The sequence below is a fragment of the Oryctolagus cuniculus genome, chromosome 1 (genome assembly GCF_964237555.1).
Source record: "Oryctolagus cuniculus chromosome 1, mOryCun1.1, whole genome shotgun sequence".
NCBI lineage: Eukaryota > Metazoa > Chordata > Mammalia > Lagomorpha > Leporidae > Oryctolagus > Oryctolagus cuniculus.
The window spans coordinates 113,741,743-113,885,921 of NC_091432.1; the positions used below are offsets into that span (position 1 = coordinate 113,741,743).

Below are 144,179 nucleotides of genomic sequence, written 5' to 3' on the forward strand. Positions count from 1 at the left end.
GGTCAGTTATCCAAATCAGTAGATGAGTTACAATGCTAGCCATTATATACTATGTTTACTCTTGAGAGAAGCAAACTTCTCCTGCCATAAGACAAAAATTTTGTGATAAATCATGGTACATAAGTTTGTGATATAGGTGGGCATTTGACTGAGGTTAAGATGCAGGTTATGCAGCCTGTGTCCCACGCCAGACTTCTGGGTTTAATCTGGCTCTGCCTCCTAACTCCAGCTTCCTGCCAATGCATGGGAGGCAGTAGGTTATTGCTCAAGTAGGTGGGTCCCTGCCATCCATGAGGGAGACCTGGATTGAGTTTCTGGCTCAGAACTGGCTGTTGTGGGCATCTGAGTAGTAAAGCAGGGGGTAGTAAATCTCTCTGTCTGATAAATTTTAAAAAATTTTGGCTGGCGCCACAGCTCACTTGGCTAATCTTCCGCCTGCGGCACCGGCACCCCGGGTTCTGGTCCCAGTTGGGGTGCCGGATTCTGTCCCAGTTGCTCCTCTTCCAGTCCAGCTCTCTGCTATGGCCCGGGAAGGCAGTGGAGGGTGGCCCAAGTGCTTGGGCCCTGCACCCACATGGGAGACCAGGAGGAAGCACCTGGCTCCTGGCTTCGGATCGGCGCAGCGTGCCGGCCGTAGCAGCCACTTAGGGGGTAAACCAACTGAAGGAAGACCTTTCTCTCTGTCTCCCTCTCTGTCACTAACTCTGCCTGTCAAAAAAAAATTTAATTTTAATTAGTTTTTTAACAGATTCAATGTGATTTGTAGATACAATTGTAAGAACATAATGATATGCCCTCCCTCCCTCCCCAACTCTTCCTTAAAAAATTTGTGACAAAACAAATGTGATATCTGACGACATCTTCAAACTAGCCACTCACCATATCAAAGGAAATGGCTTTTGAACAATGCATACTGAAACGGAATAGGCCAGATAAGAGCAATCACAAAAAACACTGCGAAAATGAAGTGCGGCACAATCAGTTCTGTGGTGCCTCTTCCCTTGTCATCCTAAGCACGTGCTTATTTCACTTGATGGTTGTCCTAGGGCTCTTAACCGAGACTGATGTTGAGCACTGTGCCATATTTCATCATCCCTAATACAAAAGATTGCAAAATACAGTTCCCTTTACAAATATCTACTCTCTGGAATGTTTACACTTCTACAATTACCATATTCATGAAATTCAACAGAATGGTACTCAAGTTCCAGGCTAGATACTGTGAAGCTATTTTTTGAGGGCTTTTCTTACTTCTCTATTCAAATATGATCAGTTAGGGTGCCTTCAATTGGAAACTATAGAAAAACCAGTGCATGTGGACTTACACAATTTGAGATTCTCTAATTCACCACTAGATGGACCTATCTGATATTTTGTCCCATATGAAGTAGAACAGTTTTAAATTCAATGAGGTCTTTATGACAGACTACTTTTCTTAAAATAAGATTACTTTGAGTTTTTAAAAAATAATTTACACACAAGAGGAGACGCGGGAGGCGACACCTCAGTCTCAAAGCCCTCCCTGGCCAGGCCGCCCCTCTGCACCTGTGCCTGCGTGGTCTCCGTGGTCTCCGTGGTCTGCTTTCCAGCGCGCGGCTGGCTGACCCGCCCACCGCAGCTTCCGCAGAGGCAGCTGGCGCTTTCAACTTCACTCACTTCCGGCCTCGTTTTCCGGTGCCGGAGATTTTATCCTGGGGACTTCCGGATGGCACAGCCCTCAGTGACACTGGAGCAGCCCGGAGTCACGAGCGCAAAGCGATGATGAATGTCTGTCATTATCATGATCTGAAGACAAGAAAGAGAATCTGACCCAACATGCTTCTCAAACACTCCCCCCACCCCCCTCCGTGAGAAATATTTCGAGAGACGCTCATGGTTTCCGACGCTCGCCATGTCTGGTTTTGCCCATTTGTTGAGTTGGCATCCCACATTGAGTCCCAGCAGCTCCACTTCCTATCCAGCTTCCTACTTATGTGCGTGAGAAAGCAGGGGAAGATGGCCCAAGTACTTGGGCTGCTGCACCCACGTGATGCAGAAGAAGCTCCTGGCTCCTGGCTTTGGATCAGCCCAGCTCTGGCCATTATTGCCACTTGGGGAGTGAACCGGTGGATGGAAGATCTCTCTGTCTCTCTCTGTAACTCTGTTGTTCAAATAAATAATTTATTAAAAAAAATAATTTACACAAAATATTGAATAAAATATTATTATATATTTAAATAATGTTAATAGAATAAAAAACAAAATAAGATAAAATAAAATAAATACAATAAAATATAACAAAATAAATCTTTGATGCCAACTGAGTTCCTTCTCTTTCTCCCTCTCTTTCCCACCCAGACAACCCATCATTCTGAATTACACATCATCAGTTATATTTAAAAAATAGTTTCACAATACATGATGATCCCAAAACAATACAATGTTTGTCTGTTTTGAAATTTATAATAGAAAAACTCATTTATGTATTTTTCTCTGATTTTCTTTTTTTCCACTCATTATTCTATTTCTGAGATTCATCTATATTGATATTATGGCTGTAATGCATTTTTTAATCACCCTGTGGTATTTGTGTTACATAAATGGATAAAATTTGCTTATCCATTTCTCGAATTTTAGATTTAGATTTTTTCATTCAACATGATTTTAAGATTTTTCCTATCTACTCACACAGCTAGAATTCAGATAGACACTCTGGATCTCTAACATGTATTTAATAATTCCAATATAAATAGTAGAGTTTTGATCATTTGGTTCATTTATTTTTTCTGCTGACTTGTGTTCTTTTAGGCTTGTTTCCTTATATATTTTAGTAATTTAAAAAATTATGAGTGCAAATTCTTCCAGTGGAAATTGTCTAAAAATAATGTGTTGCTTATGTTTTTTCCTCTGAGAAATTTTATCTTTATTTAGCCACAAGTAGTCCTCCACTTCTCTCAGAGATCATTTCACCCCACGCTCTGGCTAACAGTCTCTCTCTGTCTTCGGCCATGGTGAAGCAAATGCCCTTTTGTTGGCACAGGGAATCCATGGTCTGCCATCTTCTCTAGTGATAAATATGTTGGAAAGCCTTGTGGCAAAGCTAATGCCTTTGATTTCTTTCACATGAGCCACATCCAAAGAGTCTAGTGGCCTGTCTGTATGCCCCTTTGGTTATCACACCAGTCTGTCCTCAGTTAGCACTTTCAGTCAGCAAACATAGTTTACCAGAACTTGATGAAACGTACAGTTAATACGACCAAGCTCCAAATGTCAGTTGGGGTGGGACCAGAAAGACTTTTCTCATTTCTCAAAACTTAGGTTGCCGTCTCAGACATAACTTGATGAACAGCAAGATAACCCTTGGGCCACAAATCGAATAGAAATTATCACTGGTTTTATCAATGCTGATGGCATGCATAAAACTATCAGCAGTGTGCCAGTTTTATCCACGTGGACTCTGCCATCAGTCTTAACGAACCACTGCCTGCAGAATTCTGACTGCTCTCCTACCTGAGCACACTTGAGCCTGTTCCTTGGGAAAGCAAAGGGAGGGAGCAGTTTGATGGGGCAGTCGTGGTACAGAGGGAAAGCACAGTCACTCTGTCCAGTACCCAGTGCTTCACAGCTGCTGTGTCCCCTCAGGACCACGAGTCATGGATGTTTAAGGTACAGAAGAACTGAAAGCAATGAATTCTACAGGCAGGATTTGCTCAGACCTTCCTCCAGTGAAGGCAATGGCCCAAGGAAGTATGGGAACAGTGCAGAAAGAAGAGACCAAGGTCTTGGAGGCACTTTGGGCTTTCATTGAATGCAATGCAGCAACTTTCAAAAGTTGGAGGAAGGGCAGGAGAGCTAAGAGAAATCCATTCAACTCTAAGCAAAAAGCAGTGATCCTCCAAAGACTGGAAGTAGGGCAGTAGGGTACAGAGATCATATATAAAGGTAGGAGCACAACTGAAGAGCAAAGACCAATTCCCAAGGACTCAGCAAGATGTCCAGGCTGTGAAGCAGAGAGAAATCTCTCATGGTTCAGACAGCTCACGTCTGTGCTATAAATCAACAAAGAAATTTGATGGCTTACTGGCATTTGATGCTTCTGCAGGGCATGAGATTCACAGCGGCTGACAGAAGAAGGGCTGGGTAATTTTTTCTGGATAAAGTAGAATCTACATCAGTCACCACTGTTCTTTTATGAACTATGTTCAATGTACAATTAAAACCATGAGATACGTAAGAGCCAGCATTGTGGTAGAGTGGTTTTGGATGCTACTTGTGATGCATCCCATAACAAAGGGTTGGGGGCCTGGCTGCTTTGCTTATGATCTGGCTACCTGCTCGTGTGTCTGGGAATGCAACAGAGAATAGTTCAAGTGCTTGGGCCCCTGCCATCCATGTCAGAGACTTGGGATTCCTGGCTTCCACTGCGGCCATTTCAGGAGTGAACCAGTGGACAGAAGACCTCTCTCTCTCTCTCTCTCTCTCTCTCCATCTCTGTCTCATCTTTCAAATAAATAACTAAAAAATAAAAAAGGAAAACCGTAAACATGAAAACACAGAATTGGTGCCCCATAAACGGTGTATCCCATGAGATATCCATGTTAATAGTGGAAATGATGGCTTAGGTTACTGTAGGTAAATCACTCCAGAGACATCTGCTCAGAAAATTAAGGTCTCTCACATGGGTGCCAGTAATTGGGCCATCTGCTGTTCTCCCAAGTACATTACAGGGAGCTGGACTGAAAGTGTAACAGTCAGGACTCAAGCCAATGCTCATCTGAGATGCAGGCTTTGTAGGCAATGGCTTAACCTGCTAAGCCACAATGCTGGCCCCACTGTGCAGCTTCTTAAAAACAAAACACCTCTCTCTATCTCTATCTTTCTCTGTAACTCTGTCTTTCAAATAAATAATATAAATCTTTTTTGTTCTCCCTGATTGGTGACAACTAACTGAGCAACAAAAAGGAAACCTGTTAAAGTGAAATGAATACTATGAGAAACGGTGACTTGATCAGCCCTTGCCCTGACTGTTGATGAACAACTTAATATGTTATCCCTCTTAGTATTTTTTTTGTTTGTTCTAATTAATACTTTGGGTTGAATACTGTAATCAATACACAGTTATTCTCAAGTGTTGAAACTTAACTGAAAAGTGATCGCTGTTAAATATAAGAGTGGGAGTAAGAGAGGGAAGAGATGTGCAATTCGGGACATGCTCAAGCTGACTTACCTCAAATGGTAGAGTTAGAAACATACCAGGGGATTCCAATTCAATCTCATCAAGGTGGCATGTACCAATGCCATCTCACTAGTCCCAGTGATCAATTTCTGTTCACAATTGATCATACTGATAGGACTAAGAGCCAAAGGGAGCACATAAACAAGACTAGTGTCTGCAAATACTAGCTGATTGAATAAAAAGGGAGAGAATGATCCAACATGGGAAGCGAGATACACAGCAGACCCATAGAATGGCAGATGTCCTAAACAGCACTCTGGCTCAGAATCAGCCCTTAAGGCACGTGGATCTGGCTGAAAAGCCCATGAGAGTATTATAGGTATGGAAAGCCAAAACACTCTGGCAGAAAAAAAAAAAAAAAAAACCCTACATGAAAGATCTCCACGAGTGAGATCCCAGTGGAAAGAACAGGTCATCAAAGAAGGAGGTACCTTTCTCTGAAGGGAGGAGAGAACTTCCACTTTGACTACAACCTTGTCTAAATATGATCAGATTTGATGAACTCAAAAGGCTTCCATAGCCTTGGTGACTCATGACAAGAGCCTAGGGTGATTACTGATGCCATAAACAAGAGTGTCAATTTGTTAAGTCAACAACAGGAGTCACTGTGCACTTACTCCTCATGTAATACCTCTGTCCTTAATGTGTTGTACATTGTGATTTAATGCTATAACTAGTACTCAAACAGTATTTTTCACTTTGTGTTTCTATGTGGGTGCAAACTGTTGAAATCTTTACTTAATATATGCTAAACTGATCTTCTGTATATAAAGAGAATTGAAAATGAATCTTGATGTGAATGGAAGGGGGGAGGGGGAGGGAAAGGAGAGGGTTGCGGGTGGGAGGGAAGTTATGGGGGGGGTGAAACCACTGTAATCCATAAGCTGTACTTTGGAAATTTATATTTATTAAATAAAAGGTAAAAAAAATTATACCAAATAAATAAATAAATAAATAAAGTCCTCTTAAAAGGAGAAAAAAAAAAAAAAAAGGGAGGGGGCTGTGGCACAGCAGGTTAAAGCCCTGGCCTGAAGCACCGGCATCCCATAGGGGTGCCGGTTCTAGTCCTGGCCGCTCCTCCTCCAATCCAGCTCTCTGCTATGGCCTGGGAGAGTAGTAGAAGATGGCCCAAGTCCTTGGGCCCCTGCACCCAAGTAGGAGGCCTGGAAGAAGCTCCTGGCTCCTGGCTTCGGATCAGTACAGCTCTGGCTGTTGCGGCCATCTGGGAGTGAACCAGTGGATGGAAGACCTCTCTCTCTGTCTCTACCTCTCTCTCTAACTCTTTCAAATAAATAAAATAAATCTTAAAAAAAAGAGGGAAGAAAATGGAATCCATATTCATGAGAGATAAGAAACTAGCACCAGGATGGACTTGATGTTGGGATTATCAGATGAGGACTGTAAAACAATCATAAAAATGTTAAAGAATCTAGTAGAAAAGCTGGATAATGTTCATGAGCATAATGTGAGCAGAGAGGAGGGGAGTATAAAAATGGACCAAATAGAAGTGATAAGAAAGGTAAAATACACCATAAGTGAAGAATTCATTCAATGGGATCAATAGTAGTCTAGACAGACACAGAAGAAGAAAATGCATAAATTTGAAAGTAGTAGAAAATATATAAACACAAACAGGGAAGATAAAACAGTAACTCAGATCTGCAGGATACATATATTTAATTAGGGAGAATGGGGTAGAAGAAATATTTGAAGATATAATTTGGCTTTCAAAAATTATTAAGATATCAATCAGCAGGGCCAACGCTGTGGTGCAGTGGGTTAAAGCCCTGGCCTGCAGCACTGGCATCCCATATGGGAGCCGGTTTGTGTCCCGGCTGCTCCACTTCTGATCCAGCTCTCTGCTATGGCCTGGGAAAGCAGTAGAAGATGGCCCAAGTTATTGGATCTCTGTAGCCGCGTGGGAGACCTGGAAGAAGCTCCTGGCTCCTGGTTTTGGATTGGCTCAGCTCTGGCCATTGCAGTCATTTGGGGAGTGAACCAGTGGATGGAAGACCTCTCTCTTTCTCTGGCTCTACCACTCTCTGTAACTCTTTCAAATAAATAAAATAAATCTTTAAAAAAAAGATAACAGTCAAGCAAACTCCACACAAGATAACTGCATGCTTATGTGTACGTGCAGATATGCACATTATGTAGCACACTTAAAAACATCAAATTCAAACTGATGAAAACCAAGACAAACAGCAAATCATAAAAGCTGCTATTACATATTACATTACATACAGGGAAACAATATGAACTATTTCTGAATTCTCATCAGAAACCATGTAGGCCATATGACGATGGAAAGACAACTTTTAAATGCATGAAGAAAAATAGTAAACCTAGAATGTGATATACCACAAAATAAATCTTTCAAAATTAAAAGCAAAGTAAAGACATTTTTTAGAAAAAAGTAGAGATATTTTATCTCCAGAACTGTACTACAAGAAATGCAAAAAGAGTTGTTCAGACAGAAGAGAAATTACACCAGATGGAAGTTTAGAGCTGAAGGAATGTTTTCATGTTTCTCAGAAGGAACACTCCTGCTGAGGGTTTATGTGACATAATACTATGATCTTTGGAAGGAAAAAGAAGCACTTTGTGGTATTTTACCAGCTGGGATACTTTGGGCCTAATGGCTTTTAGCTAGTTATTTCCTCATAAGTTTTAGATTATTTACTTATGCATCCTTTGTCACAGGATCGTTGCATCAAGATGTTGATGTCTTAAACTAGTATTTGTTTCACTGACCCCCTTCTCCAATACAATCTACAGCTTCTCTTGCTATTTCAGGGAGTTTTTAGCATCTTGGTGAAACTTTTGTATTTGCAGACTGCATTAATAATTACCTAATTCAGTAAACACTGATTTTTCCTAAAAAAAGAAGCATTTCCATCCAGAACCATCAAATACTTTTTCTCGATGTATGAGAAAGTTTATATAATACATACATCCATAAATGGAGAAGATAGTATAAACATAAGTTGAATGGAAAAAACAGAATAAGCTAATGTTTCACAACAGTCACAATAAGATGGTAAACTTTTTTTGTTTTTTAAAATTCTGAATCTAAAACTATATGTTGGAAAGCAAACCATCTTCCTTTGCTCAAACAATGATTATCTTAAAAACTACAACTTTAATTAAAATATTGTATTAGAACTTTTTTAAAAGGAAACAGGAAAATATAAACTTAGAAACAAATAGGAAACAGGAACAAAAACAAATTCTGAGATGGTATTTTAGTCTGATAGTATCAATAATCACATTCAATACAAGTGGACTAAAACCCAAGGCAAACATCAGCTGGGGGAAATGCTTGTTCTGGGATTCCTTTTTTCTTGGGAGATCACCTTTTCAAATTTCTGTCCTCTGGTGATAGATAGAAACATTGATAGATACATAGATAGATAGCAATCCTACAGCATTGAAAGCAAGGTGTCAAGTAAATTTTCATAGAGTAATATTGATAGTAGCATTATTCCCAATAGCCAAAAGGGATAAATAATCCAAATGTCCAGTAACAGAGAAATGGATAGAAATGTGGCAAATACATACAATGCAGTATTACTCAGCCATAAAAAGGAACAAAGTTCTGAGGTATCCTAGATAACATGGATGGAACTTGAAAATATTATTCTAGGTGAAGTAATGCAGACATAAAAGGAAGATATTGTGATTCTACCTATATGAGCACCTAAAACAGCAAATTCATAGAGATAAAAGTAAAATAGAGGTTATCACAGGCTGGGAATAGTAGGACGGGGAATTATTCTTTCAAGAATACAGAGCTTTCACTTGGAATGATGAAATAGTTTTGTTTTTTGTCTTTTGTTTGTTTGTTTGTTTGTTTTGACAGGCAGAGTGGACAGTGAGAGAGAGAGACAGAGAGAAAGGTCTTCCTTTGCTGTTGGTTCACCCTCCAATGGCCACCGCGGCCGGCACACCGCGCTGATCCGATGGCAGGAGCCAGGTACTTATTCTGGTCTCCCATGGGGTGCAGGGCCCAAGCACTTGGGCCATCCTCCACTGCACTCCCTGGCCACAGCAGAGAGCTGGCCTGGAAGAGGGGCAACCAGGACAGAATCCGGCGCCCCAACCGGGACTAGAACCTGGTGTGCCGGTGCCACAAGGCAGAGGATTAGCCTAGTGAGCCACGGCACCGGCGATGAAATAGTTTTTAAAATGGAGAGTGGTGATGGTTTTACAACAATGTAAAATAATTAATATACATTAAAATGGTTAAAATAGAACTTTAATTTTATGTAAATTTATGAATTTATATATTTATTTATGTAAATTTTACCACAAAAAAAGTTGGGGAAAAATTCTGAGCTCTGTTTACTTCCCCTGCATTATACTCCAGCTGTTATGTTTTCAAGTATTTTTCATATTTTATTTGGGCATTTATATGTTTTGCCATACTGCTGAAAATGGCAGAGAGAATCCTTTTAAATTTTTTGACTTAAATTCCTTTAAAAATTTTTTAAAATGTATTTGATAGACAAAAAGACAGACATACACAGATCTCTCTTCTACTGGTTCAATTCCCAAATGTCTCAATGGTCAGGGCCAGGCAGAGGCTGGAGCCAAGAGCCAGGAACTCAGGCCAGATCTTCAGTGTGGGTGGCAGGGACCCGACTCCTTGAGCCATCATCTGCTGCTTCTCAGAGTCTGCACTGGCAGGCAGCTTGAATTAGAAGCCAGAGCTAGGCCGGCGCCGCGGCTCACTAGGCTAATCCTCCGCCTAGCGGCGCCGGCACACCGGGTTCTAGTCCCGGTCGGGGCTCCGGATTCTGTCCCGGTTGCCCCTCTTCCAGGCCAGCCCTCTGCTGTGGCCAGGGAGTGCAGTGGAGGATGGCCCAGGTGCTTGGGCCCTGCACCCCATGGGAGACCAGGAAAAGCACCTGGCTCCTGGCTCCTGCCATCGGATCAGCGCGGTGCGCCGGCCGCGGCGGCCATTGGAGGGTGAACCAACGGCAAAAAGGAAGACCTTTCTCTCTGTCTCTCTCTCTCTCACTGTCCACTCTGCCTGTCAAAAAAAAAATAAATAAATAAATAAATAAATAAAAAAAGAAGCCAGAGCTAGGAATTGAAACCAGGCACTCTGAAATAGGATGCAGAATCTTCATCACTAAGCTAAAGTTTAGCCTGCCTCTAAACATTCTTGAGTTTCCTGAGTGCACAAGCATGCACACACATCCTTCTATTACTCCCTGCTTTTTCCTCTCTCCTGTTGTAACTTATCTACGATAACCATTAACTCTTCTTCCTAGCCTTTCAAACTCACCTCGGCCATTCTCCTCTCCCTCCTCTTTGGCCATCAATAACATTTCTATTTCCATTGCCCAAGCTAATGTTCACTTTTTAGGCCTTATCTTAATGGATTTCTCTAACACACTTGGCAATTGTGATCCTAACTTCATTTGCTAAACACCCTCCAGCCCTGTGCCCATGAAGGCATACTCCCCTGGTCTTTCTGTCTCAGTTTCTCCTAAGATCCCTTTACGGGATCCTTTCCCTCAGCTCAACCCTTTGGTTTCCATACCTCCTAAGCTTCTATTAAAAATATCTTTGATTTTGATTCTAGAGTTTCCCTTGGAATACTCACATCTCCTCTACTTTTTTTTTTCTTTTGAACTACCACACCTATCAAAGTCACAGACTGTTGATTATGGGCCAAATGCAGTACTCAGAAAAGAGGGGTTTGGTTTTGGTTGGTTTCATTTGTTAAATTTAATGTCCTAAATAGGGTGTGCAATTTCTAGTTCATCATAGTCTCTACCACGCCATATATATGTTTGTGACCCTTAAATTTAAAATTCTAATCCTGATAATAACTTTCCTCAGCCCCAGACCTACAATTCCCATTGCTTAGTACATTACTTAGCATGGGATGCCTTTTAGAAAATGTTCAAAATTGAGCTCCTTATCCTTGTAGACAAACCTGCTCTTCCTGATACTGCCACTCAGTTGAGTAACTCCTACCATTAATCGTAGCTTGGAAGTCATTCTTGACTTTGAATGTGAGATGATCAATTATCCAGTATTGCCTAATGTACCTCTGCAGTAACTCCAGATGGAAATTCTTTTGTTTTGTCCTTGTAATCACTACTTATTTTAGGCACTCGCAATCAATCCCTGAGTTATTGAAATAGTGTCCCAATTTGTCTTCCTATTTTCACTTTTTCCATCCTAAAAATTTCCCTTCAGGTTGGTGCCATGGCTCACTTGGTTAATCTTCCGCCTGCAGCACCGGCATCCCATATGGGTACCAGGTTCTAGTCGCGGTTGCTCCTCTTCCAGTCCAGCTCTCTGCTGTGGCCCAAGAAGGCAGTGGAGGATGGCCCAAGTGCTTGGGCCCTGCACCTGCATGGGAAACCAGGAGGAAGCACCTGTCCACTGGCTTTGGATCGGCGCAGTGCGCCAGCCGTAGCAGCCATTTGGGGGGTGAACCAACAGAAGGAAGACCTTCCTCTCTGTCTCTCTCTTACTGTTTAACTCTGCCTGTCAAATAAAATTAAAAAAAATTTCCCTTCACACTGTCTTTAAAATCATTGCTCTAATATACAAATATTTTTCCTTCTCTCCTTTCCTTAAGTTTTCAGTAGGTATTCTCTGTTCACAGAATTAAAATGAAATTTTTTAGTTTTTTAAAGATTTATTTATTTATTTGAAAGTCCAAGTAACGCAGAGAGAGGAGAGGCAGAGAGAGAGAGACGGAGAGAGAGAGAGAGAGGTCTTCCATCTGCTGGTTCACTTCCCAATTGGCCACAACAGCTGGAGCTGGCCAATCTGAAGCCAAGATTCAGGAGCTTCTTCCAGGTCTCCCACATGGGACAGGGGCCCAAGGACTTGGGCCATCTTCTACTGCTTTCCCAGGCCACAGCAGAGAGCTGGATTGAAAGAGGAGCAGCTGGGACTAGAACCGGCGCCATATGGGATGCCGGCACTTCAGGCCAGGGTATTAACCGGCTGTGCCACAGCGCCAGCCCCAAGATGAAACTTTTAACATGGTTTAAAACCTTCTGAGGTCTGACCTCTACCTATCTCTTTAGCCTATCTCCTATAGTTCTTTGTCTTACCCATCGTATCCCAGTAATTCCAAACCATTTAAACTTTCTGTACATATCTTTTAGTTATGGATCTGTACCCTCTCCTCTTGTGCCCAGTAGTTTATTATTCAAAAACCTGTTCAAGTGTGACCTGTCCTCTGCATACTTCCTTCATATAGTTACCACTCACCCCATAAACCTGTATTTTTGGATATATTTATTTTAATACATGTATCATGTGTGGTATGTGGTCTGAATTTTTCATATTTTTTTCAATTAGGTATAAAACACATACCATAAAATTCATCTTTTTAAAGTATACACTTCAGTAGCTTTCAGTTTATTTGGAGTTGTGTAACCACCACCACTATATGATTTCAAAACATTTTAATCGCCGGCACCGTGGCTCACTAGGCTAATCCTCCGCCTTGTGGCGCCGGCACACCGGGTTCTAGTCCCGGTCGGGGCACCGGATTCTGTCCCAGTTGCCCCTCTTCCAGGCCAGCTCTCTGCTGTGGCCCGGGAGTACAGTGGAGGATGGCCCAAGTGCTTGGGCCCTGCACCCCATGGGAGACCAGGAGAAGTACCTGGCTCCTGCCATCGGATCAGCGCAGTGCGCCGGCCGCAGCGCGCCGGCTGCGGCAGCCATTGGAGGGTGAACCAACGGCAAAAGGAAGACCATTCTCTCTGTCTCTCTCTCTCTCTCACTGTCCACTCTGCCTGTCAAAAAACAAAACAAAACAAAAAACAAACAAACAAACAAAAAAAAAAAACAAAAAAAACAAACATTTTAATCAACCAGAAAGAAACTCTATATTCATTAGCGAACACTCCCCATTCCCCCTGCCTGCAGCCCCTGGAAAACATGATCTGATCTCTCTATATAGATTTGCCTCTCCTGAGCAGTCACATAAATGGACTCATACAAAGCATGGACTGGATTCATGTTTTCAAAATCCATCCAAATTATTGTGTGGACCAATACCTCATTCTTTTTTATGGCCAAGTAATATTCCATTATATAGATGGCTAAACCTCACTTGGTTTATCTAGTCATTAATGGACATTTGGGTTTGTTTCTACTTTTTTTGCTATGATGAATAATGTTATATGACCAAGTTTATACATGGAAATATTTATGTTCAATTCTCTTGGATATAGCCTATGAGTGGAATTACTAGGTAACAGACTAATTCTAAGTTACCATTTAGAGGAAATGACATTGTTTCAAAGCATCAAGACTATTTTACATTCCCATCAGCAATATGAGGACTAAAATTTCTCCACATCCTTATCAACACTTGTTATGACCTGTTTGCTAACAGCCATCCTAGCGAGGGCGAGTAGTATCCCACTGCGCTTTTGTATAGTATTTCTCTGATGACTCATTATGTTAAGCATCTTTTCATTTGCTTATTGTTCATTTGTATATCTTTTTTGAGGAAATGTTGATTCAAATCATTTGCCTATATTAAAAATTGAGTTATTTGGGGGCCCAGTGTTGTGGTATAGTGGGTAAAGCTGAAACCTACAATGCTGGCATCCCATAAGGGCACCAGTTCATGTCCTGGCTGCTCCACTTCTCATCCAGCTCCCTTCTAATGGCCTGGGAAAAGCAACAGAAGATGGCCCAGGTGTTTGGGCCCCTGCCACTCATGTGGGAGATCTGGAAGACTCTTCTGGCTTTGGCTTGTCCCAGCTCTTACTGTTGCAGCCATCTAGAGAGTGAATCAGCAGAAAGAAAATACCTCTCTCTCTCTTTCTCTCCCTATTTCTCTGTAACTCTTTCAAATAAAGAAATCTATATTTTTAAAATTGGGCTTTCCTTCCCTTTTTTCTTGAGTTATAAGAAGCCTTTAACATCCTTGATAAAAAAAAAACTATCAAATATATAATTTGCAAACATTTTCTTTCATTCTGTGGTTATCTTTTCATTTTCTAGATGGTGCCTCTTTGATATTAATGGATTCAAATTTATTTACTTTTTTCTTGTGATGCTTATGCTTTGGCGTCATATCTAAGAAACCATTGCCTAATCCAAGGTAGCAAAGATTTATTCTCATGCTTCCTTCTACAATGTTATAGCTTTAGCTCTTACATTTAGGCCTATGATCCATTCTGAGTTAATTTTTGCATCTAGTGTGAGGTAGTGGTCAAATAACATTCATTTGCATAAAGATATCCAGTTGTTCCAGAATCACTGGATTAATACTATTTTTTTTTCCAATTGAATTGACATGGCATGCTTGCTGAAAATAAATTGATCATTAATGCATAAGCTTATTTCTGGAAACTCAATTATATTCTATTATCTATCTTTAGGTCTATCAAAGCCACACAGGTTTATTACTGTAGCTTGGTAATAGTTCTTGAAATTGGGAAACACAATTCCTCCAACTTTGTCCTTTTTTTAAAAAAAAAAAAGTTTGTTTTGGCTATTGAGGGTCTCTTGTGTTTCCATGTAAATATTTGCATCAATATGGCAATTTCTGCAAAATTAATATATATCAACATTACATTCAATCTATAGATCAAGTTGGATGTACTGCCAGCTTAACAAAACTGATATTCCAATCCATGAACACAGGAGATCTTTCCACTTGTTTAGGTCTTAATTTTTCTCCTTGATATTTAATAGTTTTAAGTGTGAAAATCTTGCACTTCTTTTGTTACATTTATTCAAAGGTATTTTATTATTTTGATGGTGTTGTAAATGGAATTCTCTTCTGAGTTCCATTTTTTTGATAACTAGTATATAGAAATTCAATAGAGTTTCAAATGCTGATACAGTATCTTTCATCCTTGCTGGACTCGCTTGTTAGTTCTAACAGTCCATAAATCCAGAGAGTGAGATATTCATTCTGTACATTCATTAATCTTGCTCTGTTTACCACATGATTCTTAACAGTTCTTCATCCTAAGAAACACATGACAAATTCCCCAAATAAACCATGGACAAATATCACTGGCTGAAGGAAAACAGGTAAATAGCAAACATAAAGGGGCATCAGTCCAAAGCATATCCCATCTTTTTCATGACACAGATACTAAATTAAATAACAGAACCAGTTAAACTAGTGACCATCAATTTACTGATTCAACTTTCTGGCAATGAAATATCCCAGTCATCTAATATGGCCAATCCAAGTTCTATTAATTGGGAAGAATTTCCTTGACAGGTTCCTTTAAGTTTATGCCTGAGAGGCTCCCAGGAATGTCCAATAGAAACATGCACTATTTCATCAGTATTTCCTATGGATGTTAGTACCTGAGTTTGGATATTGCCTTAAGGACACATTATACATAGGTTTTTTTCCTCACACTGCAGCTTCTTCAATAAGTGGCACACTGATTTTATTTTGGAGGGAAATAAGTCTTAAAGGGTTCTCAGTCATTAAATCTAGAGACCTTAGTTCAATAGCCTCACTTGTTGGTATAGTTGGGTCAATACTAAGACTCTCCCCAACTCCCCATATGCACACCCTTTATAATAGGAAGCAGTATTACTTTTCACATAGGATACACACACACATATACACAAAGTGAAAAGTAGGAATGCGGGGCAAAACTGTCCTCTGATGGAGTGACGGGTGACTTCTAACACGACTCCCAGTGGTATTCCTACCCTCCTGGGCCTAGATGGGATTCACTTCTCCCAAATAATGCATGACGAAGGGGGTGAGATGTTACTTCTGAGATTAGGTTACAAAAGATAATGACTTCCAACTTGTTTATGTACTCTCTGGCACATCCCAGGGGCTTTCTCTGATGAAGCAACATGCAGAGGCCCACATGACAAGGAACTCAGGGTGGCTCCACAGAGACCCTCACTCCACCAGCCGTGAGTATTTGCATCCTGACAACGCCCTGTGTGCATAATTTTGGAGGCAGATCCTTCCTGAGTTGAGCCTTCAGCTAAGATTATGGCCCCAGCTGACACCTCAACAGCAGCTCTGTGAGTCTGAAGCAGCGAATCCAGCTAAGCTATGCCTAGATTCCTGACAGAAATGTTCAGATAATACATACGTGATTATTTTAAGCTGCCGACTTTTAGGATAATTGGTTATGCAGCAAGATACTTAACACATGCGGTTATGCAGTTCCAGATTACTCACATGCCATCCCAGCCCATCCTTGCTAACTTCAGGATGCCATGAATAATTTGGTTGCTGAAACAATTTATATACCATAAAATTAACCAATTTAAGGTGTACAATTCAGTGACATTTAATATATTTACAATGTCATACAACCATCATCTTCATCCAGCCCCAAAACATATTTATTACTCTAAAAGGCACCTTTGTACACAGTAAGCCATCACTTCCTGTTTCCTTCTCCCCCTCAAACCCTAGCAACCAAAAACCTCATTTAGCAGCCAGTGATGAATCCCTGTGAACAGAGAGCTCCTTCCTCAACAAAGTGACATTTTTGTACTGCTGTTGCCTACAGGCTTAATCTGAACTTCTCAGTAAACCAGTCTTTCTCTCCCCTTCTCCTGCATATTTCCTCTCTCTTCCTACCTCTCTCCCCTCTTCTCTTTCATGATTTTTTTTCACTATAGTCTGCAAGAAAGAGTTAACATCCCAATTATGACCTTTCACTCCAGCTTGGTGGACTCCCTGTCTAGGATAACCAAGAAAACTGACAATACTTCAACCAAATTTTTGGGTTTTTTTTGGCACATACTAAGCTCTGCTGGCTTTCCCAACTAGTATGGGGTGGGGGAGGTTTCCTGGCATCTCTCTCATATCATCATGACTTAGTGTATTTTTCCATTTTAAAAATTGAGGTAAAATTTACATACCATAAAATTAACCAATTTATGGTGTACAATTCAGTGACATTTAATATATTTACGATGTCATACAACCATCATCTTCGTCCAGCCCCAAAACATATTCATTACTCTAAAAGGCAACTTTGTACACAGTAAGCCATCACTTCCTGTTTCCTTCTCCCCTCAAACCCTAGCAATGGGGCCAGTGCTGAGGCACAGCCGGTTATGCTGCTGACTGGAGCACCAACGTCCCATATAGCACCAGTTCGGGTCCTGGCTGCTTGACTTCTGATCCAGCTCCCTGCTAATGTGCCTGGGAAGGCAGCAGAGGATAGCCCAAGTGTTTGGGCCCCTGCACCCACATGGGAGACCTGGAAGAAGTTCCTGGCTCCTGGCTTCGGCCTGGTCCAGCCCCTGCCATTGCGGCCATCTGGGGAGTAAATCAGCAGATGGAAGCGCTCTCTCTCTCTGTAATACCAACTTATTAAAAAAAAACCTAGCAACCACTAGTCTGCTTTCCCTCTCTACCGATTTACCTGTTTAGCTTCGTTATATAAATGAAATCATACACTATGTGACACTGTGGTCTCTGGCTTCTTTACCCAGATTGATTTTTATATTTTAAGATAATTTTCAACAATTGATTTTTGCATTGGTTAAGACTTTTCAGTGGCAATAAAACACAACTTGAACTAGTGTTCATCCCTGTATCAGAACAGAGTCACATCACACACAGACATGATCAGAAAAAGCTCCAGGAGGTAGATTTTTCAGAGGTTCTCACAGCTTTATATTCCAGTGCTTTGCCTATAGACTGCCAATGCAATGTGCTATTAAGTGTCTCATGCTTCAGAGAATGTGGTGAAAAGAGCTCCCTCAATTGTGTCTTTCAGGCAAGCGGGCATTCATTAGAAGATAACAGTTTAAGTTCACGGTGGAATCCCACTATATTGCTTCTTATGTATAAACTGCTGCAGTAAGAGTAACATCTCACTACTTTCAATATTGCTTCAGTCTATTTCAAATATTTTGGCTTGGGATTTCTGTTTTTGCAATTTCTTATTTCACTCTTTATACTCTTAGTGAACTGTAATTTAATACAATCTTGTAAAACTAAACAAAGAAATGGTTCATCATTGGCCTTTATCTAAGTATTCCTCAGGATGTTCTTCAGGTACTGGTGCATAGTTAACAATGTCAGGAAATGCATTATTAAGAAAACTTATGGTGTCTTAGATTGCAAGTTGTCTTAGCTCCTTTTACTGTATTAACCAGAATCCTCTAAGAATAGGTCTGAGTTTCCAGCTTTTCTCAAATGTCTTTGTCTATCGAATCCTTTACTGAACGATGATGTCACAGTATCAGTATTCTGTGGGATATCTTGGGAAATATGTATTTATGCAGTGTGTTGGATTGACTGCTTTCAGCTGGACACCATTTCCTTTATCCATTATGCTTTCTGTTGAAATGTCTCGGGCATGGTGTGGAAGCTTTCTTCTCCATGTGATATTCATTGTTGCCTCTCATATTCCTCAGTGGCATCTCAGTTCAATATGATTCTTTTATAGAAGAGTCACCACATTTCCCACGAAAATTTGGAAGCATATACATTGCATCTCAAAGAATCCTTTGCTAGGGTGATTTTAGTTTAGATTCTGCCAACAAAAGGTGCTTGTACAGTATGCGAGGAAGAGAAGAGATGCAGAAGTCATTACTTACTAGCAATGCAGGCAGAAGGCAGATAAGGTTTGCAGCAGGTTCTAGGCAGGCTTCTGTGAATGACCTGCTTCAGTGCTACAGGTAGCTGATATCTATGGCAGCTTCCTAGAATCCCTTCATTCTTGACTTTTCCGAAAGTTCATAGCAGTTCTACCTGACCTTCAGTCCCTCCCAGTCTTCCAGGAAGCATCTGAATATATGCATTAAATTCCCTCCAAATATCTACAGTAGTTTCCGACTTCCTGTGTGCACTCTGATTTCAGAATATGGTATCAGTATTGGTGCCAGGAAGCAGACGCTGAAAAATCTGCAATTGGTTGCATTATCTGATTACACAACATCATCAGGGATGACCTCACCACTGGCAGAAAGGGAATGCTAGTAATCCACGGCATTCTGTGAAAAACAAGTGCTTAGAAATTATTACCCATAGTTGAAGCAATAACACTGCCAGGCAGAAATGAGGACCGAAACAGCTGTCAAGTGGAACTGGTAGCTTCATATTATGCTGAACATCTCACAGAAGAAAAATGACAAACTCACGCTTTAAAATCTTGAGGAGAGATTAGGAGCAGTTAATAAGATGCTGCTTTGGGACACCTGTACCCCATATCAGAGTGCCTTGGTTTGAGTCATGGCTCTACTTCTGGTTCCAGCTTCTTGTTGATATGTACCCTGAGAGACAACAGATCATGGCTCAAGTACTTAGGTCCTACCACCTGTGTGGGAGACCTGGATAGAGTTCCTGGTTCCTGACTAGGTAGGCTCAGCTCAGCTCTAGCAGGCCATTTGGGGAGTGAACCAGCAGATGGAAAAATATCTCTCTGCCTTTCAAATAAAACAAAAATAAATAAATAAAAGTTAACTCTTGGATGAAAGTATCTTTAGAGAGGCAGAAAACTTGTGGCAGTTCCTGGAAAACTGTCTCTTATTTCTTGTAGTTTCAGAGGTTGATAGGTCTGAAAAAACCCAACAGATCTGTGATGCTGAGGATTGCAGAATTACCATATAAACGATGGCCAGAGTTTCGTCAAGTCTCTTATGTAAACAATCATTAAAAAAGAGCTGGATCCTAAATATTGCAATGTTGACACTCTGTGTGAATTCCAAGAACAACGTGAAAACCCAAATTCCTCCCTCTGGCAGAAACAGCACTCCCGTCTGAGGTTAGCTTCCTGGGCTTAACAGGCCTGTAATGTTCTCCTGTGAAGCACATTGGGATTCCCCTCGAATGCACTTGCACCATTTCTCATAGCACCTGGGCCTATGATGAGGGGAGGTGTTGGCCAATTTTTTCTTAAAGGGATACCTGGTATTTTTTTTTTGATAATTTTTGACAAAACAACAGAAATTTATTGTCTCACAGTTCTGGACTCTAGAAGCCTAAAATCAAGGTGTTGGTCTAAACATACATGCATGAAAGCCTCCAGGGAAAAATTCTTTACCCTCTTCTAGCTTTTTTTAAAATTTTATTTAAGTTGTAGAAGTTTCACTTATTTCATATATACAGGTTTAGGAACACAGTGGGACTGCCCCTCCCTCCAGCCCAACTTCCGGCCTTTAACCCCTTCCCTCTTGGATTCCCATCCTTAATTTTTTTTTTTTTTTGACAGGCAGAGTGGACAGTGAGAGAGAGAGACAGAGAGAAAGGTCTTCCTTTGCTGTTGGTTCACCCTCCAATGGCTGCCGCGGCCAGCGTGCTGCGGCCAGCACACCGCGCTGATCCGATGGCAGGAGCCAGGTACTTATTCTGGTCTCCCATGGGGTGCAGGACCCAAGCACTTGGGCCATCCTCCACTGCACTCTCAGACCATAGCAGAGAGTTGGCCTGGAAGAGGGGCAACCGGGACAGAATCTGGCGCCCTGACCGGGACTAGAACCCAGTGTGCCGGCGCCAAAGGCAGAGGATTAGCCTATTGAGCCGCGGCGCCGGCCCCCATCCTTAATTTTTAAAATGATCTATTACCAGTATACTTAGTGACATATAGTTCACCTTACTCTAAGTAAAGGGGTTCAGTAAATAGTATGAAGAAAAAGAAAACAAAACAAAAGCAAAACAAAAGATTGTTCCTCAACGGAAGAGAGAAGGGCTATAAATAATCATCATTCTCAAAATTTGTATTTTGCTTCAATACATTACATTTCAGATATTCTATTAGTTGCATCAGATCAGGGAAAACATAATATTTGCCTTTTTGGGATTGGCTTATTTCACTAAGTATAATGGTTTCCAGTTGTGACCATCTTGTTGCAAAAGACAGAATTTCATTTTTTAACAGCTGAGTAGTACTCCATACTGTATATATACCATAATTTCTTTATTCACTCAATAGTTGATGGACATCTGGATTGATTCATATCTTAGCTATTATGAATTGTGCTGCAATGAACATGGTGTGGGAGGTTATAGAGAACTTTTTATATACTGATTTATTTTGGTTTGGGTAAATTCTCAGGAGTGGGATGGCTGGGTCACATGGCAGGCCTATATTCAGATTTCTGAGGTATCTCCATACTCTCTTCCACAGTGGTTGTACCAGTTTACATGTCCACCATCAGTGGATCAGGGCACCTTTCTCCTCACATCCTTGACAGCATTTGTTGTTTTTGATTTCTGTATGCAAGCCAGCCATTCTAACTGGAGTAAGGTGAAACCTCATTGTCTTTTTTTTTTCTTTTGGTTTGTTTTTGTTTTTGACAGACAGAGTGGACAGTGATAGAGAAAGACACAGAGAAAGGTCTTCCTTTTCTGTTGGTTCACCCCCAAATAGCCGCTGCGGCCGGTGCACCGCACTGATCCAAAGCCAGGAGCCAGGTGCTTCTCCTGGTCTCCCATGCGGGTGCAGGGCCCAAGGACTTGAGCCATCCTCCACTGCCTTCCTGGGCCACAGCAGAGAGCTGGACTGGAAGAGGAGCAACCAGGACAGAATCTGGCGCCCTGACCAGGACTAGAACCCGGGGTGCCAGTGCCACAGGTGGAGGATTAGCCTATTGAGCCATTGCGCTGGCCCCTGTTTCTTGTTTTTTTTTTTTTTTTTTCCATTTCCCTGATGACTAGTGCTCTTGAGCATTTTTTCAAGCGTCTGTTGGCCATTTGAATTTCCTCTGTTGAAAAATGCCTGTTTAAGTCCTTGGCCCACTTTTTAACCAGGTTGTTTGCTTTGTTCTTGTTGAATTTCTTGGGCTCTTTATATATTCTGGTTATTAATCCTTTAACAGTTGCATAGTTTGCAAATTATTTCTCCCATTCTGTCAGTTGCCTCTTCATTTTGCTGAGTGTTTCTTTTGCAGTGCAGAAGCTTCTCAGTTTGATATAATCCCATTTGTCAGTTTTGGCTTTGATTGCCTGTGCTCCTGGGGTCTTTTCCAAGAAGTCTTTGACTATGCCAACATCTTGTAGAGTTTCCCCCATGTTCTCTAATAATTTGATGGTACTGGGTCATAGAGTTAGGTCCTTGATCCATTTTGAGTGGATTTTTGTTTAAGGTGTAAGGTAGGAGTCTAATTTCATACTTCTGTATATGGAGATCCAGTTTTTCCAGCACCCTTTGTTAAAGAGACTGTCCCTGCTCCACAGATTGATTTTAGCTCCTTTATCAAAGATAAGTTGACTATAGATGCATGGATTGATTTCTGGAGTTTCTATTCTATTCCATTGGACTATAAATCTGTTTTGCACCAGTACCAGGCTGTTCTAATTATAACAGCCCTGTAGTATGTCTTGAAATCAGGTATTGTGATGCCTCCAGCTTTGTTTTTGTTGTGTATGACTACTTTAGCTATTTGGAGTCTCCTGTGTTTCCATATGAATTTCAGCATAGTTTTCTCTAGATTTGCGAAGAATGTCCTTGGCATTTTGATTAGGATCACATTGAATCTGTAAATTGCTTTTGGTAGTATGGACATTTTGATGATGTTTATTCTTCCAATCTATGAACATGGAAGATTTTTCCATTTTTAATATCTTCTATTTCTTTCTTTAGTGTTTGTCAATTTTCATCGTAGAGATCTTAGACATCCTCGGTTAAATTTATTCCAAGGCATTTGATTCTTTTTGGAAAGGTGTGAATGGTACTGATCTTAAAAGTTCTTTCTCAGCTGTGACATTGTCTGTATATATAATGGCTTTTGATTTTTCTGTCTTGATTATATCCTGCCACTTTACCAAACTTTTTTATCAGTCTCTCAGTGGAGTCTTTTGCATCCCCTACATATAGGATTATGTCATCTGCAAATAAGGATGGTTTGACTTCTTCTTTTCTAATTTGTAACCCTTTGATTTATTTTATTTTTTTTTCCTAATGACTCTAGCTAAAACTTCCAGGACTATATTCAATAGAAACGGTGATAATGACCATCTTTGTCTGGTTCTGGATCTTAGGGAGAATGTTGCCAGCTTTTCCCTGTTTAATAAGATGTTTGCTGTGTGTCTGTCATATATTGCCTTGATTGTGTTGAGGAATGTTCCTTCTATACCCATTTTGCTTAAGGTTTTTATAATGAAAGGTTGTTATATTTTATCAAATGCTTTCTCTGCATCTATTGAGATAATCATATGATTTTGGTTCTTCAGTTTATTAATATGGTGTATCACATTGACTGATTTGTAAATGTTGACCCACCCTTGCATACCAGGGATAAACCCCACTTGGTCAGGGTGAATGATCTTTCTGATGTGTTGCTGGATTCGATTTGCTAATATTTTTTTTGAGGATTTTTACATCTATGTTCATCAGGGATATTGGTCTATAGTTCTATTTCTCTGTTGCATCTTTTCCAGGATTAGGTATTAAGATGGTGCAGGCTTCATAGAAGGAGTTTGAGAAGATTCCTTCCTTTTCAATTGTTTTGAATAGCTTGAGAAGCATTGAAATCAGTTTTTCTTTAGAGGTCTGGTAGAATTTAGAAGTAAAGCTGTCCAGTCCTGGGCTTTTCTTTGTTAGGAGAGTCTTTATTACTAATTCAATCTTCATCTTGGTTATTGGTTTGTTTAGGTTTTCTATATCTTCATGACTTAATTTTGGTAGACTGTATATTTCTAGGAATCTATCCATTCTTCTAGGTTTCCTAATTTGTTGCCATACAGCTTTCTGTAATACTTTCTGATGATTCTTTTTATTTCTGTGGTATCTGTTATTACATTTCCTTTTTCATCTCTGATTTTACTGATTTCGGTCTTTTCCCTTTTTTTGCTTATTTTTTTCTTAAAAAAACAGCTTTTCATTTCACTGATTTTTTGTTTCAATTTTGTTTATTTCTTCTCTAATTTTAATTACTTCTTTCCTCTTACTAGTTTTGGCTTTGGTTTGTCATTGAAATGCACTGATGCTCATTTATTTGCAACCTTTCCAGTTTCTTCATGGAAGGCACTAATTACTATAAACGTCCTTCTTAATACTGCTTTGGCTGTATGTATCCCATAGGTTTTTATGTGATGTACTGTCATTTTCATTTGTTTCCAGAAATGTTTTGATTTCTCTTTTGATTTCTTCTGTGAACCACTGTTCTTTACGGAGCATGTTGCTCAGTCTCCATGTGCTTGCATATGTTCTAAAGATTTTTGGGTTGTTGATTTCCAGCTTCATTCCATTGTGATCTGAGAATATGCAAAAATGATTTCAGTTTTTTTGAATTTGCTGAGACTTGTTTTGTGGCCTATCATATGGTCTATCCTAGGGAATGTTCCATGCATTGATGAGAAGGATGTGTATTCTGCCAATGTGGGGTGAAAGGTTCCATAGATAACCATCAGGTCCATTCGGTCTATAGTGTTGATTAACTGCTGTTTCCTTGCTAATTTTCTGCCTGGTTCATCTGTCCATTGCTAAAAGTGGGGTATTTAAGTCTCCCATTACTACTGTGTTGGAGTCTATGTCTCCCTTTAGGTCCATTAACATTTCTTTTAAATAGCCAGGTACCCTGTAGTTGGGCGCACATATATTTATTATAGCGATATCTTCCTGTTGGATTGATCCCTGAATCATTACACAGTGCCCTTCTTCACCTTTTTTTAACAAAAATAATAATAATAATAACACAAAAAGAAGACAAATTGTTTAGAAGGTAATATAACATGTCTGTGAATCTGGGGTAAGCAAACATTGCTTAAACAGGATCCAAAGAGCACTAAATATAAGACAGTAATAATCTGAGTACATTAAAATTAAGAATCATATCATTTTAAGTAGCATTAAAAATCAAAGACATAGGAATAAGTTAACAAAAGGCATATATGAACAGATGCCATTAAGACAAAGAAAATGTAAGCTGTAGTTTGAGAGAATATGTCTGTAATATAAACAAGTGACAAATGATATATCCAGAATAAATAAAGAATGTTCATGACCCCAGGGTACTATAAAACCAAATAAGTAAAGGAATTCAAATATTGGTACAAAGCAAAGGAAGGAAAATCACTGACAGATTAGAACTGGAAGTCAGCTTTTACTGAAATTACAGCTCTTGCCATGTTCTGGCATTAAAAACCTCAAAATGAGAATTTAAATGACAGTGATCCTGGACTAGAAGTATCCCCAGAAGGCTGGCTGAAGCAAATTAAGTTCCTCCATGGAGAAATTCATCCCAGGTCTCAAAGAAATCCAATAGAAATAATTTATCCTTGTGCCTAGTTTATAAAATGATTTCTAACTTTAGCTTTATATAGTATCCTTATCACATCACAAAACACACTCCACTCTCTCATTCTGTCATCCATTGCATAGGCAATTTCCTCCACCTTCTAGTCCTATCACTTGGCCCTGGTGAACTCCCATTTTTCCCCTGCCTTAGCTTGGGCGATGAAGTTTCTCTGACTCCCTTAGCAGAGTAAATCAATATCTTCTATGTGCTCCTGTCCCATTTTTGCCCATATTTTGCATTTGCAACCCAAATTTTCCCAGGCCCCACCAGTCCATGATTGTGAATAACAACACATCAACATTAATAGCTCAAATGTCACAGACTCATCACTCCTTGACCTACTGGTCCCACACACAGTTATTTCTGGAGATTTATGGGTGTGCCCTATATGTGTATGTGAACACCTCTGCATTCTGCTAAAGGAGTTATATCACCAGCTTTTTGTAAGAGGACTGCTCCTTGCCCAGACTCCTAACCTCGGAGCTCCAAAGTGAAAAAGCATAGAGATACCCAGCAGCACAGCAGGTATGATTTTTTTGTTTGTTTTGTTTTAACAGAAGTAAGTGGCAGAGGTGGAGCAAGAGGGCAACTATGATCCTTCACTGATTGTCTCCCCACAGAGCCACCAATTAGAATAGCTATCCACATGCCAGTCTACCTTTACAAGAGCTGGGGAGGCCAGATGAGAGGCCATAGTGCATGGTTTTAGTATAGTAACAAGCAAAGAGAGCAGGAAGGAAAGAGTTGCCTGTGTCACCCATACTCCAGCACCAAGCTGCATGGGGCCTTCCTCTTAGTGGGGGGAGAGGGAATTAAGTCCAGCCATTAGTACCAGGCCTGCCATGGTGAAACTCAGTACCAGGCAGAGCCCCACTGTCCAAGCCAGCACCTGTGAACTGAACCTCTGGAACTGTGTTAACCAAGTGGTAAGGGATTGTCTCTACCACCCTCTCCCTCAACCTTGGGCAGCACAGCTTGGAGGAAGACTCCACTCACTGAGGAGTGCACCAAGAAAGTGAACACAGGATTAGATCCTGTAGAGTAAGGAGATAAAAAATATCCTCAAAAAAATCCTCATAAAGAAAGGAACTGAGTACCTACTGTTCTGTATTTTGAGATAAACCTTGAACTAAGAAGGATATGGCTCAATGGGAAAAAGTTCATCAAGAGGACCCTTGCAGTTCCCATTCACGCATGGACACATGAGGTTTTCATTGCTGAAGATCCTGGAGCCCTCAGAGAGATCTCGAACCTGTCTGGGGAGCTGCTGGATTACCATACCTCTGCATTGCCCTGGAGAAAAGAATTGAGTCCTTGTTGCAACCTACTCCCCCAGATTCTTGTTGTGTGGAGCCATCTTGAGACTCCAACCACTGGGGTATTATGAAGAAGCCTCTCCCAACAGTTCTGCAGGTCTGGATCTATGAGTCAGCTGGGCCCTGCCTCACCTCCCATGGCTCCAGGAAGAACTTGGATGGCACACAATGAGTGAATCAGCCTGCAGAGGCCCCCAGAAAACAGCTGGACAACCCTTCTAATACTCCTGCTGCCCCAGAAATGGCTGGGTGATCCCATTTATACACCCATAGGAACCAAATATATAACCAGCCCAGAGCAGCTCAGTCAACAGAGGCCTAGGGAGTGAACGAATGGCCCTGCCCACCTACTTATGACCCTGGGAAGCATCCAAGCAGCCTTTCCTCCGTGGCTCAGCCCCTCGAGGCACCCCAGGAAGCAACAGGGTGGCCCTGCCCATCCTCCTGTGGCCCCAAGAAGCAGTTGAGCAGCCTGTTCTCCAAAGCTGAGTACACCGAGGCACTGAGAACAGATGCTCAGTCTTTCCCACTCACCTTCTGCCCTGGGAGGCAGTTGGAATGGTCTCCCTAAGCAGGTCAGCCCCCTGGGGACCTGTGAAGCTACCTGAGCACCACTCACACACTGACAGGTGCCCTGTTCCACTACCAGACATGTTACACTACACTCACTGGGCCCACAGGTTGTCCTGCATTCACACAACTCACAAAAACTTAAGAAGGCCCACACCTGCAGGTAGGTGCACCACACACAGAGTTGCCAGTAACCTGCTATGCCAAAGTGAGGCACATCTAACTTGTGAAGCAACCACACAGCCCCTGCAGCCTAGGCCACTGAGAGACCTGCAGACATTGAAAATGTTGATTACAGCTGAAGAAGCTAAACAGACACTACACTAAAGCATCCACCTGGAACCAGAGGCAACACAGCATATCCAATCAACACCAAGACACTGCCAGCAAAATGTCTTTTGGCTATGAAAGCCACCCCATTACATTGATGGAAGCAACTGACCCAACAGATGCTCGACAACCAGTGGAGAGGCACAAGAAGCACAAGGTCTTTTGAAATGAGTTGAAGGAGAAGGAGGAGGAGAAGGAGAAGAAGGAAGAGGAGAAGGAGGAAGAAGGGGAGAAGGAAGTGGTAGAGGAGGAGAAGGAGGAGGAAAAAGAGGGGAGGAGGTGAAGGAGGAGGAGGAAGAGGGGGAAAAGAAGGAAGAGGCAAAGAAGAGAAAGGAGGAAGCGGAGGAGGAGAAGAAAGAAAGAAAGAGGAAGTCATTGAGAATTCTTGGTACAACTAAGTGAGCAAGCATTCAGATATATGGGTATGCTAGAAAGAGAAAATAAAGCAAAAGGCATAGAAAAACTTACTTAGTCTTGGAAAAGATACCAACATTCAGCTTCAGGACGTCCAAAGGACCACTGATCACTTCAACCACAGAAGATCCTCTCTGAGGCACATTATAGGCCAACTGTCAAATAAACAAGAAAAAGAATTCTAAAAACAGCAAGAGGAAAGTGTCAAGTCACTTACACGGAAATACCCATTAGATTAACATCCAGACTTCTCAGCAGAAAACTTATAGGACAGGAGAGAACAACATGAAATACTGGAAAAAAAAAAAAAAAAAAAAAAGTGCCAGCCAAGAACACTATACCCAGCAAAGCTACTCCTCAGAAACAAAGGAGAAATAAGCACTTTCTCCATGACAAGAAAATAACTGAAGGAATTTGTTGCCATCAGATCAGTCCTATAAGAAATGTTTAAGACAAGAAATTGTAAACCACAACATGAAAACATGCAAAAGTACAAGTCTCAGCAGTAGACCAGATGCACAAGAGGGAAGAAAAAAAAATCTAATTACTCATTTTAGTTTTACCTTTTTCTATATTTATTTGCTACATATTTTGTTAAGGTTTTGTCACTTAAATGAATTATTACTATAGTTCTATAAGTTAATTTTCTTGTACTCATTAAACTCATTAAATTTTTATATCAGGACTATGATGGTCTCTTTTTCTTCTTTTTTTTTCTTCATGTTTTTTAAAGATTTATTTATTTATTTGAGAGGCAGACTTACAGACACAGAAAGAGAAGTCTTTTATCCATTGGTTCACTTCCCAAATGGCCACAATGGCTGGAGCTGGGTCAATCCAAAGCCAGGGGCCAAGAGCTTCTTCTGGGTCTCCCACGTGGGTGCAGGAGCCCAGGGATTTAGCCATCTTCCACTGCTTTGCCAGGCCATAAGCAGAGAGCTAGATCAGAAGAGGAGCAGGCAGGACACGAACCATTGCCCATATGGAATTTTGGCACCACAGACAGGTGGAGGCTTAACTTGCCACATCACAGTGCCAGCCCTTATCTCTTAAAATAAGGTGAAAAGCATTTGTTCCTTCTCTGTTTTCTAGAAAAATATATTACTGTGCAATTATTTCTTCCTTAAATATTTAATAGATTCACCATTGAAACTATCTAGATGTGTAGTTATCTCTGGAGGAACATTCTAAAAATGAATTCAATTTCTAAAATTCACATGAGGATATTCAATTTTTTTCTTCCCATGTCACTTTTCTGAAATTGTGATTTTGAAAACTCAGGTGCATTTCATATAAGTTGCTGAAGTTACTGGTATGAAATTGTTTAGCATTCTTTATTTTAAAAAATAAATAGAGATAAACCATGATACAGCAATCCTACAATCCTCTCAGTCTGTTGAGGAGATATCTGCACTCCCAAGTTTATTGCAGCTCTATTCACAACAGCCAAAATATGAAATAAACAGATGAACTGATAAATAAAATGTGATATTATATACTTAATGTGTGAGATCTCTATTGTAGGATACTATTCAGGCCTTAAAAAGTTGAAATCCGGTCATTTTAAATAGAATGGATGAACCCAACAGGCATGTTAGGCGTAGTAAGACAAATACCACATATTTTCACCATATGTGGAATCTCAAATAAAGCTGATGTTAAAGAAATTGGGAATAGAACAATAAGCGGAAGGAGGAGGAAATAGGGAGAATGAGAAGAAAGATTAGTCAGTGGGTATAATGTCACAGGTAGATCAGAGGGCCTGGAACTCCTTAGAGGTTACTCTAACGTTCTAGTGTACAATGGATTGACTACAATTAATGATGATGCACTGTATATTTCAAAATAGAAGAGCATTCTCAATACTCCTACTACAAAGAGACAAACGTTTGAGGTGAAGCATATGCTAATCATTCTAATTTGATCATTACATAATGCATACATATGCTGAAACATCACATTGTACCTGGTAATTTACATATGTAGGAGTCAAACTTTTTTTAAAGATTTATTTATTTATCTATTTATTTCAAGATCACAGTTACAGAGAGAGGATTCAGAGAGAGAGAGAGAGAATTGATCTTCCATCCACTGATTCACTCCCCAAGTGGCTGCACAGGCCGGAACTGGGCCAGGCTGAAGCCAGGAGCCTCTTCTGGGTCTCTCATGTGAGTGCAGGGGCCCAAGCACTTGGGTCATCTTCTGCTTTTCTCAGCCCATTAGCAGGGAACTAGATCAGAAGTGGAGCAGCCAGGAATCAAATCAGTGCCCATATGAGATGCCGATGTTGCAGGCACAGCTTTACCCATTACTGCACAATGCAGGCCCTGAGTCAAACATTTTATAAGAAGAAAGAAAAATATTTGAGAGAAGCTGAAATAAAGGGCAAATTATAGAGAGATTATAGAGATAGAATGGTAAAGAACAATTGCCTCCGCAGAGCCTGATGAGGAGGTGGGTACTGTGTTTTGTGTTTCCTGTGTAAGTTATTATGTATTACTTATGTTTTTAAAATTTATTGGGGCTGGCACTGTGACGTAGTAGGTTAAGCATCCACCTGCCATGCCTACATCCCATATGGTCTATGGTTCAAGTCTCAGCTGCTCCACTTCTAATCCAGCTCCCTGCTAATGGCCTCGAAAAGCAGTGGAAGATGTCCCAAATGCTTGGGTCTCCACCCACATGGGAGACCTGGAAGAAGCTCCTGGCTCCTAGCTTCAGATTGGCCCAGCTCCGGCCATTGCAGCCATTTGGGGAATGAACCAGTGGAATGAACCTCCCTCTCTGTCTCTCCCTCTGTCTGTCTGTCACTCTGCCTCTCAAACACATAAATCTTTTTAAAATGTTATTTATTTATTTATTTATTTGAAAGGCAGAGTGGCACACACACAGAGAGAGAGAGAGAGAGAGAGAAAGAAATTTTCCATCCACTGGCTCACTCTCCAGTGAGGTCTGGGCCAGGAACCTGGAACTCCTTAGAGGTCACTCCTGCAGGTGGCAGGAACCCAAGTACTTGGGCCAACTTCCATGCCTTCTGAGGTGCATCAGCAGGAAGCTGGGTCAGAAGCAGAGCAGCTGGGACTTGAACTGGCGCTCATATGGGATGCCAGCATCATTGCTGTGCCAACAACACCAGCCCCTATTTGTATTTTTAAATATGCAGTTATATCTTTGCTAGTCTAAAATAGTCTAAGAAGTTTTTTTAAATGGCACAGTGTGCTTTTCAGTTGTCCCTGTACTGCAGTCAGATTGTGTTCTCTGGGGCTGGCAGAGGTTAGGCTGCTGACTGCAACACTGGGATCCCATATCTACTTCTGATCAAGCTCCCTGCTAATGTGCCTTGGAAGGCAATGGAAGATGGCCCAAGTTCTTGGGCCCCTGCACCCATGTAGAAGACATGGATGGAGCTCCAGGCTCCTAAGTTCTGCTTGGTCCAGCCTGGTGGTTGCAGCCATTTGGGGAGTGAACCAGTGGATGGAGGATTTCTCTCTCTCTCTCTCTCTCTCTCTCTCTCTCGCTGCCTCTGCTCTGCCTCTGCCTCTCCTCTGTGGCTCTGATTTTCAAATAAAAAAAATAAATCTTAAGGGAAAAAAGTGAAATTATGATTATATAAGACACTTAGAAACATTAATTCTTGGCCAAAAGGACTGCAGGCTCAGGGTGAACAAACAATTGTTGGGCAAATGCCCTTGCAGAAGTATTGTTGATGCAAGGTTGTGGTTCTGACAGAGTCATTTATGAAAGATTCTTATTATCAGGCATACATGAGTGAGATCCTCATCATCACAGCCTCCCAGCCTCTTTTGTTTACTTATTTGGATTTTGGTTAGGGATTAACGAAAGTTATTCCATTTTGATTCTGACAACTTTCACAGTCCTCGGTGGGGGTGGGAGTGGGGGTCTGAGGGGAGTATGTGGGCTGCAGGGGTAGAGTGGGAAGGGCAGTGGCTTCAGATGAGGGGGAACAGGGTCCAACACTCATACAGAGGGCCAACCTACTCAGCAGCTAGATAGGAAAGACTCACAATTTGGGCTCCACCTACATCTTAGTCCATTTAGAGTATTACAAGAAAACACCATAGACTAGGTGGCTTACAAATAACAAATTCATCTCTCAAAGTTGTAGAGTCTAGGGTCAGGTGCCAGTAGATGTGCTGTCTGGTGAAGGCCTGCTTTCTGTTCCATGGCTCTCTTTTTGCTGTGTCCTCACACAGCAGAAAGGGGCAAGGCAGCTCTCTGTTGTCTCATCTACAGGATCATTAATCCTATTCACAAGGGCCTCACCTCTTGATAGCATCACATTGCTGATTAGGTTTCAACATATGATTCTATAGATGCCGCAGACATTCAGAACACAGCAACCTCTTAAGTTGTATGCCCTTCAGCAAGTTATTTATGTTCCCTATGCTTTACAAGCAAGGAAATGAAGATCTGAGCAGAAATCATGGCAATATAGACTAGGAAGATAATGAAACAAATCAACCAAACTAAGAACAAGTTTTTTTTCTTCAAAAGATAAAACAAGTTGACAAATCTTTAGCTATATTAACTAAGAAAAAAGAGAGAGCTCAAATGAAATTATGAATGAAAAAGTAAATGTCACAATTGATACCACAGAAATATAAAGGATCCTAAGAGACAACTATGAACTACTATATGCCAACAAACTGAATAACGTAGTAGAAATGAAAACATTCTCAGAAACATGCAACCTACCAAGAAAGAACCATGAAGAAACAGAAAACCTGAACAAACCAATACCAAGAGCAGATACTGAGGCAGTAATTAAAAACTTCCTGGAAATGCCCAGGAACCCATGGATTTGCAGGTAAACTCTTCCAAACACTTAAAGAACACCTACTATCACTCCTTCTCAAACTATTTAAAAAATAAAAAAAAAAAAAAACAATTAGTCTAAGGGAAACCAGTGGCCATGTTGTGAGCAGTCCTATTGGGAGGCCCACATGGCAAGGAACCAATTTCTCTGGCAATGGCCAACAAAGACATAGTGGCTGCCAACAGCCAAATGAGCAAGCGTGGGAGTGGATCCTGCCCAGAAAGAGCCTTGAGAATCCCACAGCCCTAGTTATCACCTTGACTGGGGTCTTCTGAAAGATCTAGAGCCAGAGCACTCAATAAAGCTTCACACAAATTCCTGGCCCACAGAAATTGAGACTTTGCAAATGTTTATTTATTAATTAAATGTTATTGTAAGTCACTATTTTTTGAGCAATTTGTTAGAAAGCATTAGGTAAGTATTATAGTAATAGAAACCCCGATTCTCAGCTGAACAAACAAATGACCAGAATAAAGACCACGGTAAGGGTGTGACCATGTGGCTGAGTGGTCCTAATAGAATATGAGAGGTAATGTGTGAGTTTTCAGATGGAGGCTTTAAAGAGGTCTCTGCACACTTCAAACCCTCCTTCCTATGTCTCCAGTTAAGACGCAGAAGTTGGGACCAGCACTGTGGCATAGCGGGTAAAGCCGCCGCCTGCAGTGCCGGCATCCCATATGGGCACCAGTTCAGGTCTCGGCTGCTCCACTTCCGATCTAGCTCTCTGTGTGGCCTGGGAAAGCAGTGGAAGATGGCCCAAGTCTTTGGGCCCCTGCACCCATGTGGGATACCTGGAAGAATCTCCTGGCTCCTGGCCAAATATTCATTACCCAGCCATTAGGGTCTTAAAAGAAACAGCTCCTCTTATTGGAGTTCTGGGTGGCTTTTTTATGCAAATCACACCCCTAGTGCTTTGCCTTGGTGCTAGTTTCATTTTACTCAAAAACCAGGAACAAAATAAATGTTTCTGCAAACAAATTGAATGCAGAACCTTACTCCATTTAGGGTTTTTAAAAGATTTCTCTAGTCTTTTATTACTATTATTATTAGAAAGATTGATTTTATGTATTTGAAAGGCAGAATGACACACAGAGAGGGAGAAAGAGAGAGAACTTCCATTTGAAGTAGGCAGGCATACAGGTTAAAACTGATCAGATTTGGAGAAGCATCTGGCTCCTGCCTTCGGATCAGCGTGGTGCGCCGGCTGCAGCGCGCCAGCCACGGCGGCCATTGGAGGGTGAACCAACGGCAAAGGAAGACCTTTCTCTCTGTCTCTCTCTCTCACTGTCCACTCTGCCTGTCAAAAAAAAAAACAAAAATTGATCAGATTTGTGAACTGGAAGACCATGCCTTCGCCACGCCCCTGTGTGACCTCATGCCCCTAGCTGATGCCTTTGCCATGCCCCTGTGTGGCCTTATTCCCCTACCTGGCCACACCTGGGTGCCCAACAGCCAATCAGGTTAATTAACCACTCCCCTTTGGAAGTGGGTTAAAACCTGGGCCACAGTGTGGCCTGGCCAGCTCTTTTCCCCTGGCCTCTTGCTAGGAAGGGGCTTGCTGTAGCCCTGCGCCTCCAGGGTGCATGGCCTTTGAGCCATGTGCTCTAGGCTTCCTGGTCTAGATGCTCTTCCACGTGGCTGGTTCCTGGTGCTTGGTATGAACCCCTAATTACCTCTCTCTCTTAAATAAAGCTCTCACTCTCCTATGCATCTTTCTCACTAAATAAAAGCTTAAAACGTACCATGCTGCCTCATTAATCTGTGTCGGTATTTAGAATTCTTCTCTAAATATTAGGCAAGAACCCTCTCGGGCTTATTAATATCGGGGATTTAGTAGTAAGCCCATGGTGAAATCGTAAAGCACCCCAAATTCCGGTAGCGCATGTGGCACCCCCGATAGCATTTCTATGGAACTTTAAGGGGCCACATTCCAGGGTAAAATTTAGGGGTCTCCTCCGATTTCACATCCACTGGTTCACTCCCCAAATGGTCACAACAGTTGGGCCCAAGCCAGGAGCCAGGGATTTCATCTGGGTTTTTCCCATGAGTGCCGGGGCCCAAGAACTTGCATCATCTTCTGCTGCTTTCTTTCCCAGGCACATCAGCAGGAAGCTGTATCAGAAGCAGAGCAGCCAGGACTTGAATGTCACTCTGATATGGGGTGACAGCATTGCAGGTGGCAGCTTAACCTGCTCTGCCACAACACCAGCCCATTCCCTCTCTTGTCTTATATTACCACTTTGCCTATACCTAACCCAACAACTGTTTTTATCAGCACTCACCTTTATTCACTTTTTCTAAAGCATTCTTCTTTGGTTTTCATAAAAAAGTAATCATTTTTCTTTACAGAGTCACATATCAATTGATGTAAATAAACCACACAATTATGAGTAGAAACATGTAAATCAATCATCTGGGAACAAACATAATAAAATAAAGTGGTAAACATTCTATTCAGCTGGTGGCAGCAGGCACGCAGGGGTGAACCAAGGGACAGCTACCAGCTGCTAGCTTCCAGTGTCTCCTAGGATCAGTTGGCATATTTCAGAAAGAGGATGGAGAACGTTAGTTAAGTGGTAGGTGGTTATATACATGCACTTCTCTGGGGCCAGAGTCCTTAACTTTCATCTAATTTTCTCAGGGATATATGATCTCAGGACCATACTACAAACTGAAACCTAAGCCAGGGGGCCAGGTTGAGGAATAAACTTTCTCTTCCTGTGATCTGCTTTTGGACACTTGTATATCTATATTTTGTCTTAAAGAATAAATTTGTGCTATAAGCAGGTACTGTGAGCCAGTAGCCCTACAAATTCATCACAAACACGCAGACCCTAAACAGCTTAGGGCTTAGTTTCTTAGAACAGAACAATGTCACATAATGAACATGAGTTGATAAATTATGGATGAAATAACAAACGAAATGCCTACATTGCCTAACTTCAGAAGCTACAGTCTTCTTATAGACAATACAACTATCAGGTGTCAATCAAAAAACATTTTTTAATAACTTAAGGAGACGGAAATGCTACGTGATAGGATTTGATCTTCACACATTGCCCCTAAATATGCACAAATAAAAATTTTTAGAAATAAGAAATTTTGTTGTCAGTTTTTTAAATATTTTATTTATTTGAAATGCAGAGTGACAGAGAGAGAGGGAGAAACAGAGATAGAGAGATCTTCCAACCATTGGTTCTCTCCCCAAACGACCACAACAGCCAGAACTGAACCAGGCCAACGGCAGGATCCAGGAACTTCATCTGGATCTCCCAAATGGGTGGCAGAGGCCTAAGTACCCAGACCATCTTCTGCTGCCTTCCCAGGCCCATTAGCTGGAGGTTGAATTAGAAGCAGAGCAGGTAGGATCCTGATAGGGGATGCCTGTGTCATAAGCAGAGGCTTAACTGGCTGTACCACAATGCTCTTAGTGCTCTTACTTAGTGCTCTTACTGTACTACTTAGTGCTCTTAGTATGATATAATGCCATGTAATGACATGGGCTGGTAAATTATTGACACATTTAAGGGAAGTCTTTCATTTTAAAACATTTAGATTGTAAATCTTAGAATTTTCTCAGTCAATGTGGTCCTCGTAGAGAAGCTGAGTCTGACCAATGCTGTCTGAAGCAGCAGCCCCATCAGTTTTGATCCCCTCATCCTGTTTTGTTTTCTTCATTGTCCTTATCCCTGTATATATCCCTATATATTGTGCTATATATCTATTTACTTATTTTATACCTCCTCACTAGTATAAAAGCTTTATTTTTACAAATCTCTATTTTCACTTTAATTGAAAGGCCGAGAGAGAGAGAGAGAGATTCCATTTGCTGGTTCACTCCCTACATTTCTGCAAAGCCAGGGCTGGGCCAGACTGAAGCCCGTAAGCCAGGAACTGTGTTCAGGTCTCCCATGTGGATGACAGGGACCCAAATGCTTCAATTGTCTTCTGTTGCCACACAGGTTGTACATTAGCAGGAAGCTGGACTGGGTGCAGAGTAGCCTGGACTTGGCCCAGGCATTCTGATATGGGATTGTGTCAACAACTGCTCCAAACTCCTATCCAGTATAAAAACTTTATGAAGACAGAGGCTTTATGTCTTTTGATCACCAATACATCTCCTGTGCATAGAACAGTGCTTGGGTTTATTTTAATTTCACAATTATTTAGTCAGTAAACTGAATGGCTTATTTCCATGTTTATGGTCCAATCAGACAAGGAGAGGTGGGCGTTGTGGCTTATGTTTGAGTTCCTTGGCACTGGCTGTCTATACAAAGCCTTGCAAACAGTGAATAAATTACCCTGATCTATGTGCCTGGAAGGAGAAACACAGACATGCTGCACTAAGGGTGTGCTATTAATACATTTTAAATTGATTTTTAAAAAATGTTCTGCCTGTTTTGGGGTAGGAGGAATAAACCAGTGGATGGAATATCCTTGTCTGTGTCTGTGTCTCTGTCTCTATCTCTATCTCTCTGCCTTTCAATTAAATAAATAAAAAATTTTGGAGTGGCACTGTGGTGCAGCAGGTTAAAACCCTGGCCTAAAGTGCCGGCATCCCACATGGGCGCTGGTTCTAGTCCCGGCTGCTCATCTTCCGATCTAGCTCCCTGCTTATGGCTTGGGAAAGCAGTAGTAGATGGCCCAGGTCCTTAGGCCCCTGCATCCACATGGGAGACCTGGAAGAAGCTCCTGGCTCCTGGCTTCAGATTGGCACAGCTCTGGTCATTGCGGTCAATTGGGGAGTGAACCAGCAGATGGAAGATATCTCTCTCTGTCTCTCTCTCTCTCTCTCTCTCTCTCTGCCTCTCTTTATCGCTGTGTAACTCTGACTTTCAAATAAATAAATAAATCTTTTAAAAAAATTTTTAAATGACTGTTCTTAGAAGTTTACCAGGAACAGATTTCACATTTTCATACCTTGGAAACTTTGAAGCCCCTAAGAATAAAAGACTACTTATTACAACTAGAACATATTCAACAATAAAATTCTAGCTAATCAGGATATTATATAAAGATTTATTTATTTGAAAGGCAGAGTTACAGAGGCAGAGGCAGAGACAGAGAAAAAGAAGTCTTCCATCCACTAGTTCACTCCCCACGTGGCTGCAATGGTGGGAGCTGGACCGATCCGAAGCCAGGAGCCAGGAGCTTCTTCCAGGTCTCCCATGTAGATGCAGTGGCCCAAGGACTTGAGCCATCTTATACTGCTTTCCCAGGCCACAGCAGAGAGCTGGATTGGAAGTGGAGCAGCCAACTCTGAAACTAGTGCCTGAAGTGCACTTCAGGCAGCAGCTTTACCTGCTATGCCACAGCGCTGGCCCCAGGAAATTATATTTGAAACTTGTTTATAGCATTTCACTTTGGAGCTTTCATTCACTCAATAAATGCTTTCTTTGATCACCTTCCATGCTCAAGGAAAATATAAAGTATTCATTCAAGGCACGCCATTAGATAAAACAACATTCTTTCCTGATTTCTTCCATTAGAATTAATAGCCACTTTGTCTGTGTTCCCAGCCTCTACTACCAGTCATTGTTTATTGCCTATCCTTGTAATAAATGACACAGTCATTCATACATGCTCAGTTCATGTATAGGCCATAAGCTCTTTGAGGTTGTGAGCCATGGCTTTGCCATTATTTTAACACTCCTTTTTATTTCCAGTATTTAGTACAATGTATTGTACACAGTAAATACTCAAAAATTTTGTTAAAATTATTTTTACTTATTCCATCTGAATAATTTCTAAAAAAATTCACCTACAGTACTTTATGTAACCCAGTATCCCATATAAACACAAAGTTTAACTACCAGAAAAGTCTTTGCAAAGGTAGATTGGATCATGTTATTTTTTTCTTAATATCACTTACATGATTTATTTTTCACATTATCATTTATTTAAAAAGTGAAGTGGTTTCTCCCCCCAAATATCAAGATGCTGGGTCGGAAAATACTCACTCAAATGTCTACAGTTACCAGGGAAATGGTATAATCCAGCTAGGCTGGGAAGATAACAATGAACTAGGGTCTACTGAATGGCAAGGCCTACGCCATCTTAAAGGGACAGCTGACCGCAGGCAATTATCACCATGCAGAAACCAAGGCTCACTGTGGTCACACTTTCCAAACTCCAAGAGAACTGTCTCTGTGTGTTTTAAATTTTTTTCATGTTTTCATTTTATTTGAAAGGCAGAGAGATAGAGACAGGGAGATATTCCATCTACTTGTTTAACTCCTCAAATGCTCTCAACAGCCAGGGTTGATCCAGCCTGAAGCCAGGAACCTGGAACTCAATCCAGGTCTTCCACGTGGGCAGCAGGGACCCAAGTACTTGAACCCTCACCCACTGCCTCCCAGTGTTGTGTGCATTATCAGGAAACTGAATCAGAAATGGAGCTGGAACTTGAACCAGATGCTGATATGGGATATGGGAGTTCCAAGCATTATCTTAAGCCACTATGAAATTAATTCAAGTAGAGGAATTATCAAAAGATAAAAGTACAAGTTACATTTAAAGATTTAATTGACTTTTATTTGGAGTTCTAGAATCTGGCAACATTTCATTCTGTAAAAACAGAGTGAATGCTCCACTGGGCAAGACAAAACAGTTCATTTTTATAACATGGGAACAAAGAGACAATTCAATAGACAAAAGCAGACTGGTTAAGTTCAGGCTGCTTTGGTTTACTTTTCTTGTAAACATTAAGCAAAAGAGAAATCATTATTTTACTAACTTAAGCTTTTCAATTGGTTGCTGTAAATTGTTTCAAGAAAATTTAGTCTAGAATCTATTTGCTTTTATGTTTCAGTTTGATTACATAGCACTTAGCATCAGTGACTCCATTTTAGTTTGGTTTGGTTTGCTCAGGCCTAGTGCAGGAACTCAGTCCAAAACAATGGCTCCCCAAAACAATGGGAAGAAAATATTTATGGATCAGACTCCATGCTCTATCCATATCAATATGCCAGTTTGGGCTGCTCAGCTTCCAATCTAGCTCCTTGCTAATGTGCCTGGGAAAGCAGCCCAGGTGTTGGGTCCTTGCAACCCATGTGGGAGGCCTGGATGGTGCTCATGACTTCGACTCAGCCAAGCTAAGGCTATTGTGGCCATTTGGGAAGTAAACCAGAAGATGGAAGATCTCTTTCTCTCTCTCTCTCACTCTGACTTTCAAATAAAATAAAATAGATCTTTAAACAAAAGAAAAATGAGGAGGAATAGAAAGAAAAGAGGCAAGCAGCCTCTTTTTAGCACAATACTCTCATAGAAGGAACCTATAGTTTAACACAATACTCACATAGGAGGCTCTAACAACAGGAACCTAATAACTTCTCCTTACATTGTTTTACTTCAGGTAGCTCTACCAGGAAATAGAAATTATCTTTGACAAACTTAAGTCACCTCCCATGCCCCAGTACTTCCCATTTGTCACTTGGGAGGGAACAAAATTGAATGACGAATCAGATGTTCTTATCAGTCAAGTCTACTAGAGCAATGGCTCTCAAACTTTTACCAAACATCAGAATCATTGTGGGACTTATTAAAACAGACTGTGAGGTCTCCCAGAATTTCTAATACAGAAGTTCTGGGGTAATGTCAAAGAATTCACAATGCTAATAAATTCCCAGAGGCCGATGACAACCACACTTTGAGTCACTCCACTGGAAGCTCCCAGAAAGTCTGCTTTATCATTGTGACTGTGTAATCCATGTTTAGAAAACCTAAGGACCACAAAAAATGGAATCGAAACACCTGCACACTAAAGCACGCCTCTAGGAACCCACAGATACTACTGCTTATACTGCAGACACTGACTTTACCTTGTTAGATGAAATTTAGAGGGGTCTGTCATTGCGGGGTGGCAGGTTAAGCTGTGATACTGGCTTCCCCTTTGGGTGCTCGTTCCAGTCCTGGGTGCTCCAATTCTGATCCAGCTCTCTGCTAATGCCTGAGAAAAAGGAAGAAGATGACCTAAATACTTGGCCTCTCCCTGTACCCCTGTTGGAGACCAGGATAAAGCTCCTGGCACTGGCTTTGGCGCAGCCCAGCTCTGGCTGTTGCCGCCATTTGGAGAGTGAACCAGAGGATGGATGACCTCTCTCTGTGTCTCCCCCTCTCTCGGTAACTCTGCCTTTCAAATAAATAAACAAATCTTTATGAAAAATGAAATTTATGGAAGGCCATTTGGGGTCTTAAGCCCTAGCAGACCAGATCAAACCAGAATGGAGTCACTTGTGCTAAGGGCCCTAATCAAACTGAACTCTGAAATGGACCAGTTTTCCCTACCCTCAAAATATGAAAAAATCCACAGCAAACTATCAGAAGGGGCCGAGTTACCCAATTGGGCCCGACAAGTTAAGTCCTTTATAAGGAAAGCAGCTGTGAAAACTGGAACTTCTGTTCTCACAAAACGCCAATAAGAAACCAATTTGGCCTTTAAACCGAATTCGTTGTCATGTTGCTCCCGAACAACTCTACTGTGCGAAGCTGTCTGCTCTTACCCTCTTCCCAGCACCATTTAAACATCCAATCAACCGGTTTAGCCAGCTTCTGGCCAGTCAGCGCTCCATACAAAAGGGACGCCCGGGGTAGAAAAATATTAGCAACCCAAATCTTTTATTTGCGTCTCCCTCACTCGCGTGGGAAAATGCCGCCGCCACGCACTTTTCAGGTGATGCCAAGGTAGAGCGTCATTTCTCTCCAGGTAGAGCATCATTTTGTAGGACTGTGCTCACAAATAACGTAACGTAAACCTGCTGAGTACAACCCTGAGCAACAGACGCCCGCGCCGGTTTCACAGCGAGCAAACTAATCCGCACACACGAACCTTGACGCTCCATCCTCCCGCGGTCGGGTTCCCGCCCTCTCTTTCGTCAGGGAGCACCGAGGGGGCGTGCCGGGGCGCGCGGCACTCACGTGACCACGCAGGGCCTGGCCCAGCCGAGTCGCGCGATCCGCCGTCATATCAGCTTATGCGGCCGGCCCCTGATTGGCCGGCCGCGCTGTCGCTCAGCGCCCGAGCTCCGGTCCGCTGCACCCGGCCGATCAGCTCAGTGACTGCTGCCGGCCCTGGTAGCCGCTGGAACGCCGGCGCCCGGAGCGGCTGCGGACCCTCTCCAGGTAGGGACGGGCGGCGGAAGCAGGGGCGAACACACCTGAGCGGGCCGCGGGGCGGAGGGGCCTAAAAGCAGGTGTAGGTAAGTCAGCCCTGCTGGACCAAGATGGACCTGGACCTTTGTCCACCTGGGTTCAGCCTCCTAGCTGCCAGGTACGGGCCGAAAACCAGCCGGACTCCTGCGCTGGCCCGGGGGAGAGGCTGGCGGGTATCGGGGCATCTTTAAAACAGACTGTGCTGGGACGAGCCGGGGCGCAGGGGACGTGCGGGGCCCGGGCTGGCTGAAGGGGGCGAGGCCAGAGGACACCTGGCATTTCGGGGCGGGAGAGGAGGCCCGGACCATAGAGAGACAGGCACGTGGACGGGGCTTGACCAGAATGCAGGGTTTGAGGTGGGCTTCTTATCCAAGGGAGGCCAGGCCGCCGAGCAGTAGTGTTTCCCTTTGCCACGAATTTCCCTCCGCTCTTTGGGAGGGGGGAGGTCTCCAAAGGGGCCCCCCGAATCGAGGAACCTGTGAGTGTCCGAAATTCTGACCGTTGCAGCGCAAGTCTAGGTTACCGCAGCGCACCAGGGGTGGACGGACACGCGTCCCCGGCCTGGGAAAACAGGAAGGGAGCAAACATCTCTTGTCAGCAGCACAGGAAAAGGAAGCATCCTACATAGCGGCGCCCCTGTGTCACAGCAGGTGCTGTAAGTGAGCTAGACATGACCTTGGTAGATCGAGTTTCCAGCCTGCAAAGTTTGTGGCAGCCCGGTGTGTTGGGCTGATCACCTGTCCTGATATCACCGTCATTGTTTAGCTTCTAATGATACGTACCTAGTAAATAATCAATGCGTGCCTACGATCATTTGCCGTGTGCTTTCCCAATTCGTGTAATGAGATTAGCCTGCGGTGGTACTCAGGATTCCCTGTGTGCACAGGTGACAGCTTGAGAAACTCATGTCGTAGTTAAAGGGCCACACTGGAGTGTGCATCACGGAGGTTACCATTACTGAGCAAGTTCTTCATGCATTCCTGACCTCAGGTTCCCTGTAGTAAAGTGGAGATTATAGCAGTATCTGCTTCATAGAGTTGGGAGAGTCTGGCAAAGTTATCCCAAAAAAGCACTTAAAATAATGCCTGGTTCTCAGTGAGTGTTAGCTATTATTATCCAAAAGTTAATAGTAGACTCAGTCATTCTAAGCCTTATAGTGTTTTTATTCATTGTGTTTTATGAAAGATTTTATTAAAAAAATTTTTATTGGGGCTGGCGCTGTGGCACAGTGGGTTAAAGCCCCGGGCTGCAGCTCTGGCATCCCATGTGGGTGCCAGTTCGAGTCCCGGCTGCTCCACTTCCCATCCAGCTCCCTGCTAATGCACCTAGGAAAGCAGAAGATGGCCTAAGTCCTTGGGCCCCTGCACCCATGTGGGAGACCCAGATGAAGCTCCTGGCTCCTGGCTTCAGATGGGCTCAGCTTTGGTCGTTGTGGCCATTTGGGGAGTGAACTAGCAGATGAAAAACCTCTCTCTGTCTCTACCTCTTTCTGTAACTGTCTTTCAAATAATTCTTTTAAATTTATTAAGAGGTTAATTGGGCAGGCGCTGTGGCTTAGCAGGTGAAGCCGCTGCCTGCAGTGCCGGCATCTGATACGGGCACCAGTTCCAGTTCCAGTCCTGGCTGCTCCACTCTCGATCCAGCTCTCTGCTATGGCCTGGGAAAGCAGAAGACGGCCCAAGTTCTTGGGCCCCTGCACCCACGTGGGAGACCCAGAGGAAACTCCTGGCCTCAGATCAGTGCAACTCTGGCCATTGCAGCCAACTGGGGAGTGAACCAGCAGATGGAAGACCTCTCTCTCTCTGCCTCTCCTCAAAGGTGTAACTCTGACTTTCAAAAGAGAGAGAGAGAGAGAGAGAGATTAATTTGAAAGGCAGAGTTGAGAGAGATATCTTCCATCCATTGATTCACTCCTCAATCGGCTGCAATGGCTGAAGCTGCTTCCGTACAGAGCCAGGAGCCCAGAGCTTCATCCGGATCTCCCACATGGGTGCAGGTGCCCAAGGACTTGGGCCATCTTCTGCTGCTTTCTCAGGCACATTGGCAAGGAACTGGATGAGAAGTGGAGCAGCAGGGACTCGAACTAGTGCTCATATGGGATGCTGGCATCACAGGTCGACCCACTATGCCACAACACCTGCCCCGGGTTTCCTTTATTTCTTTAAAAGTAAAATAATATTTTATAAGCTTCTGTGTTAGACAGTGATACTTACGGTCTGTGGACCCCTGACTTCAGGGGGAGAAAACTTATCAAAAGTATATGCAAAATTATGTGAGCTGGTAGAGTCGATAAGAATTCAAAGAATTAAGGAGCTGAAGAGTAGAGCTAGTGATTGTGAGGCCGAAGGTCCCCGGGAGAGTTCATGGACTTTGCAACCCGAGTACCTGTGCTCAGTCCTGTCTCCAGCATTTGTTGACTCTCTAACTCTGAGCAAGAATTTTCTGTATCCGCTTTCTTCATCTATAAAATCCAAATAACACTTGTACCTAACTCTTGTGGTGTCTTGAAAAGGTTAAATGAGTTCATATGTGTAACGTATTTATAGCAGCTAGCATTTAGCAGATCATAATATTATCCACTATCAATTTATTTTGAAGAAAAATCAAATAGCTCCTGTTTCTGCTTTATGTTGAAGTAGTCAGGACGATTCAGGTTTGGCTGCCGTGACAGTAGTTCATAACTCCTGTTTGTTGAGTGCATCCTATTTGTCTGCTTGCGTCAAAAGACTGCTTAGTCTCTAAGCCTGATGAGTCTGTAACATAGGCGTGTTATCTCCAAGTCACGGAGCTGGGTTAACTTTAGAGTGTACTTGCAGTTGTGAGATCTTCCTGATTCTAGAAGATTTCATGTGTTAGACGCCAAAAATTACAGCAGTAGGAGAAGCATGCTTCGAAAGTTCATGGAAAGTGTAATTAAAAGGTTTTGGTACAAAAAATTTTTGAAATCCTTTTTCATAATACACATTTTCCATAAACTTTTTGAAACCTCATGTACACATGGATTCCAAACACTTTTGCTGCCATTTAAATTTTTAAAAATTCTGTTTTGTAGTGCCGAATATGTTCATGAATACCTAATACCACATTCAACCAAAAGCGTTAATTGAAACCAAACTTCTGTTTTTTAATTATTATTTTTTTAATTCATTTGACAGATAAACAGTGAGAGAGACAAAGAGAAAGGTCTTCCTTCCGTTGGTTCACCCCCCAAATGGCTGCTATGGCCGGAGCTATGCCGATCCAAAGCCAGGAGCCAGGTGCTTCCTCCTGGTCTCCCATGGGTTCAGGGCCCTCGCACTTGGGCCATCCTCCACTGCACTCCTGGGCCACAACAGAGAGCTGGACTGGAAGAGGAGCAACCGGGACTAGAACCCGGCCCCCGTATGGATGCCAGTGCCACAGGCGGAGGATTAACCAAGTGAGCCACGGCACCGGCCCCCAAAACCAAACTAATAAAAGTTCTGAGAACAGGTTTAATTTGTCTGTATCTAAACTGCCTGTAGACTGGCTGAGGTCCACTTCCTCCTGCCTTCCAGGCATGGGTTTACTGTTAGAACAATAATATGCAGGGAGCATGAACATAACACAGGTAGTGTGGTTTTCAGACAAAAGCAACATTAGAGAGCTTTTCAAAGTTAAGAACTGAGATCTTATTAAGGTTTTTACTTACGTCTGATATTAAGGATTGAGTGAAGATGATTTGTAGTACATGTTTGAGTTCTTGTTGCCTATACCATACTGTTCCAGGTACCACATTGAATAAGGGTCTTGGGCATTATGGGTAACATGTAGGTTAGTCCATCAACTCTGACCAACCTTTAGCAGTGTAGCGATGACCTTTTCCCTGATTAAATGTTTGTGTTCATGGGTTTTACTTAGTGTGTTTCCCCTGCTACACTGTTGCTTGACAGTCTTCACCATTCATGACTTCGACTACTGCCTCTACATTGGGCTCGCTTTTCAATTTCAGATTCCTATCAACATGTGGCTACAGCTTCTAACTAGGAGTCTAGATGAGCCACGAGAGATCAGGTTCAGACCCACACTGAACCTGTCATTCCCTAGCCACCCTGTATTCCTGCGTTTCCCAAATCTGCTAGCTCTCTCCGTATTTATTATTCCAGTTATACTGACGTCACCAGCTACTCAAGCAAGGTGAAATCTCACAGTCATCCCAGATATCTCCCCCTTCATATTCCAGGATCTGGGAGTTATCAAAGTCCTGTGGGTTATTTCTACCTGCTAAATCTTCAGTGAGTATGGCTGTTGTCACAGCCACTACCTGAGGTCCAGCACCAGAGTGACCACACTAGTCTCCCTGTTCCTCATCAGTACTTCATCTTCCCAATGGAATGATATTTATGAAACACGAATCTGATAATACCCCCTTCCTGCTCAGAAGCCTCTTATGGGAGAGAAGTTTGAAGTCCTTAGGAAGGCAGCAGATCACTTGAGAGTCTAACACGGCTTTCCTTTTGCCAGGTTTGTCCCCTAACGTTCTTTCCCCTGTCCTTCACCCCATCACACTGGCACCCCCCAACCATCCCCAGTGAGGAATGAGTATGCAATGCTCTCATCTACTTGAAATGGCTGTCCCTAACACTTTTCTCTGACACTGTCCTCTGACAATGTCTTATCTGTTACGAAGCCTTTTACAGTAAGAGTAGCTGTGTTATCTTTCTGACTCCATAGGATTTAGGTATACACCTTTATTACAGCACTCTTCATGTTTCTCCAGTTTTTTTTTTTTTTTTAACTTTAGAAACAATTTAGACAGGATCTTTTTCATTTCCCAAGCTCATTACCTAGTATAGTGTTTGCCTCTTAATAAATTGCCATTTGGATGAATCGACAATGGTATATATGATGGAAGCTATCTAGCAATATCTGGCTTTGGACATTAATCAAATTTTTATTTCCCTAACAAAGTGAGAAAAATGTTTGTAATTCATGAGGAAAGCATATCATAAAGCAAAATTTTAAAAAGTTCCTAATATATAGAAACTTCTAGAATTTGATTTTTATGAAGAAACTAAAAGCCCAGTAGGAAACTGTACAGATGATAAAAACATAATTCACTGAAAAAAAATGTTATTTGAAATATACGAAGTGATAACCACCCTCACTCATAATAACTTAAATGTAGATTAAATACACACTGGGATTCCTTTCTTTCCCATTTGGTGACTATCCAGCAGCTTGATGATAATCCCATTGGTCAGGTTGTAGAGAAACTGGCACTGTCCGGCACTGTTCTGGGACTGACACAGTAGTTCTCCCTGATGGAGCAGTTTAGCCATGTCTACCAGAGTTAGTAGTGCAGGTCCTCTTTTCCCATAGAGGTGTACGCAGTACTGGGGTAGTCACAATCTCAAAATCTGGAAAACTCTGAAAACCAAAAGGATATTTATTTCTGTCAGGTTTAGTACTCAGGCTCGTTTGGTGAGAAACCCCAACTCCTGCTGACTGAGGTGCCCGTTGTGTCTCCATGCACCTACCAGGAATTTTTGCCTGTTGTTTGCTGATACTGTTTTGCTTTTTCGTTGCTTTATTACTTTGGATGTAATCCCATGTAAAAATATCAAAAGTAGGCTAAGACAGCCTGGTGGGTACCCATGAGAGTAGGTGGAAACGTCTGTGATGGTTAGTAGCCCAGAGTGTGGAGCTTGCCTTGGTGCATCTGTGGAGCATCCCATTGAAGGAGCCAGCAGCAGCTACCACCAGGTGTGACTTAAAGACTAGAAAGACAGGGGCCTACGCTGTGGCACAGTGGGTTAAGCTTCAGCAGGCATCCCGTATGGGATTTCTGGCTGCTCTGCTTTTGATCCGGCTCCCTTCAGTGTACCTGGGAAAGTGGGCCACCTGCCACACCCATAGGAAACCCAGGTGAAATTCCTGGCTCCTGATTTCAGCCTGCCCTAGCCCCAGCTGTTACAGGCATTTGTGGAGTGAGCCAGAAGATGGAAGGTCTCTGCCTCACCCTCTGTCTGTCACTCAAATAAGTAAATAAATGTTTTTTTTTTTTTTTAAAAAAAGACTAGAAAAATAGAATGACATTTTGTAGTGGCAACAAGGACCAAGAACTAATGGGAGATAGGAAACCATTGCATGGGATGGACTGAAGATCCTAACCATGTCTTCATTAAGTAGATTGACATATGGAAGGAAGCAAGTGCCACTGGCTGCCTTGTTGATCGTGCAGCACGCTAGCATGGACAGAGAACCAGTACTGAAGATAAATATTACTGTTAGGAGGCAGGATTCAGACATTTAGGAAGCAGTGTGCTTAAAAATATCCAGAAGTGTGGCAAAAGACAGTTGAAAAACTGTATTACTCTTAGAAAACTCTGGTGTTTTCTCGTCCTCAACTTTGTGCAAAAATAGTGCTTTGGGCATTTCCCTTCACCCTACCGTCATTAGAATACAGCCTTTTTCACCAAGGAATGTTGTGCTCTAGGAAAAACAAGGGTTAAACTCATACACCAGTGCAGTTAGCAGAGGTCCAGGAATCAGAACTTCCTGTACACGGGTAGTTATAAAGATCCTGTTCTCAGAATTACTTCATGCTTGAGATGATGTTGATAAATCAGCATTAATAACTGCCTAACATTTTAGGCTGACAGTGAAGTTTGGAAGTGAGCATGCAAATTTTTGGAAGAATTTCCTGTCACTAATGAGAAGATGATACCTAACCTCATTTGTTACACCTTGGGTTTAATGGCCAATCCCATAAATAAGCCAGGAAAAGTCGAAAGTGAAGAAATAATTAACATTGATCCTGACACTTCCATGAGGCGTTTCGTGAGTAATGGGAACATTGCTGGAAGGTTGTTCAGCACACACAAGTTTGCGGATAGTGTGACAGCGATAGTGATGACAGCAGTGGCTGCATTGTGAACCCAGATGGGAACATCGCTGAAGACATTACGGTGATTAATTAAACACCAGTTGTTTATGCAGAAACATGTGAATAAGACAGATGACACTGGTAGAAGTCTTTTCAGAGGGCCATCTAGGGTAGTGTTACTTTGTCCCTTGAGAATCCTCATCCCAGCCCATCCTCAAGGTCTGCTTCCAGCCCAGTAGACCCTTCTCTTGAAGATTTTCATCAACCAGATGCAACGAATATTTATTACGTGCACTCACATATATGCATGCATGTGTGGATTTAACTTTGGAAGTTTACTGTTTGTGTGGATTTAACTTTGATTTTGTATATATTTGGAAGTTTACTGTTTTCCTTGAAAAAGAGGAGTACAAGGTATTTATAGTCTGCACCAATTCTGTTTTTCATCTGTCAGTTATTAAACTATATAGGTAATTACATTGCATATATAATTACTACATGAATATCATACAAATAAACTGTAATACTGTTTACGTTTTTATCCTACTTGAATATTCATACTTTTGATAAACTGATATTAAGGTATTCACTGATTGGCTTATATTACGGCCCATAATTTCTAGATTTTACGATCTAGAAATTCTGAATTCCAAAATATATCTGATGCTAATTTTTTTTGCCAATTTTTATAAGCTTTTATTTTTATTTGAAATGCAGAATTGCAGACAGAGACAGCCATCACCTGCTGCCTCCAGGGTATACATTAGCAGGAAGCTGGATCTGAAACAGTGAAAGGACTTGAAGCCAGGCACTCTGCTATAGAATACCAGCATCTTAACCGCTGAACCAGACGCCAGCCCTGCTGCCATGTTTTAAGTAAGAACGGTACTATAAGAAGTAGGGGTGGGCATTGTGGCGTAGCAGGTAAAGCTGCTGCCTGTGAGGCCGGCATCCCATATGGGCACCAGTTCGTGTCCCAGCTGTTCCACTCCCGATCCAGCTCCCCGCTAATGGCCTGAGAAAAGCAATGAAAGATGGCCCTGCACCCATGTGGGAGACTTAGAAGAAGCTCCTGAGTCTGACTTTAGCCCAGCCCAGCCCTGGCCATTGCAGCCATTTGGAAAGTGAACCAGTGGATGAAAGATCTCTCTCTCTTTCAAATAAATAAATCTTAAAAAAAAAAAAAAAAGTAAATACTTACTTTAGGTAAGAACTTTCACTATAAAAAAAGAAGGTGATGGCTTCCACAGTAGCAGAATGGGAACCTCCTAAAATTTCCTCTATAAAAGCAACACAAACTGACAAAAGTTGTCAAAATGAACTTTAAAAACAAAAACTAAAAAAACCTCTGGGAGTTAAAGGTCTAGGAGCATTTATTTGAGAAAAATGGCTAAATCCCAGAAGGAACAGGGAGCTTGGTGGCGTTTTTACCTTGCTCTCTTCTCCCGCCCATCTTCCCCCAGCTAACAGCCTTGCGACATGGTTTCCGTGACAGACAACAACCTACCCACTTGGGAGGGACAGAGCAGCTCTAGCGCTCAGCTCCCCCTGCCCTGTTCGCAGGACGTCACTGTCTCGCCTCTCTGCCAGGTCTCTGAAAAACTTCGTTCTCAAGCCTTTTCCTTCTTCTGGCTTGTCAGAGCTTACTCTTTGTGAATGGTTCTGTCCAGGGTTTTTGTCAAGAACAATCCTTGTTTACAATTGAGCTTCTGGGGCACTGTGACCAACTGGCACCAGCAAGAACCTGAACCTCACCCCCCAAATCCATCCCCCAGCATATAAAGTGAAAGGAAACACCACCATGAAATGGGATGTCGGCAGGAGGTGCTTAAAAGCTCTGACTTTCCTGGGGATTTAGAATGATTCCCATGAGCAGGGCTGTGCAGATACCCAAGAAAGATGGGAGACGGCCCTAACCTCTCCTCTGTGGCTGACCTCAGGGGTCCACACAAGCAGGAAGCGAAGGCTAGGGCCAGAGGTGTAAATTCCCCACACAAGCGATGAAACCAGAGCTGGGAGGCTGATTGGTTCCCGACATTCAAGGAATCGCAACAATAGACGCAGGTGTCAGAGTTCAGGCAGATAGCTTGCTGATCAACAGCAGCGGCATCGAGCCGCAGGGCAGGCACGCAGGGAATCGCCACTTTCCACAAAAAATGACAGGGCACACGAAGAAACAAGAGAGGGATGGCCCATGTACACTGAAAGGACACTGAGTGGAAACTGTCCTTAAGAAACAAAGATGTAGGACTTTTATTGTTTTAATTATCTCGTCTACTAACCTATATATTTCTTTTTTGGAAAAGATTTATTTAATTGAGAGGCAGAGTTACAGACAGAGAAAGAGGTCTTCCATCTACTGGTTCACTCCCCAAATGGCTGCAATGTCAACCTTAGCTGACCCAAAGCCAGGAGCCAGGAGCTTCTTCCGGGCCTTCCGCATGGGTGCAGGGGCCCAAGTACTTGAGCCATCTTCCCCTGTTTTCCTAGGCCATAGCCGAGAGCTGGATCAGAAAAGGAGCAATTGGGACACGAACCAGCACCCGTATGGGATGTGGGTGCCACAGGCAGAGGCTTAACTTACGACGCCACAGCACCGACCCCAAGATGTTGGACTTAACTGACCAGAGACTCTAAATCAGCTACTATAAATATAAATGTGGTGAAAGAATGAAAGAACACTGTGTTTAAATAACTAAAAAAAAGTATAAGAGCAGTTTCCCATAAATTAGAGAATATAAACTGATAGAATCACTTTTAAAAGTATCAAATAGAAATTTAGGAGCTGGAAAGTACAGTAACTAAAATTAAAAATTGTCAAGCTCAACAAAAGACTTGTGTTGACAGAACAGAGAGTCAGAGAACGTGAAAGTAACACATTTGATTACCCCAGCTGAGGAACAGAAAGAAGAATGAAGATGAAGAGGGCCATGTTTTCCTCTGTGAATAACGCAGTGAAGTATGAGTGAGTCTGTCATAAATGATGAAAGCCAGCCATAATTTAATAATAGGTGAGTTATATCTGAGAGCTGTTTTAAAAATAAAGAAAGACAGTATTCTTTACATAGAGGTAGACCAACTTCCAAGACATACATGTTATGTAAAAAAGAAAGGAATGTCACAGTGTGTATATATATATTGCCATTTTTTTGTAAGGAAGATCGAAAAGAAAAAATTTGTAGGTGTTTGCTCTTTCATTGAAAAATACTACAAGGCTTCATGGGAAACTAATAAATATGGTTGCTCCGAAAGCCAAGAGAGAGATGACAGTTGGTATCCAGAGTCAGTTTAACGTTGTAAACTATGTGGGATTTACTGGGGGGAACAGGTTACAAACGATAAGTGTTTTAAGAGAAGCAGGCGGCTGGTGCCAAGGCTCAATAGGCTAATCCTCTGCCTGCGGCGCCGGCACCCTGGGTTCTAGTCCTGGTTGGGGCACCAGATTCTGTCCCGGTTGCCCCTCTTCCAGGCCAGCTCTCTGCTGTGGCCCAGGAGGGCAGTGGAGGATGGCCCAAGTGCTTGGGCCCTGCACCCCATGGGAGACCAGGAGAAGCACCTGGCTCCTGGCTCCGGATCAGCGCGATGCACCAGCTGCAGCGGCCATTGGAGGGTGAACCAATGGCAAAAGGAAGACCTTTCTCTCTGTCTGTCTCTCTCACTGTCCACTCTGCCTGTCAAAAAAAAAAAAAAAAGAGAAGCAGGCGTTATGGTGCAGTAGAGTAAGTCGCCGTGTCCACATCCCACACCAGGGTGTCTGGAATCAAGGCCTGCCTGGGCTTCCAATTCAGCTTTCTGCTAACACACTTGAGAGGCAGCAGGTGATGGCCCAGGCGCTTGGATTCCTGCTGTCCGTGTGGGAGACCCAGTTGGAATTCTGGCCCCTGGCTTCAGCCTGGCCTCACCTGATTGTTACAGGCATCTGGGGAGTGAACCAACAGATGGAAGATCTCTCTCTCTCCCTCCCTCTCTCTCTTTCTCTTTGTCTCCCCCTCTTTCTGTAGATTCATTTCTTTTCAAATAAATAAATCTTAAATGATTTTGCTTTCCTCAAGGCTATTTTATTTCCTAAGTCAGTGTTCATTTACACAGCCCAGTATGTGGCAGATGAAGGCCACTTGAATACCTGAAATATAAGGTGGGTAGGCAGTTTTAGGATCTCAAACGGGTTTTTTGTTGTTCAGAAATTTCAATTATCAATGAGATGGTTTAGAATGCTGAGCACATTTTTCTCTGTGGCTAATGCAAAGAAAAATGGGCCCATCCTAAATGATAAAAAGCTAGCCAGAGTGTTGCTGGCCTGTGTTGTAACAGGAGGGTGAGTGTGGAACAGACTTATTTTTTCTGAAGTGTGCCATCTGGAGTAGGAGCTGGCAGTCTTGCTGGTACAGGTTAGCTAGCTAGTGATTTGGGTTCTGTGGGTCACACTGAGTGCACGGGACTCAGCCTCCTTTGTGGATGAAAAGCAGCCCCAAGCAATCAGTGAGCATCCAAGTGACACTGTTCCAATAAGCTTTCCTACCAAAGCCGCCTCTGCGTTTGGCCTGTGAGCCACAGTGTGCCAGCCCCTGAAGTAGAATATTGACTAGGGGGAGAGAAATAAGTGTATTCTGGCTCTCACCTCCAAGAACACTGATCTCTTTGTTCCATCGTTGCAAGTGGTGACCCTTTCCTCCTGTCAAAGAACAGATTGTCCCCATGGCTGTGGGGGCGGCATCCATATCTTTTGCAGAATCTCTCCTAGGTCTCCTCCCTGAAACAAAGCTCTGGGAACTGGGAGTCCTTGTAGGAGAGAGACGCAGCTGAAGGAAGAGCCGTTTGTCTGAGTTTCTGGTGCCCACTGCTGGCTGTGTTGCCGTAGCAAGTAATAGGAAAGCACAGTACGTGGACTCAGAGCGGGGCGGATGCCGCTTGCCAGCCTGACCCTAGGGGAACACTTCCTGGGTCTCAGTTCCCCCCACAGAGCTTCAGTATCCCCACGGATAATGAGGAGATGGGCTAGAGATGACATTTAGATCAACGCCGGCTCTAAAGGTGGCATGTAGGGGCGTAGGACGGTGGCAGACTACCTAATTGCTCTTAAATCAGGAACCTCATTCATAGTCTTTCTGAACGTTGCTTAGAAGCACGTTCACCTGGTAAGTGACAGTGTGTGTGCCTCTCCCAGGAGCGGAGATGGACCTTGTTCTCGGCGCGGCAGATTACTACTTCTTCACGCCGTATGTCTACCCAGCCACGTGGCCAGAGGATGACATCTTCCGGCAGACGATCAGTCTCCTCATTGTAACGAACCTTGGTGCTTACATCCTGTATTTCTTCTGTGCAACCCTGAGCTACTACTTTGTCTTTGATCATGCATTAATGAAGCATCCACAATTTTTAAAGGTAAGAGATTTCTGTACCTATGTTCCAACAGCTGTTACACTCAAAATAGCAGTATGTTGTATTTATGAGATTCTTCAGGTTAAATTGCTTATATGTAACCTTTAAATAAAATTTTTGAAACCAACGCCAAATGGGTTATGTGGTTTTGCGAGGGCTAGTCGCCTCTCTCCTTTCCTTACTTTAACAAATAAATGAATGCCTCTTAAAAAAAAAACTATAAATTTAGAATCTTTTACTAGATACATAGGTGGAAATTTCTTTGATAATATTTGCAAATAAATAAATATACATCTGATGTGATTTTACTATTTAACTCTCAAAAGCTGAAATGTATTTTTACCATGGGTATTTTTGTTTGACTAGATAGGGGTTTCAAAGTTTTTTACAATCATTTTTTTTTTAAAGATTTCTTTCTTTATTTATTTGAAAGACAGACTGACAAAGATGGAGATACAGAGAGAGAGAGGGAAGAGGGAGATCTTTCACTTCCTGATTCATTCCCCAAATGCCTGCATCAGCCAGGGCTGGGCCAGGCTGAAGCCAGGAACTCCATCCAGATCTCACACGTGGATGGTAAGGACCCAAGTACTTGAGCCACCATCTGCTGCCTCCAGGTGCATTGGCAGGAAGCTGGATTGGAGGCAGAGGTGAGACTTGATCCCATTTACTCTATGGGATATAGTTGTCTCCCGGGACAGTTAACCTCCTATACACAGTGCTCACTTCGATAATCATTTTTCTATTTCAATTATTTGTATTTATCAGTTACTCCAAGGACTGGGGAAAAAATAGCTTGAGGAATGGAAGCTAATTATGAAAGAAATGACTATTGCGGGGCCGACGCTGTGGCGCAGCGGGTTAATGCCCTGGCCTGAAGTGCCGGCACCAGTTTGAGACCCAGATGTTCCACTTCCAATCCAGCTCTCTGCTATGGCCTGGGATAGTATAGAAGATGGCCCAAGCCCTTGGGCCCCTGCACCCACATGGGAGACCCGGAAGGAGCTCCTGGCTTCGGATCGGCACAGCTCCGGCCGTTGTGGCCAGTTGGGGAGTGAACCATCAAAGGGAAGACCTCTCTGTCTCTCTGCCTCTCCTCTCTATGTGTAACTCTGACTTTCAAATAAATAAATAAGAAAGAAAGAAATGACTGTTACATAAATAGAAATTTAAAATACAGAGTCTAGGGGCAGGCATTGTGGCATAGTATGTGAAGCTAACACCAGTGACACTGGCATCCCATATGAGTGCCAGTTTGTGTCCCAGCTGCTCCACTTCTGATCCAGCTCTCTGCTAATGGCCTGGGAAAAAGCAGAGGAAGATGACCCAACTATGTGGGTCTCTGCCACCCATGTGGGAGACCCAGCTGAAGCTCCTGACCCAGCCCCGGTTGTTGTGGATATCTATGGAGTGAACCAGGGAAAATCTCTCTGTCTCTCTTTCCTTCTACCTCTCTCTCTGTAACTCTTTCAAATAAATAAATACATCTTTTAAAAAATTACAGATTTTGTGGAAGGATAAAAGGTTTCAGAATTTAAAATATATATCACATTTACTCAACACAAAAGGGATGTTTTTCTCATACATCCTTGCCCTTCTATTAAAATTTTGTAGAAACTGAAGGTGAGTTCCTTAATAGAAAAGAATTTTAAAAGTCCTGTCAAACAATTTTATGTTAGCTCTATTTAACAGAGATTTTTTGATTTTGAAGTATTGGAAATTTCAATTTCAGAATCAAGTCTACCGGGAGATTAAGTTTACGGTCCAGTCATTGCCATGGATAAGTATTCCCACTGTTTCATTGTTCCTGCTGGAGCTAAGAGGTTACAGCAAGTTGTATGATGACATAGGAGAGTTCCCAAATGGTAAGTAAACAGTAAGACCGTCAGCTGGAGAATAATATATGCACAGGTTGACTTCTTTAAAGAACTAAGTCTAAAATCTGTTGTAGATAAAATTGTGCCTGAGTGAAGATCGGAGTGATTAGGGATGGGACCTTGTATGTGTTTTCTCTTATCCTTACTGAATTCAAACTTAAGTCAAGTAGTAGATGATAATTCCTGAAAATCAGAAAATACAGATTTTTTTAGAAGTCCATTATCCTGCTCCCTATAAGCTGTTCATCGTTTGGCATTCAGTCTCTCACTTTTCTACGCCTGTGTATTTCATTATTTACATTACAAAATGAGATCCTGCTATGCATGCTGGTTTGGGACTGTCACGTTTTTCTTGTGACAGTAAATACAGCTATATTTTTATGTCAGTGAATATTGATATTATACTAGCATAAGTATTTTAGTTATAGTGTTCCATTGGATGGATAGCAGTAATTTATTTCAATGACTTTTACTTGTTCAGCTGTGGGATTGTTCCCTTGTTCTATTATAACCAGTCCTGTATGACAACTTTTGTGAAATTTTGAAAATATTTCATTAAGATATGCTTCTAGTATATAGAAAGAATAATAGCTAGCATTTATCGAATGTTCATATGTGCTTGTCAAAAGTTCGTAAGTTCTTCATATGTGTCAATCCATTTTTTTCTGTAAGAATTCTAAGATAGGTACTAGTAAGGCATTTCAAAAAGTTCATGGAAAAATGGAATAAAAGCTAAGTTTATTTTGATCCAAAAAAGTTTTTCAGATCCATGCATTACATAGGATCTTCAAAAAGTTCATGGGAAATGTGTATTATGAAAAACCTGTTTATACATTCAAAAAATTTTGCATCAAAATAAAAACTTACCTTTTAATTCTATTTTTCCATGAAGTTTTTCAAGTACCCTCATTATTATTTTTTTTCTTAAAGATTATTTATTTGAAAGGCAGAGTTACAGGGAGGCAGAGACAGAGAGAGAGAGTGAAGTCCTCTATCCACTGGTTCACTCCCCATATAGCCACATTAGCTGGAGCTGGGCCAATCTGAAGCCAGGAGCCAGGAGCTTCCTCCAGGTCTCCCACACAGGTGGGGCCTAAGGGCTTGGGCCATCTTCCACTGCTTTCCTAGGCCATAGCAAAGAGCTGGATGAGGAAGTGGAGCAACCGGGACTCAAACCAGCACCCATATGGGATGCCAGCACTGCAGGTGGTGGCTTTACCCACTTACACCACAGCGTCACCCCCGCCCCCCCATATTATTTTACTCCTTTTATAAGTGAGTAAACTAGGTGAACGGTTCTGGGAACTCACATGGGTCACTCAGCAAACAGGTGGTGGCTCTGAGACCGGAGCCTAGGCTTGCTGGCACCAGAACCCTGCTCTCTACTAGGTTAAATACTTAGGGGAAGGAACAAAAGCTGTCCATGGTGGTGCGGAGTGCCTCGGTCTTGAACAGTGAGCATGATTGTGAGGAGAGGTGAAGGGCAGGAGGGCATTCTAGCTTTGTAGAACAGTTTGCATAAAAACATTGGGAAGACGCCCAAGAAAGCAGGCGGATTAGAGCAGGATCATAAGAATAGTGAGGTTGGCAAGGTAAGACAGGGCTGGGCCCTGGAGTTAATTCTGGGCTTAAGGTATTTAGTGGAAAATAAAGTTCTAAGCAAAGAGATAATATGTAAAGATTTGTCTTAGAAAGATTAATAGGAAAGAGATGATTAATTAGCATTATTTCCAGAGATTTAAATAATAAAGATAGCTTGAGTGTCCTTTTCTTGTCTCATAAATATCTTTATAGTTTAATGAAGAAGCATTGTAGCAGGACGTTTCAGGTTACTGTGAGAGGGAAATGAAGAAATGACTATGTTCCAAGGAGTCAGGGGAGATTAATTTCTAATACAGTGAATTAGCCCAAACAGGTCACTTGCAGATTGTGAGTTTAGGATTGCAGTTGGAACTGGGGCGGATGTGTAACAAGTAAACTCCTGGGGCAGGCGCTGGGTGCAGGTGCCCCTTGGGACCTCTGCTGCTGAGTCCAGCTTCCTACTGGTGTGCAGCCTGGCCGGCAGCAGTTGATGGCTCAGGTATTTGGGTCCCTGCCACTCAGGAGGGAGATTTTGATTGAGTTCCTGGCTGTTAGCCTCAGCCTGGTCCTGCCCCAGCTGTTGTGGGCATTTGGAAAGACATCTCTTTCTCTCTCTCTCTCTCTCTCTCTCTCTCTCTGCCTTTTAAATGGAAAAAAAAAAAAGAAAAGAAATAAATACATTTTTTTAAAAATGGGGGCAGGGTGTGGCACAGTGGGTAAAGTTGCTGTCCGCAGGCCAGCATCACATATGGGCACCAGTTTTAGTTCCGTCTGCTCCACTTCCCATCCAGCTCCCTGCTAATGTGTCTGGGAAAGCAGTGGAGGATGGCCCAAGTCCTTGGGCCCCTGCACCCATGTGGGAGACCTGGAAGAAGCTCCTGGCTCCTGGCTTCAGTCTGGCAACAGATAGAACAGTTTCTCTCTCTCTCTCTCTCTTTCTCTCTTTCTCTCTTTCTCTCTTTCTCTCTTTCTCTCTTTCTCTCCTTCTCTGTCCCTCACCCTCTCTCTGTAGCTCTGCCTCTCAGCTAAATAAAATAAATATTAACAAAACAAAACACACAAAAAAGTAAACTCTAATCCTGAGAGCCAAATCTTGGTTCTGCTATTCTGTTTTCTAGGCTGGATTCAGCTCACTTTCAGTGTGATATCCTTCCTCTTTTTCACTGACATGCTTATCTACTGGATTCACAGAGGCCTTCATCACAGACTGGTCTATAAGGTAAAGTCCTGTGTGGGGGAGAGAGGACGGATTCCACACACTTCAGCAGTGTAGGAAATGTGTTCTCATTTCTAAAAATTTCCATTACTCTAAGTGCCTGCCTACCCATAGTCAGGTCAGGTGCCAGGTAAATTTTGTTCCTATTCTTTATGGGACTTAAGTTGTCACCATTTCGGGGTAAAGAAGAAGGGCATTTTATAAGGTGATGTAGCTAGATCCGAAGGGATTTTTGGTTCAGGGTGTTTCCACAACAAGTGTGCAGAGCCCCGCTGAACTGTAGGGCAGAGTGAAGTCGGTGTTGCTAACTGTGTGCTCCTCTTCTCCAGCGCATACATAAGCCTCATCACGTCTGGAAGATTCCCACTCCATTCGCAAGTCACGCGTTTCACCCTGTGGATGGCTTCCTTCAGAGTCTGCCTTACCACATCTACCCTTTTGTCTTTCCATTACACAAGGTGGTTTATTTGGGCTTGTACGTCTTGGTTAACATCTGGACGATTTCCATTCATGATGGGGATTTTCGCGTCCCCCACGTGTTAAAGCCATTTATTAATGGCTCAGCTCACCACACAGACCACCACATGTTTTTTGACTACAACTATGGACAGTATTTCACTTTGTGGGATAGAATTGGAGGCTCATTCAAAAATCCTTCCGCTTTCGAGGGGAAGGGGCCTCTGAATTATGTGAGGAAGATGACCGAAGAACAATGCAACAGCCATGCAGAAAACGATCCTAAGAATGACAAACTATCCAATGGAGAGTTTACCAAGACTGAATAGATTATTGTCCAGTTCTTCTTAGATATTTTTAATAATGAAAAGTAACCTTCGTACAGCCAAGCTACATAGCAAGTGAATGGTGTCATTTGAGAATGAGCAGTGTGGGTGTTGCTGAGCAGTGGTCATTGATGGTAGACCCAGGGAAGATGCTGTGAGCACCAGGATTCTAATCTCACTTACCATACCCCGTGTGGGTCCCTGGGACGACTGGTCTTTCCAACCCACAGAGCTGTCATTTGTACAGCCTCAGCAACAATTTTAAACAAGCTAAAGAGTAAACAACTGAGGGGGCAGGCTGAGTTCTTTTGCCTTAATCCTCCCATGTTCTTTAAGACAAATTCTTTGTGCTTAATAATACCAAGACTAAGCACTGTAATAAGAAATACTAATGTCAAGATGGTTCCTTCCTTCAGGAACGGTTCATTCTTCAGTGTTGGCATGATAATGATTGTAGTATTTTGTTCAACTGGAAACATCTGTGTGAGAAACAAGTTCTACACTACTGGCTGTGTAAATGAACTAAGTAATAGCAGGTGTGTGATAAGAGTGTCCTCTTCCTACACATAGGCTCTTTCTCTGGGAATATTACCAAGTATTCTGTTTTACTGATGAATAAATAAATGTGAATTTTAAAAAATACCAATACTACCATGACTTAATCCAGAGCTGGGATTATGTAACTAAGATTTTGATGGTTACTCTTTGCAACCATTATTTAATAAGTGTAAAAAATGTGTGCATCTGAATATATTTAGAAAGGGAAGTTTTGATGCCCAGGTATTATATTTGGCACAACCGATTTTTTAATTAAATTGATGCACTGCACTTTTGGTATGTTTTGAAGTTACAAACTTGTAATTTTTTATGAAAGGAAATTATTGCCAAATATATATGCCTATCACTGAAGGTTTGTTTTGAAATCTTACTGTTGCTTCGTTTTTCTCCACTTCCTCAGCAAATATACTTTCATAAAGGAATGTGTGTTGTAGCATAAATATTGGGAAAACATGGTTTGTAAAGGCATTCTATAAACTATTTATGTAAAAATCAATAAAAGCCGATCATGATTATTAAACTGTATCAGTTAAATATGATAGCAGAAAGTCTTGTTTGTACCAAGTTTGTGTCTATTTGAAACAGTAGAAATTATGTGGATTGTTAGAACTGAGTTCGAACACCCTCAAGATGTTGAGTATCAAGTTGAGAAAGAGAGAGAATATTCTTTTGAATTTCACGTCTTTATTAGATTGAAATTGAATGTCTGAGATCCAGAAGAAAGAGCTTTCTTGTTTTTCTGTTTGAGTGATTGTTACGAGGCCGTCTTACCTGTCCCAGTGCACAGTTAGTGTTCTCAGCTGGTAAATGCAGATGGGTTCTTTTCACTCACCCCGCCTGCCCCCAGGGCTCCCTTTGCCCAAGAGAAAGAAGGCAATGAAGGAGTGAGATGAACACACTGTTTCCTAGTAAGAATAAGAACTGATGTGCGGGAGCTTTTCCTTTTGGACAGGCGTCCATACACACAAGTCCTTAGCAGGAGGAAGCTGGGACCCCCGGAGAGGTGAGTGGCTTTTCCAAGCTATTCCTCTCAAGTCCCCTGTGGACGTTTCTGGTCTGGTCAGTGGACGACTTTCCACAGGCTCCTTCCATGCCGGGGCGCTGCCTGTCTGTCAGTGCCGGGAGCTCTTAGTTGAAGGAGCACTTAGGGAGAGAAGGAAAAGTGTGTGTGGAAAACAGGTGCATGTTCTCTGGACAAGACTCAGTCACGTGGCCCGCCTCCCTGGAAAAGGCTCTGGGAAATGCATCCATCGTGTACCTGGCAGGAAGGGGAAGTCAACTTCCTGAATCGCCAGCCGGTTTGCCACATCCATATAATTTATTACCTTCTTCTTGGGGGGAATAAAGGAAATAAGGGTGCTGAGCTGGCGAATGAGCTCAAAAGCCCTGAAGTCCCCCCGCACTGGCTGTCTTACTGTCCAAAACACTAACCACCTTGAAGGGTGCTGTTGTCTCAGTGTGTCCCCCTAAAGTTCATTTATTAAAACTTTATTGTGACTGTGATAGTATTAAGCAGTAGGGCCTTAAAAAAGATTTAGTTATATATGTATTTGAAAGACAGGGAGAGACAGAAAATCTTCCATATACTGGTTCACTCCCCAGGTGGCCACAACGGTCAGGCTGATCTAGGCCAAAGCCAGGAGCGTGGAACTCCATCCAGGTCAAGGGCCCAAGTACATGGGCCGATATTCACTGTTTTCCCAAGTGCACTAGCAGGGGACTGGATTGGAAGCAGAGCAGCTGGGACTTGAACTGGCACTTTGATTTGGGATGCCAGCATCACAGGTACAGTTTAATACACTACACCACAATGCTGGCCCTGAAAGAAGTGCTTAAGTCATGAGTCCCCATGAATGAGAGTAATGACCCTATAGAAGAGGTGTGGCGGGGCCAGCGCTGTGGCGTAGCAGTGCCTGCAGTGCCAGCATACCTTATGGGCACTGGTTCAAGTCCTGGCTGCTCCACTTCCGATCCAGTTCTCTGCTATGGCCTGGGAAAGCAGTAGAAGATGGCCCAAGTCCTTGGGTCCCCACACCCATGTGGGAGACCTGGAAGAAGCTTCTGTCTCCTGGCTTCAGATCAGCACAGCTCTGGCTATTGTGGCCATCTGGGGAGTGAATGAGCGGATGGAAGACCTCTCTCTCTTTCTCTCTCTCTCTCTCTCTCTCTCTGCCTCTCTATAACTCTGCCTTTCAAATAAGTAAATCTTTAAAAAGAAGAAGAGATGTGGGGGCACTATTCATCTCTTTTGCCCTTGGATCCCTTCCACCATGTGAGGCCATAGCATTCATTCCTTCGAGAGGACACAGTAAGAAGGTGCCTGTTTGAAGCAGAAACAGGCCCACACCAGACACCAAAACCACTGGCAGTCTTAGATTTCCCAGCATCCAGAACGGTGAGAAAAATTTTCTACTTGAAAATCAACCACTCGAAGGTATTTTGTTAAAGCAGCATGAACAGACTAAGACAAGGGGAAAAGGACTTCCTTTGGTTGACTTCCTACCTTCTTCAAACTCAAAGCACTTGATTGGCAGCCTTATTTCAGCACTTCCTGCTTTCTGTCGGCTGTTGTTGTGTGTGTCTTATTAGTTCCAGACCCCAGACTCCTTAAAAGCAAAGACCACATCTAGATCAGCATTGTAGTACACCCCGCATTCTTTCAAGGTACCCAAGATGTGGTTGAGGTTGCATAAATAATGTAATAATGAAGTAGTAGAAATGTCATTCTCTTCAATACATATTTAACGAACACTTAATAAGTGCCAAACAAACAGTAACCCAGAAACTGACCACACATGAATCTGCAATATGAGTATGGACTGGAATGCCTAGTGAATCTATACACCCAACAATCAACTCTGTACTTCGGGTAAAGTTAAAAAATTCCCAAAGACGTTGCTTGATTTACACCAAGAAAGGGCAGACCTAGGAGGCTGATCTGTAACCTCACCCCAGGGGAATTGTTGCTAAGAGCTTTTGGAGTTGAATAGCCAGGTGTGAGTCCTGGCTGTGCGGCTTACGGATTGCATGACCCTGGTTTTCCCATCAGTAAACAGATGGGAATACCGCCTACCTAGTAAGACTAAATGGGTTAGAAGCCCTCAGTTAGATTTCAACTGAGGCTATTAATCATGTAAAATGTGCTGAATGCTTTTTCTTTCTAGGTTCACTGATTGTTATCATTATACCTTGGCTAGGCCCTCAGTAGAAATCAGGTGCATGAGGGAAAAAGGATTCAAGGCTAGCATGGATCTGAGAAGAGAAATAAGTTCATAGAGAATTAAAGTAGGCTCAAGTGAAAATTTAATTTAAAAAAATATGAAAATCAAAATACCATAAAGAAAAATTAAAATGGCCAGAAAAATTGTGAGTGCTGGCACTGTGGTGTAGTGAGTAAAGCCACTTCCTGCAGTGCCGGCATCCCATATGGGCACCAGTTCGAGTTCTCGGCTGCTCCACTTCCAATCCAGCTCTCTTCTGTGACCTGGGGAAGCAATAGAAGATGGCCCAAGTCCTTGTGCCCCTGAACCCGCGTGGGAGACCCAGAAGAAGCTCCTGGGTCCTGGCTTTGGACCAGCTGTTGCAGGCAACTGGGGAGTGAACCAACGGATGGAAGACCTCTCTCTGTGTAACCTTGACTTTCAAATAAATAAATAGATCTTTTAAAAAAAATTGTGAAAAACGATGAAGACAAAGAATTTTCAAATTCTGGTGTCCTAAAAGAGGAAAAGTAAAGCAACAGAGCAGAGAACATAGTGTTCACTCTAAGTCAAAGCAGGAATGAAGATGCAAACGTGCACATTGCAGAGTCATAAAACCAGGTATTTGGTCTAGTGGTTAAAGTGCCTGCATCCCACAAAGGAGTATATAGGTTCAAGTCTCATTTCTGCTCCTAATGCTAGCATCCTGCTGATGGCCACCCTGGAAGCCACCAGCAGGTGATGGATTAGGTAATTGAGCCCCTGTCACCCACATGGGAAACCCGAGTTGAAGTAATGGCTCCCAGCTTTGGGCTGGCTCAGCCCTGGCCCTTGTGGGCATTTGAAAAATGAAGCACAGATGGGAGCTCTTTCTGACTGTCCATCTGTCCGTCTGTCCGTCTGGCTTCCCTCCGTGTGTCTGAGTGTCTATCTCTTTGTATTGCAAATGAAAAATAAGTAAATGAAGCTGGTTTGAACATTCCTGTACAAATTTTTGTATTGTCTCTTGCTTTATTTCTCTTATGTAAACACTTAGTTAGAAAACAGCTAGAACATATGGTGGTTTTATGAGAATGTTTAACTTGTTAAGAAAATGAAAAACTATTTTCCAAAATGATTGTGCCGCATCCTCCCCAACACTTGATAAGGCCAGTCTTTATCATTTAGGTCCATTGAACGTTATGATACAATAAAACTGGATTTTGGAATGGGTACAATTATGTGTCTTCTATTAAATGAAAAGCTTCATTTGTGTAGCTTTACTTGCAGTAGTAAATCACAAAAGAGATATCATATATGTTTTTCATCACATTTGGTTTTTTAGTCCTATTGTGGCTTAATTTGCATTTTCCCATGACCATAATGATGTTAAACACCTTTTCTGGTACTTTATATATTTTTACTGTTTTTATATGTTCTTTTGTGAAATATCTATTTTACATCCCATTTTAAAAATTGGGTTGTTCTTTGTGTGTGTATGTGTGTATAAATAAATAAATCTTTTTTTAAAAGATTATTTATTTATTTGAAAGGCAGAACTACAGAGAGGCAGAGGTAGAGGCAGAGAGAGCGAGAGAGAGATCTTCCATCCACTGGTTCAGAGAGAGAGAATCTTCCATCCACTGGTTCACTCCCCAAATGGCTGAAATGGCTGGAGCTGGGTCAGTCCAAGGCCAGGAGCCAGGAGCCTCCGCTGGGTCTCCCACATGGGTGCAGGGGCCCAAGGACTTGGCCATCTTCTACTGCTTTCCCAGGCCATAGCAGAGAGCTGGATGGGAAGTGGAGCAGCCAGGACTTGAACAGGCACCCATATGGGATGCCAGCACTGCAGGTGGTGGCTTTACCCACTGCACCACAGTACCAGTCCCCTTTTGTGCTATTGACATATAAGAATTTTTTATATATTGACAGAAATCCCTTGTCAGATCTATGTATTACAAATATTTACTCCAATCTGGCTTGCTTTTCATTTTCTTAATGTCTATTGGTAAGGGAAATTTTAAAATTTTGATTGACCAATTTATCAACTTTTGTCTCATAATTACCGCACTATATGTCCCACCTAAGAAATCTTGCCTTATCCACAGAACAAGCTTAGATTTTTCTTTGTGGAAAGATTTTTAATAGTAAATTCAGTTTCTTAATAGGAATTATTTTATATTTTCATTTCTCCTTTTGTCAGTTTTAATACACTGTTTTTCAAGAAATTTTTTCATTTAATTTGAGTTATGAAATTTGTTGCCTTAAGGATGCATGTAATATTCCCTTATAACCCTTTTAATCCCTGTGCAACATGTAGTGATACTTCCTTTCTAATTCCTTGTATTTATGAGAGAGAGAGAATCTCCCAACTGCTGGTTCACTCCCAAATAACTGCAATAGCTCGGGCTGGGCCAGACCAAAGACAGGAGTCTGGAACTCCATCTGGGTTTCCCACGTGGGTAGTGGGTGAGAGTAGTTAGACCATGTTCTGCTGCTTTCCTAGGCACATTAGCAGGGAGTTGGACCAGAAGCAGAGCAGCCAAGAGTCAACCCAGCACTCTGATATGGGATGCCTGCATCTAAGCAGCGGCTTAACCTGCTGTGCCACAATGCTGGCCCAAGATTATCAACTGCACTGATTTTTTTTTTTTATTTCAGTTGCTATGATCTGAATGTGTCCTCAAATTTCCTGTGTTGAGATTTAGACACCAATGTGATCGTATTAAAGGGAGGGCCTGTAGGATGTGATTGGATCAGGAGGGCTCCACTCTGGTGAATGGAGTTAGGGCCCTTATGTAACAGCCTTCAGAGAGCTGCCTATGGCTTCTCCATCCCTTCCACGTGGAAGGGCCAGTGTAGATCCCACCAGGGCACACAGCATTCAAGGTGCCATCTTGGAAGCTGAAACCAGGCTCTTCCCAGACACAACCTGCTGGTGCCTTGATCTTGTGCTTCCCAGATTCCAGAACTGAGAAACACCTTCCTGTGGTTTATAAACTACCTACGCTTGGGCGTTTTGTGAAAGCCAACCAAGGAACAAAGATACCGATGTTGGGCTTGGTTGATTTTTTTCTCTGTTGTCTGTCGTTCTGCTCCCATCCGTTTTTTCCCTTCTACTTATTTTGTGTGTAAGCTGCTCTTCTTTCCCCACTTGCTCCTTCATGGAAATTCCAATCATGGATTTCATTTTTTTCCTTTATAAACATTTAAAGCCCCAACATGCCCTATGTGAACTGCTATCTCTGAATCCCACAGACTTCGATAACTTTCATTGTTATTTATTCCAAAGTGATTTTTGTCTCGCATGGGATTTCCTCCTTGCTAGCGTGGTGGGCTTGTATGGTGTCACCTAACAACTACTTCCCTGCACGGTTCTAGGTTAGCCAGGGCTGCACACGTCATTTTCTGTGAGATTTAGAAGGTAGCCAGGGAGCAGCAGCCATCCTCATGCTTGGGAAGACAGAGCATACAACTGTGCTTGAATCGTGTTGTCACTTCTGACCTGGTGGGCCTGAGGCAGCAGATGGGCCCCAGCATCCACAGCCCCCATCTGATTGTCCTCCAGTAGGGCCCTTCACTTGCATCATCTCATTTAATCTTCCCAAAAAACGTTGGGATAAATTCTATCCAAATGAATAAACTTGAGACTGGAAGGATTAAGGCAATGGGCCCTAAATCGCAGAGGGAGTATCTGACAAGGGCAGGAATTGAACGCAGACCGCACACTCCGGTCTGGCGCGTTCCACAGCCTGTGGCTATGCACTAGGATGCACTGCTTTGATGCTAAGAACTGAGAAAAGATTTGCAAAGTACCCATCCCAAGGTCTGATGGTTGGCAATCTGTATGTGGTTGTCATTGTTAGGATTCTAAATCTGCAATCCGAAGCCCTTTTACTATTTTATGTACTCCCCTTTGATGGGAGTGGTCTTCAAGCTCTGTTCAACTTTTTAGTGTGTTAGCTCTTTCTCCAGGTTAGAGCCCCTGTGAATAATTCACACGTAGCAGTGAATGACAAACATCTTAACCCGCCTTTGAGAACCTTGTATGGAATCACAAAACGATGGACCTATTCCGAACATTAGGCATCCTGAGTCCAAGCTTTTATTTGCAGAAGAAGAAACACGTCCACAAATGCGACCGTGAGATGCTCAAGGTCTCGGGGTGAGCTCTTAGGTTGGAATGATCACTCTCGAGAAGGTTAGGGGAAGGACACAGTGCCACCGAGGCAGGTGCTCCAACTCCCGCATGACCTCACGCAGGCAACTCCAACTGCAAACCTTTCTCACAGTAACTGAGTTGTGGGAAAAGCTGTCCCTTGATGACTGTGAAGTTACTTACCAGGTTATTACAGATAATCCTTACAAAATTCTATTGCTCCTAGCACTGTCAAACAGGGATTAGGAAATGTGTTAATTACCTTTTTGAGTTAGCAGCTGCCATGGGAAGTCCCCGCTACTTTAAGGGTGCCAATATTCCAGCTGCTTGAGTAACAATTTGAAATTGAGCACCTTGTTGATGGGGAAAGGCCCCCATAGAACCCGGCCTGAGAGCTTGAAGGACCACCTGGTTTCAGAGCGTTTCCTCTGGTTCTCTCCCTGCTTTCCTCCTCCTCAGGAATTCAGCCCTTCAGCTATTCGGTGAGGTCAAGCAAGAAATCATCCTTGTCGGCGATGTTGCCGATGAGGTACAGTTGCTGCTGTCTGTGCACAAATCCAATCTGCGGTGCTAAGCTTTTGGGAAAAAGAAGGCTTCAGATGTGTGGCCGGCCAGCATGGAGACAGGCAAAACTGAAATCTTCCCCTCAGGGTCTGGGGAAAGTTCTGTGGGGTCAGGAAAGAGAAGTTGTGACATTTGCCACATGCACAGGGAAGTGTCTGATGGGCGGGGCCCGCAGTAGGACCACGTGCTGGTTGACATGTAGAAGGTTGTGGGCAGTGGGTACCGTGACCTTTGGACTCCTTACTGCACAGCTCTTCTGCTTCTGTTCGCTCTCCAACTGTGGTTCCTTGAGGGGGGCACAGCTTTGGCTCCAGGCATCATCTGTAGGTCAGTCTCTTTTCGCACACATGCAGCTCAGCTGGTCAGTTTCAGTCTGGTTGAACTGGACTTAGGGCACCTTAAGAAATAATGGTTTAGAAACTTGCCTTTTATGGCAAGAACCTTTTGTTAAAGAGCAGGATGGGGACGTTTTCAGGGAAGGAAAGAGGAAACACAGGGGGGACTTTCGAGTTTCTGGGACATCAACAAGAAGCCTCGTTTAAAGGACAACACCCCAGTCTCAGTGACAGCCCAGTGTAAGCGCCGGACGCTGGCAGGTTGGGGAGGGCTTTGTGCCTCGTGCACTGTTCAGTATCCACATCACGTTTGGAGGTACATGGATGTTTCATTGATCTTTAAAAAAATAACCAAGGGAGACCGTGGGGTGATGTTCTTGATAAGGTGGCTGAAGGAGCCCAATCCGAGCAGACGGCTGAATGGGAGAAAGAGGAGGCTGTGTGCGTGTCTGAGAGAAGAGGCCTCAGGGCAGGTGTTTGGTGTGTTTGAGAGACAAGAAGGAGACTGTAGTGATCCGTGTCTGATCAGATCTGGAGAGTTACAGAAAAGGGGAAATGTGTAAAGATAAAGGTGAGGAAGGTAAGAAGGCCAAAGGGGACAAGGTGTGCTCAGGTTGCCTGAGACATGGAAGAGGGAGCCATGGGTCCATGAGTGAGGGGAGCAAGAATGTAAGGTATAAAACTGAAGACAGCGCCGCGTGTGGGTCAGCCCCAGGAGCCGGGGAATCTTCACACCGGTGTCCTGCTTGTCGCTGGAACACTGGGTGTTGGCTTGGTCACCGTGTAACCTTGGACCTTTTCAAGGCTTTGTTCCCACCTGTCAAAGGAACAGCCAATCTTTCCATCTCCTTTGTTCTTGGGAGCTCTGTCCATTAGACATTAAATAGATGAAGGAATAATTGCTGATAACTGTGCAAGACAGATGGTAAAATTACAGTCACTTTGAAGAGCTCAACTAAAATTAAGCGTAGATACTTGCAAATATCCTCTTCACCCTACTCTGAAGTTGCATTCTTTCTAGAGAGTTTTCCCTCCTCTGACTTGTTTGCTTTGTTGTTTTTTCCTGCCAAAGCGGAGCAGTTTCTGGGATCAGACTGTAGGTGGAGCAGTTAGACTTCCCCCATATTGCAGCCATAAATGCAGAAGCATCCACATTTCATGTCTAGACAGAGGACGTGCACAGAATCATAAAACCTTGAGATTGGAGGGTTCCAGAAAGGTCATCTACTCCCTTCCTTGTCTTCAGAACATCATGCTCCTATCAGCCTGGTGGTGATGCAGCATCCCTGCTGGGCTCCTTTGAACTGCATTTAAAGCTCCACTGGCCGTTTATTTTAAGCTCGACAACAACAAAACAACAAATCCCAAATAAAACCCAATATGTGCATGTGCACACGATTCTTGGCACTGCAGGGTATGAGCACAGTCCTCGATATTCCTGCTGTTTGTAGTAAATGTTGGATTCTGGAGAAACATTTGGCTTATCCTGGCCTGAGATTTCAGGTCCTGATACAGACAAGAAAAACACTAGGAAAATTTCTATACCAACAATGGGATTAAAAATCAGTTCAGATGCCACCCCGCCCCCCTTTCATATTCTGGGAAGACTCATTCCCGATTACTAGTGTCTCACCCAGAAGGAGGTGCCTTTCTGAAAAGATTTTTCTCCATTGCATGAAATTAGTATGCCCCTATAAGATTTCTATGCAGTTAATGTCTGCATATCTAATGCTATTTTTCCATTAGAACTTGTAAGGGTTTTTCCCTTTGGAAAAACCTAGATCTAAAAGTTAATGAAGCCACATCTGAGGTTATAATAATTTTTGAGACGTCAAAAGGAAAATGTTTTCATGATCTGCTGTTGGTCAACATACTCAAAGCAGGTTTCAGAGCATATGTGCAAATACCAAGCAAGTCTGAAGACAAGAATAGCGGGAGTTGTTTAATTCCAACGTGAGACACCTTTTCAATTAAACTCACACCCGGTTTCTTGCAGTAGGAGCACAAGGCAGCCGTCGGTGGATGCCGCAGCCCTTTTCTCCACACTGTTATAAAAGTGCCTGGTTGCTATGAATGAGCAAGTTGCTTTGGAAGCAGCAGTTGATGGGCAAGTGGGAGAATGTGCCAAGAATCACCATCCTGAAAGGATGCGAAAATCCTCAAACGCGAATGTTCAGATAACGCTGATATTATTTAGGTAAATTCACTCACTTAACAAATAATTTTCATTTTCTGGTGTATGTCCGGGCTTAGTCTAGGAGATGGGATGGAGTGGTAAACAGTCAAATGAGAGTATCAGTGAAGTAGAGTGACTATTGGACAGGAAATGTACAGAAGTTCTATCAGATCCTAAGTCAACAGGCCTTGAGATATCTCAGGGAAAGTTCTCCCAGAGGTCAGATGGTAACAGGCAGCAGGGCCAGGAGAAAAGAGTTCCAGTTACAATGAATTGGGTGGAGGAAGGCTCTGAGCTGAAAGAGCATGGGCTATCCAAGTCATTGAAGGAAGTCCAGCATGGCCAGACTGCAAAGTCCGCCAAGTAGTCGGGGGAGAGATGGACGCTGGAGAGCACAGGCTCCATTGGCTCTGCTGAGAAGTTGGCTTTATTATAAAGGCAATCAGAAGACACGAAGGAGGGTATCCAGTGATGTGACTGGAATAGCTTTCTATATGAGAAATCCTGTGCTAACTGCTCTGGGAATGGGTCGGTGGGTGGGTGGCACCAGATTTGGGGCTTAGAAACATAAATGTGAACAAAAACCGTGAAGAGATAGCTCAGAGAGTGTATTTTGAGTGGTTCAATGAGAGTAGAATCCTAAGGAATCTGTAAACATGCAACAGAAGAGGAACCAACAAAGAAACTGAGACATGAGGGTGAGTAGAAGAATGCTGCTTTGCAGGGACCAAAGTAAGAGACCAAGGAGGAAGCCATCAGTAGTGACAGATGTCACCAAGAAGCCAAACAAACAAAGGGTAGAGGAGCACCTAACGCATTTAACACGAAGAGAGCAGGGGTGAGCTTGATAAACCAGCTCCACAGAAGTGGTGGGAGTACACACCGGACTGTCATGAGTGAATACAATGAGGAAGCAATGGCAGTGGCTCTTCCAGCTCAGTTACAGGGACAGGTGTCTGGCGTAGCAGCTAACACAGCAGCTAGGACATCCGTTTCTAACATTGGAGTACAGGGTTCAATACCTAGCTCTGGCTCCAGACTCCAACTTTCTGCTGGTGTAGACCTTGGGAGGCAGTGGCAGAGACGGCTCAAGTGTCTGGGTCCCCGCCACTGAAATAGCAGACCTGGATTGCATTCCTGGATTCCAGTTTCAGCCCGGTCCAGCCCTGGCTATTGCATGTATCTGAAGAGTGACCCAGTGGATAGGAGCATTCTCTCTCTCTATCTCCCTCCTTTATCTGCCTCTCAAAAAAATATTTTTAAAGTTTTTTTTAAATATATATTTGAAAGGCAGAGTTATAGAGAGGCAGAGACACACAGAGAGAGAGAGAAAGAGCGAGATCTTCTATTTGCTGGTTCACTCCCCAGATGATCACAACAACTGGAGCTGCACCAGGAACCTGGAGCTTCTTCCAGGTCTCCCACGTGGGTACAGGAACACAAGGACTTGGGCCATCTTCTACTGCTTTCCCAGGCCATAGCAGAGAGCTCTGAATCGGAAGTGGAGCAGCCAGGTCTTGAACCGGTGTCCGTATGGGATGCTGGCAATGCAGGCGGTAGCTTTACCCACTACACCACAGCACCAGGCCCTCAAAATATTTTTCATATATTTTTTAAATGAGTGAATAAAATAAGTGCATCTTCAAATGTGAGGAGAAATAGAGCCATTGGTGGATTGTTGGAGATTGGATCCAGGTGGGAGTAGTTTTACAATGTGAGAAAGTTGAAGGATATTTTAAGGACTGAAGGAAGTGACAGATTGCAGCAAGGTTTGAGGAGGTTGAGATGGGACTCTCTGAGAAGGGTGGGGAGGCTGAGATTCAGAGAGCATGAGGAACTTGGATGGGAGGAGGAGAGAGCTTCTGTCATCCTGGGAGGCAGGGAGGAAGGGATGGGTGTGAATGCTGGTACATTTGTGGGTTGAGTGGCAAGAGTTTGAGGTCACTCCTGTCTGCTGTCTCTCATTGTCTCCATAAAGGACATTAAGGGATATTTTTTCTACATACCTTTTATGAAAGCTTAGAATCTCATAGACGAGGAGTGTACATGAAATACAAAGTATTCGTGAAGTTGAGAAAAGGACCTAGAATTAGTAAAATATGGTTTTAAAACACAAATTCAGGCAAATGAAACTCATGGCCAAGGCAGAGTATGAAAGTAAGAAACTCATGAAAATTCTGTCTGTGACAGTCGATGGTAGTTGTGCTAACAATGTGAGTTAAACTAAAACTGTGCATCCTTAATAAATATTTTATGGGTCAAATCTAATGATTAGGTGAACTGCAACAATTGACCTTACATATCAAGATATAATTTTTTAAGTGTGAGCAGTTGAAAGATTCCATAATCGCTAATTGTGGTAACATTATATTAAAATCAGATAGTTTAACAAATTTTGTAGATCTGACTGATAATTAACATAATAATATCCTAATCTTCATGAGGTATTTGCACTAAATGTTGGCACCAAGGAAGTGCTTTCTTGGATGCCCACTTGAAGTGCCTACTAAATATCACAGCATGGTCCAATAAGTGTATACTCAAATAGAGCCAGTGGCACCTGATGGAAGTGGACAGGATGAGTACACATTCACACAGATCCCCCCCTGGGGAGGGCAGAGGGCAGAGGAACGTGCACATGTTTCCTTGGCTAATGCCAGTATGCAGAATCCTACCTCCCGGACCATAAAGGGTTCCCCCTGCTCACCTGAGCTGATCTTTTTCGTAGCATCATTTTGTTGAGAGGAGGGCACACTTGTCCTCTAGGAAAGAACGTACAGAGCATGAAGAAGGCGGGAACCAAAGCTCTCTGTGTTACAGCTCAGCCGACCATTCTCTCTTTCCAAGCCAGACACATAGACAGGAAAATAGGAATATGCCACCCAGATTGCACAGACAACTTCTCCAAGTCATCATCAAACTCCCCCCGCCCCCCATCTGAGCAGCATGGGCATCTTCTCTGTAGGAAGATGCTCATTGTCCTCTCTTATTTGTTTGCTTGTTTGTTTATTCTAAATTGCTTTAGAGGTATGATTGACATGTGTCCCTATTTAATGTGTGCAACCTGATGCCTTTGGACATGAGACCATCACTGAGATCAAGGGAAGAGACATTTCCATCACTTTTCAAAGTCTCCTTGGCTCTCTTGGTTTAGATTTTGGCTTTTGTGGTCATCTTACATAAATGGCAATGACTTCAGATTTGGTGCAGCTGTCTTGGAAGCCATCCTCAGTTCCAGGGGAAGTGCCAGGAACCGCTGACATCAGCCCCATGTCCCTTCATGACACTGGAGCAGAGGGGACACAAAGACCCACTGCTTCCTTGAAGGTCATCCCTGTGCTTCCTCAGGGACCTCAGGGATCTTGACTCTTATAGGCCCACATTGGCTCCTAGGGCCCTCGATGCCTTGAGCTCCCCCCACTCCCCGGCTTTATCTCGAGCCAAGCCCCAAAGGCTGTAGAGCCAATACTGGATGTTGTTGGAGGGGCCAGGTGTGAGGACTTAGAAGGATGCACTGACGCAAATACTTCCTCCTCCTTCCTCCCTCCATGAAAACCCAGCTAATTCAATTCAGCCGAGAGGCTTTCTCGGCCCTGCCTATTGCTCTCAAGTCCTTCTTCTTGACCTTCATTTATTTAATTAGAAATATCACGCTCGTCCTTCACTGGTGCAGGTTAAGAGTTTTTTGTACGTGTTTGATGGGCTGGCCCAAAGAAAGAGAACAACCTGAGTAGCTCTCTTTTCTAGAATGCCAGTTCCTGGCTCTTCGCTGTTGATGGTTGCATTGTTTGCAGTAAGAGGTTAATTACTTGAACTTTGCCATGGAACAAAACTGGCTTTGGATCCTGGCTCTTGCCTCTTGCTTAGTCTGAAGACCTGGGGAAGCTATTTAATTTCTCTGAGCCCCACTTTCATCATTAATAAAATGAGAAAAATACTCATAATGCCAAGTGTTATTGTAGCATTATTGCAGTGCCTGGCGGACAGTGGGTTCTCCTTCCAACTGTTAATGAGAGTCTGGCACTTCATCTTTATCTTTTACAGTTTTGTAACAAAGACACCATGATTTTTGCCTCCATGGCATGTAAGATATCCAAATGTCATTGATATCCAAGAGAGGAAGGGGCATCCAAGGTGAACAGCATTTTTATTTCTGTTTTCAATGGTGAGAAGACTTCCTGACTACCCAAATAGAAATGAGCTTCAAATCAAACTATTTACTTCAGTTAGTATATTTCAACAATCTTATACTAAACCTGGAATAAGCCAAGATCAAATGTCACCCGTCTTCAGTTGCTTTAATCTCCTACGTGAATTTAAACAGAGTTGAGAAAGAACGAATGTTCTAGATATTCATATTTTCCATATGTGTGTTATAAGCTAAGAGAACTTGAACTTCCACTCATTTAACCAGAATTTATTAAGCTTCTCCTAGACCTCGGGCACTGTGCTAGGTGCTGAGAAATGAGACAGTGCTGGTTTCTGCCCCCATGGCATTTAGAATCTGGTAGAGAAACAATTAATCAGAAAACAGATCAAATAAATGAAGCAAGGGGTGCCGAGAAGCAGACAGCTCCCCACAAGCCTGAAGAGTGTGGACAGAGTGGGTGGGAAGCGCATCTCTTAAGGGACAGTATTGAACCTGGAACTTAGAGAAGGGCTGACCACCGAGAGCAGGGGAAGGGAGAAACCGCTGGAGAAAGAGGGAACTGCAGGTGGGAAATTCTGAAATTGGAAGCCCTGGGTACGGCTCTGGGAAGGGAACAAGTGGGAGATCCTGGAATTCTGGTGGCTTCAGGAGCCTGGGGAGAGGGGGAGAGCCACTTCCTAGGAAACTCCATCTTGTTTCCCCTGTTGTCTCCTGAGTATTACAGGAGCCCCTACAAAAGTGCTCTTAGTAAGCACCTACTATAAAACAGTTTAGAAATTGTATTAAAACAATGCTCAGAAAGAACTTGTAAGATCAATTCCATTCACAATAGCTACAAAAAATTTAAAGGCCTTGGGATAAATTTAACCAAGGATGTCACAGATCTGTATAATGAAAATGATAAAACATTAAGGAAAGAAATAGAAGAAAACACACAAAAAATGCAAAAAACTTTCATGTTCATGGATTGGAAGAATTAATATAAAAATGTCCATACTACCTAAACCAATTTACAAATTCAATGCGATCTCAGTCAAATACCAAAGAAGTTCTTCTCAGATCTGGAAAAAATAACCTAAAATTCACATGGAAGCACAAGAGACCCCAAATAACTAAGCAATCCTAAATATTCAAAATAAAGCTGCAGGTATCACAATACCAGATTTCAAGATATATTACAGGACAATTATAATTAAAACAGCTTAGTACAGGCACAAGAATAGATGTGTGGATCAATGGAACAGATTAAAGACCCCAGGAATTAATCCACACATCTACAACCAACTGATCTTTGACAAATGAGCTAAAATCACTCCCTGGAAAAAGGACAGTCTCCTCAACAAATGATGTTGGAGAAATTAGGTTTCTGCATGCAGAAATATAGAACAAGACCCCTACCTTATATCTTATACAAAAATCAACTCACAATGGATCAGGGATCCAAATATAAGACCCGAAACCATAAAATTACTAGAGGAAAACATAAGGGAAACACTACATAACATTGGCATAGGCAAAGACTTCTTGGATAAGACCCCAGAAACACAGGCAATAAAGGCAAAAATAGACAAATGGGATTACATCAAGCTAAGAGGTTATTGCACAGCAAAGGAAACACTCAACAAAGTAAAGAGGCAGCAGACACAATGTGAGAAAATACTGCAGACTATACTTTTGATAAAGGATTCGTATCCAGGATATATAAGAAATTCAAGAAATTCAACAACAACAAAACAATCTAGGTAAGAACAGGGCTAAGGATATGAGCAGGCATTTTTCAAAGGATGAAATACAAATGCCCAACAGACATGTGAAAAGATGTTCTGGATCACTAGCCACCAGGGAAATGCAAATTAAATCACAACAGGTTGTACCTCACTTCACTTAGAATGTCTGTCATCCAAAAATCAAAAAGTAACAAATGTTGGTGAGGATGTGGGGAAAAGGGTACCTAATACAGTGTTGGTAGAAATGTAAATTAGTGCAACCATTATGCAAGACAGTATGGAGATTCCACAGATCTGAAAATAGATCTACCTCATGATCCAGCCATTCTACCTTTGAGAATTTATAGAAAGGAAATGAAATCAAAATATGAAAGAGTTGTCTGTACTCCCTTGTTTATGGCAGCTCAACTGTCAATAGCTAAGATACGGAATCAACCCAGATGTCCAATAGCTGATGACCGGATAAAGAAATTGTGATATACATATATACATATATATATACACATACATACATGATGGCATACTATTCAACAGTAAAAAAGAATGAAATCCTGTTTTTGTCAACAGCATGGATGCAATTGGAGACCATCATGCTTAGTTAAATAAGCCAGTCCCCAAAAGAAAAGGATCATATGTTTTCCCTGACTTGTACCAATACACAGAGTACAAAAAAAGTAACGTATATGAGCAAAATTGACATTTGAAATTTGATTATTGTTTATAGCCCTTGTCTATACTCTTGAGGAACAGTAGTGTTTCTACTTACTACTTCTTGAATTTTTTGTTTAAAGAAGGGTTAAGCTTATGCTTATAAAATAAATTGAAATACATCATTGTAAAAATGGAAAGAAGAATCAGAAAGGGAGGAGGAGGGGGGATGGGAGTGAGGGTAGGGTGGTAAGTATCATTATACTGTTAAAGCTGTATATATGAAAACCATTCCACTTATATAAATGCAATTCTTTAAAAAAAGAAATTGATATGTTAGGAATTGGAAATACACCAATTTAGGCAGAGCACTGTAGGTTTGAGGGTCTGATTTGGTAACTGGAATCCCACTCTTCTCTTTAAATGGCCCCTTACCCCCTTCTGCTAGAGTGCTGCTACCAGCTGGCTACTTGCATCCACAAGCACCATTCATATACAACCTATCTTCTCTTACAGGAATTGGATTGCAGTTTTAGTCCCGAAATTTTCTACTGCTCCATTTTCTTTAGTGATTTTGAAAATAAAAATTGTATGTTATTGGCAATTTGCAAAATGGTCTGCGGGCTCAATGTTTCTGGAGCGCTTTGACAACACTATCTACATCATTGTGTGGCTCAAGTCAGTCTCCTCACAAGGCTGGGTCTGTCTGACCTGCTATGACTCTTCTGCAGGTTCAAAATGCTCACCCATCCCTGCCTGCCTCTCACCCCACCTCCGGAGAGCCATGTGCTTACAAACCACAGAAGCTCTGCCCAGGGCGCTGCTGGCTGCCTGGCTGCCTGCTCCTTCCATCCATTCCTCCTTGAGCCACTCCTCTTTAGTAGAATTAACCCCAGCCCCCACATGGACTTAGATGCACCCCACTGACTTTAACAACCAAGTAATGGCTCCTCCAAGAGGAAAATCGCTTTGTCACCCTCCTCTGTTATTCAAATCTGATAACAGTGATGATAATGAAAGCAATAATCTCATCCACCATTTTCTGTTAATGAGTTAATTTATGTTCAGCCCTTCTTAATGTCTGACATACTAAATGGTCAATACAAATTAAATGTTAGCTAAGGTTATCATCATCAGTGTCACATCTCAAGCACACAGCTAGACCCAGGGCGTTATGCTACATCCTTTCCAGACATAACTTCATCCCATTTTTGCAAGAATCCTATTAGCCAGCAGATATTTTATGTACGTTTTACAGATAAGGAAATGAAGGCTTTCAGAAACCAAATACTCAGGGGCTGGCCAGTGTTGTGGCACAGCCAGCTAAGCCGCTGCCAGTAGCCTATATCAGAGCACTGGTGTGAGTCCTGGCTGCTCTGGGCAGCTAGCTGACCTCTGAGGTCCTTTCCCGTCCCAGGTCCCAGCGCTGCAGGATTCATCCGCCTGAGGAAACACCAGGCTTTTTCTTTTCCTTCCACGTTGGATGAAAAAGCAGAGATTAAATCAGCAGAAGCAGAGAGAAGGAAGACTTTCTCTAGGAGGGAGGAGATGTTCCCAAGACAAGGCCCAGGGCTGCGTCACAGGAGTGACAAAGGAAGCACAGTGCCTGGGAAGGAGCAGCCTGTCAAGGATGGGGTTGGGAGGACAGGTCAAAGGAAAGAGGCCTCTGATGGCCAAGGGCCATCGCTTGCATTCAGCAACGCGCGCAAGCCAGGTCTCTGCTTGTGGCAAGACTGTCCTCTAATGAAACAACCAGAATGCATACGAAGTCATCTGAGGATCATGCATCTTTAACAAGAAAATAAGCGCTCAGCCCTGCCTCAGACCTCCACCAGCAAATATCCATTAGAGTGTCCACTCTGTGTCAGGCACTGTCCTTTGTGCCGGAAATGTACAGAACAGTTCTCAACTGCTGCCTCATGGGCCAGGCAGAAAATAAACAAGGCATGTAGTACTCCTGGCAGCGTGGAGCAATGCGTGGAAAATAAACCCGAGAACTGGATGGGGAAAATCAGAGGAAGAGGAGGAAGTTGTAATGTTTGATACGTGGTCGTGGTTGGTGATGCCCTCCTGAGAAGGAGACACCCAGGAGGAAGAACCAGTGGAGGAAAGGGGTAAAAAAAAAAGAATGAAATCAGGTGGGGTGGACTTCTAGGCAAGGGACTGCAAAGCATCTAGGGTGGGCAGGGGACCTGGTGCCTTAAGAAAAAGGGAGGCTTGGGGCTAGCGTCCTGGTGCAGCAGGTTTAGCTTCCACCTGCGACTCTAGCACCCAACACTGGCGCCAGTTTGTGTCCTAGCAGGTCCACTTCCAATCCAGCTCCAAGCTAATGGTCTGGGAAAAACAGCAGAAGGTGGCGCAAGTGTTTGACTCCTGCCACTCACATGGGAAGAAGCTCCTGGCTCCTGGTTTCAGACAGGTGCAGCTCTCGTCTTTGCAGTCAACTGGGAAGTGAACCAGCAGATGGAAGACCTCTTTCTCTGTCTGTAACTCTGCCTCTATGTGTAACTCTTTCAAATCAACAAAAATAATGAAAAAAAAAAAGGAGTAGAAAAAATATATGCTGGAGATAGGTAGGCAGAGGACAACATATTTGGGAGGTAGTAAAAAAGCTCTACTGCTGTGACCCTGCTCTGTGTGTGCTGTAGTGACCCTGCTCTGTGTGTGCTGTAGTGACCCTGCTCTGTTGTGCTGTAGTGACCCTGCTCTCTGTGTGTGCTGTAGTGACCCTGTCTGTGTGTGCTGTAGTGACCCTGCTCTGTGTGTGCTGTAGTGACCCTGCTCTGTGTGTGCTGTAGTGACCCTGCTCTGTGGTGCTGTAGTGACCCTGCTCTGTGTGTGCTGTAGTGACCCTGCTCTGTGTGTGCTGTAGTGACCCTGATCTGTGTGTGCTGTAGTGACCCTGCTCTGTGGTGCTGTAGTGACCCTGCTCTGTGGTGCTGTAGTGACCCTGCTCTGTGTGTGCTGTAGTGACCCTGCTCTGTGGTGCTGTAGGGACCCTGCTCTGTGTGTGCTGTAGGGACCCTGCTCTGTGTGTGCTGTAGTGACCCTGCTCTGTGGTGCTGTAGTGACCCTGCTCTGTGGTGCTGTAGTGACCCTGCTCTGTGTGTGTGCTGTAGTGACCCTGCTCTGTGTGTGCTGTAGTGACCCTGCTCTGTGTACACTGTAGTAACCATGCTCTCTGTGTGGGCTGTAGTGACCCTGCTCTGTGTGTGCTGTAGTGACCCTGCTCTGTGTGGGTGTAGTGGCCCTGCTCTGTGTGGGCTGTAGTGGCCCTGCTCTGTTGTGCTGTAGTGACCCTGCTCTGTGTGTGTGCTGTAGTGACCCTGCTCTGTGTACGCTGTAGTAACCATGCTCTCTGTGTGTGCTGCAGTGGCCCTGCTCTGTGTGGGCTGTAGTGACCCTGCTCTCTGTGTGTGCTGTAGTGACCCTGTCTGTGTGTGCTGTAGTGACCCTGCTCTGTGTGGGCTGTAGTGACTCTGCTCTGTGTGTGCTGTAGTGACCCTGCTCTGTGTGTGTGCTGTAGTGACCCTGCTCTGTGTGTGTGCTGTAGTGACCCTGCTCTGTGTGTGCTGTAGTGACCCTGCTCTGTGTGTGCTGTAGTGGCCCTGCTCTGTTGTGCTGTAGTGACCCTGCTCTGTGTACACTGTAGTAACCATGCTCTCTGTGTGTGCTGTAGTGACCCTGCTCTGTGTGTGCTGTAGTGACCCTGCTCTGTGTGGGTGTAGTGGCCCTGCTCTGTGTGGGCTGTAGTGGCCCTGCTCTGTTGTGCTGTAGTGACCCTGCTCTGTGTGTGTGCTGTAGTGACCCTGCTCTGTGTGTGCTGTAGTGACCCTGCTCTGTGTGGGCTGTAGTGGCCCTGCTCTGTTGTGCTGTAGTGACCCTGCTCTGTGTACACTGTAGTAACCATGCTCTCTGTGTGTGCTGTAGTGACCCTGCTCTGTGTGTGCTGTAGTGACCCTGTTCTGTGTGGGTGTAGTGGCCCTGCTCTGTGTGGGCTGTAGTGACCCTGCTCTCTGTGTGTGCTGTAGTGACCCTGTCTGTGTGTGCTGTAGTGACCCTGCTCTGTGTGTGTGCTGTAGTGACCCTGCTCTCTGTGTGTGCTGTAGTGACCCTGCTCTGTTGTGCTGTAGTGACCCTGCTCTGTGTGTGTGCTGTAGTGACCCTGCTCTGTGTGTGCTGTAGTGACCCTGCTCTGTGTGGGCTGTAGTGGCCCTGCTCTGTTGTGCTGCAGTGACCCTGCTCTGTGTACACTGTAGTAACCATGCTCTCTGTGTGTGCTGTAGTGACCCTGCTCTGTGTGTGCTGTAGTGACCCTGTTCTGTGTGGGTGTAGTGGCCCTGCTCTGTGTGGGCTGTAGTGGCCCTGCTCTGTTGTGCTGTAGTGACCCTGCTCTGTGGTGCTGTAGTGACCCTGCTCTGTGTACGCTGTAGTAACCATGCTCTCTGTGTGTGCTGTAGTGACCCTGCTCTGTGTGTGCTGTAGTGACCCTGCTCTGTGTGGGCTCTAGTGACCCTGCTCTCTGTGTGTGCTGTAGTGACCCTGCTCTGTGTGTGCTGTAGTGACCCTGTCTGTGTGTGCTGTAGTGACCCTGCTCTGTGTGTGTGCTGTAGTGACCCTGCTCTGTGTGTGCTGTAGTGACCCTGCTCTGTGGTGCTGTAGTGACCCTGCTCTGTGGTGCTGTAGTGACCCTGCTCTGTGTGTGCTGTAGTGACCCTGCTCTGTGTGTGCTGTAGTGACCCTGCTCTGTTGTTCTGTAGTGACCCTGCTCTGTGGTGCTGTAGTAACCATGCTCTGTGTGTGTGCTGTAGTGACCCTGCTCTGTGTGTGCTGTAGTGACCCTGCTCTGTGTGTGCTGTAGTGACCCTGCTCTGTGTGGGCTGTAGTGACCCTGCTCTGTGTGTGCTGTAGTGACCCTGCTCTCTGTGTGGGCTGTAGTGACCCTGCTCTGTGTGTGCTGTAGTGACCCTGCTCTGTGTAGGTGTAGTGACCCTGCTCTGTTGTGCTCTAGTGACCCTGCTCTGTGTGATACTCTGCAGGAAAGTCCTCTGTGGGATCCACTCATCAGAAACCGTGGAGTACACAGTGGCTAGACTGACCCTGCAGCTGAGCATTTGGCCCAGTGGTTAAGACACCAGTATCTCACGTGGGAGTCGCTGGGTTCAAGCCCCGGCTTCACATGCCATTCCAGGATTCTCACCGGTGCACACCCTGTGAGGCCACAGGTGATCGCTCAGGAGATTGAGTCCCTGTTTCCCCTGAATGCCTTCTTCCTGGCTTTGGCTGAGCCCAGTCCTGGCTGTTGCAGGCACATAGAGAGTGAACAGAGGATGGGTGATCTCTCCATCTCTCTATCTCTGTATTTCAAATAAATAATGGTAAAAATAAAGAAATGTTAAAAGAAAATAAAAATATGAGCAATTTTTCTTGGATTTCCTCTCTGTCGCCTTCACCCCAGCTAGAATACAAGCATACTCACAGGTCACATTGGAGCGTGCAGTGACACAACCCTATTTGCTAGTCGAGCTACGTGACTTGGGAACCTGGCTCTCCAGGGAACCTATGGGGCACAGCGCCTCACATGGTCACCAGTATAGACTGTTCACACTGCAAATGCATTTCAGAAAGGCAGGTGTTCCGCTAGCTGTTTAACCTTTACCTTACACTAGATGAAATGAATGAATGGATTTATACCACACTGTAGCTCACAAGGCCATTTAAGGTAGATTACAATGGTTGGCGAGGCAGATTACAACTCAAAACCACATGGAGGAGGGCCAAGTAAGCAAGACTTTATGTACTAGAAGCAGAACAGTATGTAAAAGCATCTGGGATTACATAGTTACCGCATTAAGCAACAAGTTTTACTCAGAAATGCCTGGAAAATAAGGCGAAGGGAGAAACACATGTTCTAACTCATGTCGGATGAAGAGAATCCTTATGCACTTTTTCCGGTATGATTTCGGATGTGTTTCCTGGGATTATGTATTTATAGCTGCAGGGTCCTGTGAGGTGTGGGAGGGGGAGGAAGGAAATTTGCAAGCAGTCATAGAAGCATCAGCTACAGTGTTAACCCCTTGCTCGCTCCCTCTCCGGGGTGCTCCTTCCTATCCTGTCCTATTCCCACCCTCCCAGTCCACCCCTTCCATAGTTTCCAGGTCAGTTGCAACTCTGCCACCCCTCCCTGGGAAGCAGGGTTTCTGACCGCCATTCCTTGGAGAGAAGAAGCAATGAGGTCAGCACTCAGGAGCCCAGAGAGTGAAGCCTACGTCGCTATGAGGATGGACTTTCGACCTGGCAGTGGAGGAAGTCACTTGATCTTTCCAGGCAGCTCTGGGGAAAGCAACACATCTATTTAACGCTCACCTTAATGCACCCCTTCATTCAGCATAATCTCTCCGCACCTCCCCAAAGAGATCTGTTTGCTTGGAGAAAATCAGCCTCTAGATGGCTAGGAGCTCAGGGAGTTGTTCCTTCTCTCTGCCCGGCTCTTCCAGGTAACAGAAAAACTCCGGCCCTGGGAGGAAAAGCAGGGCACGGAAACAGGGTGGCTGTGGATGATGAAAGAGACTCTGTTAATAGGGTGACATTTTATTCGCCAAGTTGCTGTACTAAGGCACCGGTTCCAAATGACTTGAGCTCTATTCATCATTTAAATTGAAAAATGCTTCCAATAGATGTGTATTCTTGGAGACTACAGACACAAGAAAAATACCTACCACCACCACCACCTAATAGCCATTCTTAAGATTTCAGGGTTTAGTCTTTCTTTCAGGCTCCCTACATCTCTGTCTCCCGATTGCTTGCTGTCTCTCCTTCTCTCTTTGTTTTTCTTGCTCCCTCCCTGTTGCAAAACTGGGACCTTAAAGCACGTTGCACTTTGTAACTTGCTCTCTTGGTTGAATTGTGCCTAGGAAATGGTTCTTCCATCTTTAAACACACACAGCCGCCAAAGCGGGATTCAGCTCCAAGCTCTTCGTTGAGGGCATGTTGACGTACAGCAGTCACAAACATTCACTGAGTGCTCATCCAGGGCTTGGCTCTGTGTGGGGCCTCATGGTGATGGGGGAGCCCTGGTCTCACGGAGCGGACAGTTCCATGAGAATGCATGCTAAATGACGCCCAGCATGGGGACCTGCAGCCGCCAAGTGCCTTGGCATCAGCAGCTTGGGGTCTGGCTGCCCACTGAAAAGCCCTACAGCGGAGGTCAGCTATTCCAGGGTGTGGGGAGAGACACACACCAAGTTCGCCCAGTTCTCCCTCCGCATTGTGAGTCAGGCTGCTTAGCCAAGAGAGCTTTTCCTGGATGCCGGCAGTCATGCAGTTGGAGAATCCCCTTCACTTCCCTTGACTCCTGATGGACAGCCAGGTTCTGACAAAGTGTGCTGTGTCCTGGCCCCCATCACCCATGCCCCGTGAGAAGGAGCTGGTCACAGTCCCCCTCCAGACAGCAGCCTAAAACAGAGGAACTTTGGTCAGGCTCCCCAGCCACAGCCCCTGGAATTTTATAAGATGTACCGAGTCCCCCTTTTGTCCAATGCCTTCTCTTCAGGGGACTCACTAGATGGAGTACAAGGGACAGGGGCCCATGTGAGTCGTGTGAGCTGAGTTCCCCTACTGACTGTTCTCTGGCTTGTGATCCACCATGCACCCGACTTCCTGTCACCTATGCACCCAACATTCATCCTGCTGTGTACAGTGGAATCAACCTGCTTGCCTTTGTCCCAGCTGAAGAGCAATGTGGTGGTGTCTGACGCACCCCTTCTCCAATCAGAGGGACCCACTGAACCGCTGAGAAAGCCCAACTGCTGGCAGCTACCCTAGATTTATGGGTGTGTGTGGGCGTTCTCCCTGAAAATAATGAGAGCTCGTGTCTGTGGGGGCTCTGCAGTCAGGGCAATAATTTCAAAGCTGGAGATCAGCAGAAAAACTAATGAGTCCATGTGAAGTGTGTGTTAGTGCGCAATGTGTGTAAAATTAACAACCACCCTCCCGAGGTCAACCTGGAGGTCACAGAGCCGGCTTGTGTGTGCGGGGCCGTGTGCCAGTCAACAGTGGGGATGACCCAGCTGTATCTGAAAATTAATACTGTGTTAAATGAGCCCCATGCAAATACCATTTTGTAACAGCTGCCTGGACTGCTTGTGGGAGCCACAGCCATTAGGAGAACACAGGGCTCACCTGGGGACCATTCTCCCCAACTTTTGTGAATCCGTGCCAAGCAAGCATGGCAACACCACCACCTGAATTCTATCAACTGTAGCCACCACTTCTGGAGTGCTGAGTGTGTGCCAATCTTCACATTTTATCCTTCCAACATCACTGTGATATGACTACTGCTCTATCCTATAATTTATTTATTTTATTATCTGGTACTTGGTATGTGTTCATATTTATGGGGTACAGGTGGATAATTTGATATGTGTATACCATGCATAGTGACGAAATCAGGGTAGTTAGCATTTCCATCTTCCCCAACGCTTAGCACTTCCATGTGTTGGGACCCTTCAGAGTCTTCCAGTCATTCTGGAAAGAATGACACGTTGTTGTAGACTATGGCTCCCCAGGCGTGCCGTAGCATACTAGAACCAAGTCCTCCTCTCTAACCATGTGCTGGTACCCATGGAAACTGATGCTGCCCTGTCTCACAGGCAAGTCAGTGAGCTGGGATTTTTCACCTGGTCTAGCAGATGCCCCCTTGGCTTGCAGAGTGTACTTCCTTCTTACAAAGGGTGGGGAAGGCCTTCTTCATGGGGGCTGGGTACCCACATTCCATTTCTAGCCATCAGATGGTTGTCTGCTCTGACGACAGACTGGGTTAGAGACACTCACGTTTGGGCAAAGCAAGGTCTGCCCCGGATCCTACCACCAGCAACAGAACGTAAGGAGGCTTTCCTTGGGGCAGGCTCTTGTTGAAATGCACCCCAAGGATTGGGAACATCTTCCAGAAGAGCATCCTCTCCAGGAATCTGGGCATCTGTACAGCACCCAGCACTGACTGAGCCGTCACGTCTGTGACCTCATCCTAATGGCCTGGCCTCCTGAGGAAGAGGAGGTCGCCCAGCTTGCTCACACACCACACACCCCACCTCACACAGGTGTGTTCTGACTCCTGCACCCTTGGTTCTATTCCAGGGACCCCTGAGGGGCAGCAGGGGCTGCCTTGCTGACCTGAGCTTCCCAGGATGCCCTGGGTGAAGACTTGACACACACGTACCAGCCACACGAGTCTCAAGGAAGCCAGCCTCTGCCAGCCGAGAACTTAAGGGCCTTTCAGAAACCATCAAGAACCCATCCCTTCCCTTTAAGAAGAGGAGAAAGAGAGCAGTCAGTTACAAGAAGGGACGCTCCTGGCAAGACGTGGAATCCACCTCCCAGTGCCAGGGTGGAAGGGAGAGAGAAGAATCAAGAAAGAGTCAGCACTTAGGCTTCTTTCTGTTTTCACAGACAACATCCCCTGGCCAACCTTTCCCACCGGCTGGGAAATTATCCCACAGACCGAGCAGGCAAACAGGGCCCACACTGTGTCTCCAGCACACTGTCTACCGCTTGCTCCAAAGACCTTGCCTAGTCCCTTGGGGCTGCCTCCGTTACACCGAAAAAATCCAAAATGGGCCCAGCCTAGCAGGGGAGTAGAAATGAGGCCAGAGGAACCAGCAATGTGGTATAGTGGGGAAAATTTCCGCCTGCTATGCTGGCGCTCCAAACGGGTACCAGTTCAAGTCCTGGCTGCTCCACTTCTGATCTGGCTTCCTGTTAACATGCCTGGGGAAAGCAGTGAAAGATGGCCCAAGTGCTTGGGCCTTGAACCCATGTGGGAGACCTGGGAGAAGCTCTTGGCTCCTGGCTTCAGATTGGCCCAGCTCTGGCCATTACGGCCAGCACATGGAAGGTCTCATTCTCTCTTTCTCTGTCTCTCTTTCTTTCTCTCTCTAACTCTGCCTTTCAAATAAATACATAATCTTTTAAAAAAAAAAAAATGGGGCCAGAAATAAGGATTCCTCTGAGGCCAGTGGGCTAAAATCCCTCTGATTAACAACAGTTAAGTCCCTTAACAACAGTTGAGTCCCTGTTAAGGGGACAGGCTCAACCCCTCATGCTGAGGGCAAGAGAATGCCAGCCTCATGGCAGTCCGCAAAGAGTGTCACCATACAGGAATCCAGGGACTCAGGCCACTCACCTCCTCCCTCTCTCAAAAGCATGGCCCAGCAGACAGGTGTCTGATTGTCTTTGGGGTTGCATTTTTTCCCCACAACCCAACACACCTCTATCACCTTCAAATCCAATGCTGGGGCAAGAATTTGATGACACTTAAGAGGCTGCTCGGGAGACCTGCACTGTGGTGTAGTAGGCTAAGCCTCCGCCTGCAGGGCTGGCATCCCACATGGGCGCTGGCCCCTGCACCTGCAAGAGAGACCTGGAGAAGCTCCTGGTGCCTGGCTTTGGATCAGCCCAGTTTGGGCCATTGCAGCCATTTGGGGAGTGAACCAGAGGATAGAAGACCTCTCTATCTCTCCCTTCTCTGTAACTGTATCTCAAATAAATACAATCTTTATTTAAAAAAAAAAAAGACTGCTTGTGACCCTGGCATCACATGTCAGGGTCCCTAGCACCCACATGGGAGGTCTAGATTGAAAATCTGGGCTTCTGCTCCATCCTGACCCAGCCCTGGCTGTTGTGGCCATTTGGGGAATGAATCAGCAGATGGGAAGATGGGAGAGTCTATTGATCTACCTATTTATCCATCCATCCATCCACCCATCCATCCATCCATCCATCCATCCATCTTTATCTCTCTGCCTCTCTCTGTCTTTCAAATAAAACAAATAAATTAATAACTTTTAAAAAATCCAATTTCAACCAACACTCTCCACCATCTGGCTTAGCCTCAATCACACAGTCTATCTGCAGAAAGAACCAATATGAACAAATCTCTGTTCTCTGATCTCCTATGAAACTGTCTCTGTTGGAGCCCTCACTGTGCCCGGCACACTCTTCTCACCTCCTGCCACCTGTATGTGACGCTGTCCCTCAAGTTATCTATGAAACCTGGATGGTGCCCCCACCATGGCTCCTCCTACATGCTAGCACACATTGCACATATGTACTCATGGGGTTCTTCCCCTTGGCCTTTACCTTGAGTTCTTTTGTTCAGGCAACATTTTTTGTACTGCTTAGTGCTCCTCCCATCATCTAATCCAACACAAGGCAGACAGTCCTTCTCGCTGCTCTATCACGTCAGTCCCCACCATTTAAATCACTAAATCATAAGTAACTTTTATTATAATACAGTGTCATAATTTCTGCATTTCATTATTAAATCTCATGGTGCCTGATTTATAAATTGTACTTTATCATAAGTATATATGGAAAAATATATATTTATAGACAGTATCCATTAGCCATAGTTTCAGGCATTCACAGAGCATCATGCAACATATCCTCCAAGGCTAGGGAAGACTCATGTGTGTGTGTGTGTGTGTATATATATATATATATATGTGTGTGTGTGTGTGTGTGTGTGTGTATTATATATATCCACATTTAGAACTTGAGCTGGTATATAGTAGGTATTCAATTCAAGTTGCTGATTGAGTTAATGAACTGCCTTTGAAAAACAGGACTACTAGATTGATAGATATTTTTTTAAAGATTTAGTTATTTATTTGAAAGTCAGAGTTTCACAGAGAAAGAAGGAGAGGCAGAGAGAGAGAGAGGTTTTCCATCCGCTGGTTCACTCCCCAACTGGCCGCAATGGCTGGAGCTGTGCTGATTCAAAGCCAGGAGCCAGAAGCCTCTTCCAGGTCTCCCACATGGATACATGGGCCCAAGAACTTGGACCATCTTCTACTGCTTTCCCAGGCCATGGCAGAGAGCTGGAATGGAAGTGGAGCAGCTGGGACTTGAACCATTGTCCATATGGGATGCTGGCACTGCAGGCGGCAGCTTTACCTGCTATGCCACAGCGCTTGCCCTGATTGATAGATCTTATATGTGCTATATCTTTTCTTCCATCAATGCATTTGACAAAAGCTGTGATTTCTTCATATCAAACTCAAAGCCAGTCGAAGAGGTTAGTTCCAACGGTGTTGACTGGAGATGAGTGAGATAAGCCACTTTCAGGAAGAAGAGTTTAAATGACTGTTTTCACTGAATCTAAATCACCATCTATTGTCAACGCACTAGTATTTTATATACAACTCCGAAAAATACTGCCAAATAAGCCAAGACCCACCAGTGATTGAAAGGATTGAAAGCAGCCATCCAGTTTCAGAGAACATGTGGGAGAAATGTGTGTCTTAGAATCAATGCAGTACATCATGAAAGCCCAGGGCAGGAGGATGATTTACTCTTGTGAGTATCTCACCAGACCTCGCCTGGACCATACATGGGGAGCCTGGGGTTTTGTTTCTTTTATCCTCTTCACTTAACCCTGGTACAAAGCTTTTTTGAGGAGGGTAGGGGTGGGGGTAAAGACATAGTAAAATGGTCAATGTTTTTGTGTCATAACTATTTGGAAATATGCCATGCGAGATGTTCAAAGGTGGTACAGGGATTGACCCATTCTAAGAAATCTAGAACATTTCAATGTACGTCCATGACAGAAAGAAAGGAATTTCATGCATTCCTCCAAGGAGGATCCAGGAAATACTGTGCGTGCAGTGAAGAGGTAGGGACATCAGAGAGAGAAGGGGCACTATGAGCCTCTTCAGGAAATGGAATGAACAAAAACATCTTCCGCAGAAAGCAACACTTTGGATCCCCAGTGGGTACTGTGTGGTTGTGGTGAAATGATAGGAATGGCTTTCATTCTCTCTCTTTTCTAATATTTAATTTATTTTTATTTGAGAGGTAGAGTTATAGACTGAGAGAGAGAGAGAAAGAGAGAGAGGGGGAGAGAGGTCTTCCTTCCATTGGTTCACTCCCCAGATGGCTGCAGCAGCCAGAGCTGTGCCAATCTGAAGCCAGGAGCCAGGATCTCTTCCCGGTCTCCCATGCGGGTGCAGGGGCCCAAGCACTTGGGCCATCTTCTACTGCTTTCCCAGGCCATAGCAGAGAGCCAGATTGGAAGAAGAGCAGCCCCGACTAGAACCGCTGCCCATATGGGATGCCGGCACTGCAGGCGGAGGATTAACCAAGTGCGCCACGGCGCCGGGCCTGGTTTTCCTTCTTATCAGGGATTACGCCTGCATCCTTCCAGAGGTTAATGGAATAGGAATCACTTTTGCTTCTACAAATGAAGAGAAAAATGTCCAGACCAATAATTCTCCACCAGTGGCTTGCAAACTGTGAGCACTGGGGACTTCTTGCCACTGTATACTCACTGGGGTAGGGTCTTAGAGCTCCATCCTAGCTCCTCTTTTGGTTTTCTCTGTTTGATTTCTAAACAGGTTTTCAAATAGCCCAGTGAAGATGACTGGACCATTTTCAAACTGTAAGACCCTTTACACACGGGTCTCTTTTCCCATCTTTAGAGTCAGCTATTAGAAGTCAATAGGCTTAATCAGATCTAATATTCATGATCAAACTTAACCGTCATCACTGGACAATGGCCTATATTTGAGGACTCCTTTAATTTAGAGCTCTAAATTAATGTCCCTCCACTCTCTGGCCTCCCCAAAGGTCCTGCTGCTATGCCATATTTTGTTTCCTATCTATGGGCTACTTGACTGAAATAATTTTAGAAACCCCTTATCTGACACAGTGGTTCTAAAACATGGTCAAAATCATTGTTATGACTTGATGACACAACACTGATAGTACAATCTGGGTTCTTGGGTCTCACCCCAGATCTACTAAATCAGATGCTCAGGCTGTCGTCTAATGGTAAAGCTGATTGCTAGGCCAACAGGTGAGTAGTCCATCACTGGGCCTGTTTGAATGTCCTAGATGATCAGATTTCAGCAGTCAATGCAAGTTCCTCTGTGGGAGTTACTTGGAATTAAAAAAACTCTCTAATAGCACCCCCAATGCTATGAGTCTTCTATTACATAACCAGAAATCAAGATTTCACCCCAGATCCTCTGCCTTTAGAGCAGACTGGTGGGCTATAAAAGCAGGGGTCAGGCACTCAATGGGGGTGCTAACTAGCCTAGGAAAATTTCTAGCTCTTTCATGGGAATAAGGCTTCTTCATGGTGATTATGCATTGGTTCTGATATATTTTTCAGGCACAAGAAATCAATATAACCAATTAAGGAATGGAGAGAAACAATGACAAGGGTAATTCAAATGCATCTTTCAGATAGAAAGACAATACATTCTTACATTTGAATATTGAGCACCTACTGATACATTACAAACCCAATAATGAAACTGAATTCACAACAGGCAGCTCAGCAGCAGCTATAATGCCTTCCAGTCTCCCCTCCCCTTCTTGCTACCTCATGTTTTCTTCCTCCTCATATTATAGCAGGGGTAAATGGCATTAACACTGAATATGTCAGGCCCAGCGCCCTGGCTCACTTGGTTAATCCTCCACCTGAGATGCTGGCATCCCAAATGGGTGCCGGGTTCTAGTCCCGGTTGCTCCTCTTCCAGTTCAGCTCTCTGCTGTGGCCTGGGAGTGCAGTGAAGGATGGCCCAAGTGCTTGGGCTCCTGCGCCCACATGGGAGACCAGGAAGAAGCACCTGGCTCCTGGCTTCGGATTGGCACAGTGCCGGCTGTAGTGGCCATTTGGGGAGTGAACCAGCAGAAGCAAGACTTTCTTTCTTTCTCTCTCTCTCTGTCAAAAAAAAAAAAAAAACAAAAAAACAAAAGACTGAATATGTCAGTCTCTGCCCTCTGCCTCTCTGAACAGTAGGATTTACACAGGCTCAGGGGAAGGCATGTAGCCTATGTGTTAGGACACCAGGTACCCCATACTGGAGCACCTGGGTTCAAATCCTGACTCTGGCTCCTGACTTCAGCATCTTGTTCATGTGTACCCTAGGAGGCAGCTGGAACAGCTCAAAAAATTGGACTCTTGCCATTAACATGGGGGGTGCTTAATTATGTCCCTGGCTCCTTGCTCCTGGCTTCAGCCTGGTCCAGCCCCAGCCATTGGCAGGCATTTGGAGACTGAGCCAGCACTGTATCATGTATCAGTGACTCTCTCTCTGTTTCTCAAACAAATAACAATTTTATCACTTAGGTTCAGTCCTGTCCTTCTCCTGAGCCAGTCCTAACCAAGTTGTGCATGCAAGTGTTCCTTCAACCACACATGTTCATTGAGACCTTGTTTTGAAACATGCCCTATACGTGATGGGAGTAAAAATGGGAAGGACATAGTGCTTACTCCATGTTTAATTCATTCAGCAAGATTTCTGCCCCCATTTCTCAGTACCACCCCCATCCCATGCTAGCATTGTAAACAAGCCTTGTGCCCCATCTCCCTTGGTTGAAATCCTGCTAAAAGATCCCACTTACTTCTTCCAGGGCCAAACCTTACATCAAGATAGACCCGGAGGTTACCTCCTCCCCATCCCCAACCCCGAACCTACTGCTGCCACCTGCCTGATTTTCATATAAGCACGATTTCCTGGGACCCATTCATCTGAGGGTATTGGTGGAATCACAGTGACCACAATAACTCACTTCTGGTATTATTTGGTATAGATTCTGATAGGTGCTAGTCTGTTTTCCATTGTGGTAACAAAATATCTGAAGTGTTATACTTTATAAAGGAAAAGAGATTCATTTAGCTCATTGTTCAGATTCTGAAAGTCCAATATCAGGCAACCCCACCTGTTCAGTATCTACTGGGGGTCTCTCTGGCTGCATCACAGTATGATGCAGGAGGCGGAAGGGGACCGGAATGGTGCGGAAGGGGACAAGTGCATGGGGTGGCCTCTCTTTACAACAACTCACTCCTGCAAGAACTCCACTTCGAAGGGTCAAGTCCTATGACCTAATGACCTCCCATGAGACCCCACCTCTTTAAAGGTCCCACCACCTCAGAACTGCCACCTCGAGACCAAGCTTCAGTGTATGAAACTCTGGGGGCAAAACATAGAGCTTTTCCCATCTCGCCCTGCATGTTAGTCACTGGTGGACATGGAGGCAATCTAAGCAACTGGGTGGGTGCTTTTCTCAAAACTGCCCCTCTTCCTTTCTGAACAAGGCTCCCCAGGGTCACAGTCTTGCTTATTTCCTCCTTTCGGCTAAGTCCTCAATCTTGGTACCTTGTGAAGGCTATCTTCTGACCAGCTGCCCATGCTGAAACTCATCTGCTATCTCTACACACCCATTATAGCAAGGCATGCACATTGCTTCAAGTCAAGCTCACAAATGCCAACCGGCCATGGACACTGCCTTGGTTTGAGATATTCCCCGCCCCCCCCCCCCCAATCTCTAACACACAGAACCTCTAGCCCTCAGTATCTCAGAATGTGAAGTATTTGGAAATAGGATCATTGCAGACAATCAGAGTCCCATTGGATAGGGGGGGCCCCTCGTCCAATATAACCGGTGTCCTTTATAAGAGGGAAATTGGATAGAAGCAGGCACCCATGGAAGGTGATGTGCAAACACAAGGGGAGGTCACCAAGGGAGAACCAAGGCGGAGAGTGGAGTCAGTTGCACACTGAGGAGCACACGGGACCACCAGAAGCAAGGAAGGAGTTTCTTCTACAGCTGTCAGAGCCGTCGTGGCCCTGCCAACACCTTGATTTTGGGCTTCGAGCTTCCAGGACTGTCAGACAGTAAAGTGCTGTTGTGCTAAGTCCTCCCTTGCTGGTGCATTGGTATAGCAGCTCCCGGGAACTCACGCAGGTGTCACGCACCCTCCTGGCTGTCCCTGCAGGGCGTGTGACAGAAGGAAGTTGCAGACCGTGGCTCTGCTGAAAACTTTGCAGCAAACTTTAGTTCTGTGGACCCCGCAGCTGGGCCCTTGCCCCACAGCACCTGGTCCACCCCTGTTTCTTCCCTTTCCCATTTGATGCGCAGCATCGGCAAAGATTTTCAGTCTTCCCGGCTCCTGTCTGTCTTCCCATAGACGTAATGAAAAGCAATTGCTTTTGTGTACGAGATTCATATTCCTAGCATCCCCATGGTTGTAGGCTGCATGAAGAGGAAAAAGGAAAAAAAAAGCAAAACCCCAGTTAGATAATGTGCTGTCAATCATAGTCCGAGATAACAGATGCTCTCTATCACAAATACATTCGCCTTTAAGCTGTTTATCTACCAGTGGTGCTGATCCATACCTCCTTCCTCACCTTGTGAAGACAGACAAGATAAATGATGCCTTCAGGACTGAGCAAAATTAATTTACCTACGGGGAAATGGACTTGACAACACGGTTGCAACAGATTATGTGGTAGACCAACTCAGAAAGCTTAGACAAGGTAGAATTCTTTGTTCAAATTTAGAAGCTGTCTGAAGCTGGTTTAAAACAACGACAAATAAAGGATTCATTATTATTTTGTTTTGAAAACTGGGTGTGTCCAGAGCCATGGACCAGGGGAAGGGACCCAGAAACAGAGGTAGGGAAGCCCTCCGTCAGCCTTTCAATTTCTTTTTCTTTATTTTTTTCAAAAGTTTTATTTATTTACTTGAGTGATAGAGTTACTGACAGAGAGATGGAGAGGCAGAAAGAGAAGTCTTCCATCTGCTGGTTCACTCCCCAAATGGCCTCAGTGACCCGAGCTGTGCCGATATAAAGCCAAGAGCCAGGAGCTTATTCCAGGTCTCCCACGCGGGTGCAGGGGCTCAAGGACTTGGACCATCCTCTACTGTTTTCCCAGACCATAGCAGAGAGCTAGATCGGAAGTGGAGCAGCAAGGACTCGAACCGGTACCCGTATGGGATGCCGGCACTGCAGGCAGCAGCTTAACCTGCCACAGTGCCAGCCCCTGCGACTTCCACTTTCATGTGCACTCCTTTCTCTGCAAGTGATTGTTTTTTTTTTTTTTCTATCTAATGCACAGCTCTCTGAATGCATTTATCTGGTTGTTAGCAATGGCTTTCAAGTTCATACCCTGTAGGTCCAACCATTAACCTCTGCTCACTGCCACTTCCTAATTCCTGGAACGGGATCCTGACTGCCCCAGCTTTGGTCGAGAGTCCTGCTCTATAGCAACAGACATTGTGGGAGGGGACAAGGCAAGGAGGGGACATCAGCTTAGAGCCAGAGCAGCACTGTGAATGGCAGTGTCAAGCAAAATGGGCTAGTCAGGAAAACAGCCCCGAAGGTACCTTCTGCTATGACGCCCTAGCAACATTCTCTAACAGCCGCATGGGCACAATGGAAAAGTTGGAGAATGGAAACAGACTAGGCAATTAGCTTTCCCCTTGTTCTCTGCGTGACTCAGAAGTAGAACCAGGGATTCTAGTGAACACCAGGCCATATTAGGAGCAAAGAGAGTGACAGGTCGCAGGGCTCCCTGGGTGTGGGCCCTGTGACTGCAGCTCATGAAGGAGCGGGGTTGAAAGTAGGAAACAGTTCTCCTAACTCAGAAGACAGTGTCTTTTTTTTTTTTTTAAGATTTATCTATTTTACTTGAAAGTCACAGTTACTCAGAGGAGAGGAGAAGCAGAGAGAGACAGAGAGAGAGAGGCCTTCCATCTGCTGGTTCACTCCCCAGATGGCCACAATGGCTGGAGCTGCGCTGATCTGAAGCCAGGAGTCAGGAGCCAGGAGCCAGGAGCTTCTTTCGGGTCTCCCACATGGGTGCAGGGGCCCAAGAACTTAGGCCATTTTCTACTGCTTTCCCAGGCCATAGCAGAGAGCTGGATTGGAAGAGGAGCAGCCGGATTTGAACCGGCACCCATATGGGATGCCGGCGCTTCAGGCCAGGGCTTTAACCCGCTGCGCCACAGCGCCAGCCCCGAAGACAGTTTCTTAAGAGGACAGGTTAACCACAGGTGCCTGCACCCTGTTCCTTTCAGTGAACAAGGTTGGGTGTAAGAACACAAGCTAGTGTATAGAATGATCTGGATTCGAATTCGGAACCCATGCTGACGTGGACATGGGCAGGTTATTCAAGCACTCACAGATCACAGACTGTTCAGGATTAAATGAGGCCATCCATGCCAAGAGCTTAGCCCAGTGTCTGGCTCAGTACTCTTAGTGCTGTAGTCCTGTCTGACCCAGTGCCTCGCGTTGGCTCTCCCACAGCCCCGGCACTCTTGTCTTTTCTGATTTGATGTCTTGTAGTAGAAATGACATCCATTATGTAAACCCTCAAATCTCAGGTGCAGGCTTGTTTTAACAGAAGATGCTCCCCTCCGCACCACCACTCCAAAATTAGGGCTAAGGGGAAACCGCCAGTGCGTACGGCAGTCTTCCCATAAAGCCGAACACCATGAGGTGATGCGGGCTGTGATCCAGCCTCCTGCGACTGAGCCGAGGATACAGAGTTAGGGAAGAAATGTAGGATGCTTCAGAGAGAAAGCAGAGGACAGAACATTTTATCAGCGCTCTACTCGATCAATCACAGATGGCCTTCAAAATTTAACCCCAAAGCGGAACGCTCACTTTCAGAAAGCACTTGCCTTCTTGAAATAATCTGGAAAAGTCCCAAGAACATCTCTCATGTAAGGGCTTTGACAGTCACTGCTTCAGCTGGAAAAAAAAAAAAAAAAGCCTTTGTCCTTTCCATCTTTGCTGTTCTTGCTTTCTTGGACAACAGTGCACAGGGGAGTATCACACAATGATTCCGCTGGATATAGTCCTCCCTCCCTGGGAAGGACCCCGTCCGCTTAGAGCTGAGCTTTCCTACAAGAGGGTGAGGAGGGGAGGGCTTGTCTCCCAGGCTGCAGGATGTGACCATCATGCAAAGGGCGCCCGCACTGCCTTCCCTGTCCTCCCGCGGCAGTGGCCCTTTCCGCTGAAGCGTTGTTTATGGTGTAATTAATGAAAGGTAATGGCCCTTGCACATACTTTGCCAGGGAGACCAAAATTTAAACTCATGCTGTTGATTAAGATGGAATCTTCTCTCTGACTCTTAATCAGCCGGCCCTGGAAAACATGTTTAAAGCTCACGGGCCTCTGAGGGTATCGTGGGTTATTAATCTCGGCATCAGCACTGTTTTCTCTGCAGAAAACCACAATGCGGCCTGCTGGGGAAGGGGAAGTGGAGGCACGCAGTTGCCCCTGGAGGCCTTGGACCTGCTTTCTCCTGGGGAAAAGGACTCAGCCACAAGTTCCTGGCTGGCTGACCAGGGCCCCCAGTGTGGCTTCTGCTCGGAACTTCCAACAGACAGCTGGCAAACATAGCTTAGTTTTCATGGAAATAAACATTTCCAAACCACTTGCTCTCTGCCTCGCCAGAAGACTGCGTTTCACGCTTCCAACTGTGTCAGACTCCAAAAACCTTAGTGACTTAGATTCTGTGGTGGGGTTTATGATCTTGGAGCAGGGGGTGGGGTGATGGATGGGTAATATAGGAAGTTGTTGCAAATTAAAAAAAAAAATGGAGTGAGTCCCACTTTTTCTACTCAAACAGCCTAAGTCCAGTTCTATGAATCTTATTCACAAGTACTTCAGCATCCAGACATCCAAGTGGCCAATGTCACCAGTAAAGTCCCCTCTCACCTTTGTGTTTCTCTCTACACGGCCTCCTCCCCACATCAAATTCCACTGGGGTTTCTGCTTCCTTCTCTGCTGTGGCTCCCTGCATGGACAGATGCAGAGGACCCCAGTATTTACGGTGGCTCAGCTCTCTTGGAATTCCTCCTGTCAGTCGCAGCTCTACCTGAGAACCAAGCGGAGCAGAGAGGCAGCGTTCTCCAAATCCTTTTAGATTCGTGATCTTAGTTTCTATTAAGTCCACTGCGAATGGTTTCCAGGCCTTGTGCTGAAGACAAAATCAGGATAGTAGGTATTTCAGTGTCTCGTTGCCTTGTGTTTACTGTTATTTTCTTATATATAAGAAATAATCTGTATACATTCAAGAAAAATTAGAGTCAGAATAAGGAAAAGAAGCCATAATTCAACACACACAGAGAGAGAGAGAGAGAGAGAGAGAGAGCACCCTGAATCTTACAACACAGAGAAAACCACTATAGTTGTAGAATCTGAAGACGCTTGAATCCCTTTTATAAAATGGCATAAAATTTGCATAGAACCTATACAGTCTTCCCACATACTTTAAACTGTCTCCAGATTACTTGGAGTTGTCTCTAGTACAATGGAAATGATATGCAAATAGCATGGTATACTGACATATATTGAGTAATGACAAGAAATGTATATACATGTTCAATACAAAAGCAATTTCTTAAATGAAAAAAATTTGCTTGTGCATGTGTGTGTGTGTGTGTGCATGTTTAATTTGAGAAGCAGAGAGAGACAGCGAGTAAGGACTCCCGTACATTTTTTCACTCCCCAAATGCCCACAATGGCCAGGGCTGGGCCAGGCTGAAGCCAAGAATAAGAAACTTAACCTAAATCTTCCACTTGGGTGGCAGAAGCCCGACTGCTTCTTGAGCCATCACCACTGAGCTGTGCACGTTGGTGGAAAGCTAGAACCAGGAGCCGGAACTGGGTTTGAAGCCCAGGCACTCTGGGGTGGGATGTGGGTACCGTAACCTCTAGGCCAAATGCTCAAGAGATCAGAGACATCTGGTGACCTTGTTTGGGTTCCTGGATCCAGCTCGGCCTTATGCCTTTCAATGCTAATATATGACTCACTATCTGTTTATATATTTAACTTAAGCTAGTTTGAATTGGGCTTTTGTGAATTACAACCAGAACATTGACAAACACCCCCACTTCTAGTCCCTTCCCCTAGTCTCACTCTCACTTTCTTCCTTGATGTTAACAGGAGGGACTGTATAAAATATACTATGATTTACAAAATAGAAGCATAGCTGCTATTCCCTTGTTTAAGAAACACCAGTGACTCTCTGCTGTTGAAACCATACTTTTCATTCTTTACCCTGCCTTGCTGTTTGCAAATATTTGCCCTGTGCTGTTGCTTCTTGTTTGCCTGGTGAACTCATACCTACCCTTTATAATTCAGCTCAAAAGTTGCTAACTTCTTTAGGTAGAGTTGGTCAATCTCTCTTTTGTTCCCCTCCATATCCTGCACATATCTTTATTATATTGTATGCAAATACTTACTTACATGACAATCTCCTCTAGTAGCCTAAATGGTCATTGAGGGTTTAGTCTTAGTTCTTACTTGATTTTGACCTTCAAGCACTTAGCACAGTGCCTGGCACATAGTAAGCACACAGTAAATGTTTGATAAATGAATAATTGAACAAATGAATGAATAAAAGCTAGCTCATAAGTGTACCCTAAGGACAGTCATTTCAACAGTCAAATGGGTCCTACAATTTGTTTTTTTTTTTTTTTTTTTTTTTACAGGCAGAGTGGACAGTAAGAGAGAGAGACAGAGAGAAAGGTCATCCTTTTGCCGTTGGTTCACCCTCCAATGGCTGCCGTGGCCGGCGCGCTGCGGCCAGCGTACCGTGCTGATCCGAAGGCAGGAACCAGGCACTTCTCCTGGTCTCCCATGGGGTGCAGGGCCCAAGCACTAGGGCCATCCTCCACTGCACTCCCTGGCCACAGCAGAGAGCTGGCCTGGAAGAGGGGCAACCGGGACAGAATCTGGTGCCCTGACCGGGACTAGAACCCGGTGTGCTGGCGCAGGTAGGTGGAGGATTAGCCTAGTGAGCCGTGGTACCAGCCACAAATTTTTTTTGCACATCCTTCTTCTCCACTTCCTTCTCCACCTATGCCCTGTATTGTCTGAAAACTGGGGGGTATTGTAGGGGATAACTGAGAAAGCAAATTATGACATAGCAGGTAAGCTGCTGCCTGCAATGCCAGCATCCCATATAGGCACAGGTTGGGGTCTTGGCCGCTCCACTTGTTCCAGCTCCCTGCTAATGCCCTGGGAAAAGCAGCAAAAGATGGCCCAAGCACTTGGGGCCCTGATACCCATGTGGAAGATCTGGCAGAAGCTCCTGGCTCCTGCCTCTGGCCTGGCACAACCCTGGCTGTTACAGCCAGCTGGGGAGTGAATCAATAGGTTGAGGATCTCTCTCCCACCGTATCTTTCTCTCTTTCTCCCATCCACCCTCCCTCTCTGACTTTCAGATAAACGTCTTTAAAAATAAATAAATAAATAAATAAATAAAGTTTGTCTCCTTGATACTCAAAAAAATTGCAGAAAAAATATCACTTATTTGGCTTTTCATCATTCAAAACCCTTTCTCGAAAGACCAAAAGTAGCACAGACAGAATGAACATCCATTGACCCTTGGCTCTGTGGGGACCAAGATCCTGTCTGTCATCATCAGGATGATATCCCCAGACACTTAGAAGGCATCTACCAAGCATTACTACACCCCTGGCTGGCTGACTGGCTGGTCATACGCCAAAGGCAGAGCAGCAACGAGGCACACTGCACCTCCAACGTACCGGTGCTCCAACTCCCCTGCCCCTGTTAACACCCGTTGACTCCTCTTTGCCTACTCCACCACTTTTTTTTAACATTTATTTATTTATTTGAAAGAGTTACACAGAGAGAGGAGAGGCAGAGGCAGAGAGAGAGAGAGAGAGAGAGAGAGAGAGGTCTTCCATCCGCTGGTTCACTCCCCAGAGCTGCGCCGATCCGAAGCCAAGAGCCAGGAGCTTCCTCTGGGTCTCCCATGTAGGTGCAGGGGCCCAAGGACTTAAGCCAACCTCTACTGCTTTCCCAGGCCACAGCAGAGAGCTGGATAGGAAGTGGAGCAGCCGGGACTAGAACTAGCGCCCATATGGGATGCTGACACAGCAGGTGGCGGCTTTACCCACTACGTCACAGTGCTGGCCCCCCGCCTGCCACTTCTAAGCACAGTCCGAGCTGAGTCTCCAGCGCTTGGTGTCAGCAGTTTCAGCCTTGTGGGCTGGATTGCACCACCATGCGAGTGATCTGGCTCTCTTCGCCCTTTTGGGTGATGACAACACCTGGAGATTGATCTATACTCACATCAGTCTGGCACTCTCTCGACAAAGGAGAATGGGACAGAGAATCACCCTGGCAGGAGGACTCTGAGTGAAAGGCTCAGTCAGTGACGCTGATGGGGGACCACTGGAGACCACTGGAGAGGACCAGTTTTGCAATGAATAATTTATGCATGCTAATCCTTGATCCTTCAGCCCAAAGGAACTTATACAACGTTAAGTGAGGCATGCAGGGGGGGAATAGACTTCTATTATTGCAAATGCAAGTAAATGAAATCACTGGGACAGGGAGGACTTATAAGATGCTAACTCCACAAGGTCACTAAATTAAGGATTCATTTAAAAAAAAAAAATGAAACTCAAGGAGAAGCTGATCCCTTTCTCTTCTCTGTCACTGACTGACTGGGCTTGTGGCCTGGAAGAGAGCAGAGGCTCACAGGGGTTCAGGAAAGGAAAAAAACAGCAGGGAATGTCGTGGTTCAATCACCACTCGAGCCATCCAGCCAACACCTCCTCCAGACCTCCAGGCAAGGGGAGGGCTGGGCACAAGGACACCCAGGAAGGGAGACTTTAGTAGGTGGTCGCTGAGCTGTAGGATGGTTCCTAGGCAAGGAACAAATGCTGGCACCGGAAGACGGAAGGAAGTAGGGGAGGAGGCCCATGACATGCAGGGCTGAGGGCCAGACCTGCAGCAGTTGTGAGCAGGCCTGGAGCAGACGGTTCCCAGTAGCATTCCTTAGAGAAATTCAGAGAGTAGAGTTGTCCACATTAAACAGAACAGCATTCGGCATTCCGCACAGCAGTGAAGAGGCTGCTTAGGATGCCCACATCCCACATCAGAGGGCCTGGGTTTGAGTCCCTGCTCGGTTCCCAGTTCCAGCTTCCTGCTAGCATGCACTCTGGGAGGCAGCAGGTGATGGTGCAAATACTGCGTCCCCTTGACGATGCCTGGGCCTATGCAGAGGGACCGTCTGACTCCACACCTGTGTGCTGGGCAACATGGCACACAAGTGAGTTGGAGCTGTGTGCAAGGTTGCTGAGATGTAAGGCAGGTCCCACGTAAGGAACAAAATACAGTTTGGGATACATGTGCAGCTGGCAAACCCCTTTATCTCAGCTCTAAAAAATATTTATTCATTTATTTGAAAGGCAGCATTGCAGAGAAAGGGGGAGAGAAAAAGATCTTCCATCTGTGGTTCATTCTCCCACATGGCCACAACAGCCAACACTGGGCTAGGCTGAAGCCAGGAGCCAGCAATTCTCCATCCAGGTCTCCCACATGGGTGCTTTCCCAGGCACACCAGCAGGGAGCTAGATCAGAAGTGCAGCAGCTGGGACTCAACCCAGTGTTCATATGGGAGGCATTGTCACCACACCTCAGTGCTGAGCCCTGTACAATGCTGAGCCCTTCCTTAACTGCTGTTTCTGGGGACTTCAGCACGACTTCCACACCCCGCTGACCCTGAGAGTCCTCCAGGACTTTTTCAGAATGAGATTTCTGTGGCCCACCTCCAGAGCAGCGGACTTCACGGGGCTGTGGGTATGTGTTAATAAAGCGCTCCTTGGGTGATTCCAGTGCACATCTACCTGGGGACTCGCAGACAGTGATGCATACAGGAGGCCATGAGGCAACAGCCGCCTTCCCCACCCCCGCTCCCCATAAGAGGGAGGCAGAGGCCCACGGGCAAGGCCAGAACCAAGGTCAGTTGATCAGACCTCAATGACCCCATTTCTTTATCTCAAGCGAGAGTGACACTAACCATCTCTTGGTCTTACCGTGGACTCCCCTTCACAGGGATAAGGTAGAAGAACTCCCCAACCTTCCTACCTCTGGTCGGACCTGTATCAACATCTACCTGCCCGGGTGGGCATTTGGTGCACGGATTAAGCTGTTGCTTGGGATACCTGTGTTCTGTATCTGAGTGCCTGGCCTTGAGACTCAGTTCCACCGCCAGTTTCCCAGCTTCCTGATAATGAACACCTGGGGAGGCAGCAGATGCTGGCTCAAGGACTTGGGTCCCTGTCCTGCCATGTGGGAGACCGGGGCTGAGTTACAGATTCCTGGTTTTGGCCTGGCGCAGCCCTGGCTGTTGTAGGCATTTGGGGAATGAACCTGTGATGGGAGATTTGTCTTCGTCTCTCTGCCCTTCTCTTTTTGTTTCTCTGCCTTTTAATTAAAAGATCTTTAAAGAGATCTGGCCACTCACAGCCCTTCCTATCCCCTCTCCATTTTCTCTCCCACAGGCATTTCTCTTAAGGAAGTCCTTGTATGTTTAACCCTGTCTTGGCACCTGCTCCTTGGAGGACACAGACTAGCACAGGCACTTAGGAAGCTCAGCAGCTCTGAGCTTCAGGCATCCTCCAGACGTTTTCAAACCTAGGCCTTGGAGCATTGAGGCCATGGGTTTCCAGAAACCTTCAGGCTAAGCCAGCCCAGGCAGGGTCCCGAAGAGAGAGGCAGATACCAGATAGTCAAGGACAAACCTCCATGGGTATCTCAGAGTCAGAGATAGGAGATCTTTGCTTGTCGTCCTATATACTTGTTACCGTGTGGTAGGAATTATATTTCTCTTATGGATAATTCAACCTAGGCTCAGAGAAGTTGAGTCACCTGCTAGAGATTACTCAAGAAGGGTCAAGCCCAGGCTATCTCTGACCTCAAGGCCACGTTCTTCCTACTAAACCACAGTGATTGTTCATGAGTAAGTAGCTTAATGTGGTGACTGAGAACATGGTGTTTGGGACCAGAGTGCCTCGGCTTCCTCATCTTTAAATTAAGCAGATTGTTATGAAGAGAGAATGAGTTACTATCAGTTAGTGCTAAAGAAATGCCGGCTGATAGTAGTGGCGCAGTCACAGGCTGCATTTTCCTTCCTGTGTGTCAGTTAGCAAGTTGAGAACAGTGGACAGAGTTAGGAGGCTTGTGGATTTCAGCTGCAAGTGTGCAGCGTAATAAACTGGAGAGCAAGTGGGGTACCTGGTGAGGGGAGCAATGAGGAGAAAGGTTGTGCTGGGTGCCAGGCTAAGATGTCCGAGCTGCTCCAACCACACCTGCCCTGGTGCAGTCTTGAAGGATGGATGGAGTCTGCAGGCAGCATGATGCCATGCTCAGTGTAAAGTTGTGGCTTCCAGGGCCAGGGACCCCCGACAGCGGGGGAACCCCCCAGGGTGGGGCATCCGGGAAGGGTAGAAGAGCTGAAGCTGGACCAGGCCCTTCCTGGAGTGGGCATCAAGGGACAACCTGAAGGACTGAACGGGGCCTGCCTCCAGCATTCCTCAGACCCCCCCCCCCCCAGCCAAGAAGAATCTCACAGGAGAACGGATTTTTAAAAGTTGATTACTAAATGCCTGGTCTTTTTTATATTTAACATTATGACTTGTCTGAAAAGTCCCAGGCCTTTCTGAGGGAAAACGATTAGTGAGTTAGATTTGTGGGAAGCAGATCTTGGAAACCGACAGCTTTCAAATTCTTTCTGACAAAAGAGGGAAGGAGAGCAGGTTTAACGTCACTACAGTCCTACCTTGTTTGAAGAGTTTTGCGTCAATAAGCTTGCAGGCTACACACATCTGAATTATTGGTGCATGGAAGTCCTTAGAGGTGTTCTCATGTCCTCACGCATGCACGCAAGGTCTGCTATTGCTGCTTCCTAGGGTAGCAACAGCACAGCTGTCACTTCAGCAGATTCAAAGACAGGAGATGGGAAGAGTGCTAGGGAAGCGACAGGCACCAGACAAGGCCAGAGCCAGGGAAGCGTTTGGTGAGCTCTGGGGTCATAGAGACAGATGTGACCTTCCAAGAGCTCCTGGGCTGGTGCTGAGCAAGAAATAGCTGGACATACCATGACTAATAAAAATAATACACAAGATCATGCTCAAGGCTCTATCTCTGCTGAACCTTTTTAAATTTCTCCAGTAGATTACTCCTCATCTTCCAATAATTACACATTCTTCTCTGTGCCTGGAATCCTCTTTCTCCCTTGCTCTGATTAAACATCCGTTAGATCTCAGCTTAAATGCACTTCCTCAGAAAACTTCCCTGACTCATAACACTAAGCATCTCTATCATCTACTCTGGAATTTGACTCTTTTCTTAAAAGATTTACTTTTATTTATTTGAAAGACAGAGTTACAGAGAGAGTGGGAGAGAGAGAGAAATCTCCCACCCATGTTGCACTTTCCAGATGGCCTCAGCATGCAGGGCTGGACCAGACCAAAGCCAGGATCCAGGAGTTTCTTGCAGGTCTCCTACATGGGTGGACTTTGCTTTCCCAGGCACATCAGTAGGGAGCTGGCTCAGAAGTGGAGCAGCCAGGATTTGAACTGATGCCCGTAGGGGATGCCAGCATCACAGGCAGTGGCTTTACCTGCTATGTCACAGCGCCGGCCCTATCGTTTTCACTCTAAGCTCCATGGGGAGTGGGACTGCTTTACTCACTATTATATTCCCAGATCATAGCCGACCACCAGACAAGGGAAACTGGTCAGTAAATCTGGCTGTGAAATAATGCAGGGGGAACTGGGCAGAATATGGGAGTGTCTGCTAATGGTCAACAGCCAGCCTGTACCAGGTACAGAGGACCAACAAACCTGTGGTTGACTTGAGCCAACCTGGTGTCCTGAGTGGGCAAAGCTGGCGAGTGAGGGACAGCAGCAGAAAGCACCAGCCAATCTCAATTTACAGTTGAAAGAGCATTTTTTAAATAATATAAATAAATGCTTAAATAATATAAAATGCTTATTATTAAATAATAATAAGTATTTTTTAAAAAATACTTATTTATTTGAAAGGCAGAGGCAGAGAGAGAGAGAGAGAGGTCTTCCATCCGATGGTTCACTCCCCAAATGACCACAATGACCAGAGCTGCGCCGACGCAAAGCCAGCAGCCAGGAGCTTCTTAGAGTCTCCCACGAGGGCGCAGGGGCCCAAGGATTTAGGCCATCTTCTACTGCTTTCCCAGGCCATAGCAGAGAGCTGGATTGGAAGAAGGGCAGCCAGGACCCAAACCAGTGCCCATATGGGATGCACCACTGTGGGTGGCAGCTTTATCTGCTATGCCGCAGCACCAGCCCCAAGAGCAGTGGCATTAATACATACACAGGTTAGTCTCCTGGAGCAGCAACAGTACAGAAGCCAGAATCCAGCTTCTACAGGGAGGGCTGACAGGGGCAAGGCATGGTGTCAGTGGTGTCAGCCACGTCTGTGAAGGCTTGAGACAGGGTTTAACCTGTGGCATCAGTGTCAAGGGCAACTATTCCAAGGGTACAGACTAGGTAGGGATATGTAGAACGTTTCAGCTCAGTGCCAGTCGCATCCAATTGCTAGTAGTGATGTGCTGACATAGGCTGTATGACAGACAGCACTTTTCCATAAAGAGTTCTGGGATTTAACAGCAATGACTTTTCACGGGAACCACAAGCTGGGTGGAGGTATTCGCCATAGGTGGCTGGCAGGGTGGAGGACAGTGTTTTGTTAGCTCCCTACCCCCACAGTCTCTGAACACAGAGCTTAGGATGTGGTGACCAAGAGGGGTTGGTTCTCTTCCACTGTTCTTAGGAATGGGTAGGGGGAACCTGCTTCGCGTGGGAGAGGTCAAGGAAAGCAAAGGACAGAAGATGATGGGAGACCCGACCACCGGTCAGAGCTCTTCTCCAACTACGCTTGCCCTCACACCTCAAACTAAACCTCCCCTCTCTCCCAGAAGACTCGGGGATGCGGTGCCACCTGTTCGCCTCATTGGACAAGGTAATTGAATCTCCACTGCCTCATTTGTCAGATAGAAGTCAGAATGTCTTTGTTGCTGGATTCTTATGAAGATCAAGTTGGTGTCAGAATATGAGGATTCTCCATAAAGCCCATGGACAAATGAAATCAAAAGGATGAGTTTATATTAGTGCAAAAAACAAGTTGAAATCTATGCGGAGTGCTCTCAAAATGTACATTTTCCATGTATTATGGAAAAAAATGTTTTGCACCGAAGGAAACCCACGCTACTAATTCAATTTTCCACGAATTTGTTTGAAGTGCTCTCGTATGCGACACAATGCCTGTCGTCCAGGAGGGGTTCTGTTGACGACAGTTGCTCGGCTGTGTCTAGCTGGTTGAGAAGACGCTTGGTCTTTAGAATTCTCACTCGGTTCATGTGGGGCCCTTCTCCCACCCACCTCCTGCCTGTCTCCCAAGTGACCTCTCCTTTCATGTTGCTGAAAGCCCTCTCTTCTTGGTTCCCAACCAGGTCGGCGGTTCCCACATCACCCCATGTCCCCAGATCACCTCTTGCCCTTTTCCCTCTCCAGAGTTCCCGCACGCGGTTAAACTGAATCTCAAGTATTCAGATGCCATGACTTCACATCAATGCCCGAGTGCTTTGTAAATGAGAATGCCTGGAAGTCTGTTCCATGGGACCGCAGCTCTGATGGTGTCCGGCAGGAAGACTAGAGCGAGCAAGAGAGAGAGCAAGCTCACACAGAAACGTTTTCATGATCCCCTCCCATTGCACCACGACTCCCGAACCTGCTTGTGTAGCTAAATCATCCAGAGAACTCCGAAGAAAATACAGGGCCTCTGGCTTCACCTCCAACTTTCTTCCTCACAATCTCCAGGGATGGGGACAAGACAAAGACCCAGGTGACGACTTGGCTTGCTCTGATGATGGGACCCACCTGGGGCTGCACTGCCTGGACCAGTGAGAAGCCCTCCTGGGGCCATCAAGTGGGGACACTGTGACTCTGAGAGAAAAATGACAGCTCCAGCCTGGCGTCCTGAACGAAGCCATTCTTTCCCACTTGTGCCTCCATTTCCAAGGCCACTGGCCGGGGGCGGTGTGGGGGGGGACCCTCCACCTGCTACCATCCCTATTTTCACAGACTCTGTTGCTCCACATACAAATGTGGGCAGGTTCTATCGAATGCATAATCCTGGGAATTACACCCATCATTCCACTGAATCATCACAAGCAGATGAGGGAGTCACTACTATTGCTCTCGTTTTATGGACAAGGCCATTGAAATCAAAAGGAATTAAGAAATATGCCTAAGGCAATGTAGCCTCCTCATTCTCAACCCCTGTGTTTGCTAACTTTACTTTCTTAACCAGGAGGCCTCCACAAGTAACCCTGTCTCCTTTGAACCATGGAAGCAGGCTCCGTTGTGTCTTGGATCCTACACGTTCCATCCTGAGGGCTGGAGACAGATGGATCAGCGGCTTGGAGACCTTGGCTCTAGCAAGAGAGTGACAGCTCCTCTCCTCCGCAGGGAGCCTTCAAGACACAGGCTGAGTGCACCAGCTCCTGTCTCGAAGGCTCTTAAATCTGGCTTCTGAAGTGGTTCCCATGGGGCTTATGTCCAGCCAGAAGGCCACATGCTTTCATAATATGGTGGCTGGGGCTGTAACCCTCCGACAGAGCAAGCACATGGCAGGACACCAAAAACTATGGAGACTTTCTGTACTTTAGCTCCCTTGGTCTAGCCAAGTTTGAACCACTAGAAAGATCCCAAAGAGGATGCAGCATGCCAACTATATTTCTGCGATGCTACTCGCCAACCCTGGGCATACTTTCAAATGTCAAAAGACAAAATTTCCAACACATTCCCCACAGATCAACTTGACTTTAAGTTGAGATTCGGGAATTGGGCACTTGCATTCCACAGATTAGAATGAGAGCTCCCGCCCTCTGGGGAGCGGTGGATTTTGCAAGGTGGGAACAAGGAAGCAGAACAATAGAGTGAAAGCTGGTTGGTTGGGGCCTGCATTGCGGTGCAGCAGGTTAAGCTGCTGCTTCAGACACCAGCATCGGTTATCAGAGCCAGGTTTGAGTCCCAACTGCTCTGCTTCCAATACAGCTGCCTGCTAGTGGGCCTGGGAAAGCAGCAGGAGATGAACCAAGGGCTTGGGCTCCTGCCACCCATGGGAGATCAGGGTGAAGTTCTTGGATGTTGACTTTGAACTGGTCCAAACCAACAGATGGAAGATTTCTCCCTTTCACTGTCTCTCTCTCTCTCTCTATTGTCATTCTGCCTTTCAAATAAACATTTTTTAAAGCTGATTCGTAAACACCAGCTTACTCTTTTTAAAGGCTGGATCAGGGGAACTTCTTTATTACCTTTCTCTCTCTCCCCTGACTTCTCAGAAAGTCTTAGCTTTGACTTAGCTTTACCTTGGTGGCCTGGGACTTCAGCATGAGGAACTGTGTTTGCCTTGGTGCAGTGGGTCTAGCACAGGAGCTAAGCCCAACCAACAGTCTCCTATAAATTGCACCTCACACGAATCAACTGGGGAGCTCTTTAAAAATACCACTGCCCGGGCCTCACCGCTCACACTTTTAATGTTTTATTTAATCGGACTGGAATGAGGCCCCAGATCCCCAGTGATTCTAATGGGCACAGGTCTGAAACCCGGCCCTAGGGCACCGCTGCTGCGCTGGTGCTCAGAATGCCTTCTACATGTTGTGGGGTGGTTTCCTGTTCTCTTTGAGAACATCCTATTGCTAGGAGTAAAGGGGAGAAATTTAAGAGCTTTTTCCCATTGAGAGGGAGGTAGCTGCTCATTTTGGAAGATGACTGTCTGTCTTCCCCTGCCCCTTGAGAAACAGGACCCCTGTGGCTGGAGTCCAAGTCCACCCCAGCAGTCACAGTGAGACCCACACTAGGGCCAGCCACAGACCTCCCCTCATTAGCCAGGGGAATGAGTCGAGAACTGGCTTAGCCTCCAAGGACTGGGTTCTGATTACTGATCCTCCTGCAAGCACCCTCTTTGGCCAACCCAGGAAGAGAATTATCTCAAAAATCTTGAGAGAAAAAAAAGACACTGCCACTCTCCCTGGTAACTCATTGCCTGGTCTCCGAACAGTTGGACTCATTCAATCTTTTCTCACATCTACTCCAAATCCCTCCCACTGCAATTGGACATCGCTTGCTTGTCCTTGTCTGAAAGAGAGGACGCTGTTCTCACTCGGGCAAAGCTCTTGAGGACCCGTGGAAAGCTGGTGGTGGTGGGGTAAATGCAGAGTTGTCCGACCTTGCTTTTGACAGCCCTCTGGTAACACTCTCTTCCTCTGGGATCCTGATGAGCTAAACAGAAGGGCATTCAAGCTGAAAACGAATATCGGTGACTTGGAGTTGTTATTGTTGTTCATCTGTGGTTCATTCATAAAGTCAGAGAAAATCGTCTTGCAGAAAGGCCACGTGTAATGAGCAAATCTTCCTCGTTTGCATGCATCTTTGCTGCTCCTCCCCCCCACCCGCCACATCCCACTGCCAACAGCTTTGCTTGAATTTCAGGAACAAACAAGAAGGAAGGAGAATGCCAGTGTGTGACCTGAGTGTTTTCTGCAACCTGCAGAGACTAGGACAATGTGGCCAGCGCAAGGCTGCTGCACTCCGTGTCTGCGGATTTCTTCCAGGGGACACGTTTGGATTGATAAAGTGAACAAAGGCAGTCATCTGTGTCCCTTTGGGGACTTCCGCTGAGTGTCATGTTCCTGTTTGTTTGTGATTTGCAGTCTGTGTTCACTGCTTGGCAGTCACTGCCAGGACTTGGAGGGAAAACTCATACCCCACCAGCCTGGGAAGCCTGCAATCTGCCAGGCAGAAGGGCTCACCTCCTCCCCGCCTTCCTGCCTTCCTGCCTTCTTCCTGCCTTCCCGCCGTGCGTTCGTCTCTTTCCAGTTTCCCCGGAGGGAAAGCGACATCCTCAGTGTTGTCTTCGGCAAACCACCAAAATAGAATTTATGACTCATTGACCCAAATGATGTCCCCGCTGACAGCATCTGCAGAGATTCGGCTGGACAATGGCTTGCTGACTGTATAGAACGCATACGTCACTCCCTGGAATTCACCCACCCCAACAAGGCCAGCAGGCAAGCAAATTAAATCTTATCTCTCGGAAGTCCTTGATGAAGAACGCCCCGGTCTTGACAATTCACTGCAGATTGTCAAAAAGCATTGAGAAAGCGACAGTCGTAAGGTTCCTCTGTGAGCTGCAGCCAAATCCCCAGGCTCATGCTGGAGCCTCGTTTCCCTAAGCCACAAGGCTGAGATTAAGGTCCCATGATTACGTCATGCTCTGAGCGCCCAAAGGCATCGGATTTTTCTCAGCAGGTGATGTAGAGCCCAGGGCGGCCAGGCTCTATCTATGATTTCTCTTGCCTGTGATCTGAAACAAAGTAATCTAAAAAAGCTAACAAACCAGACATGTTTTACTTCCCTTCCCAGAGAAGTTTCTGGGGCTGGCACTGTGTTGCGGAGGATTAAGCTGCTGCTTGCAATGCCAGTGTCCAAGCGCTGGGAGTGCTGGTTTAAGTTCCAGCTGCTTCACTTCCAATCCAGCTCCATGCTGACGTGCCCAGGAAAGCGGCAAATGATGGCCCGAGTATTTGGGCCTCTGCCTCTTATGTGGGAAACCAGGATGGAGTTCCTGGCCTCCTAGCTCTAGCTTGGCCCAGACCTGGCTCTTGTGACTATCTGAAGATGAATCAATGGATGGAAAATCTCTCTGTGTGTCTCTCCCATCTCTGTCTGTCTCTGTGTCACTCTGCCTTTCAAACAACTAAATAAATCCTTTAAAAAAGAGAAAAAGTTCTCTCTTAGTGATGTTTGCTTTTGTGAATCTGTCCCAGAGTAAAAGAAAATGAAAGTTAAAAATGTAGCTCCTGGGGCAGGTGCGATGGCACAGTGGGTTAGAGCTCTAGCCTGCAGCACCAGCAGCCCATGTGGGCGCTGGTTTGAGTCCTGGCTGCACCACTTCCAGTCCAGCTCCCTGTTACTGCGTCTGGGAAGGCAGCAGAGGGTGGCCCAGGTGCTCGGGCCACTGCACCCATGTGGGAGACCTGAAGGAGACTCCTGGCTCCTGGCTTCAGCATGGCCCGGCCTGGTCATTGCTGCCATCCAGGAAATGAACCAGCAGATGAAAGACCTCTCTCTGTCTCTACCTCTCCCTGTAACTCTGCCTTTCAAATAAATAAAATAAATCTTTAAAAAAGAAAAATTTAGCTCATCATCTTATAATCTGTCAGCAGAGCTAGATCAAATTTGCACAAAGCAAAACACAGACGCTCCTCAACGTATGATAGAGCGTTGTCCCTATAAACTCATTGTAAATCAAAACTAGCGTCAGTGGAAACCACATTTGATACATCTGGCCTACCGACCACCCTACTTTGGCAATTCCATACACCACAGAGTGCCGGTCATGTCCCATCATGGTCACGTAGCTCATTGCAAGCAGCACATGGAGTCACTGTGCCACATATCACAAGCCCAGGAGAAGATCAAAATTCACAGTTGGAAGTACAGTGTCTACTGAACGCGGATTAGTTTAAAACATGGTACAGTTGCAAAATCACTAAGTCAAGTCATCCTGAGTCAGAAACTCTGTACTGACGTCAAGGAAGGAAGCTTCCACCTCCCTGCCCCCAGCATGGGTGCAGCCATCACACCTGGAGGGAGGACCGAGCAGCAGCCTCCCTGGGAAATGAAGTTAAAGGACAAGTTTTTTATAAAGCCCTGCACAGGTTTTTCTTGCTATGCATTCTCCGTGAACTTTTCAGAGAACGCTCACATTTAGCAGCTGGATAGGAGAGGGGACCGGAATTGGCAGTGCCACAGAACCGGCAGTGACTTGTCCCCCACCCGTTTTATCCCTTGGTATCCCCTTGCCTGGACTCAAGGGAACCTGAAAACTGGAAGCAAGAAGCAGAGAGAGAGAGTTCCAGGAATCCTCTACTTTGGGCTCTCGGAGCAGAAAAGGGGCCCCCGTACACTCAGGGGAAGTAGCAGCAATGGTGCACTTTCTTTTCTTTCTTCCCGAATGTCATTGTGTTACAGTCCCCAGACAATTCAAAGGTGTTGGTGACAGCGGGGTCTGTGAACACCTACAGCTGGGAGGAAGGAACCTCCCTCTCTACCTGAAGGAGCTTCTGTCCCAGGAGGGTAGACACAGGCTTGCATTAATCAGGAATCTCTGGAGAGGCAGAATCAGTAGAGGGCCTGCGCTATAGTGCAGCGGGTTAAAAGCCCTGCCCTGAAGTGCTAGCATCCCATATGGGCGCCAGTTCTAGTCCCGGCTGCTCCTCTTCCAATCCAGCTCTCTGTTGTGGCTTGGGAAAGCAGTAGAAAATGGCCCAAGTCCTTGGGCCACTGCATCCACGTGGGAGACCCAGAATAAGCTCCTGGCTCCTAGCTTCAGATCAGCGCAGCTCTGGCCATTGCAGCCATCTGGGGAGTGAACCAGTGGATGGAAGACCTCTTTGTCTCTACCTCTCTCTGTAACTCTGTCTTTCAAATAAATAAAATAAATCTTAAAAAAAAAAAAGAATCAGTAGGAATGGTATTGAGGTTTGCAAGGGGTATTGGTTAGGGTAATTGGTTCATGTGAAATGGTAGCTGAGAAGTTTCACGCCAGGTCATCTGTAGGCTCTAGGCCCTGGGAGGCAGGTTAGCATGGCTCAGTCCAAGTTCGAAGGCCTCAGAACTAGGGAAGCCAAAGGTGTAGCTCTCCATTTGAGGCTACAAGCCTGGGTGCCAGCAACAGGGCCCTGGGGTAAGTTCTAGAGCTCAAAAGCAGCAGCTGACACCCAAGCAGAAGTCAGCGTGTCCCAGCTCTCAGAATGAGAGACCAGTCTGCCTTCTCTACTTAGACTCTACAGACTGCCAGCCAATTCATGGTGCCTGCCCCATCAAGGCAGAGTCTTTCCACCGGTCCACTCACACTCACTTGCAGATCTCATTTCAAAACAGCCTCACAGAAACACCCCCCAAATAATGCTTTCTCAGCTTTCTAGGTGAAGTTTAATCCAGTCAAGTTGACACCATAAAATTAACCAGGTGGAGCCAGCATTGTGGTGCAGTGGGTTAAGCCACCATCTATGATGCCGGCATCCTATATTGGAGGGCTGGTTCGAGTCCTGTCCACGCTGCTTCTGCTCCAGCTCTCTGCTAATGTGCCTGGGAGGGCAATGGGAAATGGCCTAAATATCTGGGTCCCTGCCACCTGCCTGGGAAACCTCGATGGAGTTCCTGGCCCCTGGCTTTGGGCTGGCCCAGCTGTTGTGGCCATGTAGGGAGTGAGTCAGGGAATGGATGATCTCTTCCTCTCTGTCTCTGTCTCTCTCTAGTGAGGCAGAGGATGGAAGATGCTCTCTCTCTCTCTGTCTTTCAAATACATCATTAAAAAGATATTAACCAACCCAATCATGTTGCTTTTCTGTCTTTTTTTTTTTTGAAGATTTATTTTTATTTATTTGAAAGGCAGAGTTACAGAGAGAGGAGGAGAGATAGAAAGAGAAAGAAAGAAAAATCTTCCATCTGCTGGGTCACTGTCCTAGTAGCTGCCATGGACAGGGCTGGGCAAGGCCAAAGCTAGGAGCCCGGAGTTTCTTCTGGTCTCCCTGTGTGTGCAGGGTTCCACACACTTGGGTGATTTTCCTCTGCTTCCCCAGGCACATTAGCAGGGAGCTGGATTGGAAGTGGAGCAGCCAGGTCTCAAACCAGTGCCCATATGGGCTACCAGTGTGGCAGGCAGAGGCTTATCCTGCTGAGCCACAGCACCTGCCTGCTTCTCTGTCTCTCTGTCTTCCTTTGGCCCCAGGTGCAGGTGCATTCACAGAAGTGTGCAGCAGCGTGGAGTAACTAAAGCCCCCGCCTTCTGACCACAGGAACAAAGAATGGAATCGCAGAGAGCCAGAAGGTACTGCAGAAACCAGAGAGGGAGGAGCTTGGGAGAGTTGTTCATAGGCTGCCCATGGACCGGGCCCTAAACATCACACCCTTGACTTTGAAAATGGAACTATGGGATCAGCAAAACGCTCCGTCCCAGAGTGGCCACTGAGTGATGTGCATATGGGCTCAGATCTGAATAGCACTGCAGAGGCTTTGAAACAGGGCTGACATTGGAATCACACATACAGAAGTGGGGATGGAATATGTGGCTTGGATCCAACCAGGTTGACTGCTTAGGAAACAAAAGTATCAACTCTCTGCACAGAATTTCATCAAGACCCAGGCTCCTAACAATGTTGAAACTATCTACAACATGAAATAAAATTGGGCATACAATGACCCAAGAAACTTTCAATTTGCACAGGAAAAGATAACCCGTGGATTCCAACAATGTGGTGACACAGATGTTGGATCTACTTCAAAGCAGCTTATAAAAATCCTCCAAGAAGTGTGATTGGGTTCTTTTAGCCCAAATAGAAAGATGTAAAGTCTTAGCAAAGAAATTAAAGATAAAAAAGCACCAAATATAAATTTTAAAACTAAATAATAAGTAGAAAAATTTAAGGGACACATTGAATGGAATGGTGATGACAGGAAAGAATCGATGAATTTGAAAATGGATGAACAGAAAATACCCAATCTGAACAACAGACGGGAAATGAACATGGGGAAGTGAACAGAGGCCTAGGGATGCATACAGGGCAATACCAACAGTCTAACATTCATGTCACTGGAGACCCGGAAGGAGAGAAGAAAGAATGCAATGCAGAAAAGAAGTATTTGGGGGCAGATGTTAGCCTAGTGGTTAAGATGCCATTTAGGATGCTTGAATTCCGCACTGGAGTTCTTGGGATTGAGTCCTGGTTCCAGTTCCTGACTCTGGCTTCCTGCTAAAGTACACTCTGGGAGGCAGCAGTGATGGCTCAAGTGCTGGGCCTTTGCCACCCATGTCGGAGACTGAATGGAGTTCCTGGCTCCTGGGTTTGTCCTGGCCCAGTCCCAGACATTGTGGGTGAGTGAAGCAGTGAATGAAAGGTCTGTGTGTGTCTGTCTGTCTGTCTTTCTGACTCCAAAATTCAAGAAGAAAAAAACATTTAAAGAAATAATGGCCCAAACAGTGCAAATTTGGAGAAAGACATGAACGTGTGGATTCAAGAAGCTCAGTGAACGCCAAAGGACATAAATCCAGGCAATCTATACAAAAGCGCATTATATTCAAATTCCAGAAAAACAAATGAAAAAGAAAGAAATCTGAAGCAGCCAGAAAGAGACAGACAGAAAGGGGAAAGAGAACAAATGGCAATAATAAAAGTGAGAGCAGAAATCAATGAAATTTAAAACAGAAAATCAATAGAGAAAGCTAAAAGCTATTTTTGGAGAAAAGCAATAAAATTATTAAAGTTGGAGCTGGCGCTGTGGCGTAGCAGGTAAAGTTGCCACCTGCAGCACTGGCATCTCATATGGACACTGGTTTGAATACTGGCTGCTCCACTTCTGATCCAGCTCCCTGCTAACGCACCTGGGAAAGCAGTAGAGGATGGCCCAAGTCCTTGGGTCCCTGCACCCACGTGGGAGACCTGGAAGAAGCTCCTGGCTCCTGACTTCGGATTGGCGTAGCTCTGGCTGTTGAGGCCATTTGGGGAGTGAACCAATGGAAGGAAGACCTCTCTCTGTCTCTCCCTCTCACTGTCTGTAACTCCACCTCTCAAATAAATAAATAAAATCTTTTTAAAAAATGGCTAAGATGGTAAATTGTATTTTTTACCATAATTAAAAATATTTTAGAGGCTGGCATGTGGCACAGCAGATTAAGTCCCTGGAGACATGGGCATTCCATATCGGAGTCCAGTTTGAGTCCTGGTTACTCTAGGACCTCCCAGCCAACTTCCTGCTAATGTGCCTGGGAAAGCAGTGGAAGATGGCCCAAATACCTGGACCCCTGGCATGTGGGGCACCCAGATGGAGTTCTAGATTCCTGGGTACAGCCTGGCCCAGCCTTGGCTGTTGCAACCATTTGAAGAGTGAACCAGAAGATGGAAGATCTTTCTCTCTGTCTATCCTTCTTCCTCTCTGTCTTTCAAATCATAAATAAAAAAGTAAATAAAAAGTAGATCTTTTAAAAATGTTTTAAACTCGGGAAAAAAGCAAACGTGGGAAAATCTTAGCAGTTGTTCACTTTAGAATGGTGGATATAGGAGTGTTCATCATATGGTCTCCACATTTTCTTTTTTTAAAAATGTATGTACTTATTTATTTATTTATTTATTTATTTGAAAGAGAATGAAAGAAAGAGCGAGAGTGAGAGAAACTTCCATCTGCTGGTTCACTCCCCAATGGCTTCAATGGCCAGAGCTGGGCTGGACTGAAGTCAGGAGCCCGGAATTCCATCCAGGTCTCCCACATGTGAGCAGGGACATGAGCACTTGGGCAATCTTCCACTGCTTTCCCAGGTGCATCAGCAGGGAGCTGGATCAGAAGTGGAGCAACCAGGACTCAAACTGGTGATCATATGGGATGCTGGTGTTGCAGGAGGAGGCTTAACCCACCTTACCATAACACCAGCTCCATCTCCATTCTCTTAGTTTTTTTTTTAAAATATTTTTATTTATTTATTTAAGAGGTAGAGTTACAGACAGTAAGAGGGAGAGACAGAGAAAGGTCTTCCATCTGCTTGTTCACTCCCCAAATGGCTGCAGTGGCTGGAGCTGTGCTGATCTGAAGCCAAGAGCCAGGAGCTGCTTCCAGCTCTCCCACGTGGGTGCAGGGGCCCAAGGACTTAGGCCATCTTCTACTCCTTTCCCAGGCCACAGCAGAGAGCCATAGCAGAGAGCCATAGCAGAGAGCCATAGCAGAGAGCCATAGCAGAGAGAAGCAGCCGGAACTCGAATCAGGGCCCATATGGGACAGTGGCGCTGCAGGCAGAGGCTTTAGCCCACTATGCCACAGCGCCGGCCCCCTAGTTTGATTTTTATAATGTTTACATTAAAAGTATAAGCATGTAGGAATGGTTACTATGTTCTGAATGCAACTATGTCTCCTTGGGCTGGTTTTTCTCTTACACTATGTTTGCTGTGAGGTCTCCCATCCAAAGCACATCTCTCATCTCACAGTGCAAGCACCAACCCAACTCTGAGAACACTGATGAATGACAGGGACTTGCTGGAGGTTTTGTGTGGAGACAGAGAAGGTGATGCTGTCACTGAAAGACCTCTTTCAGCTCTCCCTCTGCTTCCTTCCCTACTGCATGTCCTCCTTCCTCCAAATCCCCACTCTGGCAGCTTCTGCATCCCCCCCTCTCTGCATAGGCCGTCTTCTCCCTCTGGGCTGCCTTGTTTTTTTTTCCTCTCCTATCCACCTCTCTCACACCTCCTAGAATCCTGTTCCTGCTCTTTCCCTGAATACAGCACAATAAAACCTCGTCACTAGTCTGCTCAGGTCTCTGCTCGCTTCACGAGACCCTAAGTCCAGACCACTGAGAGCTGCAGGGCAGTCCCTCCCTGCTGCCAGGAGTTTCACGAGGGATCAGTGCAGGGTTCTCTTGTTCTTGCCAAAGGATTTACCTAAAAGGCCTTAGCCCACGAAGACTTTCCTGGGCTGGGGCTCAGAACACAATACCCCAAAGTAAGGCACTTTGGTCTGCTGAGTACTTAGAACTGAAGGGCATTGGAAGGCACTCAGAGGCAAAGTCTCTGATCTTCTCCCACCCTTATTTTTCCTATGAGGCAGGACACAGGACCTAGAATTCCTCCTCCCGGGGTGGGGGGGGTCATAAAAAATAGAACCCGACCCCCCCAAAGCCAGGGGTAAGTCTAGAAACATTGCTCCAGACTTCCCCCTGCCTCTCTGTGCAATAGCTGGCCACAAATTCTCTGACCAACCTTGTCTGATAGTAAGGTCCTAAGATCCTTATTCTAGAAGCGTCCTCCCTCTCTCCAGGAGGAGAAGGTGCCACACACAGTGGCCAAGAAGACTCTGTACAGACAGGCCTTGCTGAGCTTCCTGGCTCTCAGTCTATTGCAGCAGTAAAAATCCTATGTTTTTTTGTCCAGTGATGTTTCTATATGGAGGTGCATTTCCCACCAAATAGAAGCATAAAATTTATTTCCACAGGGTCTTTAAAAACTCCAGGATTACATTAAACTTTTTCTTTTTAAAGATTTATTTATTTATTTGAAAGGTAGAGTTACAGAGAGGCAGAGGCAGAGAGAGAGAGAGAGAGAGAGAGAGAGAGAGAGGTCTCCCATCTGCTGGTTCACTCCCCAGATGGCTGCAACATTTGTGCCTATCTGGAGCCAGGAGCCAGGAGCTTCTTCCGGGTCTCCCATGTGGGTGCAGGGGCCCATGGACTTGGCCAAGCCTGCACCTATATGGGATGTCAGCGCTGCAGGTTGGGGCTTTAACCCTCTGCACCACAGTGCTAGCCCCTCATTAAACTTTTTTTTTTTTTTTTGATGGGCAGAGTTAGACAGTGAGAGAGAGAGACAGAGAAAGGTCTTCCTTCCGTTGTTTCACACACACACACACCCCAAATGGCCACTATGGCTGGCACGCTGCACCAATCTGAAGCCAGGAGCCAGATGCTTCCTCTTGGTCTCTCAAGTGGGTGCAGGGCCCAAGCACTTGGCCATCCTCCACTGCCTTCTGGGGCCACAGCAGAGAGCTGGACTGGAAGAAGAGCAACCGGGACAGAACCAGAGCCCCAACCAGGACTATAATCTGGGGGTGCCAGTGCCGCAGGCAGAGGATTAGCCTAGTGAGCCATGGCGCCACTAGTTAATTCAATAAATTTACTATGCTTTTCTCCTATTAACCTGCCTTTGGTTACAGTGACCTTGGCCATGACCCTCACAATGGTTGAGGGAAGTAGCATGCCTTTCTGCTCCTGATGGGTGAACCTTTTATGTGTTTATTCCTTCACAGAAGTGGCATACTCTCAAAGCACAAAGAATTATTGCAAGTCATGGTGAGCAAATGTTCTGGCATGGACTAGAGAGTAGGAGGATCTGACATGTCCCCACATCACAGGAGAGGCTGTCTCTCTGCACTTAGATGTCACTTACTTTCGGGGTGACCATTGACCTACTGTCATTAATTTACCACACATTGATCATGAACCATTCTGTGCCAAGCACTGTAAGGATTTTGAGCAACTGCTCTTGACCTTTAAGACAGGTATATTTGCACAGCTTCATCTGGAAATAACAAAGTGTTATTGCCTGCTCTCTAGAGTCATGATTGGAGTTTGGAAATTAAACCTTTGCTGCACTTATGTAGAAAGAGGAAACACCCCGCCCCCCCCCCCCCCCCCCCCCGTATGCAAGGGCAAGTCAGGTCTGGGAGAGAATGGCTACCACTGGCCCACAGCTCCATTGCAGTCAGGCGCATGCCACCAGACACCCCCTTAGACTCTGATTGGATGAAGAGATGTAGTTTCTCTCCAGGAATGCAGAGCTCCTCAGAAGTTGAGTCAATTTTAAGACCCAGGAATCCTCTAGTTCCTCTCCCCCTGCTGCTGCCCAGTGGCCTAAGCCTATACCAATTCCTGAGAAAGCAGCGGCTCTTTCTTGGACAGTGCCACATGCTAGGAGCAACCCCTGCCTCCCAGGTACCACTTCCATAGCTTAAGATGTTGTATCCGTCTTCAGACCAGCTTTCTTCTTCTCAATTGGGCCAATCCCAGTGCCTAATCCAACCTCTTGCTACCACTGGTTTGCTCATTCTGCAGGACTGTGTCTACCAATATGTGACGAAAGCTTGGTCTTCTGGTTGGTGTTGCCCTATTATATGCTCCTTTGTCCCATGCAGGGTCCTAGTCAGAAAGCTGACTGATGAGAAGCCAGGGGAAGGCAATGTTTCCTAGTTGAACCTTCTAAATCTAAAGAGGATGCTAAACCATTTCCACGGCTGAGCATCAGCCTAGCAGAGCTCAGAACATTTGGTGTGTTCATATATAGACTCTGGAAGGTCTGGGCTTCCTGGTTTCTAAATGCAGTCATAATTATCGGCACTGTTGCCTTGGTAGAGTTCCTAGTTCTGACAATGCTTCCGAGTTACCTAGGGAGTTTCTTATGGATCCCAGAGAGGCGGATTCCATGGGTCTGATGAGGTGGAGCACAGGAATCTGTTATTTAGCAATGCACATGGGGTGATTCTGAGGGGCAGGTGCATACGCTAGCATTTGGAAACAATTGGTATATGCCATGACTCTGGAGAAATGAAGAACCGAGTGGGTCAGCCCTCCCTGAATCTTAGATGATGACTGTGTCACTTTTGGGCTATTCTGAGTTGATCCCCAAGAATCCAGTAACCGTGGCCATAGCGCAGTTACCCCAGAACACGCGTTCTGCACATCTGCAGTCCACGCTGCAGAACAGACAGCGCCGCCACCGGAAGCAAAGCAAACTCGCTAAAGTGGAAAAGAGATACTTGAAGTATACTTTATAATTAAGCTTAAAGAGATCCTTGAAAGAGCTGGCATTTCCCCTTAAAGAGTTCTCAACAGCCACTGAAAAATGCAACAGAGCTGATCATATTTTTCCTAACCTTGCTCCCTTCCCATCTCCCACAACCCCTTATGGCTCCCTCTGGAGGCCACTTAGAACATAAAGTTCCAAAAACCCTGGGCAGGTGGCCAAAACCAGCATCTTCATGGAGTGTTCTGTTTGTCTTAATGTTGCAAGCTTACAGCTGAGACAAAGACTCCACTCAGAGGGAAATAGAACGGTCATCGGCATCAGTCCAGTCAGGAGGCCAAATCTGAGATCCGCCACTGTGGTACCGCAAGTCCTTTCTACATCGAATTAGATAGTAGCAGAATAATGGCAGCAGAGTAAATGACCATCAATCGGGTACTGATGAAATGAGTCATGATACGCACATTCGAACAATGGGAAATCAGGCAGCCCTACAAAGGAACCAGAAGTTTCTATGCCCTAATTTAGAAAGATCTTTATAGAAATAATGTTTATTGAAAAAAATGAAGGCAAAATGCACACTCAAGGAGAAACATATGTATATATTTGTTTATATCTAATTATATGTGTGTTTCTGGAAGTATATATTACAAAATGACATCTGTGTCTAAGCAGAAGTAAATGGCTGGAGGAGAGAGTAGGAGGAATGATTCCCATCTAATCTTCTGAACTTTGGTCAATGTATTACCTAGTCAGAATATTGTATTTAAAATACATGTACACATGAGCAACTCAGATATGTGCATTGCTTGTAGGAACACAGGTACTCTGGATGGAGCTAAACTTAACCGTGTTTATATGTATTGTCTGTTCGGTTTTGCTTTTTTTATGCAACAAATTAGCCTCTCTAATCGTGTTTTGCTCACTCTAATTTTAGACCAAGCCTGGATTCCATGAACACACACCAGCTGGACAGTAGGAGGAAGCAGTTAAGAAGCCAATCTGAGAAAGAACATTTGCCTTGGGTGACTGATGTTCAAATAATGAAGAGTGCCATGGTTTACAGCCCAGTGGCCTCCTGAATTCAAGACCCAGGAGGTGGACACTTGGTGCAGTAGGTAAGCTGCTTCTTGGGATGCCTGCCTCACATATCAGAGTGACCGGGTTCAAATCCTGGCTATGCTTCCGATTACAGCTTCCTGCTAATGTGTGCCCTGGGGGGTAGCAAGTGGTACCTCAAGTACTTGGATCCCTGCCACCCACATCGGAGACCCAGGTTGAGTTCCAGGCATTTGAGAAGTGAAACAGTGGCTGGAAGATTCTCTCTCTCTCTCTCTTTCTCTTTCTCTCCCTCCCTCTCGCTCTCTCTCCCACTTTCAAATACATTTTAAAACAAAGTCTAAGGGTGCCTGAAAGTTTACATACTCTCTTACTAACAAAGGGTCCAATTCAATGTAACATTATGGCAGTTGATTAAAAAAGAATGGCCCTCATTATTCCCCTTTTTATAATCAAGCCTTATAGCCTTCTTGTTACAGTTTGGCTTGCAGCTTTCTGTAACAAGAGATAGAATCCTTTCCCCTACCTCTTGACTCTGGGCTGGCCTTTTGACTTGCCTTGGCCAACAGAAGGCAGCAAAAGTAACGACGTGTTATATCCAAGCCCAGCATCAAGAGGACATTCACACTTCACTCCTTTACTTGGATACCTGCTTTAGACATGAGTCCTGCTGGGATGAGACTATGTGGACCTGTGCTGAGGCCCTTCACATATGAAAGAACCCAGCCAAGATTTGCAAAGCCAGCCTAGGGCTGGCTGACTCGCCAATAGAGCAGAGACACTTACTAGGGTCAAAGTGGGATCACCGCTGCCTTGGCTGACAATATGCTCATGACTCCAAAAAATGCTACTGTTGTAAGCTGCTGGGGTTCATGGTTACTTCTTACAGAGTGTTACTGTGGCAAGAGATGACTGGTACAGAATTCCTCTGCTGTTCTACCTACTTCCTCTCTACCTCTAAAACTATACCGTTGCCTTCTTACTATTGATTGAAAGAGTTCAAATATAACACCCAAAATGTGCTGCTCTGGCCAACTGACTATTTTGAGTTAAAGGGACTTAAAGAATAGCAGGTGCAAGATCACTCTAACCTTCCTTAAAATCAGGAGATGTGATTCCCATGAGAAAAATGTCCTCCTTGTACTAGAAGGAAAGCACCCTTCTTAGAACCAGGGGCAGAAAGTTGAGTGTACATACAAGCCTTGTTAGACTAAACTTCTCTTCCTAGCTATTTCTCCATCCAATTAACTACCCAGCTTACCTAGTCCAAGGCCTTTTGTTATAATTGATTGCTCTTTGTCTAATTCAGAAGTTCAGTGTTCAATTCTATGGATTTGGGTCTTCATGTCGTAGGGAGGCTCGTGTGCCATATAAAGCTTGCCATTTTTGTCACTGATGGAGCGCCTATCTGAAGGCAGTATCATAAGATTATTACGGAGCTGAAGCACTCCTGTCACTTAGTGATGTCATATCCATCATAACAAGCACCCAGTAGCATTCCTGTTTGTGCAATGCTGGTGTAAGTACACCTGCTGCACTGCCAGTCTTAGGAAAGCACGGTACATGCGATTATGTGCAAGACACATGGCTTGAATAAGATTATGTCACTGGTTTGTGTATTTACTATACCACCCTCATCATTGTTATTTTAGAGCATATTCCTCCTTGTAAAATAAGTTCACTGTAAACACCACACCACACAGCAGCCTCAGAATGTCATGTGGACCTCACCTCTTGATTGCATCATTGAGTGATTTGACCTCTGCCATCCAGGTTCAAGTCTGAACAGTGTGTGATGTTTGCCAACAAAATCGCCCACCAGTGTGTATCTCAGAATGTGTCCCCAGCATCAGGTGGCACAGTGACTAGATTCAATACATTCATATGCTTTTCTCCCCTTGATCTATTTTATAGCAATCGAATCCTCAGGCCAGCCAAAACCCCTAAGAGGTAGAGTTCACTCCCCTTCCAGTTCCTATCATAAGCCCATCTTATTACAGAGTATCCACCACACGTCAGATGATTCATGCTGGCTCCCTGACCTCAAGGAATGGACTCTGATGTGGCGAAGCAGACAGACAGACAGAAGTGTGACCATTGTGAACATACAGGGGGTGAGCACTTGGCTCACCCCGGAGGTTCAGCAAAGCTTGCTGGCAGTGATCTCTGACCTGCGGTAAAGGATAAGTCAGAGTTCGCTGGACAACAAAAAATGTGCAAGGGGTTTTCTGGCACAGGGACCAACAGAGGGAGAGGCACGGAGGCCTGCGTGTGAGGCGTCAGCCAGCAGTGAAGTATTCACTGCCCTCTTCTCCCACTGCAGAACCCCGCTGGCCCCTGATCGCGACAACCCCCCTCTGGCTTCCTTGCTGCCTCTTAGCACCTTAGGGCTGCAAGTGTGGCCGGCAGCTGTAACGCCACCTGAGAGCTTGTTGTAAGTGTAGATCCTTGGGGCTGGCGCTGTGGTGCAGTAGGTTAATCTTCTGCCTGTGGCACTGGCATCCCATATGGGTGCTGGTTCGAGTCCCGGCTACTCCTCTTCCAGTCCAGCTCTCTGCTGTGGCCTGGGAAAGCAGTGGAAGATGGCCCAAGTGCTTGGGCCCCTGCACCTATGTGGAAGACTGGGAAGAAGCTCCTGGCTCCTGGCTTCGGATGGGCGCAGCTCCAGCCATTGCAGCCATTTGGGGAGTGAACCAGCAGATGGAAGACCTTTCTCTCTGTCTCCCCTCTCACTGTCTGTAACTCTGCCTGTCAAATAAAACCTTAAGAAAAAAATATAAGTGCAGATCTTTGCGTCTTGCCTCAGACCTGCATCAGAATCTGCATTTTAACAAGATCCCAAGGTGGCTCACACACGCATTGAAGTGTGGGAGGGCTTCCTCCTGGCGCTGCTGCTGCTGGGAAGGCTAACGACTCCCCCGTAATCTAACCCGGCCATTCGAGCCCATCGGTGGTAACGCTGGCAGACGTGGGCGGGTGATTGCACCAGTGCTCTTTTGGACTGCCTTCTCTCGCAACCATGTTTCTGGATAATGCGTCTCCTTCACCTAATTAGATTGCAGCCAAGGTTTGCATCTCCTTGATTCATAACCCTTGAGCACCTCAGGGCAGAAACAGCGAGACAGAATCTTTGCTTTAAGGAAAGGATGAGCTTTCCTCTGAACTGTAACCCAGCGCTTCATGCCTTGCCCTGCTGCTTGCCAACGAGTACCCTTGGGTGAGTTTCCAGAGGCCACTGAGCCTCAGTTTTCTCATCTATGAAGTGGGGGGAACGCCTGAGTGGCAGGTGCATTCTAAGGATGAAGAGATCAGGTGTATAAAGTGCTCGGCGTGAGACCTGGAAGTCTGTGCAGCACAGCGCTCTCTGTGATGGCCAGCAGGCACATTAGGGAGGAGCAAACATTTTCTAACATCACAGAAAACGGAGTGGTCACATTTTATTGAGGGAATGGCAACAGGGAAGAGACCTTATGAAATGGCAGGGAAGGGTTCGACGGGCACAACTGTGGACAGACAGCTTTGCAGGTGAGGGAAATTAAGTCCTCAGAGAGCAGATTGCACAAGGCATCTTTGGGAGCCCAAGAACTCATCTGAATTCCCCCCTGCCCCGATTTATGAATTTATTGATAGGAACATTCTCTTAAAAGTAAACAATTAGATCACTTTTAAAATATTTACACATTTTATGCATTTAACAAATTGCACTGGCTGTTATGACGACAATGACGGGAAATAAGATCTCCCAGAAAAATCTGGGCCATATGTTACTTTGCAGTGTGGTTGTACATGCAGATTCAGCCGTTGTGTCGGCTGCCTGCTGCCCAGACATAGCGGGGTGAGCTCAGGACAGAGCCCGGCTTCCCCTGCTCACACACCCCCTCCACCGCTTAAGAATGCATGCAGCATCTGCCAGGTCGGGACTGCCTGGCTATGACAGCACCATTTGCAAAGTAAAGAGTCTATTTATGAAGATCATGGCAATGCCCAGGCCAAGCCCACCATGGGAGAACCTTGCCTCCTAATTAGCAAGAGCAGTGCATTTTAATGAGGAGATCTGGGCAGGCGGCTGGCTCCTGCCTTGACTGCCAACGAATCTGGGGCAGAGGCGATGTTGGCAGAGAGAACACTGAGCAGGTGAGGAGAACAAAGCAGAGAAATGCGCTCATCTCTCAGAAACTCTAAGATTTAGAATTATTCCATTTTCTCATTATTCTGGCTGTCATCCCACAGGCTATTTCTCTGGAGCAAACGGCTCTTCAAAGAAGCCAAAGATCCTGGGTGTGTGAGCAACCCTGGCAGCCTTGCTGGTAAGGGGAGCAGAGGCCTTAGGGGCACAGAGCCCCAAGAACATGGGCATGGGACCCCTCTTGAAAAGCTATGGCACCAACACCAAGAGGCCTCGGGAGACATCCAAGTCCTTTGGATTCTTCTGGATGAGCAACAGGGAAGAGCCATGTTCTCTGAACAGCCGTCAGTCTGATGGAGGGGAGCTCTGATACCATCCCAGGGATCTAAGGCAGAACACCAGGGTCTGCTGCCGGGTGCTGATGGCACACTGCTGCTGTGGGGGCAGGAAGAAAGCAGAACTGGTCGGCATCTAGTTGGGTTCTGAATTCTGTGTCAGGAGTGTCCTGCTTGGGAAAAAAAAAAAAAAAAAAAAAAAAGAGGAACGGTCGTTCACGAGGAGCAAGGAGACGAGCGTTGAAGATTCATGGGAGAACTGTGAGAACACACTCATGTCTCATGGGCTCGTGTCTGGAGTCCCAGCACTTAGGCCCAGACACCAAGGGAATGCCTCACTCATCAGGGTGAGCCGTAGTTGCTTGTCCCTGCTGCCTCTGGGAAAATGGGATGATTTTCCGAAATAGAGGGGATTCCCGGAACTGCAGCACCTGTGAGCTTGGCAATGAGCCCAAGCAAAAGGGACTTTGGAATTGTCAAAGGAACATCGTGGCAATTTAGAGATAAAGACTGGGATCTTTAGGAGTGGGCATGAGACCATTGCCAATAAGAAAGTCGTAGAGATGCTGCTAATCATCCCCAGTACCCGTTTGCTTCTTTTCCCATAGTGTAAGGGATTTTAGCAGAGCAAATGGGTGCTATATTAGTTTCCCATTGCTGCTGTAATAAATGATGACCAACTCAGTGGCTGAAATCAGCACTGCTTTATTGCTTCATCATTGTAGAGGGCAGAAATCTAAAACAGACTCGGAGAGCTGCATGCTTTCTGCAGGCCAGGGCGAGAATCGCTCCCCTTGCCTTTTCCAGTTTCTACCGCTGCCTGCGTTCTTTGGCTTGTGGCCCCTCCTTTCATCTTCAAAGGCAGCAGCATGATATCTTTAACCAACTCTCTCTCTCTCTCTTTCTCCTTCCCTCCCTCCCTCCCTCCCTCCCTCCCTCTCTTCTCCTTTCTCCCACTGCATTGTCTCACTCTGACGCTCTGTCTCTCCTAAATCCCTCTTAGAAGGACCCTTGTGATGACATTGAGCCCACCAGGTAACCCAGGATAATCTCCCCACATTAAGATCCTTAACCTAATCGCATCTTCAAAGTCCCATTGCCATATAAAGTAACACATGCGCAGCTTCCAGGAATTTGTTTTAAATTTTTTGTTTTAAATTTTTTTTTTGACAGGCAGAGTGGACAGTGAGAGAGAGAGAGACAGAGAGAAAGGTCTTCCTTTGCCGTTGGTTCACCCTCCAATGGCCACCGCGGCTGGCGCGCTGTGGCCGGCGCACCGCGCTGATCCGATGGCAGGAGCCAGGAGCCAGGTGCTTTTCCTGGTCTCCTATGGGGTGCAGGGCCCAAGCACCTGGGCCATCCTCCACTGCACTCCCTGGCCACAGCAGAGAGCTGGCCTGGAAGAGGGGCAACCGGGACAGAATCCGGCGCCCCGACAGGGACTAGAACCCGGTGTGCCGGCGCCGCTAGGCCGAGGATTAGCCTAGTGAGCCGCGGCGCCGGCCAACTTCCAGGAATTTGGATGGAGCATTTGGGGGAGGGGCATCATGCAGCCTCCCTCAGCTAGCAAACAGAAAGGCAAAATTTCTCAGCTTCACCTGTTGCTGGGTTTAGAACTTGTGACCAAGTTCTGATGGTGGCTCTGAGCTGTGAAAGCTGTCAAAATAGAGCTGCTGTATCAATCTCAATGACAACAGCGATAAACAAAGCCAGGAGGCTAGGAAGGTGGGGATGTGGTTCATGAATGCCTGAGAGCAAAAACTGTTCATAACAGAAACATAACCTTGCCCAAAGGCCACTGCACCCTTGCACAGGAAAGACCTGAGCACAGACATTTGCCTAGTAACGAATTGCTTATTTAGTCTTGCATGGACACCACCCTTGTCACTGAACCTTGCAGCCAAGGATTCTGGTTTCTAAATAATTCATGTAATCCTCCTCATTTTGTTTTTGAAGCCATCCCTTTCACTCACCCTCCCTGACTATGCACATAGTTTTTCCATGGCGCACATATTCCCATTGCAATGCTACCGCTGCATAAACCTGGAAGTCTTTGGAGAGTCTCTGTTTGTTATTTTGGTTGACAGAGCAGAGTGCGCTACTCCCCTTCTGAGTCATACTCCCAGAGGAAGTGCGTGCTATTTATTGAAAAGTGCACCAGTTGAGCCCTTTGGACCCAGCAAACGAGGCTAGCACTTGGGTGTTGTTAACAGATTCTGTGCCCCTGCTCATTTCTTGGAGCAAAGCCATCGTATCAGCATGGACTTTATCTTGTTTAAGCAATACAGATAGAATTACATCTCACTTAATGCATTATTCAGCTAGAGTAGGAAACTATGATTGACAACAGCGTTTTGGGATTTCAGCAGCATTTATCAAGGTCTCTTAGGATAGCCTTGTACTCAAAATGGAAAAATATGGGATAAAGCCAAGAAAAATTAGGTGGATTTAAGAGTGCTTGAGTGACCACAGGGTTCCTATGAATGGGTCAGTACTAATCTCTACAGAAATGTTTGAATGTTATGGTCTTGTGACAGTCCTGTCTCTGGACTGGGCAAGCCACTGCTGAAATATTTAAATTTCCTCACGTGAAAAGGGTTATAGATATAGGATACTATGTCAGGGACATAACAAAATGTGACAGGACTAGAAACTGTAGCACGTAAGGAAAAACTGAGAAACACTACCAAAGACAAGAGAGGGGTCTCTAGGTGTTTAGGGAGCACTTATTAACTGTAGGCACAAGGCTCAGTGACTTGGGGTAGAACAGATAAGGGGGACACATTTCTTTGTCCTCATGAGGGGCAAGAGGAATTTATAGAAATGTGAATACATGTAAGTTTATGCAAACCTAGATGAGGTAGCCCACTGGACTTAGCTGGCAGGCTGGCCCATTCAAACTTCATGAACAGAGATGAGTGTTGTGATGCAGTGGGTTAAATCGCAAATCGCAGTGCTGGTGTTGAGTCCTGGCTGCTCCCCTTCCGATCCAGCTCTCTGCTAATGTGCCTGGGAAGGCAGCAGAAGATGGTACAAGTACTTGTACTACTGCCACCCACGTGGGAGTCCCAGATGGAGTTCCAGGATCCTGGCTTCAGCCTGGCCCAAGACTGAGCTGTGGCAGCCATTTGGGAAAGTGAATCAACGGATGGAATCTCTCTCTCTCTCTCTCTCTCTGCCTCAAGAGCTCCACATGCACCCCAAGGCGTGCCCGGCCCCTCGCTTGCATAGAAGGGGGCACTGACACTGCAGCTCAGAGCCCCGCAGCGGCTGGTGCTGTTATTGGACCTCACGTTGAATCTGGGATTCGAATCCAAGTATTTCTGGTTCCAAAGTATGTGTTTTTCCACGATGCTTCCCTAGGAGTGTAATAATAACTGCAACAAGAAAGAGAGCTGAAAAGGAGTCCCTCCTGCATTATCCAATGCACTCTTGCCCATGTAATCACGTTACCTGTGTCCACCTCCGAGACTGTAATGACTAGGAGAGGTTTTCCTGCAAGCGCTTGGCCCTGGCCCATTTACATGCACACATAGAGAGCTACAAAGACCCCCAGGGTGCACATTAACCTTCACGCGTCTGGCACTTTGTGCAAGACCCCACTACTCCCACACAAACTCCAGCAGTGAGCAATGGGGAGTCCACCTGTGGGGGGCAGTCTTCTGAGGAATTGCTGTCTCCCTCCACAGGTGCTGGAGGGCAGGAGCAGGTCGCTGTGAACCCCTCAATACCCTATGTGCCCAGGAGTATTTGTAATCATGCAAAGGGCAGTAAGGGAGCGAGGAGTCCCAGGTCTCGTCGAACCCCCTACGTTCTCTTTCTCAAAGTACAAAACGGGCTCGCTCTTCACGTCCCCGTCTTGCACACACCCCAGAAGCCACGTCATATCTGCTGAATGGATGAATGCCCATTAGGCACCCCTATTGTGTGGAATAAACCAAAGGACAGGGTCTAGGCCTCCAAAATCTTGAGCCCAAATCCAAAGGCCAGAAACAGTCAGAAAATTGGGCCATTGAGAGAACTGCTTACGTAGCTGCAGCGTCACGACAGAACTGAGATAACCCTAACCTCCATCACTCAGTTTACTTGAGTCTCCAACAGTCGGGGTTGGGTGATGAGGAAGTGTTCTGCCACCTGGGCTATTCAATGTCAATGTCACTTTTTAGGAGAAATAAGTGACAATGAATTTTCTCACCAAGAAAAGCTCCGTTTGCCTCCCCAGACTACAACAATTTAGGGAATTAGACCTGACCTTATTCAAATTTCTGATTTTTTAAAAATCAAATTGGTAGAGGTGATGATTTTTTAACCAAGAACAAAAATTAAATCATTTCATAAAATTAGAGTCTTATTCTGAGTGACACATTAATCATGGAACAAGAATATGGAATAAATTGCATTAACTTTGCCACTTCTTCACAATAGGACACTGAAGGGGCAATTAAATTCACCTGCCTGACACAAGCGATGACTGCAGACCAAACGCAGAGCTATGTTGGGCGGAAAATTACACCTTCCCCTTCCTGGTTTAAAATGCTAGAGTGACACCAAGTAACGTATAGATTCCTAAACTGGTACTTGCTGAGCAGTGTAAATTAAATTGGTCTTATTTTAATTAATATTTCTTTCTTTTTTAAAAAAGATTTATTTTATTTATTTGAAAGACAGCGTTACACAGAGAGGTAGAGACAGAGAGAGAAGTCTTTCATCCGCTGGTTCATTCCCCAGATGGCCGCAATGGCCGGAGCTGCGCTGATCCGAAGCCAGGAGCCTGGAGCTTCTTCCGGGTCTCCCACGCAGGTGCAGGGGCCCAAGGACTTGAGCCATCTACTGCTTTCCCAGGCCATAGCTGAAAGAGCTGGATCAGAGGAAGAGCAGCCAGGACTAGAACTGGTGCCCACATGGGATGCCGGCGCCCCAGGCCAGGGCTTTAACCCGCCGCGCCATTTCACCGGCCCCTAATATTTACTTCTGGAAGTAATCAGTGTACATCCCATAGAAAGGAGGAATCAGTCACATGGTACTGAAAGGTCAGAAAGCTGCTGTCCCTTCCTGGACGTCCCTGGCCCTACTTCCCAGGCTTTCAATAGCGTTCATGTTCTGTTTGTAAGATGTTGTTTCTGGTGTTGATGTCTTATTTGTAAATAATTTGTTTATACTCTTCCAAGTCAGTTTTTGGCATCCGTTCACCTTCTATTGTGGAAGATGAGAGCTTCATGTTCTTATATGCCTTTTTCAATGTTTTCAGTGTTCTTGATCTCCATTTGTGCGTGTGTGCTTTCTTCTTTTAATCAAAGGCCCCTTACAGGTCCTGCTTCTGTGAGTGGTGGCGACCAGGGGAAGAGGGCGGGGAGCCAGCCATGTGCAGGGAGGGGTCATCTCCACAACATTCCATTCATACACAGAACTAAACAGGCGAGCACAGAGTCACTACTGTGGTTAGAAGTTGGCAGCAAGGGAAGGGAAAGGAACAGGCGGGGAGCAGGGGTGTGGTTAAAAAATACAGGACTCCCCCGAAACTAGGGTGCCTGGGCGGAACTTGGTCTGTTTCAACCCGAGAGAGATCAGAAGACCAAAGGCAATTTGGGGAGGCCAGAGCCATCACGGAGGAGGAAGGTCCAACCCCGGGGAACTCTTTGGCAACTGGGGCCAAGGGATTGCCCTCCCCCAGCCCCTCCCATCTGCCAAGGGCAGGTCTGGGGCTGTCAGATGCTCCAGGCAGGGGTTCATAGAGACGCTGGATGTAGCAGTGATGGCCCCAGTAGTGGGGTCCCTGTCATCCACACGGGAGACCTGGATTGAATTCTTGGCTCTTGGCTTTGGTTTCCAGATTGGGGCTGTTGCAAGCATTTGGGGGAATGAATCCACGAATAAATAAAATAAAACAAAAAATAATAGTATTGGTGGGCATTTGGCCTAACCGGGATTTGGTGCCCACCTCTGGCTCTCGTCTCCTGCTTCACTAGGGCAGACTCTAGGAGGCAACAGTGACGGGTCAAGTAACTGGGTTCCTGCCACCCCAGTGGGATTGGGGTTGCCCTGGCCTTAGTGGGCGTCTGTGGAGCGAACCAGAAGAGGGGGCTATTTCTCTCTCAAATGAATAAATGAATTTTGAAAATAGAAGTGAACTGGTGGTCCTGCAATCAGCGCTCACGTGGGATGCTGTCATCACAAGCAGCAGCTTAACCTGCCATACCTCAATGTCAGCTTCAGCTTTTGACTCATTTTGTTAAAAATATAAAAATGTAGTTATTTACTTAAGAGAGAGTGTGCGCATGCTCCTGTCTGCTGGTTCCCTCTCCAAACGCCTACGGCAGTGTCTGATCAAAGCTGGGAGCCAGGAACTCAATCCAGGTCTTGCACGTGGGAACCCACTTACTTGAGCCATCTCCACTGCCTTCCAGGGTCTGCATTAGTGAGAGGTGGAGCCAGGTGCTGGAGGCAGGTATCAAACCCAGGTACTCGGATCTGAGGTTTGTTGTCCTAACCACTGGGCCAACACCTGCCTCTCTTTTCACCTTTTTGATGATATTCTTCGAGGTACAAGGAGGTTTTACTTTTTGTTTTGAGTAAGTCCAATTTATTTTTTTATTGCTTGTGCTTTTGATGTCATGCCTAAAAAGACTTTGCCTAAAGGTCATGAGGTTTATACCCATATTTTCTTCTGAGAGATGTATATTTTAGCTCTTACATGTAAGAATATGATTATTCAAGTTATTTTTTGTGTCTACTGTGAGAAAGGGAACAACTCCCTTCTTCTGCATGTGGCTATCTAGCTGTCCCAGCTTCAACGGTTGAAAAGATTATTCTTCCTTAATTGAATTGTGTAAGGGTTTATTTCTGAGCTCCCAATTCTATTCAACTGATCTGTATGACTGTCCTTATTTCAGTAACACAGTGGTTACTGTGGCTTTGAAAGTTTTGAAATTGGAAGGTGTGAGTCCTCCACTTTGTTTTTCAATTTTAAGAAAAATAAAATTGGCCATTGACCTCTTGCAAGTCCATATCAATTTTAGATTTGGCTGCTCAGTTTCCATGAAGATACAAGGTTGGATTATGATACAGATTGTGTTGAATCTGTGATCACCTGGGGTGATATTGTCATCCTAATTATATAAAGTCTTCAAATTCATAAAATGGGATTCCATGTATTGGGTCATCTTTACTTTTTTTAATGACATTTTGTAGTTTTCAGTGCACAGGTCTTGCATTCCTTTGTTAAATTATTTCCTAACTGTTGTTTTAAGTATTCATAAATGACATTATTTCTTTTTTAAAAATTTTTTACATTAAATGTATTTATTTGAGAGGCAGAGAGACAGAGGCAGACATAGGGGGCTCTCATCTGCCAACTCACTCCCCAAAGGCCTCCACTGGGAAGCAGGGAACGGGGGAACTCAATTCACAGGATCACAGGAACCCAAACACCTGGACCGTAACCTGCTGCCCCCGAGGTCTGTATTAGCAGGGATCTAGAGTCAAGAGCTGGAGGCGAGCACCAGAACCAGACACTCCAATATGGGACATGCGCCCCCGCTGGCGTCCTAACCACCAGGTCAAACACTGCCCCTAGACGGGTTCGTTTCATTTTGACTGCTCTTTTGTGGTGTAAAGAAACACATTTAGTTTTGATGTATTCATCTTGTGTTCTGCAACATTTAGTATTTGCTTGATTGTGCTAATAGGTTGTGAATGTGTGTCTTGAGTCCTTATTATTTCTACACCCAGGATCATGCTATCTACGAACAGAGGTAGTTTAACTTCTTCCTATCCAATCTGGATGACAGAATTTATAAGTGAACTTATAGTCCTGGGCTTCTCTTTAGGGGAAATTCTTTTTTATTATTAATCCAATGTCTTTCTCATAGTTATATACAGATTTTCTATTTCTTCTAATCGTTGTTGGAAATTTGTACCTTTTAGGAATTGGTACATTTTATCTTTTATCTAATTTGTTGGATATTATGAACAATCTTTTCTTAGATTCTTTATAATCATCTTTATTTCTGTAAGATAGGTAATAACACATCTTCTTTGATTCCAGTTTTTTGTGTTCTAAGCTCCTCTTTACCCCCGAGTCAATCTAGCTAAAGTTGTCTAAATCATAGCTAATTTATCAATTTTGTTGATTTTTTCAACAAATCAACTTTGGGTTTTTTGTTTTTTGCCTTATTTTGTTTTCTCTATTTCATTATTTTCAGCTCTAGACTTAATTATTTCTTTCCTTCTGCTTGCTTTAAGTTTAATGTCCTAGATGGAAAAAAAGTCATTTGAGATTGTTATTTTAATACAGCAACTTACTGCTATAAAAGTCCTTCCAAGTAATGCCTTAGCTGCATAGTATAGGCTTATAATGTTGTGTTTTGTTTTATTTCACTTCAAAGTATTTTCTAATTTCCCATGAAACTTTTTTTTGATCCACTGGTCATTTTAACTATGTAATTTAGTTTCCACATATTTGTAAATTTCTCAAATTTCTGTGATTTCTAATTCCATTCCATTTCATTTCATTCTAATTGTCAGGGAAAATATTTCATATGATAATCCTTTAAAATTTATTGATGCTCATTTTATGGCCTCACAGATGACTGATCCTGGATTATGCTTCATGGACTTTGAGAAGAACGTGTATTTGTTCTACTGTTGGTGGGTGGAGTGTTTTATAGATGCCTGGTGGTTGTTGGTATTGCTCAAGTCTTCTAGTTCCTTGTTGATCTTGTGTCTAGTTATTCTACTCATTTTTGTAAATCAGGTATTGCAATCTCCAGCTATTTTTACTGTATGGCCTTTTTTTTTTCCAGCTCTGTCAGTTGTTGTCTCATGTACTACAGGATTCTATTGTAATATACATATCTGATTATAATTGCTCTAATCAGGCTAGTTATTTAACAAATATGAGCACACTGAGTGTAGCAATGTATAAGGACAATGGATCATAATCAAGTAGCTGCCACATGGGAATGCAAAATTGGTACATACTAATAAACAAATCAATGTAGTTCACCACATTAATAGGATAAAGGAGAAGATAAGATTAGCTCAACAGATGCAGAAAAAATTTGACAGAATACACTTAAACTCTCAACGAACCAGAAAATGAGAACTTCTTCAGCGTGATAGGGGCATACCCGTAGCTGACATCACACATGATGGTAAAAGACTAAGTGCTTTCCCCTAAGACTGGAAGCAAGAAAAGAATATCCGCTCTGACATTCCTGTTAGCAGCAGAGAAATAAGGCGAGGAAAAGAAAGAAAAGGCGTACAGATTAGAAAGGAAGATGTGCAAGGACTTTATTCATAGACAACGTGATAGTGTGTGTAAAAAGTGCTTTCTAAAAATTGAATCCCAATCTACTAGGAAGAAATGAATTCAGCAAGGTCACAGGCTACAGTGCTAACAAAAAATTAGACAGGATTTGGAAAAGTTCTGTTCATAAATAGTGTAAAGGAAAATCCTTGGGGATGAATCTTGTGACGGATATGAAAGATTCCCACTCTGAAAAATTAAAGAAGGCATCAGGGCCAGAGCTGTGATGGAGCAAGTTCGCTAGCCCCTTGAGTGCTGGCATCCCACGTGAGCACCAGTGTGAGTCCCAGCTGCTCGCAGTCCAGGCCAGCTCCTTGCTAATGCACCTGAGAGAGCAGCGGGAGATGGCCCGAGTACGTGGGCCCCTGCCACCACGGAGGAAGCTGGGATGAAGTTCCTGGTTCCTGACTTCAGCCTGGCCCAGCAGCAGCCATGGCGATCTTCCACATAGTGAACCAATGGATGGCAGCTCTTTCTCTCTCTCTCTCTCTCCCTTTCTTTCTCTGTCATTCTACCTTTCAAATAAATAAAAAGTAAATCTTTTAGAAAAAGAAACCAAAGAAGGCCTAAACAAATGGAGACATTTACCAAGCGAGATGACAATTCTCCCTGCGGCGCAGGTTATGGGGAAATGGCATTGATATACGTTGGTTGCAGCTACTTTTCTTAAATAAACAAATAAATAGTGTTTAAACTACTAAATGGTAATAGTAGTAGCTACCACTTATTTGTGCTAAATCTAACTGACAAATTAAATTCCTAAGATGATCACTCTGATCTGGGCCCAGCTCTGCTCCAAGCCCCTTCCTGTTCACAGTATCAGAGACGACCTCCTCTGCCATTCATTCGCCATGGCCCTGAATTCCTTTTCCATCCTCACCTCTCCCATTTCCCCCTCCAGGCACCCTAGGCTGCAGCCACTCCGGACACCTTGCATTTCCCAGTTGGTGTCTGTGACCTTGATCCCTGCCCTCACAGTACTCCTGTCTTTCCCTGAGTCTCCGCCCTACCCCACTGGCCATCCTTAGCCATGGCCTGGGTCCCAGTGCCTTACATCACTTAGCCCCGGGTAATGCACTTACTGTAGCTAAGCTGCTACAAGTAAGCACTTGTTGAAGGATTTTGTTCCTGGACACCAGTTCCAGGGGAGAGGGCAACTTGCTGCATTCGCTTCTGCATCAAGACAAATAGAAATAAAATGTATACATAAACAGTGCAGGCTAACTCCTTAACTGGCAGGCCTCTTTGGAAACAGATTATTATTTTAACAAGCTAGAATGATAATCATTGCAATTGGGGGAGGGGGCGGGATTCTGAGAAACTTAGTAACTGTAGAGCATTTACTTGTCTCTCCCATTGTTTACTCACAGAACTACCAAACTGTTTACCAAATGTTACCAAAATGATCAGTGAGGCCTTTAAGGTGATTTATCGACAGAAGTAGCCTCGATTCTAGCTATGTCAGAGTTTTGACGTCATCAGTCAAGCAGCTGCACGTCAGGTGTTTAGAACTGGCCCAGTTCCCGCACTGTGCTGTCACCCATCCAGGGGTGGCTTCCTGAGACCGATGCTTGGTTCTGCACCCTACTGCAGCTGTCCTGAAATCCTTCTTCATTTTGAACACGGGACTCTGCATTGTCATCTGGCACCAGGTCCCACAACTTGTGTAACCAGATCCGCTTGTATCCCCTCGTGTCCCATCATTCTCTACTTCCAGGCACCTCTGCTGCCGTAGGACAATGCGGCTGGCTAGATGCAGCTGGGCAGCACTGCGGATGGAACTGGAGCTTGCGTCTTCTCTGGCCTGTACCTGCTAGCCTGCTTTCTCTGTTGCCCTGCTAAGATCCTCACTAGAAAAGTCTGGTGGCTATTGACACAGTGCACACTCCTCATCGCAGTCAAGAAAATCAAGATCCACAGAGGCAAAGTCCTCCAGCTATCGCTTAAAAAAAGGAAATAGCTTTACCCAGGTCCCTTATCTGTCTATTTTACTAAATAAAAATCATTGCAGGCAACACGGAAAGATAATAGAATCCTGGCAGTGGATGAGCAGTCACTCAGCATGGCAGCATAGAGGTTATGTACCTGTCTTCTACGGCTAGAGCCTGGTGCAAATCCTAGGCAGATCTTTAGGTTCTTGTGTTCTCTCGCGGGGAACTTTCCCACCTTCATCTCACTTTCAGCCTTGTAGACTCTGAATAATTACAGCAGTCTCTGAGGAGCAGGCAGTGCAGTGCAGTGGGTTAAGCTACCATTTGGGCCACCTGCATCCCATATCAGAGTGCCAGGCATCAAGTTCCACCTCCACTCCCTAACCAGCTTCCTGCTAATGTGCACCCTGGGAGGTGGCAGGTGATGCCTCACATACTGGGGTCCCTAACACCCGACGTGGGATACCCAGGTGGAGCTCCTGGTTCTAAGCTTCAGCCTGGCCCAGCCTGGACTTGGCAGGCATTTGGGGAGTGAACCGGCTGATGGAAGGGTTTTTTTTTTCTCGCTCTCTTTCTCTTTGCTACTCTGCCTTTCAACTGAATAAATAAACCTCGAAAGGGCCTTTGATGTGATCACAGTTCTCAGGAGTCCTTAGAAAGATGATCTTTAAACCCCTTGGGGATATGACTTTTTGAGTGGAAACCTGGTTCATTTTTGGTCATTGGAAATAATTTTCCCTTTATAAAAAACAGAAATCAGCCTCACTACAAGTCCCACCACAGGAATTAATGTCCCTACAAGGTGACAAGCAATTCTACTTTGCTCTCTAATAATGGCTTTCCACAGGATTGCAAATAGCTGTTCTTAGCCATTTTCTTCCCTAACTACCCAGTCACCTGCTCATTTCCCTGGATTCTTCTTTCCACGTCTCTGCTCTCCAGTGACTCTCAGAGACAGTCCAAGATCAACATGTTTAGAAAAGAAAAGAAAGAAAAAGTACCATTGTATTTTTTAAGTTGCTAATTAAAAAGTGAGTAATAAAGTTCTAGGACCAGACAGACTGGCCAGGATTGTAGCGGAAAAGGAAATATGTAGGTCAAGGCTTTTGGTTGCAAGTGACAGAATCCATCTGGGACTTGCTTAAGCAAATTCCCTTAGAGAGTGACCAGTGCTCCTACCCTTCAGCTCCAGTGGGAAAACACACACACACAAACACACAGAGACACGCACACACACACAGACACACACACACACACAGAGGAAAGGGCTCTAACTGGCCAAACGGAGTCACTGTCCCTCCCTGGTAAGAAGAGGATCCTTTGGCTGCAGAGGGGAGCAGAGCATTACCAGGAGGGAGGGGGGTTCTGCCCAGAAGGCAACAGCACCAGGGTAACAAAAATAAATGCCCTGCTGCGGATGAGCCAAAAACTTCACAGAGAAAGAGAGAGAGAGAGAGAGAGAGAGAGCAAGTGAGCTAAGGATTGCCATTCAAAGGACAGGGAAAGCAGAGGGCACTACAAGATTATGAGTAGCTGGTAAGTTGGCAGTAATGCCAGAAAAACCTTCTAACTGGCTGATAGGAACATCCCTTTACTCACAAGGGATGCAGCCCAAGGCCTTCCAGGAATGGAACAAAATTCTAGACAAAAGTCCTTCAAAGAGTTCATGGGAAAACGGAATTACAAGATGCTTAGTTTGCTGTAAAATATTTTTGCAATCCATGCACAGGAGGTGTCTTCAAAATGCCCATGAGAAGAGATGAGTAGTTTCGCCTCGTGCTTAGACACAAATACCACATCAGAAAGTCTGGGTTCAATTCCCAGCTCCTGCTCCTGGCTCCTGCTTCCTGCAAAAGCAGACCTCGGGAGGCAGTGGTGATGGCTTCAGTTTCAGATTCTGGTCTCTGCTCCTGACTCCAGGCCTGGCTCAGCCCTGGAATTGTGGGAATTGGGGGGAGTGAACCAGCAGATGAGTGCTCTCTCTCTCTCTCTCAAATAAATAATTAAAAAATATTTTAAGGTTCATGAAACACTTTTCATGGACTTCAAAAGTTTTTGCACAAAATAAACCTACCCTTTAATGTCATTTCCCCACAAACTTTGTGAAGTACTCTCATAAATGCTGTGTTTTTCCTGCACATACACACCAATGATTGTTTAGCTTTTAAATTAGGTATAGTGAGAGATTAACAACAATAACTAACAATAGGACAATTATAAAAATATATAGTGGAGCCAGTGCTGTGGCATAGTGGGTAAAGCCACTGCCTTCAGTGCTGGTATCCCATATGGGCACTGGTTCGAGTCCTGGCTGCTCCACTTCCAATCCAGCTCTCTGATATGGACTAGGAAAGCAGTTGAAGATGGCCCAAGTGCTTGGGCCCCTGGACCCACATGGGAGACCCAGAAGAGCTCCTGGCTCCTGGCTTCGGATCAGCTCAGCTCTGGCTGTTGCGGTCATCTGGGAAGTAAACCAGAGGATTGAAGACTTTCTCTCTCTATCGCTCTCACTCTCGCTCTCGCTCTACCTCTCTCTCTCTTTCAAATAAATAAAATAAATCTTTTAAAAAAAAATGGTAGTAAGGGCTGGCACCGTGGCGCAATAAGTTAATCCTCCGCCTGCGGCACTGACATCCCATATGGGCACCGGGTGCTAGTCCTGGCTGCTCCTCTTCCAGTCCAGCTCTCTGCTGTGGCCTGGGGAAGGCAGTAGAGAATGGCCTAGGTGATTGGGCCCTTGCACCCGCATGGGAGATTGGGAGGAAGCACCTGGCTCCTGGCTTCAGATCGGCACAGCTCTGGCCGTTGTGGCCATTTGGGGGGGTGAACCAACAGAAGGAAGACCTTTCTCTCTGTCTCTCTCGCTCTCACTGTCTGTAACTCTGCCTGTCAAATAAATAAATAAAATCCTTTTAAAAATATGGTAATAAAGGTTATGTGAAAATGGACATTTGGTGTAGTGGTTGAGACATCACTTGGGCGCCCATGTTCCTACTGGAGCACCTGTGTCGGAGTCCAAGTCCGATCCAGATTCCAGCTTCTTAGGGATGTGCACCCAGGGTGGCAGCAGGTGGAGTAGTTCAAGTAATTGCCACCACATGAGAGATTCAGACTGAGTTCCGGCTTCCTGGTTTTGGCCTGCCCTGGCCCCTGCTATTGCAAGCATTTGGGGAGTGAATGAGCAGGTGGGAGATCTCTTATTCTCTCCCTTTCAGAAAAACAAAACAAATAAATTTTAAAAATGTAAAAAGCTATCTGAGTGTGGTCTCTCAAAATATCTTATTGACAAAGAGATTATTCACACACAGAGCACAACACCACTCAGAACAGTGCACAATTTAAAAATTTAGAAATTGTTCAGTTCTGGAATTTTCCATTTAATATTTTCAGATCATAGTGCACCTCAAGTAACTCAAAATAGGGACTGGAAAACCATGGATATTGGAAACTACTATGGTTTCTATTTTTAAAGGGTGATAAGTGAGTAATGAGGAAGCAATAAAATGTTGTGTGTATTGATTTGTTAATTGATATCCAATAAGAATGAAACAATATTTTGTGGTGAGAAAGTTACAATTACTTAAATACATTTTGTAATAAATTCTAAAACCTGCATTAATGACATGAGTTAATGGTGGATGAAAAGGCGCTTTGAAAATTAAAACAAAAACAGCATCGACCGTTACAACAGGGGAAAGGAAGCTGGCAGAGAGGCCCCGTGGTTCCCCCGCCCCTGGCCGCTGTGCGAGGGAAGAGGTGCGCTGAGCCCAGAGCACAGCCAGGGGCGGACCGCAGGCGGCAGCTCCAACCCAGTGATTTCTTGAGCACTGGGAAAGCCCAGAGGAAGAGACTGCATTTGTACAATGAAAGATAGGCTTTCATTGGGGACCACCCAGAGCCCACAAACCACAGGCAGCGAGGCAGCCCCAGGCACGAGGGTACCGTGTCAGCAGGCAGGGCCACGCAGCAGGCTGGGCTTCCTTGCGGTTGGAGTCGGTTGAGTTAAAAGCCCAGATCGGACCACATGGGTTTGGAACAGCCTGCAAGGAAGTAACCGAACGGGAAGTTAGCCATGTTCCATCCAGGCTTATCAGCCTTCTAAGAAAAAGTGCCTGTACGGAGCGAGACACCTCTGCCTGTTTGTCCCGGAGACCTGGGGCAGGACTCACCGGCCCCACCGCGGAACAATTGCTTCCCGGGGTTTCCCGAAGGGAAGGCAGATCCAGGAGGCTGCTCCACAGGGCACTGTGCCTTGGGGCTCTTCGGCTAGCTTCTCAGAGGCTTTGGACTGCTTACATAATACGGAAAACGCAGTGAAACTTTGGATCTTTTGCACAGTGGGCCTCTTAGAGATCACTCAGCAGATATTTACCGAGCAGCTAACCACCCGCAAGGTGCTGCGCGGACCTGCTGTGGAGTCCAGGAGGGGCGGGCCGAGGCTGCACGCACGAGAGGAACTATTTTACCACCGACACCTACCTGAGTACCTACACACAGAATATTTAAAGAGTAACGTCTTCTTCCCAATCGTCACTTCAGGAGACAGTCTTGGTATAATGGTGTTTTCTGTATAGGAAGTAGTTTTAGAAATTTTTTTCTTTAAGGGCTGGAGTTCAGTGTAGCGTCTGGGTTTCAGTCCTGGTTATGCTTAGGATCCCAGCCTCCTGCTGCTGGTGGCGGGGGCCACAGTGGGTTGCTCAAGTAGTTGAGTCCCTGCCACCCACATAGGAGACCTGGACTGTGTTTCTAGGTCCCAGCTCCTGGCTTCAGCCTGGCCCAGATGGAGGCATTTGGAGAGTGAATCAGTGGACGGAGATCTCTCTCTCTTCTGTCTCTATCTCTCTCTACCTTTCAAAAAATAAATGAACTATTTTTTAAAATCTTTTCTTTTGGCATCACCTATGGTACATTATTTTGCATAAACGCAGTACTGCAAAGCTATTGAGAGTAGATGCAAAATAAAATTGAGGGGCCGGTGATGTGGTGTAGCAGGCAAAACTGCCACTTGCAGTGCTGGCATCCCATATAGGGTCTGGCTCGATTCCAGGCTGCTCCACTTCCCATCCAGCTCTCTGCTATGGCCTGGGAAAGCAGTAGAAGATGGCCCAAATCCTTGGGCCCCTGCCCCCAGTGGGAGACCCGGAAGAAGCTCCGGTCATTGCGGCCAACTGGGGAGTGAACCAGCGGATGGAAGACCTCTCTCTCCCTCCCTCCCTCTCTCTCTCTCTGCCTCTCCTCTCTCTGTGTAACTCTTTCAAATCAATCAATCAATCTTTTTTTAAAAAAAAGATAAAATCGAGGGGTACATTTTCTGATTTAGAAAAATGAAATCCACACAACGGTTTATGTGTGACTATTCAGAGCCACTGTATTCATAGTAGCCCCAAACTGAAAACAACTCCAAAATCCATCAGCTGATGAAGCGATACTCAAAATGTGGGATTTCCATGTGATAGAATGTTATTTGGTCACATGAAAAATGAGATTTTGACTCCTGCTACCGTGGGAACCAGTGTTAAAATCATCATGCAAAGTAGACTCATAGAATGGCAGATGTCCTAAATAGCACTCTGGCCTCAGAATCAGCCCTAAAGGCACTCGGATCTGGCTGAAAAGCCCATGAGAGTATTTCAGGCATGGAAAGCCAAGACACTCTGGCAAAAAGATCTCTGTGAGTGAGATCCCAGTGGAAAGAACAGGTCTTCAAAGAGGGAGGTGCCTTTCTCTGAAGGGAGGAGAGAACCTCCACTTTGACTATGACCGTGTCTAAACAAGATAAGAGTCGGAGAACTCAAGGGGCTTCCATAGCCTTGGAAACTCATAACTGGTGCATAGGGAGATTACTGATGCCATAAACAGGAGTGTCAATTGGTAAAGTCAACAACAGGAGTCACTGTGCACTTACTCCTCATGTAGGATCTCGGTCCTTAACGTGCTGTACACTGAGGCTTAATGCTATAACGAGTACTCAAACAGTATATTTCACTTTGTGTTTCTATGGGGGTGCAAACGACTGAAATCTTTACTTAATGTACACTAAACTGATCTTCTGTAAAAAAAAAAAAAAAAGAAAGAAATTTTCAATTCCCAACTTGACTCTCACTGGGATTAAACATGACAATAGGTCTGATCTGATTTCATCATCATTTAAAAAAAATCATCTATTATTTTTCACTTTATGTTTCTGTGTGGGAGCAAACTGTTGAAATAC

At 45.0% G+C, this 144,179-nt stretch overlaps 1 protein-coding gene and 1 long non-coding RNA gene across 4 annotated transcripts; one reads left to right on the forward strand and one right to left on the reverse strand.

The window, feature by feature from the left end:
• Positions 1-813: 813 nt before the first annotated feature.
• Positions 814-41,534, reverse strand: LOC138843474 (uncharacterized). 2 transcript variants are annotated; one of them, XR_011378212.1, is made up of 4 exons: positions 41,380-41,534; positions 40,699-40,826; positions 28,096-28,196; positions 814-1,785 (listed from the first exon to the last, which is right to left on the reverse strand). It is a non-coding gene; the product is annotated as an uncharacterized lncRNA (long non-coding RNA). The 2 variants fall into 2 exon arrangements; XR_011378213.1 differs by lacking the exon at positions 814-1,785 and adding an exon at positions 14,647-24,368.
• Positions 41,535-41,821: 287 nt separating this feature from the next.
• On the forward strand, positions 41,822-60,788 carry SC5D (sterol-C5-desaturase). Of its 2 annotated transcripts, none has more exons than XM_008260441.4 (5): positions 41,822-41,998; positions 54,040-54,257; positions 55,987-56,119; positions 58,831-58,931; positions 59,258-60,788. In XM_008260441.4, exons 1-5 carry the CDS (start codon positions 41,851-41,853, stop codon positions 59,711-59,713), a joined length of 1,056 nt encoding a protein of 351 aa, XP_008258663.4. In that variant the 5' UTR covers positions 41,822-41,850; the 3' UTR covers positions 59,714-60,788. The 2 variants fall into 2 exon arrangements, with proteins under 2 accessions (XP_008258663.4, XP_051675453.2); XM_051819493.2 differs by lacking the exon at positions 41,822-41,998 and adding an exon at positions 49,598-49,751.
• The last annotated feature ends 83,391 nt before the right edge of the window (positions 60,789-144,179 follow it).

Coding starts and splice junctions, on each gene's coding strand:
- SC5D (XM_008260441.4), top strand. CDS start 41,851: ATGCGGCCGGCCCCTGATTGGCCGGCCGCGCTGTCGCTCAGCGCCCGA. Junction 54,258..55,986: donor AGCATCCACAATTTTTAAAG/GTAAGAGATTTC, acceptor TTTCAATTTCAG/AATCAAGTCTACCGGGAGAT. Junction 56,120..58,830: donor CATAGGAGAGTTCCCAAATG/GTAAGTAAACAG, acceptor TCTGTTTTCTAG/GCTGGATTCAGCTCACTTTC.